At 40.7% G+C, this 120990-nt stretch overlaps 2 protein-coding genes across 5 annotated transcripts; both read right to left on the bottom strand.

Annotated features, from left to right (window-relative positions):
• Nucleotides 1-4567: 4567 nt before the first annotated feature.
• TPPP (tubulin polymerization promoting protein) lies at nucleotides 4568-120771 on the bottom strand. 4 transcript variants are annotated; one of them, XM_063404411.1, is made up of 5 exons: nucleotides 120746-120771; nucleotides 96044-96271; nucleotides 66399-66552; nucleotides 53005-53195; nucleotides 4568-13864 (listed from the first exon to the last, which is right to left on the bottom strand). In XM_063404411.1, the coding sequence occupies exons 1-5, from the start codon at nucleotides 120754-120756 to the stop codon at nucleotides 13774-13776; spliced, it is 675 nt and encodes a 224-aa protein (XP_063260481.1). In that variant the 5' UTR covers nucleotides 120757-120771; the 3' UTR covers nucleotides 4568-13773. The 4 variants fall into 4 exon arrangements, with proteins under 4 accessions (XP_063260481.1, XP_063260452.1, XP_063260462.1 ...); XM_063404382.1 differs by lacking the exon at nucleotides 120746-120771 and adding an exon at nucleotides 108715-109019; XM_063404392.1 differs by lacking the exons at nucleotides 4568-13864; nucleotides 120746-120771 and adding exons at nucleotides 13877-26615; nucleotides 108715-109018.
• On the bottom strand, nucleotides 26626-33249 carry LOC134554065 (uncharacterized). Its single transcript, XM_063404369.1, has one exon. The coding sequence runs from the start codon at nucleotides 33157-33159 to the stop codon at nucleotides 31852-31854; it is 1308 nt and encodes a 435-aa protein (XP_063260439.1). The 5' UTR covers nucleotides 33160-33249; the 3' UTR covers nucleotides 26626-31851.
• Nucleotides 120772-120990: the final 219 nt, after the last annotated feature.

Here is a 120990-nt window from a genome sequence, read left to right as displayed (position 1 = left end):
TTTCCCTTCCCTTCCCTTCCCTTCCCTTCCCTTCCCTTCCCTTCCCTTCCCTCTCCCTTCCCTTCCCTTCCCCTTCCCTTCCCTTCCCTTCCCTTCCCTTCCCTTCCCTTCCCTTCCCTTCCCTTCCCTTACCCTTCCCTTCCCTTCCCTTCCTCCCTTCCCTTCCCTTCCCTTCCCTTCCCTCCTTCCCTTCCCTTCCCTTCCCTTCCCTTCCCTTCCCTTCCCTTCCCTTCCTTCCTTCCCTTCCCTTCCCTTCCCTTCCCTTCCTTCCCTTCCCTTCCCTTCCCTTCCCTTCCCTTCCTTCCCTTCCCCTTCCCTTCCCTTCCCTTCCCTTCCCTTCCCTTCCCTTCCCTTCCCTCTCCTTCCCTTCCCTTCCCTTCCCTTCCCTTCCCTTCCCTTCCCTTCCCTTCTCCTTCCCTTCCTTCCCTCCTTCCCTTCCCGCACCTTCCCTTCCCGCACCTTCCTTCCCGCACCTTCCCTTCCCTTCACCTTCCCTTCCGCACCTTCCCTTCCCTTCCCTTCCCTTCCCTTCCCTTCCCTTCCCTTCCCTTCCCTTCCCTTCCCTTCCCTTCCCTTCCCTTCCCTTCCCTTCCCTTCCCTTCCCTTCCCTTCCCTTCCCTTCCCTTCCCTTCCCTTCCCTTCCCTTCCCTTCCCTTCCCCTTCCCTTCCCGCACCTTCCCTTCCCGCACCTTCCCTTCCCTTCCCTTCCCGCACCTTCCCTTCCCTTCCCGCACCTTCCCTTCCCTTCCCGCACCTTCCCTTCCCTTCCCGCACCTTCCCTTCCCTTCCGCACCTTCCCTTCCCTTCCCTTCCCTTCCCTTCCCTTCCCTTCCCCTTCCCTTCCCTTCCCTTCCCTTCCCTTCCCTTCCCTTCCCTTCCTTCCCTTCCCTTCCCTTCCCTTCCCTTCCCTTCCTCTTCCCTTCCCTTCCCTTCCCTTCCCTTCCCTTCCCTTCCCTTCCTTCCCTTCCCTTCCCTTCCCTTCCCTTCCCTTCCCGCACCTTCCCTTCCCGCACCTTCCCTTCCCGCACCTTCCCTTCCCGCACCTTCCCTTCCCGCACCTTCCCGCACCTTCCCTTCCTATCCCGCACCTTCCCGCACCTTCCCTTCCCTTCCCGCACCTTCCCTTCCCTTCCCTTCCCTTCCCTTCCCTTCCCTTCCCTTCCCGCACCTTCCCGCACCTTCCCTTCCCTTCCCTTCCCTTCCCTTCCCTTCCCTTCCCTTCCCTTCCCTTCCCTTCCCTTCCCTTCCCTTCCCTTCCCTTCCCTTCCCTTCCCTTCCCTTCCCTTCCCGCACCTTCCCTTCCCTTCCCTTCCCTTCCCTTCCTTCCCTTCCCTTCCCGCACCTTCCCTTCCCGCACCTTCCCTTCCCTTCCCTTCCCTTCCCGCACCTTCCCGCACCTTCCCTTCCCTTCCCGCACCTTCCCTTCCCTTCCCCTTCCTTCCCTTCCCTTCCCTTCCCTTCCCTTCCCTTCCCTTCCCTTCCCTTCCCTTCCCTTCCCTTCCCTTCCCTTCCCTTCCCTTCCCTTCCCGCACCTTCCCTTCCCTTCCCTTCCCTTCCCTTCCCTTCCCTTCCCTTCCCTTCCCTTCCCTTCCCTTCCCTTCCCTTCCCTTCCCTTCCCTTCCCTTCCCTTCCCTTCCCGCACCTTCCCTTCCCTTCCCTTCCCGCACCTTCCCTTCCCCGCACCTTCCCTTCCCTTCCTTCCCTTCCCTTCCCTTCCCTTCCCTTCCCTTCCCTTCCCTTCCCTTCCCTTCCCTTCCCTTCCCTTCCCTTCCCTTCCCTTCCCTTCCCTTCCCTTCCCTTCCCTTCCCTTCCCTTCCCTTCCCTTCCCTTCCCTTCCTTCCCTTCCCTTCCCTTCCCTTCCCTTCCCTTCCCTTCCCTTCCCTTCCCTTCCCTTCCCTTCCCTTCCCTTCCCTTCCCTTCCCTTCCCTTCCCGCACCTTCCCTTCCCTTCCCTTCCCTTCCCTTCCCTTCCCGCACCTTCCCGCACCTTCCCGCACCTTCCCTTCCCTTCCCGCACCTTCCCTTCCCTTCCCTTCCCTTCCCTTCCCTTCCCTTCCCTTCCCTTCCTTCCCTTCCCTTCCCTTCCCTTCCTTCCCTTCCCTTCCTCCCTTCCCTTCCCTTCCCTTCCCTTCCCTTCCCTTCCCTTCCTTCCCTTCCCTTCCCTTCCCTTCCCTTCCCTTCCCTTCCCTTCCTTCCCTTCCCTTCCCTTCCCTTCCCTTCCCTTCCCTTCCCTTCCCTTCCCTTCCCTTCCCTTCCCTTCCCTTCCCTTCCCTTCCCTTCCCTTCCCGCACCATCCCGCACCTTCCCGCACCTTCCCGCACCTTCCCTTCCCTTCCCGCACCTTCCCTTCCCTTCCCTTCCCGCACCTTCCCGCACCTTCCCGCACCTTCCCGCACCTTCCCTTCCCTTCCCTTCCCTTCCCTTCCCTTCCCTTCCCTTCCCTTCCCTTCCCTTCCCTTCCCTTCCCTTCCCTTCCCTTCCCTTCCCTTCCCTTCCCTTCCCGCACCTTCCCTTCCCGCACCTTCCCTTCCCGCACCTTCCCGCACCTTCCCTTCCCTTCCCGCACCTTCCCGCACCTTCCCTTCCCTTCCCGCACCTTCCCTTCCCTTCCCTTCCCTTCCCTTCCCTTCCCTTCCCTTCCCTTCCCTTCCCTTCCCTTCCCTTCCCTTCCCTTCCCTTCCCTTCCCGCACCTTCCCTTCCCTTCCCTTCCCGCACCTTCCCTTCCCTTCCCTTCCCTTCCCGCACCTTCCCTTCCCGCACCTTCCCTTCCTTCCCTTCCCTTCCCTTCCCTTCCCTTCCCTTCCCTTCCCTTCCCTTCCCGCACCTTCCCTTCCCTTCCCTTCCCTTCCCTTCCCTTCCCTTCCCTTCCCTTCCCTTCCCTTCCCTTCCCTTCCCTTCCCTTCCCTTCCCTTCCCTTCCCTTCCCTTCCCTTCCTTCCCTTCCCTTCCCTTCCCTTCCCTTCCCTTCCCTTCCCTTCCCTTCCCTTCCCTTCCCTTCCCTTCCCGCACCTTCCCTTCCCTTCCCGCACCTTCCCTTCCCTTCCCGCACCTTCCCTTCCCTTCCCGCACCTTCCCTTCCCGCACCTTCCCTTCCCTTCCCGCACCTTCCCTTCCCTTCCCTTCCCTTCCCTTCCCTTCCCTTCCCTTCCCTTCCCTTCCCTTCCCTTCCCTTCCCTTCCCTTCCCTTCCCTTCCCTTCCCTTCCCTTCCCTTCCCTTCCCTTCCCTTCCCGCACCTTCCCTTCCCTTCCCTTCCCTTCCCTTCCCTTCCCTTCCCTTCCCTTCCCGCACCTTCCCTTCCCTTCCCGCACCTTCCCTTCCCGCACCTTCCCTTCCCTTCCCTTCCCTTCCCTTCCCTTCCCTTCCCTTCCCTTCCCTTCCCTTCCCGCACCTTCCTTCCCGCACCTTCCCTTCCCTTCCCTTCCCTTCCCTTCCCTTCCCTTCCCTTCCCTTCCCTTCCCTTCCCCGCACCTTCCCTTCCCGCACCTTCCCGCACCTTCCCGCACCTTCCCTTCCCGCACCTTCCCGCACCTTCCCGCACCTTCCCTTCCCTTCCCGCACCTTCCCGCACCTTCCCGCACCTTCCCTTCCTTCCCGCACCTTCCCTTCCCTTCCCTTCCCGCACCTTCCCTTCCCTTCCCTTCCCTTCCCTTCCCTTCCCTTCCCTTCCCTTCCCTTCCCTTCCCTTCCCTTCCCTTCCCTTCCCTTCCCTTCCTTCCCTTCCCTTCCCTTCCCTTCCCTTCCCTTCCCTTCCCTTCCCTTCCCTTCCCTTCCCTTCCCTTCCCTTCCCTTCCCTTCCCTTCCCTTCCCTTCCCTTCCCTTCCCTTCCCTTCCCTTCCCTTCCCTTCCCTTCCCTTCCCTTCCCTTCCCTTCCCTTCCCTTCCCTTCCCTTCCCTTCCCTTCCCTTCCCGCACCTTCCCGCACCTTCCCGCACCTTCCCGCACCTTCCCGCACCTTCCCTTCCCGCACCTTCCCGCACCTTCCCGCACCTTCCCGCACCTTCCCTTCCCTTCCCGCACCTTCCCTTCCCTTCCCTTCCCTTCCCTTCCCTTCCCTTCCCTTCCCTTCCCTTCCCTTCCCTTCCCTTCCCTTCCCTTCCCTTCCCTTCCCTTCCCTTCCCTTCCCGCACCTTCCCTTCCCTTCCCTTCCCTTCCCTTCCCTTCCCTTCCCTTCCCTTCCCTTCCCTTCCCTTCCCTTCCCTTCCCTTCCCGCACCTTCCCGCACCTTCCCGCACCTTCCCTTCCCGCACCTTCCCTTCCCTTCCCGCACCTTCCCTTCCCGCACCTTCCCTTCCCGCACCTTCCCTTCCCTTCCCGCACCTTCCCTTCCCTTCCCTTCCCGCACCTTCCCTTCCCGCACCTTCCCTTCCCGCACCTTCCCTTCCCGCACCTTCCCTTCCCTTCCCGCACCTTCCCGCACCTTCCCGCACCTTCCCGCACCTTCCCTTCCCTTCCCGCACCTTCCCTTCTCGCACCTTTCCTTTCCTTTCCTTTCCTTTCCTTTCCTTTCCTTTCCTTTCCTTTCCTTTCCTTTCCTTTCCTTTCCTTTCCTTTCCTTTCCTTTCCTTTCCTTTCCTTTCCTTTCCTTTCCTTTCCTTTCCTTTCCTTTCCTTTCCTTTCCTTTCCTTTCCTTTCCTTTCCTTTCCTTTCCTTTCCTTTCCTTTCCTTTCCTTTCCTTTCCTTTCCTTTCCTTTCCTTTCCTTTCCTTTTTACCTGTGGAATTTTCCCACATTGAGTTGCTAAGATGGACTGATGGCTGAGTGCTTGAGATGGAGGGAAGTGGCCAGGCCTCAGGGAAGGACAGTGTCTGGTGTCACTCCTCTGGTTTTTGGTAGTTTCTCTCAGAGAGACAGGAACACCATGAGATGAGAGGCAGGTAAAGGATGTGGGCTAGGGCGGTTGGGGGCTCTTGCTTTCGGCTTTCAGAGGAGGATGGTTGAGCTGCTGCTAGGGGAAAGGAATTTTGCTACCACTCCTTTAACCCAGCTGGAAGCTGTCTTTTTCTGCTGCTGGGCCCAGCACCCCCTTGCACTGCTAGGACATCCCACAGTTCCAGCTATCACCACAGAGTTTCTGAGACATCTCGTCCACTGCCCCAGGGATTTCTGCTCATCTATATTGTTCCAGCCTGCTGCTTCCGAGAGTCCTGCTGGGGCACTGGGATTGGCTGTCCCAGGGCTTGTGAAGCAGAGCCTCTCTTCCATCCCTTCCCTGTCTCGTACAAAGCCACCATTACTACATGCCCCCCGAGCCTGTGCCACAGCGCCCCCTGCAGCTGTGGGAGAATCATCGCACCTGCCCTGCCCACCTTGAGCCACCAGCGCCCCTACTGGCTGCCACCGAAACTGCAACACAGGAGAAAGTGCCCGCAGCCAACAAGGCTGTCACAAAGTTCTTGGTTCTGTGTGTTTGCCTTGTTATACATATCAGTAAAGAACTGTTATTCCTATTCTCATATCTTTGCCTGAGAGCCCCTTAATTTCAAAATCATAATAATTTGGAGGGCAGGGGGTTACATTTTCTATTCCAAGGGAGGCTCCTGCCTTCCCTTGCAGACACCTGTCTTTCAAACAAAGACAATAATGCGAGGGGTTAGGTTTCTTTTCTTTTGTTCCTTCTTACCTGCAGAACTTTTCCCATAAGTTGCTAAGAAACACTAACTACTGGATACTTAAGAAAACTAAGAAGTGGCCAAGCTCAGGCATCTCGTTGCACTTCTCTCATCTGAGGTGTTTCACTCTGAAGGGCGGAGATACCGTGAGAATGGGGCAGGTAAAGGGGCGGGGGCAATGGTTAGTTGAGCTCTCTCTTGGCTTGGGAGGAGGATGCTCAGAGTTGCTGTTTCGGGGTGTGAAAAATGAGGTTCACTTTCTTAGTAAATTTTTAAAAAGTTTAATTTAAAAAAATAAGACAATTAGGAAATAGAAATAAAGCAAAGAATCTCAGCTGGGGTGCCTAGCATATTGCCAGAAGCACACCCACTAATGAAAAGGCTCGTTCCTTAAAAGCACCAGCTTGTTGCATATTCATAAATCCACATGCATGATTCAAACATTCCTCTTGAACTTGAGTTTCTCTGTTCAGTTTCAACTCCCCTCCAATCATTTTATCTTGTAGATCAATCTGCAAGTGGTTCCATTCTGTCTCACATTCTCTGATAGCATAGATTCAATAAATTCCTCCCCTGGAGCTCTGGTCGTCTCTATCTTCATCTGGATAAGATAATTCAGGAATGTGGGGGGGGTTTCTTCATTCTCCGTTTTAGATGTTATTTGAACAAAAGCAGTCTTTAATATCATCCTATTGCCTAAGAAATATATATATTCATCGCACTACTTAATTCTAAGTTTCATTAATAGCAGAAATAAAAGAAACTATATTAATACAGCAAAGTTTTCCAATATTATACATACAGTATTCATTTTAATATTTGCAAAAAGCCAACTTTATATAATATATATTTATAACAGAGGAAAGGCTGAGTACAGCTCAGTCCTGCTTTCTTCTGCCGTGGGGATCTGGAGCTCACCCCTCTCTGCCCTGCTGGGACCTGGGCTGCTGCTCTCCTGCTCCTGCTGCTTCTTTGGCACTGCTCTGAGTTTTTGTTGCACTGTAGCCCTGCACCTCTGGCCTGCCAAGACATCCCACAGCTCCAGCCACAGCTTTGTAGTTTCTGATGCATTCCATCTACCACCCCAGGATTTTTGTTCATTCTTGCTGGCCCAGCTTGCTGTTTCCATAAGTCCTGCTGGGGCACTGGGATCGACTGCCACAGGAGTTTGTGAAGCAGAGCCTCTCTTCCATCCCTTCCCCTCTTAGCTGAGCCACGGTTACCATGTGCTCCCTGAGCTTGTGCCACAGCGCCCCCTGCAGCCGTGGGGGAATCGCCAGCTGTGACAAAGGACAAAGTGCCTGCGGCTGAGAAGGCTGTCACAAAGTTCCTAGTTCAGTTTGATGTTAATGCCATAGTTGTTGTTGTTTGTTTGCCCTGTTATACATACCAGTAAAGAACTGCTATCTGTATCCTTGTCTGAGAGCCCCCTAACTTCCAAATTATAATAATTCAGAAGGCAGGGGGTTACATTTTCTATTCCAAGGACGGCTCCTGCCTTCCCTTGCAGACACCTGTCTTTCAAGGTATGACAAATACCTCATCAACCTGCTGGCCATGCTGCTTTTGATGCAGGCAAAGATATGGTTGGCTTTCTGGCCTGAAAATACACATTGCTGGGTCATATCCAGTTTTTCATCTACCAGTATCTATCCTCAAATCCTTCTTCACAGGCCTGCTCTCAATCCCTTCATTCTCCAGTCTGTGCTGGTATTGGGGAATGCCCATACCAAGTTGTAGGACTTGGCCTTGTTGAACTTCATGAGGTTCACAGAGACCCACTGCTCAAGCCAGTCATGCCTGGATGGCATCTCTTCCCTCCTGCATCAACTGCACCACTCAGCTTGGTGTCATCTGCAAACCTGGTGAGTGAGAATCCCACTGCATATGAAGATGCAGCCAGACTCTTCTCAGTGGTATCCAGTGCAAAGACAACAGGCAATGGGCATAAACTGAAAGTCAGGAAATACCGTTAAAAAAAGAAAAGAAAAAAAAAAAAAAAAAAAAAAAGAACACATTGTTATGGTGAGGTCAAATACTGGATAAGGTTGCACAGAGAGGCTGCAGAGCTTCCATCCTTGGAGATGTCCAGAAATTACTAGACAAGGGGTTAAGGAACTTGTTTTAGCCAGCCATGCCTTGAACCAGGGGTGATGAGGATCAGGCACATGGCCTCAAGAGAACCCTTCATGACATACAAGAAACAGCCTCACACAAAGCAAGAACTGGCTCCTAGTATGGCAAGGCTCAGAAACAGACGCAAGAGTGAATTCTGTTCACTTACACAATCTTCAAAGTTGCTACACTTTGTAGCATGATTTTATGATTATGTTGTTTCAGATATTTTTATGTGTCCTTAATCTTCCTGTCTTTTTCCAACTCATACCAGTAATTGTTTCCTGGAACATGAGATATCTGAGCAAAAATATTATGAGTTTGAAGCTGAGATAGCACATTTGTAGCTGTTTTAATTCTAGTAGTTTCAATCCACAGATTTTTTTCAAAAAACATTTTTTTAACCTTACCCAGTGTCTTCCAACTCTCTCTTTTCCATCTGGTCAATAAATCTGGGGTTAGGATCTTCTTAATTTTTCCCCTGAATTAGACTCTTAAGAGAAAAATGTAGTCTTTTATCTTGAATACAGTGTATTTTATAGCTTTACTATAACTCCATTCAGAAATTGTTTTCCTGTAGGCCTTTCAGAGGAAGAAATTCTTTAGGGCACATTTTTCAAAGGCAAAAACAGCAGGTAAGAAATCAGTCATCAAGAAAAAATATTGTCCATTGGGTCCCATTTTCCAGCAATGCCTTTGGAAATTTCTTTGCATACACTTACATGAGACCTGCAAATGAATGTTAGAATAACAGAGAGAGATTAATTTCTAATGGTTATGCATCATTCTTGATGGCTAAACAAAAAAATGAAGCACACAGGAAATCAGCACTTCAGGAACAGCAGCTGTCCTGAGCAGAGAGAACATAAGCACAACCAACAGCCAGTTATTTGGGGTTAAGAAAACTGACATTAGAATGAGATGTTCAGATGGTGAAAATTCTGGTACTTAGTGCTGTATTTGAGTCTCTTTATTGGCAAGATAATGAATCTGTTCTTTTTTTTCCCCTGTAGTTTATTTAAAATAGATAATGTGTTGACTGCAATAAAAATTTCTGACACAACTGTCTATACTGCTTTGAAAAATCTAGCACTTAGCACCTGCTTCAGAACTGTGTATGCTTGCAAAAACACATCTCCACCATGAAAAAAAAATCTTCCCTGTGCATGGAAATACTGTGCATGGAAACATTATAATGTCTGTTTTAACATAATGAGTTCTTGGCTGGTATGCATTTGTTGGAGAAATAAAGATAATATAAACAGTCCCAGACATTATCATCTTAAAACTATATTTAAAGAGAAACTTTTGAACACTGGCAGAACATCAAAATTCATTCTCCTGTACTTCCTCCACAGAATAACAAGCATTACTTTCTTTTAAAATCTGCATTATTTGTACAGTTATGATTAAGGGAAAAAAAATCCCACTGAATAGACTGAATAGAACATGGATTAGACACATTAACCCTTCTGTGTATGAGCAGAATGCAAATTCTACGCAAATGTAGGAGACTTATCTTTTCTGAGTCAATTAAAAAAAAAACTGTATAAAACCACTTTCTTTTCTTGAGAATCTTGCTTCTCCTATCAGCAACTTAAATAGCTACTCAAAATCCTCTTTTGACTGTTTTATTGCAGGGACTTCTTAGCAGCTTTATATGGAGTGGGAAATGTAATGGATTTGGATGTCAGAAAGATTTTGGGAAAGTAACATTTCATTTTGCACTGGTTAATGTCCACTTGAAGGCACTCTAGGAACTAGCTACACTATTTTAAACTTGTAAGACTAGCTTTTGTTTTAACAAACTTGTACTGCGAAATTCTCTAATTGTAGAGCTAAGTTACTGTTCTATGTCTAAACAATATTATTTTTTAAAATATTAATGATCTTAAATTTCTTAGTCATCATATCCATTACTATGGTGAACCATGGAAATACTGAACATGAAAAAAATTATTGGATTAGCACTTCTACTTGTTATAAACGCCAGGACAAATTTATTGCCAAATTCAATAGTTTGGTTTATTAATATCCAAATCACAAAATTTAGAACTAAATTATAACAATTTCAAACAATAAAAACAAAACAATACGAACCCCACGAACAGCAAACTTACTTGACCGAAGTTCTCCCGGGAAAAGCAGAGTCAAGGGTGACCCCAGGGACACAGGACCTGGCAGCCAGTGCCTCTAGCTGGGTTCACAAACTTGCCCACCTAAAGACCCAACTTAAATACACTTAGTTTCCCCCTCGGCAACTTTCCTCCCATTGTTTCTCTAATCATCGACCATTAACTTTATTTACATTAAATCCCGAAAGGGTCCCTGGGCACATTCAAATGCTAATGTCCAGAGTTAGTCCTTGCTTTGAGTAACTGCCGTAGAGGTGTGTGATGACCGGTGTAGCGTTTGACCGTTGCGAGTCCCGATGAGCTGAGCTGCACGTAGGCAGGAGCAAGTCGTTCTCACCTTCCATTTTTGGAACCCGGAAGATAAGGGAGGTGCTTTCCAGAAGTTCGTGAAACGTGCGGGTTGAGCAGACACATACATATCTTTATATAATATATATCACAGTTCCCTATCTATAATTATTTATAAAACATGAATTAAATAACCATATTTCCCACATACTGATGGAAAATAGTTCAGATGGGCTACATTACATGATCAAGTATTGCTGAAAATCAGGAGATCTGTAGAGGAAAATGGTGCTGACTACCATACCCAATATACTTGATACATTCAATTATAGCCTTTACTTTATAGAACCTTTTCCTCTCATGCTTGGAAAAATTCATACGGTTAGAATAAAATGGGGAAAAAATACACCTACATCTAGGGTGAATGGGCAATGTACATAGTAAATACACTCTCTCTTTTTCATCCACTTTCATACTTACAGAACTTAAATTGAGAATAGCATTAGACTAAAACCTGGACAAAACTTTGACAGATCTATGCCAAAAGCCACTGTCTAACTTAGTTAGGATAGACAGTAGTCTAAAATTGTCATCCAATCTCTTAAAGTTTTCCTTGACCATAACAAAAGAGAAGAAATCCTTTCCAGACCTACCAGCAAAAAAGTGTTGGATTGGTTGCTTTGAAGATGATAACATGAAAAAATCTGACTCTACTTTTAGAAGTTACTTTAAAGGCAATTATATTTATTTGACCCTTCTGCTTTTCAAGTTTTACCTTTGAGCTTTTGCCTTGCACCTTAATCTCAAAGTAACTGAAAATGGCTTTAATAGATTGATGAGCAAATTCAATTGGCAATAAAATACTATCCAATTTCCAAAAACTGAACAAGAATTGAAAAACACCTACATGGACAGTCAGCCATATATTATAATGGTGAAAAAATTAGGCCCTAAACAGCTAACATAAAGAATGGCTGGTAGCCTAAGGCAGATCAAATAAAAAAGGTAAGGTGTTTGAGCTACAAAAAAATCTTATATTAAAGGGAAAAATTAAGTTTCCTATGAAAAATGAAATTAAGGAAAAAAATCTTTAAAAAAATCTACTACTAAGCAGAAAGAATGCTAGGAGACAGGATGTGAGGAAATGTCATAAAGCTGTGTCAGGGAAGTTCAGATTGGGTATTAGAAAATAGATTGTTACTGTGAGAGTGGCCAAGCACTGGCACAGGCTCCGCAGGGAGGTGGTCATGGCCCCAAGCTGTCAGTGCTCAACAAGTGTTCAGACAGCACTCTGACATACTGTTCAGCTTAAGGCAGAAGATAATGAAAGAAGATCAGATTTGGTGAGGAGATTTGAGTTTGGTGAGTTCTTTTCTCTTTAAGAAATTCACTACTACTCAGAATCAGGCTTTTAATCTGTTCTTTATCATTTATACCGTTCCCTTTAAACCAACAGAAAGGCTCCCTATCTATACAGAGAGGAAATATATCAGATTCATAGTCAACATGATGTAATATTTTGGGAATATCAACAGAAATAAAACCAGCACAATCTGTGCTTAAGAGAGTTTGTCTTTATTTCATATTTTTAAAGGCTGGCAGTACAAGCAGTTAAAAAGACAAGACACTTTCAAGGCTGAAGATAGTAATGCAACATGGTTACAATTTAGAGAACATATGCAACATTGTTACATTTTAGAGGACGTCAAAGACTTGTTCACAAACCCTGGGTGAAATTTGCTGTTTTAAACTGAAACTTTGTAAAAACTGACCGGCTGCATTCACAGACCATACACAAATTGCAGCACAAAATGTCCCAGCTCAAAATGTCCCCACAGAAGTTAAAAAAAATTCAGGAACGCCATCAAGTTAAAACACACTTTATTTTCTGTCATAATGCAATTTTACACCAGAATTCAATTACTTTCTCACCATCAATAAATAAAACATTTCAAGTGAACAGTTTACAATTTTACGGTAGCAGTGCGGCACGCATGTGTACCTAAGGGAAGCCAAGAGCAGGGATTCCACACTGGCTGGCAGCTGGCTGCAGTTTGCTGGTGGGGCTTGTTATAAATGACTGGGGATAATTCATGTTTTTTGTTATATTTTTTTAAGAATATGTATCTAAAATACAGTTGTTATAAATGCCAATACGATATTCCAATTAAAATAATAATTTGGTTTATTAATAAGAAATCAAATCACAGAATTTTGAAAACCCCCCAACAGCAGAGAAACTTGACAGAGCTTTCCCGGGAAAATGCTAAGGGTGAACCGTGAGATACAGGGTCTGGCAGCCTGCTATCTCCCCCAACGGTTCACAAATTAGCCCCGTTCGGGGCTTGGTTTTTATACACTTTATTCCGCCCTCGGCAACATTTCCCTATATTTCCCATTGTTTCGCTGCTAACTAAACAAATTCAGGAGTCTCCCCGACCAAGCAGAAAAGAGTTCTTTTCTCAGTTCAAATGTTAATGTCCAATTTCTATAGGTCCTTATGGTTGATGAATGATCGAGATATGGATGATGTTGCTTGATGATCTGTGAAAGGGCAACCAAGGTGTGAGTTGCTGTACCACCTTATCTCAATAGGTCTCCTCCGGGTACTTGAGAAGGCTGCAGGCTTTCCCGGAAAAGTCCTTTGTTCCTTTTTGAATGGAGGTGCCTGCTTTTTCAGGGTTGTTAGTTTCACCATCTGCTGCAAGGTCTCCTAAAACATAGACTTTTACCTGATACAAATTTATACAGTTTTATAGTTTTCCAGTTTACCATAAGAACATGAATTAATCATTTCACATTTTTCACAATTTCCCTATCTCTTTTCTTTTATTAACTATTTAATTCAGGTTTGCATCGTCTTTATCATTCTCTGATTCTATTAGTTTGCTTTTCTTTGGTGTCCCCTCTTCCTAGGAGGAACATCTGACCAGCGATTCCTGAACCATGTTTACTTTTAATGCTTTTTCTTCTGATTTTTCCAATTCCCGTGTCCCTGAGTGCCTTTGAGTGCCAGCTAGTTACTTGTGTTTTAGCAGGGGTAACTTTTGGATGAGCCATATTTCACAGGGCTAGCCCTTCACTGAGCGCATAGCCTGGTTCACACTCCCTAGAGTGATTCGCAGAAGCTTCCCTCTGTCTAGCCCAGCGTCTGTTGGGTAGCAACCAACAACGGGGAAGTCCGTCTTCGCGACAGCAGGGGCTCTCTGCTCAGACCCTCGGGGTGGTTCGGGCGGCATACCTCCTTTTAAAAGCTCCCCACCGAGATAGCTTTACCGGCTCTGCCACAAACAGCACTTTATTGGTTCGACGGCACTCAGTGGCTAACACTTGGGCCTTTACATCCAATTTTCCCTTTAACCCCTTTCTGCATATTGAATACCACCCAGGAGAATCTGGTTCTATCAATCCCAAACGTGTGGCACAGTCCAAGAATCGCATGGTCAAATTCTGTTCTTCCTCAGAACACTTGTGGCATAGCCCCAGCGGCCTCCACCCCCACTTGCAGTGCACAACCCAAATTTCGAGGCAATAATTGTATTTGAAATGGATATAGGGATTGCAGGGGCATCCAGGCTCAGAGCAGCGAATGGATATTTCTTCTGCCATTTGCTACTGAGGTATTTCTTCACTTTCTGGTCTCCTGGGGGTGGAGTTCCTTCTCCTTTAATTTCTGGAGCCCTGGATTCACCTTTCCTAATGTTCCTTTGCACCAGCACCTGTTAAAAACAAAACAGGGGAACCCTCCAACTGAGGGGTTAGCAAAGACTACGCCTTTGTCATATGGAAAAAAAACTTCTTTTACCAGAATCGATTTGATTGTATAAATCAACATCCTGAAGCTTTATCATAGCTTGCTTCAAATTAAATTTATCAATTAAGGTCTAGGTATAACGTAAATTTACATTTGGATAGTACTTTTGAAAAATCTTCAGAAATTCATTTCAGGAGGAAAATCTGCTGCGACTATTATTCAGACAATCTGAATATCTGAATGAGTTTTTCTAGTTCCTAATTCACTCATCGTCTCTATGCAAAAACAAGCCATCACACAATTCTCCATACAACTCAAAATCTTCTTTTCATGCAAGAATGATTCAATTCCTTATCCAGAATTTAAAGAACTCAATGCTAAATTCAAAAATCTTCTTTTTGTACCGATGGAGGGAGGAATTAAAATTAAGAGAAAGAGAATTTTACCTCCTATTGAACGAGGTTAATACTAAACCAGACAAACAATTCCTTTTATATTCCACCAATAGCTCTGAAAGTGTCCACTTGGTATACAGCAAGTAAACAATTAAGACAACTTTAAATCCCATAACTCTTAAAACATTAACACAGGTTTTAGCTCTTTAAAGAAAAAAAAATCAGTTAAAAAAAAAGAAAAAAGAGGGAGAGATAAGCACAAACAATTCAGGCTTATTTATAGAATCAAATTCAGCATATTCAAAGTGATTTTGTATACAGACAAACATTCATAAAACCAAATGTCCTACAAGGCTCCGTGACAACAGCAATTTCCAGGACAATCAGCTGTTAAGGTTACACACACTTTCACTCATTTTCTACAGTCTCAGTGCAATGAGTTTACTACAGCTGATTAACTGACCTACAAATTTATATATTCCAGACCCCTACTCAACACATTCTCAGGTACACACAGCCAAAAGAAGGAAACAAATTGAGTGAGACATTGAGCCTACCTTCTGTCCCTATTTTAGATGTGCACCCTGCCATGGCCCTTATCACTCAGCCTCCAAGAAGCATCCGCCTTCACAACTGCCTCTCACACTTGCTGCAGCCACAACTAATGACCAGCAAATTAACACAATTCCAGAAGTACTATCAGGCATTTCAGCTCTGCTGTTAGGGTAGTTATGCAAGGTATCTTAGTTTGATGAAGACACTTAACAAGCTCCATACATCAAAGGAGAGGATCAGCTGCAGAACCCTATTTAGCACAGCAAGACACAAAACCCACAGCAGTTGCTGAAGTGACTTATTCACTTCATCAGGGAGCCATTTTAAAAATCAGTGAGCAGTACAACTTAATGAAGGATAGCTTTTAAGTAAAATTAGTATCCAAATGAGGAAAAAAACTTAAGACCTCACCCATAATTCTGGGGGAGTATTTCAACAAGACATAGAAAAAAGAACAAGGCATACCAAATAGAAGAAAATGATATCACAAATAACAGAATCTATTCCTTCACCACTTAAAGAATATACTCAAGATATATAGATGCAAGAAAACCAACACTGGCAGCAACATAGAGATGGCCTCGTCTCAGACACTTCTCACATCTGTACTTTGAGACTAACTTGAAACAGAAGGATTTGGACAAGGAGCATCAGGGTTGTAACTTTGTTGAGGGTCTGAGCTTCTTCAGCTTTTATCATAGGAAGCGGATAAAACAGCAAGGCTGATTCATCTGTAACATGCATCAAAATACTTGAAAGCTTTCCAAGGCTAAGAGTCACCTTAAAACTCAGGCCCTATTAGCTAGACAGCCTTTCCCAATGCAGATACTGGTATCACAAAGAGCTTCCACAAACTTAGCTTTTACTAACAACCAAACTTCAGCTAACCTGTTACCATTTGCTTTAGATAAAACACACCACTCCTACACCTCTCATCCACCTCCGTGCACCATTACACCCAGAAACTTGGCCTGAAGAACTACAGGCAACCGCCAGCCACACAACACAGAAGCCGCTCTTCACAAGTCAATTATTCGCCATTCAGAAACACAAGCATCAGAACAGCTCCAAGGCCTGCACCCTCCAAACCGAGGGGCAAGCAAAAAGACACAACATCAGAGGGACAACATCAACCATCCCCTCCAAGAAATCAGCAACTAGGAAGGAAAAATCCCTGTTTCTACCAAACAAACACACAAAAATAAAGATTGCAGAGAAAAAAATTCCCAACTATTAACGGAGAGAAATCATAGCCAGTTCAATTAAGCAGAAAGATCTTTCATGCCCAGATGTGGCTTGGGTAAAAAACTTCAAGTCCCGTTTCCCTCTACAGAGATTAATACTCGAGAGGAAGGAAAGAAGAAGAAAGAAGAAAAAGAAAAGAAAAAAAAACCCCTTAGTTCTCAGCTCCTGTCCAGTAGGCGTAACTGTTATTAGTCCTCTGGACCACTGCACCACGCCACCACTCCGATCCAAGAACTGAATCATAAAACTTACCACTAGAGTTTTAATTTCTAGCCTCCCAACTGCCACAAGCAGCTCCAACCCAGACACCACTGCCCCCATGCCCCAATATCAAGAAAATACACTTAGTGGATAGCTCACTCAACTCAACAAAACACCACATTCCCATTTCATGTTCAAATCAAACACTTAATTTCAAACTGCAGCAATCATTTCAAACCCACGAGTCACACCTATCACACTATCAACATATTTTAGTTTGCATGAAATCTTCACGTATAGTAAGCAGGTAATTAAGAGAAAAAAACCTTAAACAGACACATGGATATTTTCCACACATAAATACAACTTTCTATCCACAAAGCAAGCTTTCATATCTATATTCAGAAGCATTCCTTGTATCCTTCAAATCAATGTTACCTTTTCCCTATTCCCCCACAAAGACGAAATATATTCAGTAATTTAGCATCTGTGTATCGCCTATTAACCTCGGGTTCCAAAACCCCATAATTTATTTATACTAATTGTACTAATTCCCTGACCTCTTTTCAATTCTTATCCAGACATTCAGCACCCCCTCTCATCCAATTAACTCAGAGGCGGAAAAGAGAAAGAAGAGAAAGGAGAAAAGAAAAAACCCTTTTAAAATTTTTCCATCAATTCTATGTAAGTCGCGGCAGAATTCACAAAAACACCTAGCCAAAAAAACCCCTCCTAATACCCTTTCCAATGAATCAGTTTTATTCTTGATTCCTCTTTCCCAGTCTTTTATCCATTCCATCTTTTAGATACTACTCTCGTTCAGATCCTCACATCGCTATTCCTGTTCTGAGCGGCTCTACTCCGTCCTAGACAGAGAACCGCCGCCTGTCCTGCCGCCGCAAAGAGAAAAAAACCCCGCCGCTTCTATCTCCTAGCAACCGCACTCGCCTCACTGCGTGGGGGGGGTTGTTTCCTTTCTCGTGTTAACAAAGAAGAAACCAAGAAACTCCACCGATCTTACCTGAAACAAAACCTGCACAATTCCTAGGGAACTTCTAAAAAAAGTGTCCAGCCTGAAATACAAAGATCTACCACTACCAAAAAAAAGAGTTAGCAAGCTTCCTTTTAAATCCTTTTCCTGTCTTTTTCTCTTTTAGCGGGCTTGCGAGAAATTTCCCATTCTGGCTTGTACGCGTCCCAACATCACCAGTTTCTCTCCAGCACATTCCAATTTACTTTAGGTAATTTCTGTTTAGCTCCACTGTCTAGCTTAACTGTTCTTTTTTCCATCTTTCTTCCTGGGTCGCTCCCGCCGCTGCACCAACTGTCCCATCCCGAATCTCCCTTGGGTCCTAAATTGTCCTCGGGGATCCAGGTTTCAGCTAGGGCTCTACCTGGTGTATAATTATTTAAATTATACCTTCCCCCTTCCTTTTTCTTACCCTTCCTTCCTTTCTCTCCATAGTTTAGCGTCGGTAGCTGGGGTTCGAGGTGAGGACCAGAAGTGGGGACCGGGTTCTCTCTCGGGAATCCCCTTGGGCGAGAGGAGGGGGGCGGCCGCGGAGCTCGTGGTTCCGCATGGGTCTTGGATGACGTCGCTAATGCTGTCACCGAGGAGGCCGAGGAGGAGGCGGGGGTTGGGATAGACAGCGCTTTGGCCACCGAGCCGTGAAAGAGGCTTTTCCTGTAGTCCAACTTATCCAGTATATCCTTTTTGTCAGAATACAGCTTTACCCATACCCAGTACCATAACAAGACATATGTTAATTCCTCAAATTCTCTCCTTTTCTTCCTAGATACATAGTCCCACAGAGCTTCCCATGCCCATTCGTCAAAAGTCCCAAACACAGGCTATATGAGATTTTTCTGTATTTCCTTCTCTCCCCAAACATTCATTCATAGATAGATCATCTGATCTTTAGATGCCCTTCTCCTAATTGGGCATTGTTGCCATCCCTGTAATATTTCTCCCAGTGGGCTTTTCCGGGGGATTTCAAGAGCAGCCCCCACTGAGGTTTCCCTTACAGAATCCTCAAGATTCAACCCCATCCTTCCTGTGGCGCAGAAGTTTTGATGGGTCGACACACACAAATTATATCCTGAGTCTTTCCAAACTCGGTGCCGTTAACTTAGTAGTCCACCAGAGGACCGTTCTGGGGAGGTTCGTTTAATGGCAGGCTCGACAACCGCCACCGAAAAAATTAACCAACCCTAAGGTCGCAGTCAAGAAGGCTTACTAGTTCCCAAACTCTACTGAGACGTCCTCTTTCCTTGAAGACTCCTGGTGATCACCAACCTCCCCGTCCGGAGACACTCACACAAATCTCACAAATCCACTCGCTTCCTGGTTGATTGGCCGTGCCCCTCGCGGGACGACGGAACCGTGATCTCAAGATCCGCTCTCACTTCGTGATAATATCACGTCTCTTTCACACACACACGCACACATGTTCTTGTTCGCTAGGTCACCCCACTCAACCACACGATACTTACGATCCTCTTTTCCTGTGGATTCTTCGTGCATGTAGATTTTTATGAGTGAAACAAAACCGCGTTTACCAGGGACCCTTCCCTGCTGAGTTCCTGAGCCCACCCAAGCTGGCTTGTCCTTTTTACCCCTCCGCTGTGGTGGTTTTTGGGTTCGTTTAGCCAGTAGGTTCTGCTGGACTTATCCTGATCTGCCGGGCCGCTTTTTACAGCGGGGCGCCTCCCAGTCAGATATGGGGGTCCACAGAATTTCCAAAACTGGCCCCGCTAAGGGCGCCAAAACTGTTATAAATGCCAATACGATATTCCAATTAAAATAATAATTTGGTTTATTAATAAAGATCAAGTCACAGAATTTCAAAAACCCCCCAACAGCAGAGAAACTTGACAGAGTTTTCCCGGGAAAATGCTAAGGGTGAACCGTGAGATACAGGGTCTGGCAGCCTGCTATCTCCCCCAACGGTTCACAAATTAGCCCCGTTCGGGGCTTGGTTTTTATACACTTTATTCCGCCCTCGGCAACATTTCCCTATATTTCCCATTGTTTCCCAGCTAGCTATACAAATTTGAGAGTTTCCCCAACCAAGCAGAAAAGAGTTCTTTTCTCAGTTCAAATGTTAATGTCCAATTTCTATAGGTCCTTATGGTTGATGAATGATCGAGATATGGATGATGTTGCTTGATGATCTGTGAAAGGGCAACCAAGGTGTGAGTTGCTGTACCACCTTATCTCAATAGGTCTCCTCCGGGTACTTGAGAAGGCTGCAGGCTTTCCCGGAAAAGTCCTTTGTTCCTTTTTGAATGGAGGTGCCTGCTTTTTCAGGGTTGTTAGTTTCACCATCTGCTGCAAGGTCTCCTAAAACATAGACTTTTACCTGATACAAATTTATACAGTTTTATAGTTTTCCAGTTTACCATAAGAACATGAATTAATCATTTCACATTTTTCACACAGTTAACTTATAAGCAAGGGTTTTGCGCTGAAATGGGCTAGCCCAGGCTTGTAAAGTTACTTTTCAGAAAGGACAAAGGTGTAGCTAGGTGGAGAGATGACGCTAATCACCGCCATTAAGGAGGGAGCCATTTCTTTGTCTGGCAACAAGAACTGCTGAGGAGTCAATCATTGGATGTTTACACGAACCTCAGACACCACATCAAAGGAAGACACATTTCTCGGACAACATATTGAAGGAATATATAAGGAAACTTGAAGCGGGTGGGATTTGTGAACAGAGGGGGGATCACCCTGAGACTGTGACAGGCATTCACCCAGTGCTGATCCCGGGTCTATCGACATTGTCCTTTTCATTGCTGGTATGTTTAAAATTTTGTTCTATATTTTCTTAAATTAATAAAAATTATTTTATTAATTTGAAAATTGGCCGAGCATTTATAACAAGCACTGTTCTGTGTTTTGCCTAAAAATGCAGCAAGTAAAACGTGCTCCTAAGCAGAAGAAAATGCAGATAGTGTTTTGTTGGTCAAGAGTCATCAGGGAAAAATCCCAAACACACCACAAGAACACTGATTTTTTAGCTGCTGTGTACACAATACACCAGAATAGCTATAGTTTGCTGATTAATTAAGTCCCATGTTGAAGCCGAGCTCTAGAAAGACCGGGGGCTAGAGCTACGTGAGACCAGACCAATGTGGTGTTCCAGCACGTACTCCCGTTTATTCCCTGATATGGCGGGTTATATACAGAGAGAGTCGTTTACAGTTAGCAGGTGCACTGTGATAGGCAGTGAGAATACAGAAGTATGTAAACTATTGCAGTTTAAGGTAGCTACGAAGATTTAGTGCCATTACTTCCATGCTGTAAGTGTCCATACCTTAACACATTCCTAGTAGCAGATAAGTTTATCTGCTACTACGTATGCTGAACGTCTACGGCCTAGTAGGCCCAGGCCTGAGGCCTGGTCAGAGGCCCAGCTGGGATAGCTCTGCCCTATAAGTCATCCTGTTCCTGCTACACCGTGTCATCTTGAATTTTAGGTGACCATTTGTTTTGTGTGCTCAAGGGATATAAATCTCTACCAAATCAGAATGTGTAACTTCTTACTCATATTTACGTATATCACATAAGAGAGAAGAAACATGGTCTTAAATTTGATTTCTTAATATGGTTAATTAAAAGGTAGTAGATATACGGGGGTGTTTTGTTTTTTTTGTCTTTCCTCATTGCTCTTGCTCCTCTTTTCCTAATTTCTAGTGCTGTATCCTTCTACTTTACACCATCTCTGGTGTTTATTATCTTGTGCAGTATTACAATTTAATTTGGTAATCCAGCAAAAAGTTTTTGCATAATTCTGGTTTTGTTGTCTGTTATTCCATGAAAGTTGATTTAGTCAATGTAGAATAAAGGAAGAACAGGAAGACATACCTGGAAGGAAGGTTGATATAGGAGAAGAAGGATTTAAAAATTGCCAACTGTATGCTATGGGTAAAAAACCTCAGGTTGCCTTATCTTTCTCCTTTAAATATGTCAGAAAGCTTGGAATTCCTGCATACAAGTCTCCATTAGTTCCCATTCTCTTTTCATCTGTTTGCAGGTAGTGGCAGCAGCTGTTGTTTCGGCTGAGCTGACATTAGTAACCTTTTACCTCTATTAGCAGATTATAGATCATAGAATCACAGAATGGTTATGGTTAGGCCCTTAAAGGATGACCTTTAAAGCTCATCTAGTCCAATCCCCTGCAAAAAACAGGGATGTCTTCAACTTAACCAGGTTGCTCAGAGCCCTGCCCAAACCTGGCCCTGAATGTTCCCAGGGATGGGACACCTACCACCTTTCTGGTCAACCTATTCCAGTGTTTCATCACCCTCATGATGAAAAAGTCTTGCTTATATGTATTCTGAACCCACCCTCTTTTAGTTTAAAACTGTACCCCTTTTCCTATCACAGAAGGCCCTGCTAAAAAGTCTCTCCCCATTTTTCTTATAAGTCCCCTTCAAGTACAGAAGGACTACAAAACACTCCCGGGAGTCCTCTATTCTCCACCTGAACAACCCCAACTGTCTCAGTCTTTCTTCCGAGGTGAAGAATAATTTTTTCATTTCTCTGGAATCATTCCAACAGGTCCATGTCTTTTCAGTGCTGGGGACCCCAGAGCTGGATGCAGCACTCCAGGTGGGATCTTGCCAGAGCAAAGCATGTAAATCACCTTTCTTTTATCTGCTGGCCACACCGCTTTTGATGCAGCCCCGGATGCAGCTGCATTTAAGAGCTAACATAATGCATATGTGACTTTGGCATACTTCAGTAAATTTTGAATTGTTTCTTGAACCTTGAGTAATGTGAAATACAAAGTGTTTTTCATAATTCAGTGCTTGAAAACAGAAAGTTTTCAAAAATAATGTAATGCTCTAACATCCTAGGGTACTTGGAAACAGCATTCTCAGATATGGAAACTAAGCACATTAAGGCTTATAAATTTGTCACAAAAGAAAATGTTACATGCACAGTTAAATCACGGGTGGGGTAAAGGTAATGTCTGATACACAGACTGAGAGAAGGAGTTCCCAGTTTAGAAAAACATACTTTGCTTCTTGTGTCCTGGCTAGATGCCCCCTATACTGTATTAATACCTTTTCTTTACAGTTGTTCCTACAGAAATACTGTCATAGTTTTCAGCAGAGATAGGCCCAAGAGTACCACAAAACCCAGGGAACACACAATCCACTCTCTCCCTCACAAATTATCTCAAAAAAAAAAAACAAAACCAAAAAAACCAAAAAACAAAAACCTAAAATGTTCTTTGTGGGCAAAACCCTTATATATTTAGAAACTGAGTGTTTATTGTTCTGTAGCTTCTTTCCTAAGGAAGATCAAACACAGATCTGTGTACCTGATGTGTGTTCTCCCTGTATGACAGCAATTTAATTTGCATAATATGCAGCTGCTATAAATATTTGTTTTCCAGGAAAAGTTGGAAGCATAGAGGTTATTTTATCCTGGAGAGCAGATGTCTTGGTTTGGAAAGACAGGTATCTGTCAGGGGAAACTGCAGTTTCCCTTGGAATGGAGAATGTAAAAACCCCCTCCCTCCAAATTATTACAATTTTGCAATTAGGAGCTTTCAGGCAAAAATATGGGAATAGGAATAACAGTTCTTTACTAGAAATATTAAAATTGCAATAGTACAAATACAAATGCAGTAGTACAAAAAAAACCCCACACAAACCAAAAAACAACAAAACAAGCAAACAAATAGAAGTCTTAGACAGAGTCAGAGATACGACCTGACACCCTGTTGTCAGGGTGTTGGAAGCAGTCCAAATAAGTCTTCCTGGAGTAACAGATGTTTTTCTGTGAAGTAGAGATGATCCTGTAAGAAAAAGGGCCCAGTACTGGTGAGATGGGCCTGGTCTGCCTCCGAGAAATCAGTGGAAAACAGGCTGCTTGGTGTTTGGGATTGCTGGTTTTATCTCGGTGGAAAGGCTTTGGCTCCTCCCACTGGGTGGAGCATCTCACAATGGAATGAGGTAATGTTATCAGTCCTGTGAGAGGCCTTAAATGGCCCATTCACAGGTAATATCCCTCTGAGCAGGGTGGGTGGAGGAAGAGATAAGAAGCCACTGCCTTAGCTTGTGTTATCAGTTGTCCTATTAACAGAAGGCATCCGCCCTCTTCCCCCCTAGAGTTACAAGAGATAACGAACAATATCTCCCAACCGGTTTCAACAGGTGAAAATAGAATACCCATTTTTGGTTACATTTTTCAACCCAAGACAGCAGAGGGTATTGAGCAAGGGGTGGCTTTATATTAAGTGGCATTTGAAAGATGTAATAGTTCTTTCTAGCATCCTTTTGCAATGGTTACCATATAATTAATATTACTAGTTCTACCATCAAAAAAGACCAAAAAAGCCCCTCAAGCAGCAATAAGAAATTAAAGTTTCCTGTTTTTGTTTCATACCCAATTCTTGATATACTGCAGAATAGCTTCATCATGCATTTTGTATTAATCCAATTAAGTATTAAAATGTATAGAAGATATCACCTGCCTTTCTTATAAATAGGCGAAGGTTATGGATGTTCCCTGTCATGCCCCCACCCAGCCTGCCCTTTTGCTCTGAAGTAGGTGATGTGCCATCCTTGCTCCTTTCTGAAAGGAGAAAATGACTCATTTTTGAAATTCTTTGAAACAAATTAGTCACCTGAAATCCCTAGATCTCTCTCATGATGCATTGGTTAGTTTGGAGGCAATGACGGTTGGTTGGAGTTTTCTTAACAACTAGGGTTAAGAAAGATGTAACCAACACACACCAAGTCTTGAAAGCCTATGGAAGACAAGGTTAGGACAGTGTTAGGACAGCTGTGCAGAGCAACACTGCAATAGATAAATTTTTGAAATGAAGGACTTTCAGTGCCCAATTCCAGTTACAACATATAACTGTAAATAAGGTAGTGATTCCTGAGACATGTATCTTAAGAAGTAGGTTTCATGTTGAGGTGGTAACTGTACTTGATCATCAGCATCTAAAACATATTTTCCTGTAGCTATTCTGAAGGCACTTTAGAATGCATGCATGGATTTAGTCTATTTCAAAATAAGCAACCGGCACAATCCAACCTTTGGCAGTAGTCTGAGTGAAGTAGACTTAGAGCTTGGAGAAGTATTTCAAACTTTTTTTCTTTCACAAAGACTGTATTGCATTAGTGGGCGAGTATGCAAAAGAACATATTGCCTTTGCATGTTGAACTGACAACATTTGAAGGAACTTCTCTTTAATAGCAACTGCGATTTCACAGGAACTCTAACAGAGCAAATCACAGAATTCTTGGCAGCATCATGGGAATCCCAGGTGCTTCACATGCAGATCCTGAATAGTTGTTTTGGTGCCATGATGATTTTTTGCCTTTCTTTTAAATACCTTTCATATACCTTTTATGTATCCTCAGTACTCTTAACATGCATACTGGTAATTCCTTAAGTCTGGTAACTTAGCACAGTCCTGGTATTCTGTTAGGCCAGAAGACCAAACATCTCAGAGGCCTCACAGTGGCAGACCAGAAAGCCCTGCAGTATGTTGAGAAACCAAGGTCCCCTTTAGAACGCATCCTGTAAATTAGGATTAGGCCTCCCCAGGGGGGGAATTCTTTGGGATGGGGAGATATCACACTATTCATTTAAGCCTCTCATTGAGGCATCTTTATTAGATATGCTAATTTGCAAGGTCTATAAAATTGTATACATGATCTACCAGGGGTGTGCATTTTGACACAGTCCACCTTGCAACGTGGTGCACCATAAAGATCCTTATTAAATACCAAAGTAGAAACCCTTTACCCCATAACCATGTCTGACTCTTAATTTTTAGGACCAAGTAAAAGGCATCAGTTTCAGTTCTAGACTTATTTTAGCTAACTTAAGTATTTTTATTGAAAAAATGGCATCAGTATATTACTGCTTTTGATGTTCTTCTGACTCAGGTGGGATACCAAGTAAGTCTATATGTGAACCGAAGCTGAGCAGTAGTATTGCCAAAACAAATATATCTGCTGCTTCCCTATCACAAACACTAAGACATTTGTATGGCTGAATGCTGAAATAAATCTAAAAGAATTCATATATATGTATTTGAACACCAAAAAAATACCCCAGTTGGTTATTTTTCAACTGGGTCAGCTTTCCAGTTTGGTTAACTGTAGTGATGTAAAACCTGACATATTCAAAAGATATAATGTAGAAAATGGTGTGAAAACTTGAACAAGTGACTGAAGTGGCAAAGGAGAAATAGCACTTAGGTTTCACATGCTGCTTTAAAAGCTGGTTGTCATGCATTACACTAGGATTTTTTTTTTGTAATGAAAAGGAAACTTTTTTGTTTTACTTCTACTTTTTATAGGTTTTTGCAATGGTAATACAAAAAAAAAAAATCCCTCACTATTTTTCCAGGTTTGTAACAACGAGAATATTTTCATGAAAAAAAATGGAATTAAATTAATGCCTTGCTGATGGAGCAAAGGATAGCTTTTTCTTGTATCCTCCATGTTATGGCAGAGATCCTACCTCACTTCCTGATATGTGACTCCTAGTCACATAGTCCTGCACATTCCCTTGCTTTCCCTCTGGCAGTCATCAGACAACTCTTCAAGTCAGTTCAGTTCACTAATCTATCAGAGTAGAGAGTCTTCTTTTTCTTGATCGACTTGTTTTCTGGCAAGTTGACACAAGCTCACAGAGGAATCCAGAGAACACAGGACTTTGTGCAAGGTAAAAAACATATGCATTGGCAACTTCTGATTGCAAGCATGAAAAAGAGAATGAAAAAAAAGGGGAAAAGGATTGTCATCTCCTTCTCTTTCAGGGTATGTGAGCTTTTAGATCAGGTCATCTTGACACATCACAGTCTCAGGCTTATGAATGCAAATATTAAAGGAGAACTGAATTTGTAATTCAGTCTTGTTTCTCTTCTAACTTGATGCTCATCTAAATTGAAAGGCTCTTGTTTTGGGCTTCTCTGGCTTCTGTAAAATATCAAATTTCTGTCAGTTTGGACTGTAGTTTGGAAATATAAAATAAGTTCACACTAAAGTTGTTTAGAAGTAGGGATCAAAGTAAAACTCAGAAAATACAAAACAGTATTTTATTTTGCACTTAAGCTTTTATATTACTGTCCTATGAGGATATGACTTGATTAATTCACACGTATTCAAAGGTACACACAAATCCCACTTACAAATTGACAGTATACACAAATGTTTTTGTGAAGATAGCTTTATTTCCTTTTCCTTGGAAATGTTGTCTTGTGCTCACAGTAGCATCAGGGAAGAAAACTAGATTCTGTTTCCCCTGGGAAGCTGTGCTGTTTTTAATTATCTTTGGAGCTGCAAAACAAATTACCAAATTATTGCTTTGTAAACTTCCATCTGCTATCCATATTGTAGTTTATTGATTTATTACTGATATCAAAGGGCACAGTGAAGATAGCTACATCTATTCATAGTTACTAGTATAACTAACACTATTAACTGACTAAACAATATAGCAAGGGGTATATTTGGAGTGGAAGTCAACTGTGAGACCCTCCTATGTTTTCTGTGACTTTTGTAGAGGTATTTCTGTACTATTTTTTCAAGTAAACTTATTTGTTCAGTTTTCCCTGTTAAAAAATTTCAAAGCAGATAGTTTGCATACCTTTGTATGAATGAAATCACATGATTTTATGTGATTTTATTTTATTTTATTTTATTTTATTTAAGACTAAGTTAAGGAATAGCCATCCTATTCAAACGGTATGCAGAAGCTTTCTCAGTTGTACATGAAGTCCCAATGCTACTGACATTAGTCATCAGTCTTGGCCATGGAGCCTATTGCCAAAAATTCTTATTGTTTAATACCAACCTAAATTTTCTACATGCCCTGCTGTTGCATGTTGCTGTTGCAAATGTCATGCTTTCTTTATATTCCTAGCTATTCTAAAAGTATCATTAACACAAAGTCAGCAAGTTTGTTCCTAATGCTTCCTTTATAGCGCTAATGTTTTGTCAGTGGGAGATAAATTTCAGTAACTTATGTAATAATGAATTTTTTAAAAAGGCCATCACAAAGTAACCTTTTCCTGACATATGAGTTTAAAAAAAATTAAAATCTTCCTTCCTCTGAAAAATGGCTAGATTTTCATTTGTCAAGGTTTTGTGTAGTTACTATGTCAGCATCAGACAGATTTCATGTCCTACAATGCTATCTTGCACTTACTTTTTTCATTAACACTTATTACCCACCTCAGTATTGATTCATGACATTATTGAATTAAAAGACAGTTTATCAATCAAATCTGAAAGATTTTGTGGCATTGCTCAAACTTCCTGACTTAAACATTTGTACAAGACCTAATTTAATCAATTCCTTTTGTAAATGATTGTTCAGTGAGTAATAAGTGAGTGAAATGCACCTACGGTGCAATTTAGGACAGATAATGTATTAAAATTAGGTCTTCCTGAGCAACAGAATCAAACAATTGAAGTTACAAATCCATTAATTGAAACAGTGGTATGCAATACTGTCACAGAACTTTGAGCTTCATTTGAAAGCGAATAGTACAGTGAGGTGAATTCAGGAAAAACCTGTAGTGAGACACTTTAAAAACCTACAGGACTTCACTCACCATTTGAATTTTGTCTAAGTATTTTGGAAAGATAATTACACATATAGTACTGCAGCTTTGCAGTGTGGTGAACTGGTTACATACAGCTTCATGCTTCAGTGGCTGTAATGTTTCTGGTACATCACATGTCACATTTAAAAATAGCTGTCTTGCAGCATGCTCAGCAGCACAGATATAGCAGAGACATCTAACAAGTCTCATCAGTTACTTATGCAACTAATTCACTTTCGGAGGCACCTTTTCAGTTGGCACCCCATGTCATCAATTAGCCTCTTGTCATTCATATGTCATTGGTGGACTCATTAAGACATTAACTTTCAACACTAACATCCTATATTCCTGATAGCTTGTTCTGAAACTTGGAATGGGTTTGCAAGCATTTTGGGAACTGAGTATCACTAGTTAGCACAGGGGAGAAAGAAATTCTGGTGTATTTATAATGGGTCTGCTGTTTTGAAATACCTGGTTTGAGTGTTCCTTGTCTGCATTTAGATTTCCATTCTGTTGCTTCTTTGTGTTTATTTAACTGCATATTGTGCCTTTAAGCACCCCTTTGGCAATAAAAACCAAATTTATTTTATGTTTTGAATGTTAGCTTTGGTACTATCATTTTGTTATGCCAAGATGCAGTATTAGAATACAGTAATCACAATTACAGTAATTTTAGTATTTTGTCTCTAATGTATTTCTGTGATTTTTTAAAATAACTTTATCTTTTTTTAGTATGTATGCTCACATAAATACAGGCACAATATAATTTTTAGCTTGCCCAGTGTTTTCCAGTTCAGCAGCGCTCTGTTGTCTCCTTCTTACCTAGCAGATTGAAGCTTTCTGAGCTGTTCTCAGGCAAACTATGCTGCCACTAACTGGTCTAAATTAGCAGACTTACTTTAGCCATCTGATTTTAATTGTGGAGATGGTTAACTCATCAGTCTTACATTTTAAAAGCTCTCATAATGATTTACTTGTAAATAAAGGCTTTACATCATTTTTACCAGAGCTGTCACTGTCTGAAATACTTTTATCAACCTCCTTTCTGTAAAGCTATTGGTAGCATATAGAAAGTTAGGCAATATAGACCTTTGAACAAGAACTTGTGTTGTCTAGTTTCTATTCAGCTGAAATGACTCTTTCTGTACAGCACGTGTTGTATATAGAACCTGCTCATATGGAGAATCCATAGACTCTGGTATCTTTATTCTTGCTGATCTTAAGAACTGTTTTTTCTGCACACGCAGCCAGAAAATTGTGGAACAAGAACACTGCCATTTACTAAAATTACATAACTTCCTCAGCATGCTCACTAGGTGTCTAAAGTGGACCCATCAACTTATATTCATGGCCATCACCTTAAGTTATAACTGTTTTTTTATATTATCATATGATTCTACAGATATCTTTTAAAAGGTGAGTCAAGAGAGCAAGTTATTCTCAATAAATGTACTCTGGGTAAACTTGCATTACCTTTCCTATTCCAACCCCAAAGCAACAAGATAATTTCTAAATTACAAGGAGTTTTGTGTTTACAAATGTATGGCAAAGAACAAACTGGACATGGCTTACTGTTAGGAACTTAACCAAGCTTGAGAAGCTGGCAGATGTAATTGAGTTGAGCGAAGACAAATGCAAAGTGGTACCTTGGGTAGAATGAACCCCTGCAGCAGGTGCAGGATCTGACAGGTTATTTATCAGCTCTGCACAAAATCTGGGCTTTTAGTGGGTAATGAACTGAACACGACTGCAGTGCAAGTTGGGCTTTATTAATGAGAGTAGATTGACAGAAGAAGTGATTTCCCTCTACTCAACATTTATGAGGCAGTACTGTATTTCACTTTGGGGTTCCCCAGGTAAAAGGGAGGTCATAAAACATAAAGAGTCCAGAGAAGATGGTATAGGCTAGAACATATTCTAGGAATAGGCAGAGACATATGGTTTTTGTTATAAACGTAGATGGTTAATTCATGTTCTTATGAGAAATTAGAAATTTATAAAATTGTATAAAGTGATATCAGGTAAAAGTTTATGTTTTAAGAGATTCTGCAGCAGACGGCAAAACTGACAGCCCTGAGACAGCCGGCGCCCCCATTCAGAAAAGAACAAAGGAGTTTTCTGGGAAAGCCCGCAGCTGCCCAAGCACCAGGGAGGGGACCTCCGGAGATAAGCTGGCACCAGCAACTCACACCTTGGGTGCCACCTTCACAGACCATCAAGCCATATCTTCGATATCTCGGACCACTTATCAACTATAAGGACCTATAGAAATTGGACATTAACATTTGAACTGAGAAAAGAACTCTTTTCTGCTTGGTCGGGGAGACTCCTGAATTTGTTTAGTTAGCAGCGAAACAATGGGAAATATGGGGAAATATTGCCGAGGGCAGAATAAAGTGTATAGAAACCAAGCCCCGAAACGGGGCTAATTTGTGAACCGTTGGGGGAGATAGCAGGCTGCCAGACCCTGTATCTCACGGTTCACCCTTGACATTTCCCGGGAAAAATCTGTCAAGTTTCTCCGCTGTTGAGGGTTTATCGAAATTCTGTGATTTGATTTGTTATTAATAAACCAAATTATTATTAAAAATTGGAATATCTGATTGGCATTTATAACAGTTTTGTTTACTCTGGTGAAGAACTGGGGAAAGTGAGCAGGAGGAGAATCTAATTACTGTCCTCTACATGGAGGCATATGGAGAAGATGAAACCAGATTTTCACCAACACACACAGCAAAATGACAAGAGGCAGCTAACATTTCCATGGCAACAAAAAGAATTCCAGCTGGACATAAAAGAAGGATTTTTTTCCACTGGTCAAGCACCTAGAGATGACTTTTGAAATATGACTCAACAGAACACTGTGCAGCAGCTTTCTTGACATTGAAGTTAGAGAGCACACTGAAGTGTAAGTTGGACAATTGAGGATGTGCAGAGGTCCCCTACAGCCTGAGTTATTTTATGATTCTAAGATACAAGCAAGTTATGTACAATGTAGTATTTTAAATTTGATTTCTTCTCTGAAGACAGTGTTGAAAAATTAACAAATACATAATTGTCTTTCATTTAAATACTGTTCTGAAGTTGTAATGTGGATTAGTGGAGTCACATGCAGAACTGTGGTGAAAAATGACACAGACTGTAAGTCAGAAAAAATGATTACTTATGTCTCGAATTTATAAAATGGAAGTTGGAACACAAGAACATTCATAGAAATTTCTGATAGTGTATTTACTGAAGAAAAGAAGCCAGAATGTTTTTAGTCGTTTAGTCGTTTAGTCATTTGTGTATACCTGTGGTGGGTGGCTGGCTGAGTTTTGTGCACATTGGCCAAAAAATTGCCTCTAGCTTAGTAGGCAGTGTGTGTGAGAGTGCTTCTGGGGAACAGGGAGGTAACGGCTTAGCTAAACGTAAGGGAATTTGGCTAATAACTGGAGGTAGTGTTGTGGAGGAAGACATGCACATGGGCTGTACAGAGGATATCTTGAGCTAATACTGGACATAATGGACACATATCCTGCAGTGGAAATGACAGAACTGATGCACAAGCCTTTTTGCTTCCTTCCTCCTGTGTGATAGGAGAAATGGATGCAACCTTTGAGTTTTAGCTCAGTGTCATGTGTTGTTGAACCCTGGAAAGACTGGGGACTAGAGTAACGTGAGACCAAACCAGTATGGTTTCCAGCACGAACTCCGCTTTATTCCGCGAGATGGCCGGTTAAGTACAGAGCAGATAGTTTACAGTAGCAGGTGCATTGTGATAGGCAGTGAGCATACAGAAGTATGTAAGCAATCTAGGATTAAGGTGGCTACGGAGATCTAGTGCCATTACCTCCATGCTGCGAGTGGCCATACCTTAACACATACCTAGTAGGAGATAAGATTATCTGCTACTACGTACTCGGAACGTTCCGCGGCCTACTAGGCCCAGGCCTGAGGCCTAGTTTGGCCTAGTCTGGAATAGCTCAAATGGTATCTGTGAGCATATCATGCCCACGATACCTGAGAAACTCGGCCACAGTTCCCCCTTTTTCTTTTTGGGCTATCCAAACTGACGTTAAGGCACGGTCAGCTAATTTGCGCATGCATTGTATCAAGCAAGGCACTATTGTCAAAACTACTATGACAGCAATAAAGATCATTATACCAAAACGAATTAAATCCACAATCCACCCAGTGAGATTCCAAGACTTCAGCCAAGTGTCAAACGGAGTGTTCTCAACTACAAGATGTTTCATGTTGTCCCTCAACTGCGCTAACTGTTGATGTATCGACCGTGAGTGGTCTGATAAATTCATGCAGCACATGCCTTCAAACTCTTCGCATCCATGCCCCTGAGCCAAAAGAAGGAAGTCAATCGCGGCTCGGTTCTGGAGCACTGAATGGCGAATGCCACTAACATCTTCAGCAAGCTCACTCAACAACTTCGTCGTTATGTTAATCTGTTTTCCTGTCCAGCAGGCTAAATGTTTCAGTTGTGTGAGGGCTTGTGCTGAAGCAACTCCTGGGGCAAAAATGGATGCTGAGATCACGGCTGGAGGCTGCCATAGGGTAACGTGATCTTTGCAGTTGGGACCTAGCTGAGACATACTGCGCTTGACTCGTTGAGCCTTCCTTGGCAAGCCTAGAACCTGGTGAATGCTAGGTGCGAACAGAGTTAGTTTGCCAAAATAACACGGTCCTCCGACACTGTTTTGAGGTACTGTGGACCACGCTCTATCTCCGCAAACTAAAAAGATTCCTGGTGGCAATCTCTTAGCAGCTGTTGTCAATTGCGTGACAGATCTGACCCAACTATTACAATACTCAGAGTAATTGTAATACAAAAGTGAATGAGGGGACAGCCACGTAGCGTGGCCTTTCAATTGCTGCTCATCTATGATTAATAGACTAGAATTCACTGCAAAGCGCCCAAAGACAAGACAATAGTTTCCTGGCACAGAACCTAAAAGATCAAGCTCCTGAGGTTCTGGACCAGCCGCTCGAAGATTTCGCGCTATGGCAGCAGCTTGTGGCCCTAAATCACCTTTTGGGTCAATCCTGACAGGAGTTAAAGACTTGAACTCTGCCATGGAGGTCAGTGGAACTCCAATCAAGCAGGTTCTAAAAGGATTGGATGGCGTCGCTAGAGATAGACAAAAGGAATCCTGTTTAGTTTGTTTGGCCCAAGTAACCCACATGTTCTCCCTTGTGTCAATGTCAAACATCCCTGCTCTTATTTTTACTACCACACTGATTAAAACCAACACCCTCATGCTTAACATTTCACCCATTGTGACAAGCACACAGTGTAGCACACAGGCTATCAACCTAAAACCCTAACCAATAACTTATCGTGCCTCTAAGTGTCACACAGCAACAGTGCAATGATATAGTATTAAAACAGTCAATTTTCAGCACTCTCCGCGTCTTCTTGAGGTGCTTCAGGTAAGTCGTCGCTGTCTCTGTGAGTGTCACTGCCGGTTGGTATCTTTTCTTGTGGACACGCACGGGTAAAGCGACTCGGCACCCAGACAGGTCCTGCTTCTCCTGCAGAAACACACATATAACCGCGACCATTAAACAAGACTGGACTGGGTCCCTGCCATTCACCCGTTCGCATGTCCTTATGATATACGTAAAGTCCTGGAATTGCTTGTGGTCTCCCTTCTTTCACAGCCTGGTGGTGGATGACAACTGCAGGCTCTTCTCGCCCTTCTGCTAGGCATAAGTAATTTAAAGTGAACAGTACTTTAGATAAACGATTGGTCACATCTAGGTCATTGCCTTGCTTCTGCTTTGCGAGATACTCTTTCAGCGTCCGATGAGCCCGTTCCACAATGGCTTGGCCAGTAGGAGAGTGAGGAATCCCGGTAGTATGTTTGACTCCCCACTTTTGCAGAAACCTAGCAACTCGTTGTCCCACATAAGCTGGACCATTGTCAGTTTTGATTTCTGCAGGCACTCCCATCACCGAAAAGCAAACAGTCAAATGTCTCTCAACGTGCAGAGCTCTTTCCCCAGTTTGTGCTGTGGCCCAAATGAATTTGGAGTAGGTGTCAATAGTGACATGAACATATTTCAACCTTCCAAACTCTGGGATGTGTGTTACATCCATTTGCCACAGTTCCAGGGCTTTCATTCCTCGAGGATTCGTGCCTAGGCCAAGACCTGGCCCGTGATGACTGCATTGAGGGCAGGCACGCACAATCCCCTGTGCATCGTTCATCGATATTTGAAATTGACGACGCAAAGCTCTAGCATTCTGATGGAAGTTCTCGTGGCTGTTGCGAGCTCTGACAAATTTGCTTTCAGGAGGGACATGGGCAACGCAACTGACTGCAGCATCTGCCCGTGCATTGCCTTCTCCCAAACCATTGTTGCACTGATGACTACGAATGTGCATCACGCAAAAGGCATGCTGACGCTGTTTGAGTATGCTCCTCAGTCGCAGAAATAGTTCTCCGAGGCGCTGATTCTGAGTGGTCTTAATGAGTGCATCTTCGATTCTTTGTACCACTCCAACCACATACAAAGAATCTGACACCACATTAAGAGGTTCCTTATTCCAGGTTTGCAAAGCCCAACACACTGCTCCCAGCTCCATGGTCTGCAAGCTGTCTCCGGCTTCACTGTGGATTAAATGCTGCTTCCATTCTCCTTGCTGTTTCCACACACACACAGCTCTTTGTGTCTTTCGGCCGGCATCCGTATAAACTGTTCTGCCGTCCACAGGTGTCATGGAACACAAAGGCTTCTCCAGCCACTGATGGCGTGCAATCAGAGTCCACATCGGACCTTTTGGCTGTCGGTTGTGAACCACACCTGTAAAACCCAACAATGCTTCTTGCAGCTCCACAGAATGTCTCAGTCTCCAGTCCAGATCTTCATTTCTGATCGGAACACTGATATCTGCCGGTTCTTCCCCATCGATCTCTAAGATCCTATCTCTCCCTTTTCTGATGAGCATGGCAAGGGCTTCTGTTCTTGTCATAACACGACTCTTCGGCTGCACCGGCAAGAACACCCATTCAATCACACCAGCCGTCGATTTTAACCCAGACTGGTGTTCCCCCTTTTTCTTTTGCCATTGAAAAATGATGGCAAACGGACAGGCATCTGCGTTGGAGAGGAACAGTGACAATGGCAGGTGTTCTATGCGGCGAATGCTCCAACCCCGTTGCAGCTTCTCTGATACCTTGACTAAGGCTTGTTGCTGTTCAGGGGTACATTGTCGAAGGCTACTGGCATCATTACCGTGTAGCCATGGTAGAAACGGTTGCAAGTCCTCATTGGTGATCCCTACAATGGGACGAACCCATTGCAGGTCTCCAAAAAGTCTCTGAGCATCATATAACGTTGAAATGTTGGTATGTAAAGTAATTTTCTGTGGCCGGACTTGTGCACTCGTGATCAGCCATCCTAAGTACTTCCACGGGGCTGATCGTTGTATTTTTTCCGGGGCCACAGTCAGACCACGATGTTTTAATTGCGTGATCAGCCAGTCCAAGTCCTCTGTGGGCAGAGGCTCCTTAGTAGCAACAAGGATGTCATCGACGTAGTGATAGATCATTGCATTGGAAAAACGCTGACGAATTGGCTGCAAAGCCCAATTGACGAATATCTGGCACATGGTAGGCGAGGTACGACTTCCCTGAGGAAGAGTTACCCATTCATACCGTTGTGCTGGCGCTGCTCTGTTAATAGATGGCACAGTGAAGGCAAAGCGCTGAGTATCTTGAGGGTGGAGTGGGATCGTGAAAAAACAATCCTTCAAATCGATGATCACAATGTCCCACCCTTGCGGAATCATGGTCGGTGCTGGCAAGCCTGGTTGCAGAGCACCCATCGCTTGCATCTGCTCATTAACCTTACGAAGGTCATGTAGCAGTCTCCATTTCCCTGATTTTTTAGGGATGACAAAAATCGGTGTGTTCCATGGACTCACTGAGGGTCGAATGTGACCTGCTTCTAATTGTTCCTGCACCAATTGCTTGGTAATTCGCAGCCTCTTCTCTGTCATTGGCCACTGCTCAACCCACACAGGGGCATCCGTCAACCAGGTGATTTTTAAAATGGGTGGCTGCTCTGCAGTGGCCACTAGGGAAAATGCCGGTCAGTAGTCAAAACCATCCCTATTTGGGAAAGCACATCTCTACCTAGGAGTCCTAGAATCTCTTGATGCATTGGCACAACATATAGATGAGCCACAACCACTTGTCCATCTTCAAAGATGATCCGAATAGGATCTGCACTTATTGAGGGAACAGTCAGGCCTCCTACACCCACAACGCGGGTATAGGGGGATGTCAAAGGCCAATGAGAAGGCCAATGTAATTTGTTAATTAAAGATATGTCTGCGCCGGTGTCTGGAAGTGGTTCGATGCCGATAATTTCATCGCCTCGTTGCAGTTTCACTGCAATCCGTGGCCGCTCGTGTAAATCCACTGTAAGGAAAACACTGTGTCCCATAGAGCCAAAGCTCTCAGCTCCGCCTTCGGCTTCCGCAGGCTGCTTTTGGGACTGACGACGTGGCAGGATGTTCTCAAAGGGGATGATCTGAGCAATCTTGCTCCCCTTTGGGATTGTCACAGGAGGCTGCAGGGCATAAACCATTACTTTTAACTGTCCAGTGTAATTAGCATTGATGACTCCTGGCACCACCATAATACCCTGTTTGCTCGTGGAGGCTCCTCCTAATATCAAACCTCCAGCTGAGGAAACTGTATTACAGATGGGTTCAGAGACATCAGTCGGGATCAGAGTGACTTCCTTATCTTGCAAGGTGACTTCTTCTGCTGCTGTTATGTCCACACCAACACTTCTCCACGCAGCAGGTCTGGTCTGTCTCAATGAGTCTTTTTTGGGGTCTGGTGTGTTGAGGCATTGATTTGTGTCTTGGCGCGCTGCCTCGGCGCGCTGGCCGTGAAGTTTCCCTGTTTCCTGCAGATCTCTGTGGCATGAGTGTCCACATTGCAGTGTTGACACCAAACAGGCTTTTGGCAGGTCCGCCTGAAATGACCCATTTCACCACAGCGGATGCACTGGGACTTTGCCACTGATTTTTTGTTATTAAAACGGTTGAAGGGCTTTCCCGTCAATGCAGCTGCGATAACATGTCCCTGTTGTTGCATTGCATTCTGCATTGCCGCTGTGAAAGCTGCTGTTTGGTTGGACTGTTCTGCTCTCGCTGCTCTCACCAACATTTCGTCCACGCCACAGCCTTGAGGGAGGGAGGCCAGGATGGTTTTCATGCGTGCGCTGGCGTTCTCAAATGCCAGAGAACGAAACAGGTGGTCTCGCACCTCGTCAGGCAAATCTGGGGCATCCCTCAATGCCGTAGAAAGACGATCTATAAATTGAGCAAACGATTCGGTGGCTCCCTGTTTGACGTTGGCATAGGATGGAGGCTTCTTTTTGTCTGGCACCAACAGCAAAGCTCTGTAGGCTAGTGACTGGGAGAGTTGATGGATTTCGATGGGAAAAGTCAGCTGTACATTCGTCGTGGCATAGGCTCCTTGGCCCGTCAGCATGTCCGGCTGAATCCCATAAAATGGATCTCCCACTATTTGATGCCTGTTGGCTTCCTCGGTTGCCAGGCGTCTCCACTCTCTTTCAAAAATGAGAAACTGAGATGGCGTGAGCAGAAGTGCTGCAATGTTAGAACTGTCAGCAGGGCACAAGAGGTCAGCAGTGAAGATGTATTGTATAATACTTTTGGAAGCTTCCGCACGAATTCCATACTGACTAACTGTCTGCTTTGCAGATTGCAGTACTTTCCATTCATGCGGTTGCCATCTGGCAACGTTCTGCTCAATCACCACAGGGCACGCTATAACATTGGCTGCGTCAAAGTCCTTATCGAGGATGGCATGTTTTTTAACTTCAGCCCAGCGGTTCAGCAGCGGATCAGTTTGGTTGGCAGGCAGCGCCATCTGCTGGGCATTGGATGGCAACGCCTGCTGGCTCTGTAATGATGACAGAGGTTGTATGGTACATGGTTTCTGCGGGAAAGTTTTGGATAATTCAAATGTCCTTTGTTCCAGCTGACTTTGCCGGTTAGAGAGCTTAGCAAGCTCTGCTATAATTTGCTGCAGCTCCGTTGACCTCTGCGGCTTTTCCGGCGTTTGCGTCGCACAGCTGTTATCCGATTCCAAAGCTTCCTCCTCCGAGTCAGATTCTGGCAGAGGACAGTGAGACGCTCGTGGATGGGTGGCGGGTCCCACTGATGCAGGCTGTGGGGGCGCAGGGATCTCAGGTTGAATCGAACTCGCGTTGTCCGATCCGGTCATGGGCGCCGCCATGTTCTCTGTTTTTGTTTTTGTCATGTGGGCAGCTGACGTCAGCTCCTGTTCCGGTGGGGAGGGGTTTGGCTCCGCTCCGCCGGTGGCACCGCCTCCGAGTCCGCCTCCTTGCTGCGTCACTTGTGCCCGCCCTGCGCCGCTGCCGGTCCCGCCTGCCTCCTCTTTCGCCACGCCCCTCGGGTCTGGCGGCTGGCTCGTCTCCTCCCCCACGCCATTCTCGCCGAACCGCGGCAAGGACACTTCCGGCCTCTCGCTCGGTCTCTCAACCGCATGGCTGGCTACGTCTACCACGTCACGGAGGGAGGAACAGAGGGGGGCCGCATTCCCTTTCACCGGATGCGTGGAATTAATTCCGAAAAATCTCGCAACTCTGGATACTTTTTTCCGCTCCTCCGCTTGGGAAGGAACGGTCTCCGGGTCAGGAGAGCAAGGGGCCGTTCTCTCCAATGCGGAAATCGCGGCTTGGGCAGCTCTGCGCTCCGCGGCAAAGGTTTGTAGCGTATTTATAATTTTCTTCCACGTGACGCCTAACTCCGAACAGAGTTTTGCGTCTTTTCCCTGTGAAACTACCGAGTCCCACAGTAAATCTCCGATCTCCTTCCATTCTGTCTCGCTAAACAAAAGCGAGGGCTGCTGTAACTTTCCCTTCTTTTTAGCCCATTGGGCCAGCTGACTTATATCAGAATCTCTGATCTTTTCGCCCCGTTTCGAGACAATGGACGCTAATAGCTGCGTGGCAGCGATATAGTCGCGTTCCGTGAGTGAATCCATCCGCGCCGCTGCTCTTACCTTCTTTCCACTGACAGCAGGTGGCACTGTCGCCTTCTATGCAATCCAATCAGCCGACGCTCCCCAGCCTGCCTCGGAATTCCGGACCGTAGATCGCAAGCGACACACACACGTCCAAAATCAAGCGAGGGCTTCCAGCATTTAAGCTAATTAATTAACAGCATTGAAGCTAAATAATCCACAGCATTGAAGCTAATTAATACACAGCATCGAAGCTCTATATTTCATTAAAATCCAGGGCTCTGTCTCTAATGTTCGGGCGCCACTGTTGTTGAACCCTGGAAAGACTGGGGACTAGAGTAACGTGAGACCAAACCAGTATGGTTTCCAGCACGAACTCCGCTTTATTCCGCGAGATGGCCGGTTAAGTACAGAGCAGATAGTTTACAGTAGCAGGTGCATTGTGATAGGCAGTGAGCATACAGAAGTATGTAAGCAATCTAGGATTAAGGTGGCTACGGAGATCTAGTGCCATTACCTCCATGCTGCGAGTGGCCATACCTTAACACATACCTAGTAGGAGATAAGATTATCTGCTACTACGTACTCGGAACGTTCCGCGGCCTACTAGGCCCAGGCCTGAGGCCTAGTTTGGCCTAGTCTGGAATAGCTCAAATGGTATCTGTGAGCATATCATGCCCACGATACCTGAGAAACTCGGCCACAGTCATGCATTAGGTATTTGGTAGTTCACACTCAACCTTCTCTACTCTACCAATATCATATTGTGCAGGCTTTAGGACAAAAGGTTTTGTCTTTTTAGCAGTAAGATTTGGTGTTCTTCCAGATGTAGTCACTGAATCTGCATAGAAATGCAAGAAGACTTTCAGACTTTCATTCGCAAAGTTAAATTTGCTTGTATCCTGGACATCTCGTTGGGGTTATTTATCAATGGCTTTAAGCTTTGATTTTGGGGTTACTTTTGATAATTTGTGATGACTTCTTTTTTAATTGGAAACAGTTTCTAGATGGCAGTTATGTCTCCAGAGCATTGCCTGTCTCTCCTGTGCCTTGTGCACCACCTACTGGATTCTTTTTAATATCCTGCCAAACATTTAGCCACAGGTCCATGAAATACAGGATTTACTTGTTTCCAAAAAGAAAACTCACAACCCCATTACTTTGTTGAAAAAATATAGGCTGAATTCACATCATCTGTTCAGCATCCAGTTGTATTTAGCAACATCATAAAGTGTTCTTTAACACACGGCATCAATAATCATAGTTAATGGCATTCTGGTTGGTGTCAAATATCTGAGGAAAACAGCTACTTATTCAGTAATTAAAACAGGCGTTGTTATATGGTCTGCCTTCTGCAGAGAACTAAAAATTTTGGTTAAAATGAAATTTTTAAGACAATTTCATATTACTTCTAAAAAGAATCAGAAACACCACTTAGTCCAAAATTATCTCAGGTAATGTTTAAATGAGATCAAGCTACAGCCCAGGATGATGCAGAAGCCCAGATGATAAGGGGCTAATGTGTATGTCTCAAACACCAATAACTGGACAGCCATGGCCGTTTGTTCCAAGAACAAGATTTGATTGGAGAAGAGGACCATGTGGAGGTAGAGCAGGGACAAACATTTACTTGTTCCAGTCCCTGGAGGTGCAACAAACAAAATACAGAATCAGTGAAGAAATAGGCATAAACTGTCAATCAAGGGCAAATCCACCAGGAGGATATGAGACCACCCAAAACCCCTGTGAACCTCCAAACCATGCCCAGATAGGTCTGAAAGAACAGACCGCAAATGATAACTCATTTGCATAGGAAGCAAGAAACCCGCCCTCAAGGCAGGCAAAATTGATCTGTAGAAAGTACTCCCATCAAGCTCAGGCACACAGCCCCAGGACTCTGCACATCCCATTGGCCAAACAGATCATCTCTCTCTTTCTTTTCCCCTCTTTAATTCATCTCTTCCTTTCTCTCTTCCCTCTGACCCTACCCCTTTACCCAAAAGCCACTGCTGGCTTACAGAGTAGGTCAGGAACTAACACACCAATTTCCATGCCAAGTGTGTAATTTACTAATTTACTAATTTATTTACTAATAAATCTTTGTGGGCCCTCTGACTTTTGTCATTCCTTTTGACCACAGGCATTTATCAATCTTGGGTTCTTCCTTCCCCATAGGGTGGGACATCACAGACAGAAAAGAAGCTGAGAAGAGCAGAATGAGACACAGTTCAATATGAAAGCCATTGTCAAGAGCTGTTTATGAAGATGATGAGAATGAGAAGGCAATAACAAGCAAAGACTGCACATAGGATTAAATGCTGTGATGCCGCATTAAGGCAGACAAGATTTACTTAAGTAAAAGAAGATTACATCCTTCAGGATGTCTGTGTCATGGCAATTAGCTAAAGCAGGATCCCAAAATTAACATACTACATCACTTCATACTGCTGACAGTACCTAAGAACAGAGATGGAATTGCAAATAATGGGAAACATTTTATACAAATTTTAGTATATATATATATATATATATGTATCTATTGATATGTTTTACATATAAAGATGTAAGAAATTTTAATCTTATATTAAAAAAATCTGTATTTATACTTTTCATATTTTATACTCTATCTGGTCCAGTGACATCAACATATGAAACCTACTCTCACTGAATGTCAGTGTATGACTACAAGAATTTTTTCCACTGAGAAACTTATAAGAAATGTTCCTTGAAAGAGTTTCCTTTGCAGTAAAAATTCAAATTAGTAGTACTAAAATAGAATAAATTCACCAAAATACTACAGAAAGGAAATATTTTAAAAGTAATTTAATTTAGCTGGGATGATGAACAAAATTGGTTGCCTGCTGTGTTTTAATGCAAAGAACTTTCATGTCTATCAAGAATTAGCAGACATGCCCATGCCTTGAGACTCAATTTGAGCAATTTAATGGGAGCTATTACCAGTTAAGAAACACAACAAACCAATGTTTTTGTAACAATACAGGCAACAACAAATGTCAGTACCATTGCAAAGAAGGCAAAGTTTTTTTATGATGGTAGTGTTGATGGACAAAGCCAGAAATTCTCCACACTTAAAAAAAACAAAGCCAGCATCACCAACAAAACCAAAATCAGTTCCAACAACCTGTCTATGGCTGAGCAAGATGAAGGGCTGCTAGTAGGAAACACGCATATATTTAATGAGATTCCCTCCAGATAGCCTATGTAATGGCTAGTGCCTAGATCCCTATTTTCCTCTGCTGCTGGAATCTGGACATGCAAGTCTATGAAGATCACAGCTACACTTCATCTGCTGGTACAGTCCCATGTCATCATTCCCACCTAATGCACACCAGCACACACTGGATCCCTTGAGTAACCAGAATTAGATGTGCAGCCAGTTGAGTAACTCTCACAAATTCTATCATGTCCTGGGTAGAAACACACACCATCAAACCTTGTAGAGTCCCCAGCAGTTGTTATGAACTGCCTGGTCCCTTTGGTATGTGCTTCCAGCTGTTTCAGAGACATACAAATATCATGCCCAGTCTTATGAATGCTTTGGTAACTGATGCTAAAGCCTCTGCATGCTGTCTAGGTTCAGCTCAGTACTAGCTGGCAACCAAATGATGCTATACATGTCCTTACTTGGCTCAGCTGCTGGCACCACAGGCATACGGGCTTCTGTCACCCACAGCCTCCACTCTAGTTGCTGGCACCACAAGTAACACTGGCTACTGTGACCCATGGTATGACTCCAGCTGGTAGCAATTAGACCTCCACAAGCACATATGTACACAGAACAGAGAACCCCCTCTCCCAAGAATATAGTTAGAAATCAAATTTAATAAGACAGGGCAGCTGGCACTTAATCCTGGACATCACCAAGTAACTGCATGGACTAGGGCCTAGTCACTTACCCCTTAATTCTCCTGTGCTTATTCTTCCCTAGACCACCTACATCCCTGCCTTTGGTTCCTTCCATATATGTTCACTATTGTTGTGGAGAAGAGATGACTGACAGGGGATTTAACGAATATTTATCAACAAGTATGTGAGCCTTCAGTGTGCTTGGGTTAGTTTACATTATTAATAAATCAGTGCAGTGAGTTAAATAGAAAGCTGAGGGAAAAAAAAAAAAAAGGCTAACTAGAAGACCAGGTTAAGTCCCCTGAAGACTTAGATTTGGCAGAGGTAGATTTTGCCTCCACCCCTCTGTCTGTGCAGTCCTGGCTGTGGTAGGAACAGCTTGACAGAACCAGGAAAAATCAGCCTGCATGTGACGTACAGACATGAGAGCAGGAGTGCGTAGTTATTGCTAGAGTAGCTACAGACTGAAAACTAGCCCAAATAATTGTATTCCTGGAGTGAAGAGAACACATCCTAGCAGAGGGGGGTTATTTTTATTTCAAAGTCATGATGTGTAAGTGGTGTGTAGGGGTGAGTGGGCATTTCTAGTAAAAAATCTTTAACTCCTTTGAAAATACAGATTTTAGTGTGTTATATTCTCATAGGACAGAAGAGTAGTGTCTTCCTCTATCTTAAAGGCTTTTTGAGTGGTAAAGAATTTGATTTTTCCCATAGGTTCTGCTTCACTAACATTTTTACAGTTTCAGTAACCTTCTATGCTAAGAGTTAAAAGGAATGCAGGAGGGAACAGTCCATGGTCTCTATGAAGGAAGAAAAGCTATCTCAGGACACAGCTGTATTAGAGTTCACTTTAAAGGCAGTTCTAAAGAAGGTTGTCTAGTGTGTGAGAACAAGGAATATAATTTCCAGTCTGAGAACAATTGGAGAAGAGACAGGTAGCTGTAAGCTGTTTAGTTTCCTTGTAGTTGCTAATCACTGGATTAGCAATTGACTGCTCATTCTGTCAATTAACAATTGACAAATTGTCGATTGACACTGCTACATTTCTAGAGCAGCACTCTGACTTTTTTTTGGTCACATTATTAATTATGCTATTACAATGTTGTGAAGTAAATACTTTAGTCTTCTGTTTCTTGAAAAAAATAATGGTATTTTTGCTACTGGAAGCTGACTGATATTGTTATTTATAAACAAAAGGTCCATATTTGCTTTGGGATGTAACATCATTAAAACAATGTTCTATGTAGCAAATTTCTTTCTTTCCTTACAAATAAAATGTTTTCAACACCACTTAAAGAAGCTGAGAGAAGTAATTCAGGCTTTTGCACTGAGGATCAATCTATCTTAGGTAGCTTGTTCTTAGTCTTTAAGAACAAATTACTTCATCCCTGACAGATCTCGTTTGGTGGATCATCATTATCATGCCTATTCAAGCATCATACAAGAATCCTCAAAATATTAATGACCAGCTTTAGTCATTATTCAAACTAGGAAAATAATTGGTAAAGAAGAAATAGATTCTGCTCAGAACCAGACAGCTGCATGTTCAGAGAGTATTTTGATGTAATTTATAAATTCACCAGCAACTAAATTAACATCTAAACTGTTAAATAACTGTTGCTTACAAAGTTTATTAGCAAATAGCATTTACTTCAATAAACCCCAGAACTGATGTAGTAACACATTTATTGATCACTTTACCAACTAAAAATACAATTTTATACAGTCAGTCAACAGCAGTAACGACTTTATGAGAAGCTATGCTTTAACAAAATGGTGTTTAAAATACAGATTTCACTATAATTTGTCAAGCCAAGCTTTTACAGTGCTAATCAAAACAACTGTTGCACTTGAACTTTCCCCTAAAACATCAACAATAACATTGCAGACAAAGTAGCTTTTCCATTGTTAATGTGGGTTTAGAATTTAACAAGACAACTCCAAAAGGTTTAAAGCATCCATAACATTGTCATTACTTTAACACTCACACAGATAAAGTGATACATTTAATACTTTCTAGCATTAATAAACAGTGTAAAAATATATTGCATATATATATATATAAATTTGTTTCCTTTTCCTGAAAAAACCTAGTACAAACTAGTAGTGTATGATCCCCCTTCAAGTTTCTTTTACTTATTTTAAAGATTGAAGAGTAGTAGTTTTAAATTAACAGAAATAAAGACATGGAAACAGAGAATCACTGTTGTGCTCCTCCATAACCTCTTGTCATAGCTACTAAATGTATTAACCCCTTGGTAATGGTGGTTCTATTTTTGCTTACACCAGCTAGAATTTTGGAACTGGCTGCAGTGCAGATAAGATTTTACCCAGTGTGCTTTGCACTGGATGGTGCCTGGCCCCCTTCATCAAGTGGTTAAAAATCTTTGCTTATGACATGTTTATCTACTACAGTTAAGATTTAGAAATGCTATGCTCAAGTTGTTCATTTGCAATAATGAAAAGAAGATTCAGTGTTAAATTAGTAAGAAAAAGTAAACTTGTAAGGTTAAATGATCATGTAAAGTTTTTTACTTTCTTGAAAATTTCACAGTGAACACAGTAGGCTAGTACGGCTGCATGTTAATGTTTGCAATGCCTGCAATTAGAAATATTGCAGGTAATGACAAGCATACAGCAGCTTCCTGGTTGATGAAAGACAAATGAAAATAAGAACAAAAATTAGTAAGCTTCACTAAAGGTTTTTATCATAGTGTACAGTGATCCAGGGAAGTCTGTGTCAAGACCTATCTCCATATCCCAACTGCTTAGCAATTAAATTTTAATTAGTGCTCTAGGTAATCAAAGACAAAACAGTTTTGCCTTCACCCTTTATGATCAGGTCCTGACAGTATGCACATACAGATTTGTGCAAATGAAGAATCAAAACATCTCAATTGAAATAGAAATGGATGTTAGAACATCATGGACTGATAAACAAGCTAGCAAAGCATAACGTGGATAAATAAACGGTTCATGACAGAACAAAATTGATCTCATTCAAAAATTATACTTCTGTATAAATATATATTTCTCCTCTAATATTTAAATCTGTGAAACATAACACCTAGCTAAGAATAAACTTCAATATATTTATCCAACATTGACCATTTTTCTGCTTTACAGAATGTAAAGACAAATTACTTTGTATTATAAGCATTGTACACAAAAAATTCCCTGGTGCAAGGATTTGCCAAAGCTGATATATTCTGAACCCAGCACAAAGATTAAAAACAAACACACTTTTTTGCACCCTGTGACTTGGTTTTGCCTATGACCTTACCTTTTCATACACTACAGTGCTAACAAAAGTATTTTGCCCACACAATTTTGTATAGGACATCAGTTTGTAGGTTAACTGACTTTACACAAAGCCTTTGTAAGATCTAGAACATATTTAGCTTGACTATTACAGACATACACAGGATTTCAGTTGCATTAATATAACCCTATTTAACAGAGTCCAGGCTGCTTTATTTCACATTATTTAATTACTTTGTTTAAAAATAGCATTTGAACAAATGCAAGCATACAGAAACTCATCTGATATAAACTGGAACTTAAAATAATTCACCGCTGCGGTGATCGTTTTTTTCTTATTTTGTTGTTCGTCTATAATGTAGCTTGTGATCAAAATGCAAAGATGGATGAACTGAGTGCACTTTTAGGGTCACATTTTTAATTTAGTTGAGTGTAACTTTATTCATGTTTCTGATCTTTTCTGAAAAATGTGCAAAGTAGTAGAAAAATCTTGCATAAAGATAACTGGAGGTAAGGACAAATTATCATGAGCATTATCATTGAGACCTTTCAAAACATTTACATCAAAACTCACTTTGTACAGTGCCATAAGCTTTACAGTAACTCACAAAAAAGAGATGCTGTGTAACTGTATTTGAAAATTAATTCATTGGCTATTTAGCTGCAATGGAATATGGTAGTAGCTTATCATTTTTCCGAATCAGGTTAGTCAGCTGGGTATTTCAATGTCAATTTCTAAATACAAGGTTAAAAGAAAAAAAAAAAAAGTCTCTTCTGTAGTTTTGCCCTCATGTATATCCATGCCTGTGTGCATGCACATGAAAACAAAAGATAACTTCTTTTTTAGAAAATTGTTTCAGACTACCAGAACTGCAAATATCTGTCATGAATGCTCAGCCAAGAGGCTGGATTCTTCCACTTTTTATTTATGATGAGGCTTACTCTTGCCAAAGTCTATCTTGAGTGGATGATCAATTAGTTTGAATGAAATAAGCCAATTCAAATGTTTTCTGACAACAAAGTCAAGAGCTGTATCTTAAACTTGTTCTGAAATCCCCCTTCTCCATAGGGTTTTTGAAGCAATACACCAAGGCTAATATACTGAAAACATGAAAAAACACCAAATATATTAACAGATATTTCTCCCTGCAAAAATAAATTACTTGGACAATTAAGACGTGGATGTTCTATCTGCAATATTCTTTTACTTCCAGAAGCATTATTCTTAGCTGGGGCATCATTCAAAGCATTGGTTTTGAGTTTAATGAGCAAGCATGAAAGCAACTACAGATTTCTTAGTAGTTCTAGGACTCTGGAGACTTTAAAAAGAACAACCTTGACCATTGTTTCCAGCTTACATTAAGTAAGCCAAACAAGGATTCCGTGGTTGCACAAAATGAGCAACTGAATGTTAAATGTTATTTTATGGGCAAACACTCCAAATACAGGAGATACACATGTATTAACTTGAGGTACTCCAGACTTTAAGAATTTCACACAAGTTTAAGTGCTGTCATTATGCTTCTGGTATTTAATTGTATAAAGATCCAAGCAAGACTTGAGTCTATAGGCAATGTACGACACTCTTGTTTCCTGTTCCCATCTCATTATACCACAGCTTTATACTTTCTAATGGATGATGAACAACTGCGTGTTTACACAGTGAGTGTCAACTTGCTTCACAAAGCTGGGGCAAAGGAAAATACAGGGCCCATGCAGAGCATAGTTTTAAATGGTTTCTTAAGAGCACTTAGAGCAAAGCTTGCTTTCACCCTAACTCTCTCTCTCCTACTTCCTCACCATGGAGAAACTCCTCTTGTCTCACTAAATCAACGTTAGAATTACTGAAGAGTGATTTCTCTCCGAACAGGGTAGACAGGTAAAACCATAAAAGCCTCCTTAGATCTTTACCTTCATGCTGTGAAGGTAAAGAATGACAATGTCCCCAGCCAGCCAAGCTGAACAGCATTGGCTGCAGGACTAGAGCTTGGCCATAATAAGATTTAAGTTTTTCATCAACATTTATACAGTTTAATTACTTAAGCTGGATCCACAGAGCATGTGTACACACACACAAACCTACACAAGTCTTGTGCATTACATTACTTACTACCAACTAAGCGACAAGCCAAGAACATAATATTCACACTACAAACAACATACGAACGTGTAGATATTTTGGCACACACACAAGGCTGACAGTCAGTTAAGAGGACACATACCAGTGCAACGTTACATTTGCTCTATCGTGAAGGTAAAAGGTTTGCTCTTGGCCAGTGCAAACAGAGAATTCTTATTCACAGATGACAGGCATGTGCCCCCAGAATACATGCATCCCTGAAGGCAGGGTTATGTTTTGACTATCATACATGCAGGCACAAAGAATTAAAATTCAATTCATAACTGTGAAAAGCTTTAAGGAGAAAAACCTTTCAATTAGAACTTTAGTTTTGGTTTTAGAGGAATATACATGAGGATTTTCTCTACAGATGGTTACAGATGGCTGGGATACTTATCTCTTGCAAGCCAAACCCATAGCAGTAATTTGCCTTTTTGTTCTGCCTAATTCCAGCTACCATAAAAAATATTAATTGAGCCAATAGAGGGAAAATAGGGTTGACCAAAATGGTAATTTGTGAACAAAGCTTTGTATAATGTTAAAAATTGTCAGGCTTTTAAATTTAATTGTCAGAATTTTTAATTTAGCTAGGGTCCATAAAATACATACTTCAATTCAAAATATCTTTGAAAGACAGTCTCAATGCTGATGAAAAACACAAGCTGTGACACATGACTAGTTTTGAGATCTCCCTTTCCCTTCCCTAAATGAAAAGGAGCTTAGGTTTAAAAAGAGAGGGGCTAAATTTTGGCTATAGTCTAATATTCAACATTTCCCCTGGGATTCCAAATATTCGGTTACGATTACTTACAACTGTTCATATAGGACTCCTGAAACTATGTGTGTTTTTTAATTTGTGCTTCTCAGTAATGCTATTGTGATAGCTTTGATAACCACAAAGAACAGGACAATCATTTTTGGTTTTGATATTTCCATACTGATGGTTGCAAAACTCCCAGTTAAACTCTCAACTAAAGCTCATGGAATGACTAAATGGAATTAGTAAGCAAGCACTAATAAGAAAATCCCTTTTGACTGCTGCATATTTTACTTTAAAATTATGTTATTTTTAGAAAACTATTTGTAATGACTATTCATTTGCCTCAGTAAGGATTTTCGTCCTCAGTCTTGTAAAGGTTTTGATGGTCAGATTAAGCTTCAGTAGACATACACATAAGGATTGTGTACTGCCATAGTACTTAAATACAATTTGAGTTTGTTCTTTAATGCAGTTATTTCTAAAAGTTATCTGAACTTTCTGTTCACATTTGTTTTGGTAGCATCTACTGTAGTAATGAAAGTAAAGATAACAAGGACCAACAGGGTTTTATAGAAGATGTTACACAGGACAGTACTACATAGTGGAAGATGCTGAAAATCAGGCTGGAAATTTAGATGGAATGAATCGAGATGCCCCCCAAAAAAGAGAGGACAGTAAACCTTTTTAGGTTTCCATGTCCTTACTTCAGACATGACATTTAGTTACACTGTGCAGTATGGTGCATCAGAAGAGAATATGTTCTACAACACTCTTAAGGGCTGAAAATGGGGCACCTCCTCAGCTATCCCTTCCTGTCATCTTTGAGGTAAAAGCTGTATTTACTGTCCTGAGAGTTGAGGGAATAGCAGGTCAGTATAAAAATGTACTTTGTCTCATTCCCAAGTAGGCCTGGAACTTAAGAGCTAATAATCAAGCAAGTATTTAGACTTTTAATTTCCTACCAATATTAATGGAATAGTAAGAGCTCAAGTAGGTAGTGAACCCCTAATATACAGCTGTGTAAGATGCTTTTATTCATAGCCATTCTCTTTCACACTAAGCACAGAAAAAAGAGAAAAACCTTTACTAAGTACTATCTTCCCAGCAACAACTTTCCTTTGTAACTTTCACATTAGAATGACTTCTTTTCATGTACCACTTTGAGGTTTAAAACTATCAGACTGTAGAAACAAAGAAGAAAAAAGAAGTGTGTTCCCTGAAATAAAATACTGCTATCTGCATCTTAGGTTCTGATCCCAAGCTTACTATGCCATTGAAAGAATTTCTAAGTTCGCATCAGGTCCAAACAAAGTGCTTTAGTTCATGGCAGGGATTTTATTCTGCGAAAGCATGAAAAGTAAACTGTGGCAGAAGCTCAACTTGTTATATTAGCCTCTTATAACTCAATTTCTAGTGTCAGCTTGTATCTGTCTGCACTCTCAATTCCCTTGCATGCCTTCTATCTTATGAGTGTTCTGATCTCTCTCACTTTGAACTAACAACTTAAAACCTAATTATATCTTAAAATCTTCCTAATCAAGCACTCCTTTTGTATGGAAACATTCTGGCATTACAGACACTCTGTATTTGGGTACCTGAGAAAGCCTATCCTTTGTGTATCTAAAAGCAAAGTGTCACCCCATGTGCCAGTTATGGTGGACAGCTAGCAATAAACATCCAGGTCAACAGTGTGCTCTTGGACTCTGCAGTAGGCTGCACTTCACCCTTTAGTGAGGCTGGGTCCAGAACTTTTCAGTTATCAGTGAGTTATTAGTCAAGTCTCAAAGTCAAAAGGAAAAACAGTGACACTGATTTTGCCTGTAACTCAGCTGAAGGATTCATCAAGGGTTGTAGGCTCAGCCTTTTTATTCATTAAAAAACCCGGACTACCCTGGAAATGTCTTCAGGTGCATAGGCACCAGTGACGAAGAAGATCTTTACATTTAGACAGTTTACTACCATGCCAGTTTACTACCACGCCAGAATAATTTAGCCACCGTTGGTATCAAGTATCTTATTTTCTGCTTTGGAGTGTGACAAGTCCCCAGTGCAACACAGGACTGGATAACATTTCACTCTTCACGAACACTGGGCAACTCTTGAAAAGGGTTCACAAAGCTGAACACTTTGCATCTTTACATACATCTTTACATATATCTAAAATCTTCCTAGGTAACTAAAGCCATCTGTGGGAAAAGCCATTCAAATCTTTACAGGAGCATGTGATGTGTTTTGGCAAACTTCCCTCCCACTTAAAAACAAACATCAAAATAAATTATAAACAAATAAAAGGATGTCCAAGTCCACAAGGAAGCCCTTGCCTTTTGTTTGCTATTGTTTTTTTCATTTACGCTGTATTGTTTTATCCTGATGTATGGGCTCAAAGGGTCACTGAGGGCAAAGTTATAGGCTACCACACAATGTCAGCAGAACAAAAACAGTTTAAGGGCTGAAAACCAGTGCTCCCTTTCCATATATTGGACAAATACAGACTGTTCACCTGTATGGCACATGACAGCACACACTGCTCACCTACGTTTATGTACTCTGAGTGGGATGCTTATATGGGTGGGGGGAAAGCAATACATCCATTAACGTTTATTCAGAGTTGAACATGAAAATCAGTGCACAATCTCTTTTTGAAAGACAGCAAGGCAGAATTGCAAAGAGCTGGTTTTGAATACTGAACATCCTATCTTTCATAACTTTAGAGAATCAGAGTAATACATCAAGGTACTTGTTCACCTCTTGCAGAAAATTGGAATGGCCTTTTCTCTCCTTTTCAACCAATACTTTAAAAAAAGTTATTTTTATTCCAATTAATTTCTTTTGGCATTCTAAACCCCAGCTGGGTCACACTCAGCTGCCTGTACCTTAAACCTTTGAGACCGACTCTCCAGGTAACATCGGAAAGCCATTCCCAGTAATACTATTACTCCCAAGTTTGGCAGCAGGAGTGAAGACAGAATCAAATCCCTTGGCTTCAAATGAATCTATCATAAAATGCAGCTCAGTTATAATGGTTTGGGGGGTTTTTTTGTGGGTAAACTGCACCTAATTACATAGATATTAATTGTAAATGTCCTTACTCCAAGGGGCCATAAGCTTTCCTTAAATATGTTAAAGCTTAAAGGGACTATGTGCCGAGATATGTGCAAAATAATGTTCATTTAATAGCAATCTGATTGGCAGTGTTTAGTCATAAACAGTATTTTAAACCATTATTAGCTTAGTGCTCCCTTCACTTCCAATGTGAGGCAGTGCAAACTTGAAAACAGACTGTGAAAACCCTTAACTGGATTTTCTTGTAGTAATGTCTTGTTCCTCACCTCTCAGGTTAGTATAATAGCTCCACCCAAATCCCGCCACTCAGAACCATGCTACAGTACACAAAAGAACAAGCACAAAGTATAGACAGGAGGAAAGTAAGGGCTGATATTTTCCAACTCTTTCTGTTGACATAAAACACTTTGGAGCCTATATTGTCCTAGAAATAGCTTTTTTTTCAGTTTTCACATGAGTCGTATACAACAATCACAGGCTAGAACCTAGTTATTACTACCACTTATTTTTCAATAGTATATTGTGGAACGTTTTAAGAAAAGTGCTAGATCCCATATAAGACATTTAAAAAAACCCTAAAACAGTAGTCAAATGAAACTGCATTAGTAATGGGATATTCTTCAGAAAGGCTGCTAGAAAAGATCCTCTTTGATATCATCAGGGCAACTGAATATCTAGGAATGCTTGAGATACTTTGCTTGAGTTGACAAAGTGTGGCTCTTGACTTTGGTTTTGTTGTTTGTTGGTTTGGGTTTTTTTTCCTACAGCTCAACAAAATTATGTATTTTTTATACCTACATATTTATTTATTTTTGCCAATATATAAATGAGGAATGTAATGAAGTGGCATTGTGCTGCAAGTAGCTCAGATGTTGAAATCAGTTCCAGTTCCTGAAGACAACCTCTTGACAACATAGTCTCAACATTTACAATAACCAAAACATGTGGGACTCATAACATCATCCTTACAAGTATGCACTCTATCCCCCTCTGTGTTGTAAACCCCCAGCCTTACTTGTTTCCTTGTACTTTATGATCATATGTGCCTGCATGCTTATAACCAGATACATATCCTGAGTTATCCACCAGATCTTCTCGGCCAGCTTTGCCTTTTCCTTTCCCACTGGCATCAAATCTCTCTTTGTGAGAACCTGTGAATTTTGAAGTATCTGTAAGGCGTGAAACAGTTGGAGATGCAACGGTTTTCTATTGAAAGAAAAAAGAGACAAAACAAAAATATATCAGAAATCAGCTATTCTTAACACAGAAACTTTTACATGCTATCAAGGTTTAAATCTTTGTTAATGACAAAGACTGAGCAAATACCTACTCATTCCCAGCAACAGGATACAAAAGATGTTTGTTTCTTGCCATTACATACAATGACAATAATAATAAAAAAGAAAAGGAAATAGCACAAATTATGTCAAAACCTTTTAGAAGAGACTTTCACTATGAGATACTTTTGATTAATAATCAAGTTCTAAGCACCAAAGATATCAAGAAGTTGTATCTTGACTTCACATTTTGAACCATGTTCAAAATCCATTATGTCAGCACAAAAGCATAAAAGTTTGACTCCATCAATATAGAAAAAGTATTCCAATACAACTAGAATTCATTGCTTCAAAGGACAATTTCATTCTAAACGCTAGGATTCATGAGAGAAGTAACAAACTGGAAGGACTGAAAGTTATTTCTAATGTTAGCAAATTAGCAGTCTATGAAACAGCTCTGAGCAAAGACTCCTTCCAGTGAGTCATAGCAGGCTCCTCAAAAATCAGGTTTTTTTGTTATTGAGACAAAAATTTTGACTATAGAAACAGGAAAAAAAAAATTTCACATAACAATATAGAAGCATGATAACCTGTGTGCTTGGACTAAGAGCAGCCTCTTTGACCCTTAAATTTATATTTTAAAATCAGGGGAAGAAAAAAACCACAAGACTTTTGAGCTAAAATTAACAGAGTGCTAAAATCTGAGCATCTTTTTTATATGCACCACCTGTCACTATCTGAAAGAAAATGAACACTGGAGCATTCCTTGCTCAAAAACAGCATTGCTAAATGACCTTTAGGGACTTCTGTCTTGCAGTCTTAAGAGTATTATTTGTAGAAGTGGTTGTTTTTAATAGAAAAAACCAGGTATCAAGACAATGCTTAGGAAGAAGTATTGATCTAATACAGACAGTTTACTTGTTCACATTAACCTGGTAGCACCTTATAACCAGGAAAACTCCAAATGCAAGACAAGGGCAATATATTCAATATGGAGTTAAATAAACTTAAAACATACTTGTTTTCCTTGTATTTAAAAAGCACTACATTACAGAATATCAGTTTTATCTATATGTGCATACACTCTCTACCATCACATCCACAGAGAAGTCTCAGAAACTCTAGTTGACTGCCTTTTCCCTTACCAAATTCATTCTCAGGACAGACTGCTATTCTGAGAATTTGTAATGGCAACTTAATCACAATTTGAAAAAGATACAATACATAAACTACAATAAAAACATATGAGAATTTTTGTACACTAATATATTTAGTAACATAAATACTAAAACTTGTGTGAGTGGATGGAAATGCACACATATTAACATGCAAGAAAAAACAGTAAAATGAGGATTAACAGAATGGCTCATGTCAATAATGAAGGCTGTTTCCAGAAAACTATTCCCAGTGCTAAACTTGAGAAATGTGGCGTTTATATCAAGACACCTGTATTCTGATAAGACCACAACACACACGACTTATAAGGTGCATCTTTACAACAAGATGATAGCAGTGTGCCCTTCCTTTCCCTATTAATCCATAGGGAGAACAGCAACATGTTTCAAACCAACAAAGAAAACTGAAGATGAGCAACAGCTTAGCAGGTTAAAAATATGATCTTTTTGTCCCAAAAAACAATTAAGGAAAACTTAAAACCCCAGCACAAGGAACAGCACAAATCCAGAGCAAGAACAACAGTGATCCCACATCCGGTGGTCTTTCAGCCCAAGATGGACCGGAAGGCTTCCTGCATCACAGGAGATATAATATGTGAAATGAACATTAAAGGCAGTAGCTGCAAGGCAAACATTTTTTCTCAAATTGTTTTTTACTGAGTAAGAACCACAGCCTTTTCCTAAGCTGCATGTCAAGTCACTTCTGTGCCTCTTCCCACATGTGATGTGTGGGAGCCCAAGAGGCCCTCCACAAGAGTAGCACTCTCCCTTGGAGGGAAAGTGTGCTGTGAGCCAACAGTGTTCCCCTTTGGGGAGTCTCCCTTGTTCATGTTCAAGTTTGTTAGGGCGACCTCCCCAGAACAAAACCCATGATTCCTTGCCCCTATGTTAATTGCTTCTTCCCTATTGGTCCAAGTTACATTTCCCTGTCATCCCGCACCCTGATTGCTGCACTTTTGGATCCTTCCCCTGATTGGCCAAGTTCTCAATCCTTGTTCTGATTGGCCCGAGTGGCTGGCCCTGCCCCCTTTAGTCCCTATATAAGCAGGGCACTTAGAGCCCTCGGGGTTCTTCGGAGGTCGTCGGTTCCAGAATAAAGAAGGCCCTGGAGAATCCATCTGACTCTCGCCTCTCTTTTCTGCGCCGCCTGAGGAAGAAGATCTGCCCAGCTGAGCAGTTCCACCGGCTCCCCCTCAGAGGGCACTGCTGGCCTCCAAGCTCGGGTGCCCCGGCAACCGTGCTTCACAACTGAGCTGAATCCCTGGGGAGTGCCTGTGCCTCTGCGGCAAGGAGCGTCCTTTGAAGGACGACTCGCCGCGGAAGGACGCGGCACCCCGAAGACCTGCAGCGGCTGACCAGAGGGGGTCAGTGGCCTTCGGAGGACACCGCCAAGCCGCGTCAGTGATGTACTATTAACAATTGAAATCCTGTTGATTTCATGTTGGCAAAATTTCTATGAGATGGGGGAGTCACCTTGTTTCCAACAATACAAAATCCAAGCAATGTTAATTCCTTGTACATTTTGCTCTCACTCCCTGAACTGTTATATCTATATAAAAGATCAGAGATAAGATGCCACTACAAGGCTATGCAGAACACTTCATTTCTCCTTTTTCTTATTCTTTTCGATCATTCTTATGATAAACGTGTATATATTAAAGAGAAAACATTTCTTTCTTTTTAAGGTTGTGTGAACATTTTTAAGGTTGTACTAAGATGGTTTCATTCAAAAAAGTCTTTGTAAATATGGAGTAGAATATACAACAACTTCCTATCTATCCTGGGCTCCTCAACCAGAAGCAGCTAGTGGGACTATATATAACAGAAATACAGAGAAGTACTGTGACTAAGCACTACTGAAAAAAGCCTTGCTCCATCATCTTTGCACTCTCCGTTCAGGTATTTATATACATGAATGGGATTCACCCTTGACCCTTCTCTTCTCCAGGTTACACAGACCCAGCTCCCTCAGCCTCTCCTCATAGGAGAGATGCTTCAGTCCTTCCATCATCTTTATGGTCCTTTTCTGGACTCTCTCCAGTAGCTTATCAGTCTTCTCCTGGGGAGCCTAGAGCTGAATGTAGAACTGCAGATGAGACTTCGCCAGTGCTGAGCAGAGGGGAAGGAACACCCTGTTTGGTTGGCAATACTTCTAATGCAGCTGAGATACCAGTAGCATTCCATACAGCAAGAACACTTCCCTGGTTCATGTTCAGCTTGGTGTCCATAAGCACTCCCAGGTCCATTTCTACCAATCTCCTTTCCATCTGCATGGCCTCTTGTGTGTACTGGTGACTGGTGAATCTTCTTCACCGATTGCAGGACTTTGCACTGCTTACTGAGCTTGCTAGAGTTCCTGTCAGCCCAGATCTCCAGTCTGTCAGGTCCCTCTGGATGGCAATCATCCCATCTGGATGATCTATCAGCCACTCTTCCCAGCTCTGTGTCATCGGTCAACTCACTAAGCGTATACCACGTCCTATCATGAAGACGATTAATGAAGAAGATTAATGAAGACGTTAAACAGGACTCGACTCAGTATGGACCCCTGGGGAACACCACTGTTTTCCAGCCTCCAACTAGACTTTGCACTGTTCATCAACTCCCTCAGGGCCCAACCATTTGGCCTGTTTTCGATCCACTTCAGTGTCTGCCCATCCAGCCACTACAGCAACTGGGTTGTGAGGGGTTGTGAGACGCCTGGCCTTACTGAAGCTCAGGTAGACACTGTACTACTCTCTTCTTCCCCTATCTACTCGGGCAGTCATTTAATTGTAGAATTTTACAGGTTAGTCAAGCACAACTCTCCCTTGGTGATCAGCCATGCTGATTACTCCTGATTTTCTTGTCCTTCACATGCCTGGATATGATTTCTAGGATTAGCTGTACCATTACCTTCAGTGTCTTAATATGAAAAGTTTATCCATAAAGATTCCTCTATGAGCTAATAACTTATTTTTAGTGAACAGCCTTTATGAACTGAATGTGCAACCAACTGTTTTTATCCAAATGTTTTTTTCTGTTTCTGAACAACAAAATCAACTATGCAGATTAAACTGGATATCGAGCAAAAGGCAAAACCAACTGAAAGGGTGGCAGTTAGCTCATTCTTCTCTACAACCCATCTGCTCATTATTAATTGTACAAGGGTATTGAGAAGCAAATTAAAAAAAGTGAGGGGTGAAGGGAGAAAGCTGACCATCCTTCTTAAGTGAAGAAAAATGTAGGGAGAAATACGGTGAAGAGCACAAAGGGCTGGGTGAGAAAAGTTTCCACATTAGTAAATTACTACTCTCCCTTCTTTTTCATAATGAATCACATACAAATGATTCTGCCTTGTCATATAGTAATTCTGCTTGAACTATTTTTACTATCTAGAGTAAGTTATGTAATCTCTCTAGTTACATTTTTCTAAAGGCAATAAATTTCTTGGGGCCAACCTACTCCCTTTTTTTTCTGTGAGACCACAGAAGCCTTCATTTTCCATCTCTTATTTGCAGACAGTTGATCACAAAGTTTGCATATCACAGAAGGTGCCCATGAACTTCAATTTTGTATTTTTTACTTTTAAAAAACTTTCTCTTAGGAAGAAAGTTTTACTTAGCACAACAGAATCAAACATATTCATTTAGTGTTCCAAATTGAGTTTATTCATTTCTTTTGTGCATTTTTCATCACTCTGTGTTGGTGTCTACAAAGAAGTGCTAAGACAGCAAGGGGTTTTGGAGCATGTGACATACATAGAAAAGATGATGAGAATGTGTTTATCAAGACTCAGAATAAAAAAGGGAGAGACAAATCTTATTCCTGTCCACAACAGACTGGTTATATTAGAAACAGAGACAGTACAGAACTAAACAATAATGGGCATGATTGGGAAGATATGAAATTCCAACCAGACACATGAGAATTTTTCACCACTGTGGTTGGTCAAGCCTGGAAAGAGTGGGGGATTCTCTGCCCCTGAAGATTATCAAAACTTAAAATTACTAAGTCACAGAACAATTTAGGTTGGAAAGAACCTTTCAGTATGAGTCTGTAGCATAAAGCCCTACTCACAGCAATGCTCAAATAGGCTTACACAGAAACTTCTCCAGCCAAGTCCTGAACACCCCCGAAGTTCCACAGCCTTCATGGGCAACTTATTCCAGTGTTTGACCACACTGCAGGTCAGTAAACAAAAGAATACAACATCTCATCCAAATTCCATATTACCAATAGCCCAATTTCTATATGTCTGAAGCACCCCTCATACCAAAAACAGGAAGTGAAAGCTGTAGTCTTTGAACTCTGGAAACCTAAACAAATGCCATATTCCTCCCTTGACCTTTCTCAAGAAAGACAACTCTGTAAACTTACCAGATTTTACCAGCTACCTCAAGATAACTAATGAATCAAGGAGCAGTTTACAGAGCATGCAACTCAATCCATTTCATTATTTTTGAGAATTCAAATTAGTTACAGAAATGTTTTATCAGCCCTTAGGAAACTGAAATGAACTACAGTAAAAAGAAAATGGGACCACAGAAGTCAAGAATATGTATTTTGTCTACCATAGTACAGAAGTATCTAGCAGTTTGCTGAAGAAAAATATATCCACTGAAAGATCTGCAGTTGCACTGGCCAGGCTTGTTTGCAGCAGGAAAACGGCATGAATTTTACAGACTAAAAAGACTCCATAAAATCAACTTTTGTGTCAAAAGGATAGACGTATCATATGAAGCTAGTGTCACAATCATGAAAATAAGGTAACAGTGTGAGACTGGAAGATTTCCCACACTTTCAGGTCTTTCCTTTCCAGAGCAAAGTTGGGGCAGAGAAAAGACGATTCAGTGCTGCCAAGGGAACATTCCTCATTTTTTGTCACCACATGTTCCCATCCTTTCTACAAAGCTCACGTTCAAAACCCAAGCAAATGCCACAAAAGCTTTGCACCTGGCACGGGGCTCACTTCTGCAGCACCACAGCCCCTGGCAAGCTGGCGGGAACTCTGTGCTGGTGGGCTCTGCACACAGCATGGCACCATTCCCAAAAGCTCTCCAGAACCAATTCCTGGGAAGGAAAAGCACCAAGAAAACCTATGGGACTTCAGGAATATCACACGTTCAAAACAGACACCAAGTGCCCTCGCTTTCACAATGAACTCTTGGCTCCACTGAAACAACTTTGCCTCAAGGTATTTTCCACTGCTTGCCATCACTGACAAAGCTTCGGGTTTGATTTTAAGCTGCTCCACAGCTTAGGCAGAAACTTCATGATGCAGAACCCTGCAGCAGGGTTTTCTTTCCTGAATTACAACTGTCCACATAGTACGGAAACAGTCCCGGCTTGCCTGAGGGACTGACTGTGTCTTTTCAGCAATCAGTGCTGGGAGTGCCTGCACTGCCAAAAACCATGGGGACAGGCAGTAGGTGAGGTGCTCTTGTTACTCCTCACCAGAAGAGTACAACACCTTAGCCACACTGGCTACACTGTCAGCTGCAGTCAGCTTTCCTCACTGAAACTGAATGCTTTCCTACATTTGCTCCTTCAACCATAAAACTTCACTATCTAACAGCACATCTTCCTAGAAAAAGTTGCCATGGAGATTTCTTTATCCAATTAAAATATTCTGGCAGCCTGCAGAATCAGCACCAACATTCAGTCTCAGCAAGATTTTGAAAATCATTGGTCTGCCGGCAATAGCCACAACCTTTGTAAAATGAGAAACAAAAAATGACTGTAACACAGAAAAAAATTTCAAAGAGCAGGTCTGCCCTTGTGGGTTGTTTTTTTTGCGGGGGGGGGGAGGATGCTACCAGAACTCCCTACCAAAGCTGTATTTACCTTCTTTTGAAATCATGCGAATACATGCACATGCATTAGAAGTCCGCAAAAAGTCAGAAACAGAGATCAAGATTCAAAAAAAATTTGGGTTTCATTCATGTTCCTTCAGTTCAACACGTGCACAGACATACCCACACAAAAGAAAACGATAAGCAACTCCACTTCAATAATGCCAGGAAAGTAACACCAGTTTAACTAATCCTGATGAGGACTTTCAGTGGGCTGGTTCCCAATAATGACACTCAGGTAATATGGCACTGCAAGTCCTAATTCTATATACAGTACATAAACCTTCTCACTAACTAGGAGAGAGCCAGAGCTAGAGCAAAAGAGATGAAAAAGGTACTTTACATGTGATATCACTTCCTGCAACAAATTCACATTAATCAGTCAAATCTGCCTGATCCAGGTCTAGCTCCATCATGAGAAGACCATGTAATGTCCACCCTTAAGGACAGATCAGGTGTTGCCCACTTGGCACCTACAAGAGACCCCTTCCTTTCCTCCTCTCTAAGATCAGCCCCTTAAGTGCAGTTCTCCAGCATTTCAACAGTCCAAGTCACATGGTCCCAATTCATGGGATCTAGCAGTCTGATTAATACAACCTTCCACAAAAACAATGTGCTACCACTTCTCTGAGGAGGAGTTTTTCATTCTTCTTGGTGGCGAAGACAAAACAGAAAGGGAAATATATTAGAGTATTTTTTTTGAGTGAGGGTGTTGCTGAATCCTTCTTCAATTTAAAGTTACAACCAGTTTTTAATGAGACTTTCTCCAAAGCTAGATGTGTCAACATAAGCCTTTACATAGACTACAATCCCTCTTCCTCATTCTTTTCATGTATTTCCTGAAGAGCCTCTATTCATCCAATGCAGCACTCCAGTCAGAAGAGTTGTGTTAACATACCTGCACAATCCCAGTGAATCACATCTGTGCAACCAACTGATTTGCCCTGCTTTCCCCATACTATATGCTTTTGTGTGTAGGCATAGAGATAGACTCCATGTCCAGTTGCATTTATGGAAGGGCAAGAACTTCCCTTGTCAGGCTTGTCACCTAGACATATCTGCTCTGCCCCTTATGATCCCTCATCCCCAGGTTATGATAACCTTCCATACCCAGCCTAATAATCTCCTCAGGAGGTCAGTAAGCCCAGTTTGTAAAGATACTCTTATTCTACTTTGTTAGATTTTTCCATCCCTGCTAAGTAGCCCTCTCTTGGGGGTTGGATTTTGTCCTTTTTTTTTCCTTACAATTTTTTTTCCATAAGTCGCTAGCAAACTAACTACTGGGTACTTATGGGTCCTTAAGTAAAAAAAATTGGCCAAAGTCAGGAGAGGAGTGTAGCACCTGGCTACATTTCTTTTGTCTCTGGGAGTTTCTCTTGAAGGGGGAAGATACCACAAGTTTTGGGGGTAGGTAAAAGATGGGGTGGCAGCAGCTGCTCATTTTCGGCATTGGATGGAGACCAGTCAAGGTGTTGCTTACTGTGGGTAGAATTCATTGTCACCACTGAAGTCCAGTCCTAAGGACCCACCACCATTTGCTCGTGTGTCCAGGAATCTTGAGCTCGCTTTTTTTTCCCTGCCCTGCTGGGAGCCAGACTGCCACTGTCCCGCCCCTGTCACTTCTCTGGCACTGCTCTGGGTCTTTCTGTGCTGTAGCCCCACACCCCCTGCCCTGCCAGGCTGTCCCACAGTTCCAGCTACTGCCATGGAACTTCCAATACATCTCATCCACCAGCCCGAGATTTCTGCTCATTTCTGCCATTCCAGCCTGTTGCTCCTCAGAGTCCTGCAGGGGCACTGAGATCAGACTGCCCCAGGGTTTTGTGAAGCATAGCCTCTCCTCCATCCTTTCCCATCTCAGCCAAGAAGGCTGTCACGAGGTTCCTGGTTCTGTTTGTTGTTAATGCCTTAGTCATTGTTTGTTTGCCTTGTTACACATACTAGTAAAGAACTATTATTCCTACCCTCATATCCTTGGCCTGAGAGCCCCTTGATTTCAAAATTATAATAATTCAGAGGGAAGGGGGGTTTACATTCTCCATTCCAAAGGAGACTTCTGCCTTCCCTAGTAGACACCTGTGTTTCAAACTAGGACAATCTCATTTCTCTGGTCCTTAAAGCCCAAGTCCCATCTTCAACAGAAGCCATACAGTCCACTTCTACCCAATCTTTCCCTCTTCTGGGATTGGAAAGACAAGATCTGAGCTCCATACCCATCAGCCTCACCCCTAGACCTCTGCAGTTCCTCTTTATATGCTCCAGGTTACCTCCAGAGCTGTACTCTGGGTACACACAAGGAAGAGGAAGAAGAGGTCCATGTAAGGAGGCTGGACAAATCTTGGCCATGCGTCTACAACAGTCCCAGATCCTGCAACCTACCAAGCAATAAAATTACTGAGACATCAGGTAAGATCAGAAAATACATGCCATGATCATCCATGAGAAGAATTTTCAGTCATTTTCTGTGACTGGTACCTATTACTCTTGATTCATGGTACAGCACTGTTGCCAGAGTATAGTGTCACCCATTATTGAACAGGGAAGTGTAATAGCACATGAGATATTCAGGATGGCAACATCTTCTGTGACTGTTAACTCCTTTCCAGATTTTCACTAACACACAGCACATGCTAAGGCCTGATATAACTACAAATCCGTGGCCAGCTCTCATTCAACCAAGGATCCTTAAAAGAACCTGTTTGTCCACACAGTATGAGATAGTGCTGCTCAACACTATCACTCATATTCCCCCTTTTGTGTGAACACTAAATTCAGGCTCAGCTGACTCTGATGGGTCTTGTCGATCCTCACCAGTGCTCAGGATATTATAGGTATTCTGAAATTGAAGAACTGCAGGTGGAGCAGATCTGTGACTTTGTTGCCAGAAGCCACAAGCTTTCAGCCTTCTCTTTCTCAATAGTCTCTGTCCACTAGGTCTCCAGCTGTCACTCCTTCCTCACCTTCTGTAGCTTGGGTTTTCCACAAATACCACATCAGTCTCCTCTTCATCTTCTCCTGCCATCTGGAATCTTAGGACCTTGACCATAACATATCTCCCACAAGAGTGGCCACCACCATCCTGACCTCCAAGAAGACACAGGAGCTCTCTCAACCACGCAATTATTGGCTCTAGGACTTCTTCCTAATAGAGCCAAGGACTCTGATGTGCTAATGGCAGTTCTGCAGACTTCTACATCTGAATGGATGTCCATGTGCTGGACAGTATGTCCTGCAGCTTTTTCAGACTACCAGAGTCTTCAAGCAGAGCTACATAGTCTTAAGTGGAATTCCTAGGCCACTTTGCACTTCTGCTGCAACAACTGTTTTGTCTCATTTACCACACTCATTCCTTGCTCTTGCCCTAACAGGTACATTTTGATGAGAATATGATCTTACCCGCATCAACATCTCCCTGAGCACCCATCATCCAGCTTTTAAAGTGCTATTGCTGCTGTACTGCCCTGCCACCCATACTCCTCTCACCATGAATCTGACTGCACTGAGCCCTGAAAAACTTCATCTGGCTTTAAATTAGCCCTCTTGTGAACAGAATGTTTCAATGAGATCATCCCCAATTCCTTGCAGCTGAAATTGTTCTGCATTTCTATGTCAAGGACCGTGATGAATATATACCGAAATTCAACTGGTTTTATTTTAACAGCAAACAATGACCAAAACAAGTATCTGTTCCCCAGGAGGTGTAGAAATGCTTTCAGCATTGTTATGGCACACAGCTCTTGGTACAGGAAAAGAAAGAACCTCAGTTCTGCTCTTTGTAAACTTTGTGTAGAAATGAGGACAGTTAAAATGCTCTAGACTTCATTTATACATCTGTTTACAAGCTGTCCAAGTTACACAACCTGCATTCTATATTCTATTGACAGATCACTACCAAGTGAGCTAATAAAGCCACTGGCTTCATTAACCCTTATCACTTTTCTGTGTTTTTCTTCCTGTGTGACAAAGTCAATCATACATGTTCTGTTGCAAGATTAGAAAGTAGCCTAAAATTCACTGGGTTTCAATATCCGGCTGCTGAGCCTTCTCAACCACATTAATCACAAGCAGGGATTTTTGTAATTCTACAACATTCTGCAGGAGAAGAAAAAATAAACAGAAAAAGATAAAAAATCTTACATCACTTCTATCACAACATCCACTAAAATCCTCATTTTCTCATGTGAAGGTAAACTTTCCAACTGTCCTGCTGAAGGAGTGCTTTCCCCAGGCTGCCATTTAGTCCATACATACTGGCCCTGCCGCCTACCTCCCCAAAATACCCAGTACAGAACATAAGAAGCTAACACACAAAATTCCCTACATGCTGCTGAAGCATTCTTATCCACAAGCTTCACTTAATCATGTTTTCAACTCCTTCCCTAATACATTTAGAGTAATGTGTCAGTAGTCACATAAAGTTTTCTGTCTGAAACCTGAACCAAATATATATGACCTATAACAGAGTTTCACAGAGCTGGGCACACACTACATGGCATGACTAGCTCAGCCTGGAACTTTTAAGAAAAGCTTAATGTAACTTTATCTAACCATACAAAAAGCAGCACAATGTAAAATTTCCATAATATTGACTTCCCAAAGTAAATAAAGCATTAAAAGGTGGTATAGAGGTTTCATATCTGCACTCCTGGGTTGCAGGAGGTGAGTGGCCACATATTTATTTATTTTAATGTCTTTAATTGCCAAGTTTGTGAGTCTTTTTTACCATCCAGGAACTCAATCAGCATGATAAAAACCCATGAAATTTGGTTTTACATATGCTTTGGTTTACATACACACACTCCCAGCCTGCACTCTCCCTCATTTTTAAGCTCTGCCTCCTGCCCCTTACTTTTCCAAGTAGCAGAAGAAGATATTCTGATCCCCCTTTCTTCACTTATTCAACTCTACCCCGAACTGCACATATTGAACAGTCAAGCCTCACATTGCTGGCTCACATTCCCCCTCCACTCTTCTCCCCCTGTTGCTGGCACACTCATATACCTCTGCAGAACCTATATCATATTATTTTGCATCTGCAAAGCTCTCTCATCCATGACCCCACATAGAAAGAGACTGTTCCCTTAGTAGTAGACAGATTATTTCAATGTCTGCCTGCTGAAATACCAAAATAGAATCAGGAGTGAGGCCTAGAAAAATGTACACAATTCAAAATAAGAATCCCATAACAGATAAAGAAGTTATTCAAATTTATTAGGTAAGTGAAGAACAAAAAGGTTCAATATTTTATGTCTATATCAAAATTACCACCTGTTTCAAATAAGAGTAGAACAGTAAAAAAATCTTGTAAAAAGCTGACTTATTTTACAACTCAAAAGAGATCTTTCCACTCGATATTTCCACTGACCATTTGTAGAGAACCAGTTTCTGAAAAGATCATATTTTCATTCACAGCTTTGCAGGCAAAATTCAGGAGGATCACAAGTTTTAAGCAGATGAACTAAAACAAGAGAACTATTCAGGCTGATGGTAAACACTCCAGTATCTCCTAAAATACTGGACAAAAGCTTGCCTAGCCAGGGCATCTAAAAGGCTTATTTACAGTATGCTATATACCTCCCTTTTTCACATACAAAGCTTAATACCAGTATTTTAAAATTAAAAGAGCACTATAACTCTGACAGACTTGGAACAAAAAAGAAACAAAGACCTGACCACATGATAATTATTCACAGTTTTCCAGTGTTCTGGGATTCACATGCTATAACTGAATGTATTTTAAGATATCTTTGCTTTTTGGTATTTCACAAAACATCTTACAACTTTTTATTGAGGCTCTAATGTCATTCTACTCTTTTTGATTTGGATACACCACTCTTCATGAACATTTGATTGTTCTAAGCATACACAAGAACTCTTGATATTCCTGAGGTGCTACTAGGTGGTAGTACAATTCCTAGAAGGAGCTATGACAGTGCCACACAAGAACACACAGTAGTGCAATACTCAGTTGTTGCACAGCCTTTGCTCCCATTCTGCTTAGCAATTGCTGCCTTCAGGCTCACAGAGAAATTTGATTTGTGGACTGTAGAGGGAAGTGGTGAACATAACAATACTGCAGTAGAACAAAGAAGAAGCAATCTGTCCATTAGATCAGTAACATACCGTTACTCCAGTTAAACCTGGGCCTTTTCCTTCAATTAGTTTATACATTTCTTGAAGTGCTTCCTCATCACTTTTGTCTTTAAATCGCTTCTTCGAGAGTTCTTGAAGAGCTTCCTTAAACTGCTCAAAAGTAATAGTTCTTACAGACTTTCCCCTGTTGAAACACACAGCAATTGAAAGAAATTACAAGAGAGCACAAAAAGCATTTCAAGAATTGTAGAATGGTTTCAGTATACCACAGTGAACAACAGGACACAGCAACAGAACAGGAAGGCTCATGCAGCCCACTTATGGTGTCAAATGGAACATATCCCAGGAATACCACTTTATTTTTATATGTACATCAGTAGGACAGCACTTCATAGACTTCCCTTGATGAACATTCAGAAGTAAAGAGGAAATAAAGAGACTGGGTCTACTGTCAAAATGGCTGCAGCTCATAAAATTAAATACAGTATCACTTGGTTGATCACTTATAAAGTCTGTATGTATAAAACAAGAACTGAAACATCTTAGGTAAGTCTTTTTATTTACTATTTTTTTATTCCTCTTTGAATAACTGCTTATCATATTATTTATAAGTCACTATTCATGTATTCACAGGTAAATTAAGAATTATTCTGCTACTGTGTAAAGCAAACTATTGAAAAGCATTTAAAAACTTGAAATTCCTCCTCAATTGAAGACTGACAAGTTTTTAAATGATACATTTAAATTCAATATCTGTTTTCCTTCATAGACCATCATCTCCAAAAAACATTTAAAGGTATACAGAAAACACAATATAGAGTAGTCTGGTAAACTTATAAACCTCCCAGAAATTTGGAGCTGAATACTTGCTGTAGTTTTCACTAATAGGAAGACCAGATTTTCATTTTAGTAAATTATTTACTTATATTTACTTCTAACGGAGAAGATTTTGCTGTACAAGTGTTTAGTGCAAATTTGGATGAATGGAAAACTCATACTTTACAAACACCAGTTTACACTCTCATTCCTGCAGATCTTTTTTGGTCCATCACACCAAAGGTTTCAGTTGATAGACCTCTTACAGAGCATTCACTATAGTGACATGCTTAACCAAAAGGAGGTTAATGCATGTCTGTTTTCTAACATTTTAAAATATTCAGTTTAGGCAGGAGATAACATTGCGGAATATGCACTGTTCCACTCAATTCCCTAATATTAACCTAGTTTTAGTGTTCCTCATTTTAAAAATCAAGTATGAATCAACAGCATTAGTGAGTTTACTCATCATTAAACAAAACCCAAATATTTTCAGTTGTTACGAATTAGTGCAGACACAAACCACATCTTTTCCTGTATTAGCAAATTACAGATTCTCTAATCTTTTGAAAAAGAATTCACACCCCAAAATTTAGCAGATCAAATGGAACCATTTTCAAAAAGATGTTTTGACACTTATGCTGATATAATCTTAAATAGTACCATCTTCAAAAGCAGAAAATATTTACAACATTACAAAACTCCCGAAGTTTAACGCAATGTTTGAGAGTCCATGTTGCTGGGAAACATGCTACTGCGCAAGTTTTGTTTGCTGCTTGAGCATTTCTTTTTATGCCAATTTAGGGAACATTTCAAGCAAATCAGGGGAAAAAAGAGCCAAGCACCACCACACAACTGAGACCAGTCCTTTCAACAGAGACAGCTGTTGATATAGGAATAAACAATAGATGCTAGCTAGGATAGACAAAGTGTGCAGCAGCAACTTTGGGCTAGAAAAGCAGCACACAGAAATCTAATTTTCATTCAAGTGTCAAAAAGACGATTGTAAAGAGCAACTCAGCTATATGTCATAGATTTATCTTTGATCTTCTCTTAGACACCTTCAGTTGTCAAATCCCTCCCAGCTGGGGGATGCCTCCACTAATGAAAAGGGGAAGTGAGATTTCTGGTTTAGAAAGTGACTTCTACTTCAATTAACTAAACAAAAATGTTATCCCAGACTTTTAAAACAAAGAAAAAATGGTTATTCACAACAAAATTCAGCACTAAGGGAACTCTTTACACAGTTGTTCATTACTAGCATTCTTTATTTTCAACGCAGCCAAACATATGTAGCAAACGTCAGCAACCCTCACAAAATAAACTTTATGTGGTTTTGACAAAACATTTCTGTTTGCAACTACTTGTCTGCTTTTGGTAAAGCACGTGCTGCAGTACCTCACAGAAATAGGTGGTGAAAGAACATCATGACAGTAGAAATAAAGAATATAATCCAGCATTTCATTAATCAGAAAGACGGGTGGAATAAACTGCAATTAACTACCTGGAATTTCTCCAGGATTCTCATTATTAGGATTAACATCACTCCTGTGATGAAACATGTCCAAGAACTTTTAAGCAGCGCAAGAGGTCAAGACTTCATTTTGTTTTGCCTCTCATTTAAAAAAAGAAAGCATTGGCCATCAATGCAAGGTTTCAGCATAATAACACTCTAATGCCCTAAATTCCCTACAGACTCACAGCCAAGTCTATCATACAAGCCTCGCTAAAACAAGGCTAGAGTTTTCTGTAGCACATAGGTCTAGCTTGGATCACCAGTCAGGATCGTCGCAATGGGAAAGAGAATGATCACTTTCAGCAAAACCAGCAGAAATTCATGTTGACTTGTTTATTTTTCACAGAATATTCTGAGCTTGAAGGGACCCACAAGGATCACCAAGTTCAACTCTTAAGTGATCAAACCCATGACCTTATCGCTATTAGCATCACACTCTAGACAAATGAACTGATCTCAGGGTTTTATTAACACATCAAGAATTTTTGGTTGCACACTTATTAAATAGAAGAGCATAACTTTTTTTGTGTGAATTAAAAGGAAAAATATATAAATATGGCTGCCAAGAGGAACAAAGAACATTTGGCCTAAGACATAAGTATACATACCTCTCACATTTGGTCTTTTCCCTGTCACTTACATGGGGCAAGGAAATGACTGGATTTTTCTCCTTTAGCTTAAGGTATAACCACAAACTGGACACACATATGATGTGTAGTAGAATGTAGTATTGCAGCTGGACTCCAAAAGAGAAACAAATGTGCATCATAGCTGATATCCTTTACCAGCAAACAACATTAATTGGAGTGATCTTAAAAATAGGATTGGAAGTAAAAGAATTTTTGCAACTATGTCCCAAGTTTCCTAAATAAAACAGCTTTAATTTTGAAATTTGTTATCTATGTCTACACTCCAAAAATATCCCCTCTCACTCCCCCATCTATTACAATATTATCAAATCCACTTGTAAAGCATCATAATTAACTCTGAAACTCTTCAGCTGCAAAATATGTCAAATCTTGTGGAAAACCCTAGGAACACAACTAGTTTTTGTACTTTTGGTATGTGAGGTATGGTACATGTATGTCATGTACCAGCATCTAAATTACCAAGCAGCAATCCTACACCCCCTCCCGTCTCTAGAGACAGGTATTGAAGAACTCTGAGCAGTTGCTGTCATTATGATTACTAACTAGAACAGCATGCTCCCCTCTCCTCTGTCTGTACAGTCATGGTTTGAATGTATAGGAGACCACTGACTGAGTGTGTAGAAATGGCAGAGGAGATGTCTTTCAACAAGCTTTGATTTACACTCTTTCCAATCCAGGTCCACAAAAATACCCTAAGGATAATGACTTGTGAGTCTAATGTATGGAAAATCAGACGTCAGCCAGCAACATGCAGTCCCAGCCCAGAAAGCCAACAACTGTATCCTGGGCTGCACCAAAAGCAGTGTGGGAGCAGGGTGAGGGAGGGAATTCTGCCCTCTACTCTGCTCTGATGAGAGCCTACTTGGAACAATGGATCCAGCTCTGGGGTCCCCAGCACAGGAAAAACATTGACCTGTTGGAGCAAGTCCAGAGAGCCACAGAGTTGATCACAGAGAAGGAACACCTCTGCCATGAAGAAAAGTTGAGAGAGAGTTGGGATTGTTCAATCTGGTGGACATATGGTTCCAGAAGACCTTACTGCAGCTTTTAGAGGGCTTACAAAGAAGGATGAGGGCAGGCTTTTTAGCAGAGCTGTTGTGATAGGACAAGGTAATGGTTGTAAAGCAAAATAGGGTAGATTCAGACTAGTTATAAGGAAGACATTTTTAGGAGGATGGTGAAACACTGCAAGAGGTTGTCCAGAGAAACGGTAGATGGCCCATCCCTGGTCAGGTTGGATGGGGCTATGAGCAACCTGATCTCATGGATTATGTCCCTGCTCACTGGGGGAAGGGCGAGGTGGTGGTGTTTACCTAGATGACATGTAAAAGGCTCCCTCCAACTCGAACTGTATGAAAAATTATAATACTATGAACACAGCATAACACACAAGGCTGTCATACCCCCAGTTTATTTTCACCATTTTTAATGCCCTGTTCACATTGAGGAAATTCCTTCCTTGTACCAGCTTTTCAAAACTTATGAACTTAAGAAAAAAAAACCCCAACCCATAACCCCCTAAATAAACTAATTTCTTTCTATCAAGCAACTGCTACAAAGAATCAGCTTCTTTGTATATATTTGTAACTTGTTTTTACGAGTTCATTATAAATATCTTGTTTCCATGGGAATAACAAAACAAATATATTCACTTCCATTTTCCAGGTCTTACAAGTTCAAACAATTTGTCTACAATTCAGTATGCCAAGGGTAATCACTCAGCTCTCACCACTCATCTCTTAGGTTTGGCATTCCAGAGAGTTAGTATAGAAAGAAGATAAAAAACTGTATGCTAAAAAAAAAAATCAAGGCATCAGAATGAAAATTAAAGCTGACCAAAAAATAAGACAAAATGGAAAATAGCAACAAACAAGGGAAGGTAGGAGGGAAAAAAGGTTTTTACAAAAGTAGATGTCATAAGCTTGGCCACTTCAATGAAAAGAACAACATACATGAAGGACATTAATAACAAAATTTTTAAAAGCCCTATACTTCATTATGACACAAAGAAACCTTTATTTTTAGAAAGAATACATTCTTACATACCATTCTATTTTAAGCTCTGCTTCTCACAACAAACAGAATTACTCTAATGCATCATCCTTCAGTGGCAAAAACTGTGTTCATGGTACGATAGTGACACCCTCCTGTATCTACACATACATTTGGGGACAGAAGGAACACACTCAGAAGAATTTTAGGAAACTTTCCATCACTTCCCTTTCCTTGATAAGTCTCTCCACGTGTGGCCACTACATACTGGGAAATTCCAAACTGAAGTTTGAAATCCTCAGTTTGGTCTTGGGAGCCCAAGTTCATCTACATAAAAGCATCAGTTCTGCGTCTGGACATTAGCACAGTAAACAAAGTGCGAAGTACCAAACATTGGTCCAAAGTAGATTGGAACAGCAAGTGATGCATTTTTCATTTGCAACTCTTTCTACTAACAGTAATAATATTTGTCCTGAGTTCTTAAATGTGAAAGCATACGGCTGCAAATGGATACTATGGACTTGAATACTATTTGGATTAAAGTTGTCCACAATTTCAGCTGAAAAGCTACGCAATTACGCTTCATATACCCAATAGACAAAATCCTTGGCTGGTATTAGAGATCTTTATCTCTACAACACTGTAACAGTTCAGTGTTAATACAACAAAGTTTGCAACTTACTAGTTCCTGCGGTAATTTCCAAGCTACCAAAAGTCATCCCAAATTCCTATCACAATAGGACACTTTTCTATTTTCTTGCATTGAAGATAGGAAAGAAGATGTAGAATTACTGAGAGAAGCTTCTAGTTTTGTTAGCATATCAGAGACGATTACAGCAGGATGCAACATCCAGGACTCTTGTGCTGTGGAAATTGTCATCTACTCACAAAGGTCTAAGGAGTATAGCAGGCCTGACAAGGGTCTAAAAACACCATACCTAGAAGTGAGAGCCCAACAAATGTTTTTGCATAAACTCTAGCAGGAGGAGTTTTGTTTGCAATTCTAAATTCACCAGAAACTTGGATGTCTGATCAACTGAGCAGTCAAGTAAAACTCAACAGCATCTTTTCTTGTAAATTAGAACAGGACTTTGGGTACTTCCTATATTTATTACCTTCCCAAGGCAGTCTCATTCATGCAGAAAACAGCATGAGAGAACACGCTGGCAAGAGAATGCATGAGCAGCTTATTTGTCACAGTTTCTGACTTCTTGGCACAATAAGCCTGATGAGTCTATTTCTGATTTGCCACTATTGCTCCCACATCTATGTAGGCAAACGGTAACTATTACTAACAAATATTTCTGACTTATCAGAAGTAAACAGTAAAAAGTATTCAAATTAGTCATATAAAGGCATCATCACTGAGAACAAGACCATTAGTTAGGTGTTTTATCCTAACAGCTAACCAAAGGCATATTTCCTAATCACATTCAGCCCTGACTTCAAACTTTAGCTGTTTCTCTTTAATCTTAACAAGCCATACTAGAAAGAGTCATTACAACTGAAACCTACCAATTTTCATACAAAGACTTTTCTTATTTACCACTTTACAGCAGCAACTTTATTATTATTACTCTTACGGTCCAGGGCATTCACCCCTCTTTGTTTAGTAGAACAGACACTTTCTCTTCCTTGCTACTTGTAAAAACACCAAGTCTTTATGATGTAGTCTATAAACATAATGTATTTTGATAACAATTGCTAGTGGTGTTTGTACTACAAATCATAAGGTACCACAGACAAATTCAAATTCCTTGAAGCAAAATAGGTTTGTACCAGTTTCTGCAAAACACAACACTCATCTAACAGATGTATTTTTTTCCAAGAATGTCTGCTGCAACATTATCACCACAAGGTCCAAGGCTATTTAACCAAGCAGCATATTATGTTGCAGGGCTGGTGGTTTATTTATTTTTCTTTTTGTGGTTTACAATTTTCACTTTTTCCTCTTTTACACAGCTCAGAATTTCTGCAGACTATCAGCACGACAATTCATAGCCAAGAAGTCTCAAACTAATGGTAGGTCCCTATGTAGCTAACCAGGCTGGTAGAACCTTGCAATCTAATGGAGTATTGAAGACATGCTGTGAAGGTTTGGTTTTTGCTACCTGTCAGTCAAGAACAGAATAAAAAACCCCTTAGATATACAGTGCCAAAAAACCTTTAAAAATGAAAAAGAGAACACTTTCTTGGATAAAGCTGACCAATTTATTATTAACCCAAAGTATAGGCTTGTGTATAAATTTTAAAAATACAGCTGAAGACAGATGAACAAGCGAAGAAATACTTCTGCTGCTTTAATACTATCAGGTTATTTGCACTGCACTAACAGCTCTAAAAAGAGCTGGTTAAAAAAAATTAAGGTAACAAAACTTCAGATATCACTTTACATCAGATTTCTACCCAACTAATGGGTAAAACTGGAATACTGAAATTAGACATCTGTATGTTGATGCAAGCAAGAGTAATTTGGCATATTGTGAGGAAAGAGGCACAGAAGATGTTTTCAAATCATGATCCTGGGAAGAAGCTACAACAGAGATCTTCAGCTAAAGTAGTGATCACTTCTGGGACACAGGTACCTTTGAATGCATGGCTATTTACCACAAGTGGACTCTTTTGAGGGGAAGAGTATGACTGACAACAAAGACATCCAGATGACCTTCACAATTAATCTCTCTAAGACAGACAGCATCTTGGCCAGGTCACAGTATAGCAGTTGGACTACATGGCTTCATATACCCCATGACCACAAGGAAATGCCATTATCAGTTCTCTAAGAAAGAAAAACAAGACAAGCCAATGCAAAACGCAATACAAAATTCTCTCACTATATCACTGCAAATAATCATGACTTACAGAAACCTCCCTGGGAGTGGGTCACAAGGGCAGAACACCTCAGATCATTCACTCAGGAACTGAACCTGGGATGGTCAGTTTTCCCCTCCTGGTACTTTTTGTCTCATTAATAAGCAAGGGTAAAGCAGAGTATGCCTAGTTTATTTTAAGTATCTGAAACTGAGACAGCTGCTAAGCTGTGAAAATCTGAAGCAAGAGGACATCAACGGCTCACTAAACCAGCAGTTGATTAGACTTTATTGCAACTTAAATATTTTAGGCTTCCCTTACAAAAACTCTATTTTCTGATACTTAAGTTAACATATCTCTCCTTGACTTTTTTTTCTATCCTATGTGTTTCCTATATGCTTTACTCGTGGTGAAAAATTATTTCCTTTAAAATAAAATCTGAAATTCAAAAAAAGACAAGCCCAAGAGTTATGCACCTATCAGATAAAATAGTATTGGGAAGGGAACTAAGGGGGACTGGAGAAAGAATATGCCTTGGTAAAAACATTACTAAGTGAAAGCTTCCAAAAGAAAGCAAATCCCAGAATGAGTTAAAGGGGTTAGAGATTTAATGGGATTTACAGAGGATGAGGAAAAGAGAAAGTCCAAGCAGCCAGTAGGTCTGATAGCCATATACGGCTTAGAGGAAAAGATTAAATTAGCTAAATAGAGTAGCAGAATCCAATTGTTTTACATTTGTTTGGGGTTTTCTTCAGTTAAGGAGAACAAAAATAATGTTACATTTGAATATTTAATCATGAAGATTCATGTAATGGTTAGCTACTGAAAAGAAGTGTAAGGAAAGCTCTGTGAAGCCTGAAGAAAGTGCATGCCCCAACTTATATTAAAGGAGTTTGCAAGTGTATTTGGCATGGACCAGAGTTTGGAAAAAGATAGAAACGTGCTACCAAGTACTCTGGGAGTACTTGAGCTTTTCCTTGTTATAGAAGAGAGATATCCATCTTCTGGTTGTCAATCCTGTGGACTCTACCCAAAGAATGTAAAAACTACACACACAACAGATAGAAGACAATAATTTTATCACTCCTTAGAATGCTGTCTACTCCTGTGAAAGAATCCAATAAATGATGTACAACTTTCAGATAATGTTTTTCAGTAACATAGAAATCCATCCCTTCAGAATATGAAGAACTGATACCGTTTCACCGCACAATTTGGGTGGAAGTTAAGACATTAAAGGACATGGCATAGGTAAATGAAATTAGCAGGAATATTAGCCAAAGTACAGAAAGATGAAAGAAAATAGGAGCAATTCAAAAAAGAGGCTGCAGACAGGTTTTAAACACAAATGGAAGGGAACAAACTAGTGCTGAACCAGACAATGCCTCAAAATCAGACTTCTGGCATATATGCTGGTTTCTTCTCTAGAAGGCTCAATTTATTTGCTTTATTTGGTTCTTGTCATCTTAAGGATATGCACTAGGCTAGGCATACACACAGACCATAGAGGAAGGGAGCAGAAACTAAGCACAGTGTAATAACCCAATACAGTGCACAGCTGCCGGAGACACTGCTGAGCACATAAAAATTACAAAAATCCAAGAGGATGATGCCATAGTGCTCATTAAGTCAGCCTCCAATAAATAAATTAAAGCAGTTAAGACTAGCTGAAGATTTACTAAGCATTCTCAATAGCTAATTACTTCATCTGTCATTCTTCCCAAGGCTGAGCATATCACACAAGCTAGTGTGGTAAGAAGCTATTTTCATATAATAGTACTTACCATTTTATCTTCAGAGAGCTGAAAAAGCTGATACAACCACTGCAATTTCAAAAGCTCTTTCTGCTGTTGAAGTGCAGGGGCTTAGTGCAAAGGCTTTACAGCTGAGAGGACAGGGCAAAGAACCAACATCACCTGTACTTTCTCCACCAGTTAAAAGCAGTGCACATGAACACACTGCCTGATAACCCAGGGAAAGAAAAGTAGGATACAAAGATAAGGCATCCTTCTACAGATCACCAGCAATCCCATGTGAGCCGACATGTATCATTCATGTCCCAGAACAAAATAAACAAATCAGTCCTGAGGTGACTTTATTATGCTTGTATCCCCAGTCGTCTGTTCTGTTTGTGCTTGATATTAAGTTCTGCACCTTTAAGACTGGTCCTGAGAGCAAAGTGGGGAAAAAGAAGCACAGAGTTTGTTGTTAGAAACTGTATTTACTCTCCCACATCCTTCACACAGACTGTGTTGTCCGCAGCACGGACAGAGCAGGAGAGAGCTCTCCTTTGTTTTTGGATAGTTTTTTTTTAGCTAGCCAAGGCAGAGAAGTTCCCTGGACTGTGGCTTTTCTTTTTCTTGGAACTGATCAGTCTGCTCTGGACTGAAAACCCAGAAAAAACATGGGGAGCCCACACCTGTGGCCCACTGTGGCTAGGACGTTGTATTGGCGCCAGAAGGACTGATAAGAGACTAAGGGGGCCAAGCTACAAGGGCAAGGACTTTGTGAATTTGCCATCTCTTCAGAATAGCAACAGGTTTTATTGTTTAATTTTTTTTTAATGCTTGTGAATACTTTGCTTGTTAAATAAACAGGTTTTTCCACTTTTCTCCACGGAAATCTTTTCCTGAACCAGTTGTGGAAGAGGCTGCTTGAATTCTGCTTTCTAGAGGGACCCCATTCGGAGGTTTCCTCCCAAATTTGCCCTAAACCAGGACACCAGCATTTGGGTTTATTTTGATTCTCTCTCTTTATTTAATTTCTAGTGTGAAGATATTTTATTAAAAATGAGGCCAATCAAAGTATAATGAAACAACACCCAAAACAAACACACTTCTAGAACACTGTGACAAGCCATGACCACCAGTAATGTCAATGCTGCATGGCCAAACATCCTCTAAGCAGAAGTGAATGCATTTGATTCTAAGAAGTTAATCCATAAAAACTATACAAAATTGTTCATAAGTATGACTAGAAAAATATTCTCAAGGACACCTTTCAGATTACTAGCTATTTTTCAAGACTTCATTTACATTACTAACCCGAATTTATATAAATACATGGTACTCAGACAGGAAAGAGACACAACCTAATGAACTTTCATGCTAGCACTCTCAGGTTTCTGGCAACCAGTAGCCTTCCTTACTGCTTTCTCTCCACAAACAGTATCAATGTTTTGACTGAGTCCACATTCAGGGAAGACATTACCTTTTTTGATGAAACCAGTTAACTAAGAACAGGACATGATCTTTGACAGGGGAATAAAAAGCAGAATTTTTACAACAGAAAACAGAATTACATAAGACAGTGCTGTTTTTATTAATGAGATCAAGAACAGAAAAACTTCATATCTAAGAACTAGATATTAAATGGTCACATGGTATGACATCCTACTTGACACAGAGAAAATTCAAACTCAGAGAAAGAGCAAAGGCATTATTACATAGGAATGGACACAGTAAGATCTTAACTCCTTAAGGTGAAGAAATTAGAGCTTAAATTATGCTTTAAGAACTAAATTGGACTTTGAAAATAAACCACTGCACAAGGGACAGAACAATAACTGAATCTGACTCTTTATTATGGAACAACAATGAGCATCCAAGCTTCTGTCTAGCAACATATTACTCAAAAATATTTCTCCTCCCAGTTTTTCCTTAAAATTACATTAAAACAAAACCCCTGCTTTTATGTGCTACTGACTTTCCTGAAATTTCTTTCTTGTTTTCCTCTTCAGATATTGTGATGTTTCAGCAAAAGCTCTAGCTGTGTATCCTTACAATGTCTATTATTATGAGTGATTTTTAATTGCCAGGGATTTAATTTTTTAATTTTTTAAGCCATTTTTCCTGTATTGAGTCAATCCATTTCAGAGCAGCATGCAAAGTACAATGCAAAATGGTGGCAAGGCAAAGGGCAAGTATTATGGGGATATGGTTTTTAAATCACCATGAAGCTCGAGTAAAACTACAAAAACAACTTGAACATTTTATTGCTTGTTCGTAAGGAAAAAGATGTTTGGGTCACTGTTTCTGTAAGGCCTCTGACAAAATTCCCATCCTAATTCAGAAATTACACTGAATATAAAGAAAAGAAGTCCCTGGTTGATGACAAGAAAAATGAAGGAAAAGGGATGGATAACACAACCTTGAATATTAGAGCACATTCACTCTACTGTTCAGGCATGGCATGGCAGCTGTTTGTTAATCACCACTCTGCAACAGGATACAGCAAGTTTACTTGTATTTCTTGGCCAAGAAATTCAGAAAGCGCTGTCTGATAGCTGAGGTAAGCAGCTCCAGGACATTCCTCCTCACCCTCCAAGTAAATATTTCCAACTGCAGACTGGTTTTCAGCGACTTTTTGTGAGAAAGGAACAATACCATTTAATACTATACATAAGAAATACTATACATATTTTTCAAAAATAGTTTTGCATAGTTATTTCTGAAATATAATTTAAACAAAGCAACACAGTTTCATGTATTTGGGAACTGCAGCCAGCTCAGCAGACAAGCTCAGCAGTAAGCAACTCATTCCATACTAAAATGTAACTATGGAAGCCAGAGCAGGAGTCCTCTAATCCAAGGTGGAATTTTCCTTTAGAGTTTAATGACACAAAATTTAAACCCAAAAGTTTCATCAGATTTTCTCAATAAGAAAATATCATTGTCAAATGGTTTTATAACAGCACCATTCCAGTTTTTCAAAATTTCACAGAGTTGGATTGTTCTCCATGTCAAATCACATCTAACCACAAAAGCAATTTCTGAACCCAGTGACAGGTCAATGACCGTGAACTCTCTAAGTAAAAAAGTATGTGTTTGTGGGAGAGGTTGTTTCAGTGATCTTGATGACAGAGAGAAACCAAGGATGTATGTATATCTGCTAACATTTTTTGCTGGCAATATGAGAAGGTGGCAGCATTAAAAATAGACAGCTGGCGTTAACTGACACCAGCACGATCTCAGTGTGTAAGAGTCATTGACCATGGTTGGAGATAGAAAGGTGTGAAATCAATAATGACACACCAAGTGAAAAAAGAGAAACTAACGACACTGTTAGTCCATATCCATAGGTCACATACAGAGAAAGCCACAAAACTGTTTTCCATAACCAACAGCCAAGGACCAAATCACGACCTTCAAGAAAGGAGAATCCACACTGCAGTTAGGCACAGAGCAGAAACCAGGCATTTTCTCTTTCAAAGAGAACAAGAAATACAAAAGAAATAAGAAGAAACTGCATATTTATCCCCTACTGGAAGACTGCCTTCCCATATGAAAGCGAAAATTGGATGGTCACAGCAAACCTCTAAATATACAGTCCCCAATCTTGGAGAATTTTCCATTCTATGTCTGTTTCTTGCAAAGGAGATTTCACTCTATGTTAAAACAACAACATTCACAATGATGTCCTGCTCCCTATGTCCTTCTTATTGTCATGTCTTCTGAAAAAGCAATTAAAGATGCAATTGTCTTCATTGGCACCATCCTCATTTTACAAAACAAAAAGCAAGACAGAAGAATAGGTAGACTGTGGCCAAAACAGTCTGTCAAATAGTCTACAAATGACATGAGGAGAGTATTTGAAGAGGTATCCACTTGAAAAGAACAATAGGTTTTTTAGAAAGTGCAGATGGGAAATGTTAAGGCTAAATTATAGAGCAGGAAAATCCCTGTAACTTACATATGAGAGTGCCTTGTTTCCAGTACAGATCCACAAGCCAATTCCATATGTCTGCCATTGCCAATGCAGAGAATGTTCTCTAGTAAATTTTTCTGCTATGCCTTTATCATTTCTCCTTACCATATCTTGTGGAGACAGATATCTACCTTTGCACAGATTAGGGGAAAAATAGCTAATGCATCTGACTACTTACGTTGTATATCTCAAGAGCAATCTCTAAGCACTTTCCATCTCAGCACAAGGTTACTGCAATTGATAATGCAACCCTCAATCTGAATGAAGATCCTCCTACTAATCATAACCAAGAACAACTGTAGGAAGCCCCAATATACCACACAAGTAATTAGGGCATGCCTGTGAGCTCAGAGACCAAAATAATTCAACATAGGTAAAGCACAGAGTTTTATCCATCTCCTGACAAAAAACAAAAAACAAAAAAACCCAAACAAACAAACAAACAAAAAAACAACCAAAAAAACCCACCAAAAAACCCACAACAACAACAACAACAACAACAACAAACACCAAAAAACCCAAAAAACCAACCAACAAAACAATTCTAGAGAAAGAGAAAGCCTGCCAAACAAGTAGTTACAATAAAGCTACATCCAGCTTCAGAAAGAAGCCATTTTGACTCCTTGGGTGAGAAAGACTGATCCTCTCTGCGTCCAGAGCAGGGAACACATTTTCCAAAGAGAACTCTCAGTTGTGCCACAGAATCTGCACAACAGTCTATGCCAGTAATGTCTTGGCACTTTGTGAAAGCTATAAACAGACAGTGACCAAATTCTCTACGGGGATCTATCACCTCCCCTGGATTAAAGATCTGTATAGAAGATCTTTACAGTGCTGACTCATGTGCATCTGAAACCAATCCAAAAGATAGGCAGAAGATTACGACAGTTGATATCAATTAGATATTCTTTCATTTACATCACACTTTTGTATTCAAAACATGCAGAAATTTACAATAAATGGAAGTTTACCCATATAGTTGCAGACATCATCATCACAAACCAAAATGATAAGGAACAACTGGGAAGACTCCAAGATGCTGGAATGAATTGTGAAAGCAGAGAGGAGACTATAAAAAAGCAACCATCTACTCTTTTGGAAATCTGTGACTTCTTAGGACCAACACCTTCTGAAGGAAGGTATTGAGCCAATGCTGGGTAAGATTTGCTGCCCTCTTGATTTTTGCTTAGTACAAAAAGGTGCTTTCATCTTCAAACACAAATCAGTACATTTTTACACTAGCAATCTTCAGCAACTCTCAGTTACTTACATTCAGAAAGGAAGCTTCACATCCATTTTTCTTGGATTATTATCTCAGTTCTGAAACTGTTTTCTTCAAAGCCTCTGATTTCACCAGCAGAAGCAACAAAGTATTGCTCCAAACTGTCATCTACTGACATGTTTGTGCAAACACTTTCAATGTATCTACTCCCAAATGTTTTGTATAGAAGGGCAAGTTTTCTAAATAGTGGGCAGTTAATGCAACTAGTATTAGACTTCTGTGCTCTTATTCCAGTGCATGCCAGAAAACTGTCTTAATTTCCAGGTAAAAACTAACTTATTTAGTAACTTATTTAGTAACTTTGTGGTTCAAAATCTTCTGAATGAGGACCACTGATGAATTTCCATGGGATCTAACTCACCATATAGCATCTCACCCTCCATCAGTGCTGCCAGCAGGGTAGATGCTGTTCATCAGCAAGTATATCCTCACAACCTATAAAGCACAACACAAACTGGCTCTTGCAAGAAAATTGGATGGTACAAAACCAATAGATTAACACAATGCCATGCAAATACACACAGTTCAGCTCGCTATTTTGTGTTGTATGTACCAGCCTGTGCAGGTCTACTCTGAAATCTCCCGAAACAAACAACTGACAAACATCTTTGCAGGTTTCCATGTTGGTCTTTTTTATTACAGAACCTCTACATTAGGAATGTTTACACAAGCAGTCAATTTGAACTAACTTAAGTTCTTGGTGAATGTATTTATAGTCATTTAATATTTCATAGCAAAACCAATAGGAATTCAACAGCAAATGTTTCAGGCTAATGCTCTCTTTCAATTACTTAACAAAGTTTACCAGGGTAGAACACAATCAAAGCAAGTTTTATACACTTCTGAACATCTTATCCTACACCTACAGAGTACCGTATACCTACACGTTGACAAAGCTCTGAGATCACAGCTACAAAAACTACTGAGTCTCTATGTTTTTCTAACCTGCAGCGCTTATAGGGTGTCCAACCCTTTAGAGGCATTAGAAGCTAATTACTCTCACACTTCAAAGCTCAAAAAACCCTCCAGATTTTCAAATGGAAATTTGAAATTGAGCAGAAATTCTGGCCACAAATCTTCTGAGTACATGCAAAATAGGTACATTCTGTATGTTTCATTTTCTTAAAACAACGGCATGACAATTAACAATGCTATTGAGAGGTTAGACAATACTGTAACTCCGTTAAAAATCACTATGTATTTTTAAGGGAGTTACACACTATGAAGCTGTGCTCTTCAGCAGATTACTTCTTCCAAGACTAAGAGATCACACCTGGGGCAAGCACATACAGAACTCTAATCCATACTTGGTCTAAGTTATTTGAGTAACTGTCTCCAGAAAGTATGTCTTGTCATCTTCTTTATCTTAAAGCTTAGACAAATGGAGTTGAAAAACTTCTAAAAAGAGCAAATGTCATATTAGATAACATCAAGTCAATGCCCCTAACATTAAAGAAGTCCAGCTCTCCATGGGTAGTTCTTAAGTCTGATTGCTCTTATACACCTCTGGAGTTTACCTCAGGTTACCATCAATTCACTGTCCACGTGGACTATGGCTTTCACAGATTAGTACTCAAAGACAAGGAAGCCAATGACTGATTGACACAGTGTAGCATCTGAAAGGGAAATAAAAGGAACAATCTTCCAAGCATGCATGAGATAATGTATTGTTGAGCTAATAACACAAAACTACATAAGGAAAGAAGTTATCAAAATTTTTCAAAATGGCCAATGTTGACTGAAGCTGCAGTCAGCTAAATTTTCAAGTCAGACTCAAAAGCAGACTGTTAAATCAGCACATGGAGTTGATCCTATTCAGTACAGAAGCAGGAGAACCAGCAGCTTATTTAACTACCTAGTACCCTCCCTATAGCTTTCTCTATTTGGTTAGAGGAGTTCCAATAGGCCACACTCTGTTGTCTTTAAAAAAAAAAAAAAAAAAAAAACGGAAAAAAGGATCAAGCTAGTTCTGTGCACTTTAGTTCAACAGATTTCCCAGCTATGACATCCACTTCAGCATAACATAAAACTCTCCCATTACTCTCAGATGAGGTGAAGTGATGAAAGAAAAGCAATCTGTCTGGAAGAGGACACCAAAGCTCCAGCTTTTCTGTAACGGTAAGGAAATAATTTCTATTTGATTTTACTATGAGGTCTGTCTAAAAAATCATGCTATTTATGTTTGGTTTTTTTTAATAAAGGATGAACTGCTGAAACACATGCCAAATGTATTGACTCTCCAAAGCATCTACTAAATTGAATATTCTTCATTGTTCTTTTTAAACTAGTACCAGAACTTACCGGGAACAAAAAACATCTATTCAGATTATAGTCATTAATTTTAGATTTTCATCCATACCACTCATTATCTCTAATAATTAGCATCAATTTGAGTTCATTGTCCTGAACTCAAACCTCGGACAGTTAGTTCATCATCATTTTCATCTGATATCTAGAATTAAAATTCTTTATTTATGGATATACATAGGACAATCACCTAAGAGAGTGTCTATCAGGTACCATAGGAGGTACACATTTTCTTTTACTATGACTACCTTTCTGTACCTTCTCATATTGTTCTGTTAGACTTGAAACCTCTCTCTCAACCTACAAAGCTATTCAGACTAAAAAAAGACAGAACCTATAAATGCCAAATTACTCCCTTTTTCTTATTTTTTCTTATTTGTAGGCTCTTTTAAGAATACCAGCTCACCTGTTATATTTTTTGCTGAAAATTAAAAAGGTGCCCAGAAATCAAATAAAATATCCTCCCTAGAAACCCTCTTGTAGAGCTGAAAACACTAATGAATGCATACTGCTTAGAAACCTACAAAACCAGAAAGGATGTTTACTACCTGTTTCAAATTGCAACACAGGAAGACCACCCCACAAAGGAGTATCAAAACAGAGCTCTTTGTATTCCCCTGGTGGGATGAACTACCTTAGTGTTCATGTGGCTGCTGTGCACAGGAAGGGATGGGAGAGCTGATGGTAAATGGTGATGACCGCAGTCATCACTTTTAAGGCAGCCCATACCACAGAAGCTTTTTCTTGCAGAAGCAAACACATAACCTTTTTGTGAAATACAGACTGCAGATGATGATAAGAACTGCCCACCCTCTATGATCCTCTTGTCAGTAGCTTCTCATATTATTCTCACACTGGTCTGGGTCAGATAAACCCTCCATTCTTAGCACTGACAGTTCCATTCAGAAGTTTAACAAACACCACCCCACAAAGAGTAACAAACACCTCAAATAGCACAAAGCAGCTAAATCCAGGGTTAATTGGTACTGCACTGGGAATTGTAACGAGTATATCTGGAGATCCTGTATAACAGAGAGAGATTCCAGACAATAAGCACAGGCCCATTTTGTTTTCTCACACAAATTTTTCAGTTGTGCTGTAATGAACTATTATCATGTTACAGTATCACTGTACTGTCTGTTGTTAACTGCAAGAAAAACAACTTCTCATGTACACAATTATAATGATATAAAAGCTATCAGTTACACTATTTACAAACCATGAAAATACCATATTGACAGTACAATAATTACTTGTTAGCTTATTTTCATTTTTAAACAATATTTGCAACTAAAGGCATATAATAAAGATCCAAGACATCTGGACAATGAAGCAAGTGCTGTCATGTGTCATGAGAGTCACAGCCTGGTGCCAAAGATGATCAGTGTTCTGCAGCTGTTGATGACCACGATCACAAATGGCACTAACTGGTACAATGCTCTGCTATATCAGCAGAGACAAACAGATGTACTACCTCCTGCTCCCCAGATTATGGTTGTGCTTTATCAGTTTCTTTAGAGTCTTCTACGTTTCTGCCTAGAAAAAGACCACTCTAGAAAACTTTTTGCTGTTCTGAGCATCCTACTACCACAATCATGAAAATAAGGTAACAGAAGTATCTAGCAGTTTGCTGAAGAAAAATATATCCACTGAAAGATCTGCAGCTGCACTGGCCTGGCTTGTTTGCAGCAGGAAAACTGCATGAATTTTACAGACTAAAAAGACTCCATAAAATCAACTTTTGTGTCAAAAGGATAGACGTATCATATGAAGCTAGTGTCACAATCATGAAAATAAGGTAACAGTGTGAGACTGGAAGATTTCCCACACTTTCAGGTCTTTCCTTTCCAGAGCAAAGTTGGGGCAGAGAAAAGACGATTCAGTGCTGCCAAGGGAACATTCCTCATTTTTTGTCACCACATGTTCCCATCCTTTCTACAAAGCTCACGTTCAAAACCCAAGCAAATGCCACAAAAGCTTTGCACCTGGCACGGGGCTCACTTCTGCAGCACCACAGCCCCTGGCAAGCTGGCGGGAACTCTGTGCTGGTGGGCTCTGCACACAGCATGGCACCATTCCCAAAAGCTCTCCAGAACCAATTCCTGGGAAGGAAAAGCACCAAGAAAACCTATGGGACTTCAGGAATATCACACGTTCAAAACAGACACCAAGTGCCCTCGCTTTCACAATGAACTCTTGGCTCCACTGAAACAACTTTGCCTCAAGGTATTTTCCACTGCTTGCCATCACTGACAAAGCTTCGGGTTTGATTTTAAGCTGCTCCACAGCTTAGGCAGAAACTTCATGATGCAGAACCCTGCAGCAGGGTTTTCTTTCCTGAATTACAACTGTCCACATAGTATGGAAACAGTCCCGGCCTGCCTGAGGGACTGACTGTGTCTTTTCAGCAATCAGTGCTGGGAGTGCCTGCACTGCCAAAAACCATGGGGACAGGCAGTAGGTGAGGTGCTCTTGTTACTCCTCACCAGAAGAGTACAACACCTTAGCCACACTGGCTACACTGTCAGCTGCAGTCAGCTTTCCTCACTGAAACTGAATGCTTTCCTACATTTGCTCCTTCAACCATAAAACTTCACTATCTAACAGCACATCTTCCTAGAAAAAGTTGCCATGGAGATTTCTTTATCCAATTAAAATATTCTGGCAGCCTGCAGAATCAGCACCAACATTCAGTCTCAGCAAGATTTTGAAAATCATTGGTCTGCCGGCAATAGCCACAACCTTTGTAAAATGAGAAACAAAAAATGACTGTAACACAGAAAAAAATTTCAAAGAGCAGGTCTGCCCTTGTGGGTTGTTTTTTTTGCGGGGGGGGGGGAGGATGCTACCAGAACTCCCTACCAAAGCTGTATTTACCTTCTTTTGAAATCATGCGAATACATGCACATGCATTAGAAGTCCGCAAAAAGTCAGAAACAGAGATCAAGATTCAAAAAAAATTTGGGTTTCATTCATGTTCCTTCAGTTCAACACGTGCACAGACATACCCACACAAAAGAAAATGATAAGCAACTCCACTTCAATAATGCCAGGAAAGTAACACCAGTTTAACTAATCCTGATGAGGATTTAATGTCCAGTCTTTAGAGAGACTGGTTCCAAATTCAGTTGTAAAAAAGTCCCAAATGTCCTGATAATGGAAAGAATACATCAATTAGTCTCTTCCAAGTCAAGCCACTGTTGTTTTTTTAACAAAAGACAAACAAAAAGATTGAAGAACAATAAACATCACTTCAGATGAAGCACATTTCTATTCACAAACATCACATCTCAAGCCGACTAAATATAAATTATTTTAGTAGTTTTACACCCATAGGCAGATTAAATATATCTGATTACAATATACACAGTATATTAATCCTCTGTCCGAGATGAAGGATTTCTAGCTCACATCTACTTTTAGGAGTAAATAACATCTATACACAAACACTTTTTTCCTTATAAAATTTCCACTCTAACTTCAGAACAAGAAGTTAATTTCTACTGCCTATACAGGAGAACAAAGAAACTTGCATTTATTCCACAGGTCACCATGTACCACAACCAGCCCCCTGACCATCTTAGTGGCCCTGCACCAGGCCTGTTGCAGTGTATCAATCTCTTTCCTGCACAGGGGAGGCCCAGACTGGGCACAACACTCCCAATACAGTCTTACAAATCCAAGCTAAATGGAAGGATCACTTCTCCAGACCTGCTGACCACACACTGACTTATGCAGCCCAGGATATAGCTACCCCTCCTTGCTGCCACCACAAGTCACACTCGGTGCAAGGACTGCTGTCACCTCACCTCCAGAAGTTTCCCATCTCTGCTAGTTTTGGCTGGAGTAGTTAATTTTCTTCACAGTGACTAGTATGAAGTGATATTTTGGATTTGTGCTGAAAAACAAGTGTTGATAATATAGAGATGTTTTTGTTACTGCTGACCAGCACTTACACAGCCTCAAGGCCTTTTCTGCTTCTCCTACTGCTCCTCCAGCAAAGATGCTAGGGGTATGCAAGGAGTTGGGAAGGGACACAGTCAGGACAGCTAACCCCAACTGACCCATGGTATATTCCATATCATATGACATCATGTTCAGCATACAATCATTGGGAAGGAGGAAGTGGGGGATATTCAGAGTGATGGTCTTTTCAAGTCACTATTCTGCATGATGGAGCCCTGCTTTATTGGGGATGACTGAACACCTGCCTGCCCATGGGAAGGGGTAAATTATTTCTTGGTTTGCTCTGCTTGTGTGAACGGTTTTTGCTTTTCCTCTTGAACTGTTTTTACTCAACCCATGAGTTTTCTCTACTCATATCCTTCTAAATCTCTTCCCCACCCCACTGGTGGTGGAAACAGAAAGTGGCTACATGGGGCTTATTTTCCAGCTGGGGTTAAACTATGATACTGCCACCATCACCACCTCCAGAGCTGCCTCCTAGACTGCTGGCCCACTCTCCAGCCCATGGCTCAACAATTTGGTGATGATGTTACTGAGGTCAAGTCCTTGCCATAATCAATGTATACTAACTATACCCCTTTACCAACAGTGTCATCAAAGAAAGCAATGAGGTCCATCAGGTGTAACTCATCCTTGGCAAATCCATGCTGGTTGCTCCAAATCACTTTCTTGTCCTTTGTGTGTTGAGAAAGGACTTCTGAAAGGATTTACTTCATAACCTCCCCAGGGACTGAGGTTATGCTGATTGGCCTGAACATTAACTTTCCTCACTCTGTCTCTTCATGCATGAACTGTACTGCTCCCACAAAGCCTCTCCCTGCTTCCGTCTCTTGTGTACCTCCTTCTCGTGGACCAGCCCAGTCAGAAGCTCCATCTTTATCCTTGCTAGCCTGTTGCCATGCTTGCCCGACTTCCTGCACATGAGAATGAAACGATCTTGTGCTCTGATGAAGCTGCTTTGAAGAACAACCAGCTCTCCTGAACACCTCAACTCTCCAGGGCAGTTTCCAGAAAGCAAATGAAGAGGCCAAGATCTGCCCTTCTAAAGTTCAGGTTTTTAATTCTGTTGTTAATCTTGATCATTTCTCTCAGGATCCTAAACTATACAATCACCTGGTTGCTGCAGACAAGGCCACCTTAACCATCTTCTACTTTAATCCATGAAAGCAAAACTGATATTTAACAATCTGGAAAATGTTTTCTTGTTACTAGTTACTTAGTTTGTTTAGTCAGTAAAACTAAGGCAGATTTCACATAGCTACTTTTATAAATGAAAAGCAGGTAGTTCTAAATTATGGTGCAATTGGCTGACCTTCAAAAAAAACAAACAAAAAAACAACAACTGACTTCTACTCTAAGCCAGCAGAAGTTCTTGTAGCACACAAGTGGAATAAGCCACAGTGTGGCAAGTAGTACCAAGCAAGCTGCTATATATAGTAGTGTGGATGACATCATGCAGCATTCCATATCAGCTGGGAAATGAATCACTTACCACTGTATCTATAGGTTTTCAAGTGATGTCTGCCTCTGCAAAATCGTGTAAACATCACTACAGGTATAAATTTTACCCATTACACATGCATAAAACAAGCCTATGTTACAGCAAGTGAATTTAAAACCATCTTCTTTCTCATATGCGATCACTGCTTTACTTTTAGAATTTATGCCTCTTGGCAGAAGAGGGAGAAGAGCTGCTTTGTTTTTTTAAACAAAAAGCTTTTGAAGGATAAAGTGCAAATCGTAACATTACATTTGGCTCTTTAGGCAAGAAAGACAACTGATTCTTAATTTCAATAAAAATATAGATGTGGCAAAAAAGAACACTTTCTGTTCAAACTTACCTACATTTCTACCTAAAAATGCACAACTTCACAATTTGCCTGAGACTAACCAGAAAAGATTTTGCTCTGCATATTGTTCTCTATCCACTCCAAACTTATTTCCCGATGCAGACATATTAAAGTACAGAAGTTAACTGTTATGCCTACTTCATGCATAAACCAAGATTAGAAAAATCCTTTTCTACGTCACTATCAAAAGAATGTCTCCAGTACAGATGTAAAATACAGTGTAAAATACTAGGTGATTCATTTATATATAAAGACCACTTCATACCTATTTAAATACTTCAAAAATTTAAGAGAGGCTTTAGTAAAAATCTTCATTAAAGACTATTTACTTCAGAGAAACCTCATGGATGGATATTTGTTTTGAATGAGCTCAGATGTCAAAGTACTAGTCCTTTCAAATACAATAAGCAATCAAGAAGCATTGTTCAATATAAAGAAAAGACAACAATTGCATAACAGTTGACAAATGGGGAAAGCATTCTTGCCAAGAGTCTTCTTGACATCTTCTCAGAGCAAACATTACCCATTTCAAGTCTTGCAGCCATGGTGAACTATTGCTGCATTAAGGCCCAGCTGCTCCTAGGTGGAAGCACTCCTGCAGAGACCTGACTAATCCAGGCTGTGGGAATTAGGCTAAACAGCCAAGTATGCAAGACAGTGAGGACAGCACACGGGTAGGTCTGATCAAAAGCAGGGCACAATAAAGTGTGTTATGAAGATTATTCATGGGAACAAAACCTTCCTTTCTCAAAGAGATGGAGGAGAGTTTTCTGGCCTTTAGAATACATGGCTTCCTCAGCAACAAGAAAACATGTCAAAGCAACATCAGGAACTACTAATGGAAGTTCAGAAGACAATTATGCTTCCACTTGATCTTTTACCAAGAATATTTTAAAGGCCAGGGAGTAAGGTATATTCACAAAGCTTCTGTAGCTTAACTAATCTTCAAGAACAATCCAGTAGAGAACTGCAAAAATTTGTTCAAAATTAAGCACATAGTAACATCAAAACAAACAAATGTTTCCATGGAGATGACTACCTAAATAAATGCTCACAATGGATCCAAGGGCTGATGTCACCCAGGCCTGCCTGCAACCACAGTAACATGTCAGTGTAAACAGAAATATTTTTATTTTTCTATTTGATAATGTCATAGAATTAGCAGTTTTATGGCAGCGCTTAAAACACAGTCTTGCAGTGCTGAGCAGTAACACTTCTAAAATAAGAGCAGAGGTATTTATATCGAGGCTATTACTACTACCATGTTAACTACATACAACAAGTGGAGTATGTGTATGGCATAGCTAACATATCAAATTTCCCAGAGCAGTTGTTGACCCTCAGTAAACAAAGAAATTTAAGTTCCTAAAGCAACATGCCAGAATGCTGATCAGAGCTCAGTAGCATCTATTATTCTTTGGTGTTTTGCTTTCTTTAATAGAAAAATGCCCATGGAATTCCCACTGTCATGAAAAACATCCATCTTCAAATGCTATTGCATGCCTGCATATTGTATGTCTCTCAATTCAGTAGGCCCAGATTGCATTATCACTTTCTATTAAAAAATATGAAAGATGTTTATATAAAGTTCAGATAGTTTGTGAAAAATTAATGCTTCAAAAGATCTAATATTACTAAGATATTTATACTAAACTCCTACATTTCAGCAGAAACCTGAGCTACAGGGAGATTGAAGATATAACAAAAAAAGTTGGAGTACTAATTTTAGTTCTGTCAGAAATAGTTCAGATACAGTAATGTATGAAAACTTCTTTTCCCACAGAATATTACTGTGACTTATTCTTTGTCCTCAAGTATGGCAGTGAACTTATGGACCAGTTAGAAAAATTACATCTTATGAAGTATTTTCAGGCTTTTTTTTAAATGATCATGTAAGCCATTTTTGACTGAGACAACGTTGCCTCCTTTTTGACATTTACAGAGAAAATGTTTTGTTGGTACCAATTAGCAGAAGGGATTTTTACATAACTTTTATGCAAGTAACTTTAAGCTAGTTTTGAAATTAAAATTTATCCTGGAACTGGTGTTACTGTTTTATGTAGTCCAAGGAATATACGAAGAAAGGAGTACAACATCTCAAGTGATGACCTTGAAACTACAAAAAAGAAAGCTTACTGCATAATTACATTTACAGTTATCTACTTTTCTGCTGGCTTTGCTGCATTTTTCGTTTTTTTTAAATTTCATCTCATAAGATGGTAGAACTTTCGTCTTTCAGTCTTCACAATTTCTTTTGCTCTTCCAAGTACAGGATGCATGGAAAGTAAGTGACATTGTAAGAGATGGCTTTATTGTATTCTTTATAACCTAAAAAATAAGAAAAGTTTACTCTTCTACTCATTACAGAAACTGAAGTTTATTCCAACTGCATTAATGCAACCCAAATATTTAGCATAAATATAGGTGTTTTAACTCTGCTCTCTAGGGACACAAATCATAAATATTCATACATGTTATGAATATACTATTCTCATAAGAGGGTTTTAGCTTTTCATTTCAAGTACTTCCATTGCAAAATTCTTTGCTGCTTCAATTCTTGTAATTTCCGAGCTGACAATTTTAACAAACAAACTTATATTACAATCCACCAAATTGGAAGGACTTGTGGGGCCCTACAAATTACTGTTAAACAGAAATATTTAGTGGAAGGAAGGGGACAGATCACCCAATTTACATATTTTCTTACCAAATAATGTCATTCTAGCAATAATTCTTTCATGTCTACTACTGTGGATTCTTTGCATTAGATTATTCCTTATTCTTATCCTCAGGTCCATATAAATGTTGCACTTACATGATGGCCTTCAGTAGACCTTTTTATGCAAGATAAACAGACAAATTGCATTTCAGTCTGACTGGACATCCTCATGCATTCTACACTTATTTTCTTATTTGTAACAAAGGCTCAATGGAATTTCTTCAACCTTTATAACAACATTAAACTTAACTTTAAATGAACTAATCTCTGAAAGACAGACACATAGGTCCCAGCTTTCAAGAAGTATCACAGACTATTTCAAACTTTCAGAAGTTTTGTTCACTGGTTTGGCAGAGGTGGAGAGCGAGTGTTAAGTCTACAAAAATGTTCATTACTTCAGAGTAAACTCTCTCCTGGAGCAGAGCAAGTCGCCAATCGGCAAATAAAACATTATTTTTCAATAGTTCTTAGGTAAACATATCTCTTATTAATTTTCCTTGTTACTTTACCCTATCAGCAACATTTAGTTCCTACCTATTTTGCCAGTATCTACTAGAATAATAAATGAAGCCTGGGAAAGTTAACAAGACAACAAAGGTGGGCTTTATACATAGTAACTGATGAATCCAAAGAACATTTCTACTAGATTAATTATTTTCTAGTGTCTGAACAACATGTGCCATTGTCATAAACTCTAAGTATAGCTTGCTAGAAAACAACCCTGCTATATACAGTAGCTTCCCAGTAATAGAACCAACAGAAAGTATGTTTGGAAGTTCTAACACAATGCTAGATGGCAATTGTAGTTGGGTATGGGAAACTCGGTTTTTTTAATGTTTGTTTTGTTTCCTGGCTAGCGTACAACTGCTAAAATCCACCAGCCCCATCCCACTGAACTACCACTTTGGCTGATTGTAAGATCCGAGGCTGAGGCTAACCTTGTGAGACACACTTTAGCTCAAGAGCCCAAAACCAAGAGTGAAGCACAAAGCCTTCTGGTATCCATAAGCAGAATTCTTATTGAGGCATTGAAGCTGCACTTTACACTTTTGGAGGGAATTGGAGATTCTTCTATAGTGTTTCAGGTTTTACATTTAACATAGATGGGGAAAAACTTGGTTTGTCAAAAAACCATAGAGCTCTGCTGTGAAAAAGCTGCTTGTAAAATAAAAACGTGTATGAGTTTATTATGTGAGTATGCCTGCTTTCATGCGTTACCAAATCTATTATTATCTTTGAGCCTAGGGTTAAATGTGAAGTAAAAGAGAAAGCAAGGAAAAACAGCTATCTGAACATGCTCAGGAAATCCTGTATACCCAGCTTATGCTTAACCCTCCTAAGTTAAAGCGTATGACTAACACTTGAGTTCCTACAGCCATTAGATCTTCTCTTTTTAAAACCTAAAACATCATATGTGAAATAAATGTGATCTAGACTGAAAAGAATTGCTGACACATGCACTCAAGAATAAAAGTGTAAAAAACCCACAAAACCCCAACAGTTAAGAGAATGTGGAAGTATACCTACTGAAAGCATACATTCAAAAAACAGACCTTCCCAATAAAGATAGCAAATCTCAGCTCCCATATGCCACTTAAGCAATATAATTTAAAAATAAAATAATTTTAAAAGAGAAGAATATATAAAATACATGTTATATGCACATGTAGGGGTTGAGGAATGAACAAAAAATTAAACAATTAAAACTAAGATACTTTTGCATTTGATGCAGTTATCTACTAAGCTTTTAAATACTAGAGTGCTGTTTTTGGTTAGGGTAGAGTTAACTTTATTCACAGTGGCTGGTATGGGGCTGTGTTTTTGATTTGTGTATCTACAGGGTAAATAATTTAGTGATATTTTTGTTATTGCTGAGCAAGACTTACACAGAGCCAAGGCCTATTCTGCTTTCCATACTGCCAGCACTGGCAAGGAATGTGAGGGTGCTTGGGAGGTTGGGAGGAGACACAACTAGGACAGGTGACCCCAGCTGACCAGAGGGATATTCCAGACCACATGACATAATGGTCAGTAAATAAAGTTGAGGGAGGAAGAAGGAAGGGGGACATTTGGAGTGATGGTATTTGTCTTCTCAAGTCACTGTTACATGTGATGGGGCCCTGCTGTCCTGGGGACAGTTGAACAACTGGCTGCCCATGGGAAGCAGTGAATCAATTCCTTGTTTTGGTTTGCTTGTGTGCATGGCTTTTGCTTTTCCTATTAAACTGTCCTTATCTCAACCCATGAGATTTCCAGCTTTTATTCTAAATTCTCTCCCCAGTGCTGCTGGTGGCAGAGTGAGCAAGTGGGTGCATCGAGTTTGCCTGCTGGCTGGGGTTAAACCAGCAACTGGATAGAGGAAAAGATGTCATGCCTTTTCCAAGAGAAATGACAACACTCAACAGCTGTCACAGGAGTGAGGTCAGAAAAACTGCTGAACTAGCCCTCCCCCTCAAGAGATAGAGACATGAACCCCCAAGCTGAGCCGGGAGCATTCAACAGCAGCAAGGGGATTTGCTGAAATGCCCCAGGAGTCTCAGGTACCTGCCACCTTACAATTCACTCCTGCACAACAGGACTGGATTCCTTCTGCCCCAGCAGTCACCAAACCTGATACTTCTTTATATCTGCTAATGCTGTGCATCTGTTCATGCCACATCATGGGGTCATTCTTTCACTAAAGTGCAAAGAAACTGATATTAAAATATAGCACTAAGGTAATATTTATCTAAAGGAAATAATAAAACAATTTATTTAGCTGATGAAAGTCAAAGAAAATTTGAAAATATCATAGACCAAGAAGAAACAAAACCCTACAGCCTAAACATCCATTTCAAATAAGCCAGTTCTCTGACAGTATATCTAACTCCATTAATACAGCTTTCAGGAAAATAAAAGTAGGGATTGATACAAGGACAAGATAGTGGGAGTGTGCATATATAGTGTTTTCACTTACTAGATAAGATCCCCAAGGAGAAAAGAAACAAAGAAAGAAATCAATCAAGTAAGTAAGGTCATATCATTCTATATATGTTACACTGAACAACTTTCAAGATTAAAGGTCTTTTCTTCTCTGCCTTTCTCCACTTTGATGCAGCTTAAATGGTCGGTGCTTGTAAGCAAGATTTTCCAGCTACCTTATAAGCAATGCAGTTTTCTCCCAACATTACACCACAACAGTTGAGTGCATGAGCCAAGTAAGTGTTCCTACAATTACAATGAAGGGTCCCCTTTTAAAAGCATGTTCCTCAACACAATGATGTGTGAAAGAATTTAAACAATTACTGTGATAATAAAAAGCAGAAAATACATGATTATCATATCAGATGTCAGGGGAATACAAAAGGTGAAAATAATCCAATTCTACACATAAAGCAAAACCAAAAAACTTATTTGGGGCTTCATACAGAATATGTCATAACAGATTAATTCCTTGTTAACATATTTCCTTTAATATCTTCTCTCAGATTTGACACTAGCTCCAGTTAGTTTTACTAAAGCTCAAGTCCCAAAAATAAGATCAGATGACCAAGACAATCCTAATTCATCATAGCCAAGAGTTACCATCCCATATTTACCAGCAGTCTGGCATGGCCCTACACTTTAAACCTTAGCTGGTGTGCTGGACATCATGACTGTTGTTAGAATATTGACTTTTGGTACATATCCCACCTTAGCCTCAATCCTCTGAGGCCAAGCTTTGGCAAGATCATGCTGACATCCTGACTTCATTCAGATATCTTTTAGGAAACATTGACAGCACTTACTGCAGTCCAATTTATTGGAATAGTCTGCATTTAACTAGACCACATCATACTCTTTGTATAGCATAACATCTGTGAAACTGAAGCCAATTCAGGCTGATAGCAGGTCAGAAGCTGAAAGCTGTATCTTCAGCCCAAGCAAGGAAATTTTGTAAAGGAACAAGAAAGAAATTGATTTTGTCAAACAGTGTCTCACAACATCAGAAGCAACAGAAGGTAAATTGACATGGTATCTACATGGGGGGTGGAGCATGAGAGGGTCAGAGACAACGAAATTATGGCTAAAATGAACTTACTTGATTTTACTGAAGACAATGTCAACATCTGTGGTTGTCACATTCTTGCCATCTATGATATGGCAGTCCTTACATAGCTTTGACCAGTTCTTCCCATGCATTTCTTTTCCTGTGGCTCTCGTATCACCATGGATGGCAAATTTTCTAAAAGCCTCTTCCAGAGCACTTACTTCTCCTGCCGTAGCTCCCTCATTGGAGTTTGGTCTTGACGATTTGTCAGCCATTGTGCTACAAAGAAAAGGAGGGTAAACTTACTACATTAATTTGTACTAGATTACTTCCTGTCAATCTCCACTCTAGACCCATGTCACAACATATGAAGTCCATATGAAGAACAAATGGTCTATAAAGTTAGCAAGAACTCACTACCTTTCACCATTAAACATCAGTTTCAACAGAGAACTATGTAACTCCCTGCCCATCCAGGAAAAAAATTTTAGTACATTAAGAAAAAAAAAAAAAAAAAAAGGCAGGGCAAGAAACCAGGAACACAGAACTAGTTATACCATCATTACATCAGCCATCAAAAGAACACTTAATATTTGCTCCCCTCTTTTTCTTAAATGGCAATCATCACAGTCACTCTGTTAATTTGAATAGAAGTATGCCCTTTACACTGTAGGCATCACTATATACTTGTATTTATGAAAGAAAAATAAACAGGCCTTTATTTTGTGGACTTTATCTTTAAAATTTTATTTTTAACTGTAAAATTAAGTATATTTGAAATGCAGCAAAAATATTAATGTTAGAACACTTATGTTACATTATGTAAGGGCCAACAAGTACAAGACAAAGTCTCTCTTGCTACCCAGACCATTTATTTCTCAAGTTTATGCCCAAAGAAATGCAGCTGTGGAATTCATTTGGAATGAACATATCCATGATGGAGGCATACTGAGACAAGAACTTTCAAACTACTCCAAGTACATATACGATAGGTTTGCCTTTTAAATGAAACCTTAAACTGAGCTATAGAATACTATTTTCAGGTGTCTTTATATAAACAAACAAACAAACCCTGAAGTGCCAGAAGCAAGTCACAGAAACCTTTGTCTTCTGCCCATGCACTCTTGGCATGGCAGAAATAAGAGGCACAAAAAAGCCTAGGCACTAAAAAACCTAGGCACAAGGTACACTGCCTGCCTGCCCCAGCAGCTGCACACAGACTGTTGCCACAGTCACACTGGTGGTACTGCTACAAAGTTTTAACCCATAAAAAGATGGTTCAGAAATCTGGCAAATGCTAGATAAGGGCTGGAAAGCCCATCATATTTACCTGGTCTTTCTTCTAAAGTCCCAGCTGTATGTGGGATGTCATTTACACATGCAGAGATTAATAGGTATTTCTAGTTTTGGTTTTATTTTCTCATCAGACAGGAAATTCTTTTGGTTTATATACTGTACATCAGTGCAAACGCCTCAGCAAGAGAAAGGGCTCTAAAATTCTACCTCTTCCTATATTGTTTAAACTCTGTCACTTAAACAACTATGACATACCCTTTCCTGCACACTGTAACAGAACTAACCATAGCTATTGCTATGCAGCAGTTATTGTTACGCTTTTTGATTAGAAATAATCTTTTAACTAAAAACATACCAAAAGAACATTTGTCCTTCACACTTGAGCAAACATAGCATGGCCAAAGCACTACTGCCTCTTTTTAAAACACTCACGTAAATGCTTAAGTCCCTTGTTGTATCTTAAGACTGGGATCCTTATGTTTTGTTTACACAGCCAGCACAAGTTTTGGCCGACAAACCAAAATGCTAAATTAAAATTAATATGACAGAAATTTACTAACTATGGCCTGAGAATTGCATGTGCACCTACGAAATAAAAAGAGAAGCACAGAGGGGGAAAAAAGAGTTTGAAAATGTAAAGTTCATTAAAAAGTTTTAAAAGTAACCAATTCCCATTTCTATTTCCTTTGCATTGTGCCTACTGTCCAAAGAGGAATTTTACCTCAAAAAACTTATCTGAAAGCATCCCAGCACTGAAACTCCAAAACAAAAGCATGCACAGTAAATTGCAAGCTACTACAAACATTATAGATGCATACGTTTTTACCAAAATGTGTCTAGATCAAATCTTCTGTTTCATCAGGCTACATTCTTTTGCTACCAAAACAGTAGTGAAAGAATGTAAGAAAAAACCAAAAAATACTATTAACACAATGTATACAAAAGAGTATTTCATTAAAAATCAGATCATGATCATACCTCTATATTCAAGGAAGCTTGACTTCTAAAAGCAGAAGTCTGTTCCATGCTTGTACCATTTCCAATCAACTGGAGCTGGAATACAGAGCCAGAAATTTTCCAAGCTAATACTAACTGGCTAGAGAAAGAGAGTACAGATCAGCACACTAAGTGTGTGTAGGATATTAAAAACCAAAGCTACCCTCATATGCAAGAAATAGGACCAGAGAAGGTGGGAATTTGCCATGGTAAGGTATATACAGTTTGCATCAATTTGTAATTTTATCTCATGGCAAATAAACTTTCCAAGAAATTTTCAGGAATTTGCTCCTTCTTGCTCTTAGCTTTAAGAAGCTATACTCAGAGCGAGTATCTTCAAAAGATACAACAATAGCACAGTTTACAAGCTGTGCCACTCTGTCTCATCTGAAATTGGAAAATATAACTGCATGCCTATATTTTAAAGTATCATCTGAGCAAAATCTTTCCTTAGCCAGTGTCAGTGCCTTGCTGACCAATTTTGCTTAATGCTTTGTTGCCTATGACCATAACTCAACTTTGCACAGCACAGCAGAATTGTGTTTGACTATCTTATACAGTCTTTAATATGATAGCTGTATCAAGGATTGATAGGATTTTTCTTACTGACTTTTACTGAAAAGATTTTTTTTACTTTCAGTAGCTAATAAATTTGAACTTTATAAACTCGTTATAGGAAAAATGCTCAAAGGAATATATTTGGCCTTCAGAAAAATATTTCCAGACTTATTTCTCTCACTCACTCATAAATGAACTTTGTATTGGGGTGTTTTGAGTAGTTATGGATCAGACAGACACACTACAAAAAAGGCTTTAGTTTTGAACGGTGAAACCTGGTATGCAAAACACTCATTTCAAATAAATCCTCACCATCTAAAGCAGAAAGTCAAGGAGAGATTAAAGCCAGGGCTCTGCGGTGGTTGCCAAATATTATAATGGGCACTCCTTGAATCATAATTACAGTTTACTTGTTAAAATCCTATGTAATAGCATGAAATACATTAAAAAGAAGCTACCTGGATTTATGAAAAATATCTAGTCTCAATTTAAACTTTTCTTTCTTAACACTACAAACAACACAGTTTGTAGAGAACTATATTTATTGGTATAATTAGATATATAGACTATAATTAGAAGAGCAAGAACTGCACAACACAGGATATGAAATTAGACTTTGAACAAGGTCAGCTACTTAAACTTTTTTAGTGATTAGAGATATGGAAGGAGATCATGTCATGTTGAAGAAATGATCTCTCAAACAGAAATAAAGAATAACCTATGTGACAAAAAATCAAGATGAAATGCTGTTTTGAGTCTTCCTTACCCTTTTTCCTTTTGGACAAAGGAATCAAAAGGTAGACTCCGCTAGAAGCAAAGATTAGGAGTAATTTGGGGCAGGTACATAGCAAGATGTTAGGTGAAAGATGAAACAAAGTGATTACTCTAGAACACCAAATCTAAAATTCAGTAAAACAAAATTAAGCCACGGTTCAAAACGCATGAGCTGTGTAGATGCCAACTACAACAATTACAGCTAACAAAAGAAATGCCTTTCATCACCATCCAAAAAGTCTAGTATGTACACAATTACACCATACCAATTTCAAGAGCCAGCAGAAAGACTGAAAATGGGACTAGCCACTAATACAATCCTCTCAGCTGTCAATTTCTAGAGCTGTGTGAATACCCAAAGCCTCAGTACTGACCAACTGCAAACTGAAGGATTTCTATTAATTTAAACTCTTTCACTTATCCACACCCTCTCCAGGTGTCAAAAAGAGGAATTGCAGGAATTCTCGTATAGCATTGATTTAGATTTGTGGGACTTGCTCTTAGAAGTAATCCATCTCTCAACAGCAAGGAAGACACTAAATCCCAGAGTATTTTTTCTAACAATTTCAGAAGCTGATGCAACTCTTTCAATATACATGTATCCTACCAGGTCAGAATTCACCACAGCACCTTCCCTGCCCTGTTCCTGACAACTAATTCATGGCTTATTTGCTCATCAGAAAGCTTAGTACTTGTAACACAAGTTATCATCGCCGCCAAGCCACAGATAGGGAAACCAAAGGACAGGGATGAAGAAACATGTCTGTTTTGCTGTCAGTATTCAGAACATCATGAGGACCCCAGGACCCATATTCTACACTAATTATTAAAGCCAGATACATGAGTGTTATGACTACTCTAAAAACTAACAGTCTCTGACTTAATAAAGGAAATAAAGATACATTCTCAGTAGCTGCAAATCTATTAAACCCCTTTAGGATCTTCACATCAAAAAAAGTTTGAAAAACAAACAAACAAACACACACAAAAAAACCCCTCAAAAAAACCCCACCCAAACATATATATATGCATATCAGCAGGATACAAAAATCTGAATGCCTTTTTTTTTTGGCTACGTACTTTTTCATGTACTTTCATGTACTTTTTCATCTGCTTTGTCTAGCTAACCTCTAAGAACTTTCATTTGCAGCAAGTTTAAAACAGTGTTAAAACACAGTTTTAATGGAAGTCATCTCACAACATCAACTGCCATGGAAATGAATATGAGTGTAACTAAGACAGAATAGCAGACTAGAACACTACAGCATTATTACAGCCTCAGATACATTTATGTTAATGGAAAAGGCAGTGTATTTTAAAACTGTTCATTCTTTAGAATACTTATCAACCAAGAATTTGCTAAAATGAGGTCATATATCTAGTATGAATTAAGGAAAACTTCCAATTCACACTTTTTAACAGCAGAATCATTCAAAAACCAAGCAGGCCTCTGGCTGCTGAGATTGATGAATTTGCAGAATTCAACAGCACAATGGCACAGCTGCAATGCAATAATGGTACTACTAGTGTCTCCTCTTTCCTGTAACACTCACCTTTGCACAGGCCAGCCTTATTCCTCAGATGTAATACCAACCTCCAGTGCAACTGCCAACATGACAACACAAGACCCCAAAGCTATGTTTTACACTGAGCATCAAGGCCATCATCTAGCTAACATCCAAAGTATGCAGTGTAAATTCCTCAGACTCCTACAAACTAAAATGCACTATCTGTTCAGGGTGTCAGTCTTAGCCCTGATACCTCCCTAATTTCTTAACCCTTTCTACCATACGTCCCAAGCAACTAGTTTCATATGTTCAGTGTTACCTGCTTTTACCTTCCATTCTCCTCCTCAGTCTTCCTACCCACCAGGTGTTGGTAAGCATGCAGGTGCTTAGGACACAATTTTTATCAAAATCTGTTACTGTACTGTTGGATAAACTTATCTAATGCACTACAAATAGTTGCCATCCAAAATTTCTTAAGACCTTCTAGCCAATTCAAGTAAAAAAGAAAGCAACTTTTCAATGAGCACAGAAGGTATTATTTTTATGAGTTAATTGAATTCATAATGAATTGTGGAACTGTGCAAGGCATTGGAATTTGTCTGACTGCATCTGGTTTCTTTTAGTACTTGATCCATCTTCCCCTTGTTATAAAGACTTCACAAAATTGCAATGAAAGGGAACTCTCATTTTTTTTCTCTCTGTAATTATTTATGCCAAATAAAAACGGCAGAGATAAAGTACAGGAGATGGAATTTTTTTCCCATATTTTTGCATAAACATTCAAGCTTAGGGAAGGATAAACAGATGGAGAAATACAACATCCTCCTAATAAAAAAGCAATGCTTTAGACTGCTCTTAAAGTTTCCCTTAAGTTTCCTTCACAGTTACCTGTAAGAACCAGAGTTAAGGCATTTCTTTTCAGAGATCTGCTCTGGTTATATTTGTCCACATGTGATGCTGAAGTGAATAAGAGCCATCCATTCTCCCTAGCATACAACACAGAAGGCAAATGAGCAAAGACCACTGCAAAACAAGTAAAGCTAACTCTATCTACCTAAGTTAAACCCATCCTTACCTAAAGAAAATTAAATCCTTTTGCAGGCTTTATGAGGAACTGTGTGGTTGAACCTCGAGTTCTCCTAACAATATATATGTGAATTTAGCACTATGAACAAGGACAAGGCTGGCCAGATCATGCAGATACATTTAGACCTTCAGCAGGACACACACAGAGTAACAGAAAAGGTACCTACTTAACCTGTCCAATGTTTCTCTTCAGCAAAACAGTATTTCAGACTGTGAACATATGCCATCACATATGCCATTAAAGGATCTAACTTAGAAAAGACATTATCAAGCACAGAGATTACTTTGCTGACAAATTGTTGTTATTGCTGTACTTCTAAAAACTATTTCTATTCAGCTAGTTACTTCTACAATGTCACTTGAGATACAAAACTAAGCTTAGTTCTTAGTAAATTACACTCTTCCATTTCAAAGAACCACTTGATACACATCACCTCTATATAAATAAAGCACTTGTACACAGACACACAAACCTTTATCAGTAATAGGTTTTGTGTAACTTATTTCTTTTAAAAAACATGTTCACCTGACAACACTTAAAAGTACACAAAAATTCTCCATCTAGCTAACTCTTAACTACCTCTATAATATCCTGTAATACCACTGTGTCCCTTACACAAGGTTTTAACTATGAAGGTAAAAGCATAAATAAAGCATCCACAACATAAATATGTACTGGTGAACCCTTATTTTCATTATGCTACTACTCCATTTTTATTATGCCACTACTCCATTTGAGAGTTCCAGAGTTCCACTTTCTAAATACTCATCCTAAGCTCTGCCGGGCTGCTGTCATTGGTAGATGAATAATCTGGACACAAACATTCTGCAATTTCATACACAGGCAAGGATATAAGCCAGTGTCTAGAATCGTCTTCACAGGAGAAAGTGAATATGACACCAACTAAAGCACAACAAAAGAGGAGACTCAACTGTTTAGATGAGGTATTTTTTCATGGTATATCAAAAAAGGACTTGGAATCCCAGATCTGAAAAGAGTGGAAGACAACAGCTGCTTGCCACAGTAGTTAGTCACACAATTAATTTACAGCTCCAAATAACATGCTGGGCCTGTCATCACTTTAGAATTAGCTGAGTACAGGTTCCACTGCAATTGTAGAGCTCGCTTAGCCTCATTTCTTCATACACCATAACATTGTATCCTCCTACCCACCCCACACAGAGCAGACTCCACCTGGAACTTCCACAGAACCCTTTCAAAATATTTCTGGAAAAGCCACAAGTAATGAAGATCTACTCCATGAAAGTGGATCAAAGATTGTACAGGAAGATCACTTCAAACTCCAGTAAGACGGGGGAATTAAAGTACCACCCATAAGTAAAAGTATCTAGAGAATCAACTATTGACAGGGACAGAATTAGATGTAAGAAAAACTGAGCTAACAGAGACTTGAAAGCACTGTAAGGTTTAGTAGTTACAAAGTACCACCTCTGATCAAAGAAGGAAGATGATATAAGAGATGCAAAATCAGGAGACAAGAGGTTTTACCATAAGATGCTTTACAAATTACATTGGTGGAATTCTTGAGAGATCCAAATACCTCTGTAGAGAAACTGAATCACCTACTAAATGGCTCTTTACTGCCAAAGATATCAAAAACCTCAACAGCTGAAAATTCAGGCTATGCCATTGCAAACTAGAAATATGACTTCCTTATAAAGAGACAATCAACCATGCTGGGTACTAAAGGTAACTTCCAATAGCTGCAAATACTTCATATCCTCATGTCTGCACATTAGACTACAGAATTCTTCTTTGCTACAGAAGATATATTTAGTCAAGTATCTCTGAAAGACAGAGGTAGGTTATTGCTCTTGGATAACTAACTCAATATAACTGATATATGAATCAGGTTAGACTGTCTAAAGAGCCTTTATGTTCTTAAAAATCTACTTTTCACTACTTCACTTTTATCTGAATCCATGAAAATAAACTAACGTTTAAGTACAGATTTTTTGCAGTCACCCACAGCTTGGTCCAAAATAAGACGAGAAATACTTCCTTTGCTAAATCAATAAGTTCTTTCACATCTGTAAGCACTTCCAAGATGAAATATTTGGGTACTACTCCTTCCAATACTCAAATCAGAAGAGACAGGGCAAACCAGGTTTGTTTTAAAATTAAAAATAGACAGTGTCATATAACGAAAAAAGAAATTTGTGAGCAGGACCTTTTAGTATTTTCACTACTACTGCAAGAATTTTCTTAGTATTGATCCAATAAAACACCATTTAAGAATTTGAACTAGGACTGCAACCCTCAGAGATTCAAGCAAAAACTGTTATCTTGTTGATTTTTTTCTTATTTCAAGTTTCTCTGTGCCCATTTTGTCAAATGCTCCCCATATATGAACACTTACACAGAAGCATATTCCAGAGTTTACCCAAACTGAGCAAAAATTAACTTCATATGATTATTTAAAACAGTAACACTGCAGATTTATCTTTTCATCAGCCACATAATGCACTGAACTTTTGATCTGCAAACTCTTGGTTGCCACCTCTTCGGTTTCTATTAAGGACAAGGTAAACTCGTACCACAAACCCAGAACACTCCAAGGCAGGAGAAGGGTTAGGAGGAAAGAGGGAACCTTAAGACAACTAGCAAGAGTAAGAGCCTAAGCTTCTCCACAGCTGCCTCAGAGTCCTGACAGAGTTAAGAATCTCTCTTAACAGCAGCAAAGTGAGTTGCCCACCCACCACGTATAACAAACTAACAGTAAAGAAAAACTTCCCATCTGTTTTAATGGACATACCCCTGTGAGCCAAGAGAACTGAGTAGCACAGAATCAGTCTGTTCTGCTCTGTCAGCACTTGAGATAAACACCCACTCAGGAAGAGTGTCCTGAAACCTGAGCAGGATATGCATACTTGTCCTGTAACACATGTACAGTCCCTGGGTATTAAAGACTATTTTTATATAGGGGTATTTTCAATGTACAGTTCTTTTCATCACTATTCCAAAGTATCCCAATAACCACTCTACAATGAAATGGGAAATTCTTGCAGTACTTCTATGTATGGGCAATTTGGGATGGGCAGAGTGATGCATTCACTCAGAAATGTCTTTTAGCTGAAGGTGTAGCTATTATTATGTTGTTTTTTTTTTTGGGGGGGGGGGTAGGCACATGAGGGGGATGAGATGAAGAAAGAACTAGAACAGCTTATAGAAAACACTGAGGAAAGGGCATGAAATACAGGAAAAACCATTTTGTCCTGTACAGCTAACTGTAATCCAGAAACATATAAAAGCATTCAAAACAGCATTTTATTTTGGATTTGGGATATGAAAGGTTAAGTTGTGATAGGGTCTCTAAAAATATAAAGAAGTGGCTCATCACTAAAGGAATTTGAAATGAAAACTCCTTTTCAAAATTTTAAATATAACCTTAAATATAAAACACTGTAAAAATCAAGCAGTCTGAAGAGAAATTTTTCCATATTGGGTTGATGTAGATTTTTTACCTTAATTTTCAGCATTCAGTCAAGTTAGATACTTTTCAAAATCCCCCAAACCCAAGCCATTCACATGTCGCAAGGATAACCCTCAGAGAACAATGGAAGTCTTACATTAAGTTCTACAATTCCCTTTGCCCTTACACGAGAATGAGAAAGTACACAGCTGGATAATGTACACACATACCAATGTATCCTTCTTAACATCAGATTGATTTCTCTTTCTGTTGCACCACTCATAGTTCTTTGTTCTTTATTTTGGATCATGATATTTAGGGGGCCATGTCCCAGTTTTTGTTCCATTATACTGGACATGACACATTAGTTAAGGTCCCTGACCACAGCTTCCAGACACTATGGCAATGCAAACAGTAAGCAAAATATTTCCTTTCAACTAACTGGCAGAGACTTCTTGAAACACTTATGCCCACAATAGTCATGCCAGTACAGCAGAGAAACAGTAGGTGTGGAAATTATATACTTGCATTTAATTTCAGCTAGGCACAGCATAAAAATGTCTCTCAGGGAGAGAGAAAACCAAATTTTGTTGCTTGCTGAAGAGAATCCGTTCCATTTATGCAAGCCTACAAGCAGTATGCATTCACAAATAAAAAGGACATGACACCACTGAGTGACAGACTATGCCAAAGAATGGCTGTTCCTGCTGTAATATATGAAATATATATAATAATATATAAACATAGAGAGATGCTTGTGAGTATGGTCACATCCTCACACTAGAGACTTATATAATCAAAGCGTGTAAAGCAAGAAAAATATCTGATATTTTAATCTGTATTTTAGCTTATCAGAGAGCAAGTTATCAAGGTTAAACATTGTATGGCTTATTCTCTGAAGCACTTTGAGATATACTGAGTACAATTAATTGCTTCTAACTATAATGACAATATAATTAACATAAATTGACGTAACTGACTGTCTCACTCCTTGAAAGAGCTTTATTTTTTCAAATTAAGCTCAAGATACAAGAAGCAAAAATATCACACAGCTGTCTCCAGAAAGTTACTGGAATGAATATATCTACTATAAAAATTACATTAAAAGACATTATTTTTCACCACAGTCAAGCCACAGATTAAATATGACACAGAAACAACTACTTTCTGGATGTATATTCCCATTTATAAATATCTTTTCTTAGATTTACAAGGGTCAAGTGCAGGCACTGCAGGAGATTCCTATGTGAATTTTATCTGCTATTTGATCCTTGCATGGCATGCTAAGCACTACACTGTACTATAATTTAATACTGGACATACACTTCAGCAGTTACAAATAATGGACTATTTAAAAGCATCTAACTGTGACCCAGAAACGTATAAAGACATTCAAAACAGCATTTTATTTTGGATTTAGGAGATGAAAGGTTGAGTTGTGATAGGGTCTCTAAAAATATAAAGAAGTGGCTCATCACTAAAGGATTTAAAAAATGGCCATTGCCATTTTAAAAATAAGCTGTATAGGTTTGATAAGCAGTGATGCTATTTTAAGCCTAAGATTATGAAAGTGTACAGGTATCTCTTTGGTTTTTCCCAAAGTTTTCACAGCACTAGAGGAAAAAAAAACCCCAAACCTCAATGTTTTATTATGCTAATCCTTTCCAACCCATCTAAAGCATGTTATTTAACGATGCAAACGGAGCAAACAGTCAGACAGCACAGTAAAAGACAGTCTCACATCATGTGTTTCATTTCAGGCTGGGGCTTCGATTTGCTCCTCCTCTTCTTTTCAAATTAACATGAGGAGTTATGCAACCCTCTGTAAAATCCGAAAAAATTCGTCCCCTCCCAAACCTGCCCATGTAGAGCCTGCAAACCATGAAGAGGGAAACTGGTTGTCAGCAGTATCTCCTACATGATTCGAAGCTGTCAGCGTTTAAGATGCTATTCACATGTGCGTTCAGCACATTGCAGCATACACCAGACTTCGCCGTAGAATAACTTCACCTATGTACAAGAGCTTTTACCCAGGACTGGAGAAATAATTGCAACCGCTGGTGATCTGGCGGAGGAGGGGTTGTATTTATTTTCAAACGAGCTAGCCAGGGTTACAGATTCATTCACAGGATTCTGTCTCATCCTTGTTTTCCACCCCGGAGTACATGGCTGTATAACTACAGGTATCACCCCGCAGGCGGAGGGTATCACCCCACACCTGATGCTGGTTTTGTGGAGGACGCTATACAGCAGCGGCTCTCGAAGACGAAGCCCCTCCAGCTACCGCTTGGGGATTTCAAGAAAAAAAAAAATAAATAAAATCCGGCAAATAGCGTCTCCGCATCGGTCTCCATAAAAGGGGACCGCTGCCTCTACACGAGCGCATGAAGCAGCAGCAGCAGCTGGGGCGGCAGACGCTTTTTTGTTGACTGCGGAGCATTTGGTGTGTGCGCGCAAGGTGGCTCCTTCCCGACTCCTCCGGGAGCCGCCCGCGGGCGCAGCGCGGGGCTAGCCAGCCGCCCGCAGCCAGCCTCCAGCATCGCCCAGCTACGGACCTGCTGCCGCCGGGAGCCGGGAAGCCGCCTGGGTCCCACGCTGGCTAATGCCACGCGTCCCTCCTCGATGGCAATCGGGAGATGCGGCTGCTGAGCCATGCCTACAGCAGGCAAAGTCACGCAGCTTCGCGCCGAGCCCCGTTCCCCGCCGGTCGCTTGTCCCCGATTCCCGGAGGAGAGCCCAGAACGTCGGGGGACAGCATGGAGACAAACCCCAAGGAGGGACGCGGGGGCGCCACCCGCAGCCCCCCTCGGGCGTTACATAACGACGGCAGCGGCCGCGCCGGGCTGGGTTCGGGCGCCCCTCCAGCGGGGGCTGGCACCGGGAGGGGGCACCGGAGCCACCAGACCGCCGGCAGCGCCCCCTCCCCTCGCGCCTTCGGCAGCCGAGCGGCGATCGATTAGCGGCGCGATGGGAAGGAGGGAGCGGGTATGGCACACGACACACACCCCACCCACCCCCGGCGGAGCGGTGCTATCCCGGCCCGGCTCGGGAGCGGCGTCCGCACACTCACCCCGGCTGTGGAAGGCGGCAGGTCTGGCGAGGCTGGCCGGGCTCCGTCCGGGGCGCGCGGGAGCAGCCGCGGGTGTTGTCAGCAACCGCAGCCGTTGCAGCGGCTCCGCCCACCCCGCACGGCCACTGGCGGGCGCGCGGCACCGCCCGCCCGCCGCTAGCGCCCATAGGCGGCACGCGCCGTCCGGCCAGGGCCGCGCCCCGCCCCCGCGCCCGCTGAGGGGCCGCGCGGCCACCGCTGCCTTACATGGCGCGGTGGTGGGGCTGCGCTCCGGCCGGCTCCGTTTCCCCCGTTATCGCCGTTTCTCCCGTTGTCCCGATTTGCCCCGCAGCCCGGAGCGCGGCGGCAGGTGCGCGGCGGCAGGTGGAGCCTCGCCCTGCTCGCGCATCCTGTGCCTCCCCCTTCCGACACACCGAGGGGTACCAGTGTCCTCTGTGTCGTGCCGCGCTCTGGCAGGTTTGGGTCTGGATGGCCGCTCGGCTGTACTTGAAGCTGGGATCGTCGACGTAAATGTGGAAGACTGGGCTGTGTGGTGCAGCGGGCATTCAGTAAAAGCCCCACCTTCCCTTAGCTTGCCTCTCGTCCAGGAGCAGCTTGAGGCCGCACAGTGGAGAAGCGCAGTCACAAACCTACTCTAGAGCAATCCCATCCAAAATCCTAGAGTGCAGACACTCTAGGTCCAGGTCTAGAGTCCAGGAGTCAGCAGGAATCTAGTCAGCTTTATGCACCCTCATTTGTGAATTTATAACCAGAGTCAATGACCCCTCAGAGCTTGGTGGACTGTAACTTCATTGTTGCTGTGCTAGAATGAAATTAAAGCAATCTACCTGCAGTTGGGAGGGAGGAGAGTGAAATGCTAATGTGCAATGGATTCTCAGTATTGAAATGCAAGGGATATATGTGGCTATTTTTAGATTGGTTATATACCTATAATTGCCCAAGATACACAATAGTTTACAAACTATTATAAAATTAGCTTATAAATTTTGATTTCGGTAATTTAAGGCAATTATTGAAATTACCCAGAATGTCATAAAGGGACTTTAAAGGAACCTTCATGTTAGGATTGAGTTTGGCTGTGGTATGAGTGAAGGTTTTGTGGTAGTGCAGGGCAAATGAAGTTGTGATCTCTCACAACTTGCTCTTTTGCTCTTAAGCAAAATCAATGTCATCTGCAAACATCTCCAAGTCCTTCTCCCCAGGGCTCAAAACGCCTTCATCTTCCAGCCTGTGTTATTACTCAGTAGTGAAACTAAGCACGTTTTTGGTAGGCACAGAAATACAAACCCAATCCTGCAATACATATGTGCGTATGCACATGGACAGATCAATACAGCCAGAAACACTCGGCACTCACACAAGCAAGAACAGCACCAATGGCCTCATCTTGTTGCCCTTTGGCTAATCAGGATGAAAGTGTACCATTAGGAAATCTATGCATATGTATAATGCGAATTCCTCCAGTCACTCACCTTAGTCCACCTGTGGATCCACAATGTGCCCCACTGCTGTACCCTGGACATATGAGCTCCTAAGACTTGCAATCCCACTCATCAACCACAGACACACACCATGATCTGCAGTACCTGGATCTCCAGTCTTCTCAGCTGCTGTACCCTTCACAGATGAACCCCTCTGCAAGGGCTCATACAGACCTCCTCTTTCACATGCACCAGGGTTCTTTCAGTAGCTGGGCTTAGACACGCAGTCTGTCCAGTAACTGGCTGTAGATCCCGGGTCACCCATTTACTGGCATCTGGACATACTATTCCCCAGATCCCACCGTCCCACTCTAGCTGCTGGTACAGATTTCCTGCCTCACAGCAGCACATAAACATGCACACTGTAGATCTCTCCTGAGCAAATACTACCCAATATCTTAGATAGGCCCTCCTTCCAGCCTGGATCTCTGTTGTCCCCAGCTTCCTCCCACACAGGTACACACACACACAGAGACACATGCAGTCTCTCAGCTGACCTTCAGATTTTATATCCTCTCCATCAATTGGCATAGACTTCTTGGCCCCTTTGGAAGTCACCTTCTCTAATTGTCTTACTACCTTACTTCCCGAGAAGGGGACATACTTCCTTCCCAAGCCTCTTAATCTCTTGTCTGCCTAGTTTGGTTTGATATTTGCACTCTCACTTGGTTCAATTGCTTGCACCATGGACCCGTATAACACCTGATCTGCAGTGCAGCTGTTGGTGCTTGCTTTTACTCACTCCACTCTCTTCAGCCTGATGACTCTGCTGATTTGCAAGCCCTATAATCCCTTGTCCGCTTTCAACTGCTGCCCCTTAGACATCCATACAATCACATCCACACAGAACAGAGTTCACCCATTTAGGAAAATAGTTAGAAATGGAATTTAGGAAGAAGGCAGATGATCATCGGGTGTGGGTCATGGCCAGACAAGCATACTGCCCAGAAACCTCTTTACACATGGGCAGCTACTTTTGTCCTCCAAGCCCTCTATGACCCATTTTCTCCAAGCCAAGATAAGCCCTCCCTTGCTCTGCCTTTAGTTTTGTCCCCTACACCAGCCAAAAGGTGTCTTGTACAATTCTAAGATTCCCTGAATGTCAGGGGAGGTTCAGACTTGCTACGTGGAACCATTTCTTTACCAAGAGGATGGTCATACCCTGGAACAGGTCTTCTGTAGAAGTTGTTGATGGCCCATGCCTATCAGTCCGTAAGGCATTTGGAAAATGTCCTTAAAAACAAGCTTCAACTTTGAATCAGCCCTGTGGCAATCAGGCAGTTGGACTTGATGAACATTCTATTCTCTATTCTATTCTATTCTATTCTATTCTATTCTATTCTATTCTATTCTATTCCATTCCATTCCATTCCATTCCATTCCATTCCATTCCATTCCATTCCATTCCATTCCATTCCATTCCATTCCATTCCATTCCTAGTTCCCTGCATCTCACAGTATGTGTTATACCCTCTAGATAGTGTTGCCTTTTGCCCAACCTGGAAATGAAACTCAAGATGATTTTAGTAAGGAGGAAATGTAAAAGGCGATCTTTATTTTAAGGCCCACAGAGGCAGTTCTGGAAAGATGCCCACAAAAGCCCTTCCCCCCCCCACGCAGGAGTGAGTACATTTTTATAGGTTTTAGGAAATTAGCATAACTGATAAAAAGCAACAATTAGGAGGACCAGTGGTGATGCAATTCCCTGTACTTTGTCCATGAAATGTATCTCGAAGAGTTGTTCTCAGCCTTGGTTCCCAGGAAGAACTAAGATGGCATGGAGCCTTGCAGCCCCCAGAGGTTGGAGGTCTGGAAATTTTGTTGTCTTTCTGCTTAGGGAAGTATCATGGAAAATTACTGGGAAAACTAGCTACTAATACTATAGGTGACAGAGTTACAAATATACGTGTGAAGAATATCAAGAACATATAAAAGAAAAAAAGGCAAAACCCAAACAGCCTTAATAGTAGCCCTGACTTCAACCCTGAAGTTTGTCTAGAGAGCCTTTCCAGACTCATGTTGTGTGTTTCAGACCTGAATGATGACCATCAGTTCTCTTTTGTGACACTCCTGAGACTCCCCATAAAGATGAAGATTCCCCTGCTTGATATTGTTGTTCTGTGCCAAATTTAGAGCATGGAGATGAATTTTTACCAAAGAATCTAACAACATTTCATATATTCTCAGATGGATAGGGTTTTAGAGATTTAATTTAGCAATTTAATTTAATTGAATTTAGTAATTTAGTTCCTAGTCCTGAAGTCATACTGTTGAAAATGTGGCATCATGAAGTTTGTCAAAGATAAATGAGTCACAAAAATAAATCAGTAATACCTCAGGGCATATATGTTCTGCCAACCTAATCCACATCGGCCTCCTTCTCACCCTTCAGTTCACAGTCTATCAGGTACCTCCCTCTCAAGTGGCAAGGATAGGGATGAAACAAAATGTTGGTCCCTTTATTTCGTTCTTTCAAGTGGTGTTGTTCAAGATGCTTGTCTTCTACCTCCCAAACCAATTTTTAGAAAATTCTAGTATAAAATCACAAAAATCCATTTTTTGATTATCTGTATTTGGATTAGATGACAAGGTTTTGGTAGCAAGCAGGCTACAGGGGTGGTTTCTATGAGAAGATACCAGAAAGCTGCCCCTGTGTCAGGAGGAGTCAGCTCCAGCTGGCTCTGATGGACCCGCTTCTGGCCAAAGCTGAGCCTGGTGGCAACACACAGTGACAGTGTATTTAACAAAGGGGAAAAAATGCTGCACAACAGCAGCCGATGGGTGAGAGAATGGACCAGAAAACTATTCAGACCCCAAGGTCTGCAGGAGAAGAAGGAGCAGGAGGAGGTGCTCCAGACACTGGAGGAGAGATTTCCCTGCAGCCTGTGGTGTAGCCCATGGTAAGGCAGCTGTGGCCATGCAGCCTATGGAGCAGACATCCACCCTGCAGCCTGTGGAGGATCCTATGTCCAAGCAGGTGGATGCACCCTGAAGGTAGAAAAAGCCCATCCCTGAGCTGGCCTCTGACAGCACCTGTGACTGCATGGAGAGGAGTCCATGATGAAGCAGGTTTTCTGGCAGGACCTGTAACCCCACCTGGGAACCCACACTGGAGCAGTCTGTTCCTGAAGGACTCCACCCTGTGGAAAAGACCCGCATTGGAGCAGTTCATTAAGAATTGCAGCCCATGGGAAGGACCTGTGTTGTGTATTTTTGAAAGACTGTCTCCCATGGGAGGCACCCCATGCAGGGGGAAGGGCATGAGGAGGAAGAGACAAAGCATTATGAACTGACCTGAATCCCTATTCCCCATCCCCCAGCATTGTTCAGGAGGAGGAAATAAAGAAGTCAAGAGTGAAGTTGAGCCCTGGAAGGAAGGAACAGTGGAAGCAATATGTTTTAAGATTTATTCCATATTATCCTACTTTTGATTTGCAATAAATTAAATTATTTTCCCCACACTGCGTCTGTTTTGCCCATGACAGTTATTACTGAGTCATATCCTTGGCCTTATCTTGACCCATGAGCCTTCTGTCACATCTACTGTTGAGGCAGGGAAGTGATAGTGGGATTGGTGGGCACCTTGTAGGCTAGCCAAGGTCAACCCAACATATTATCACACTATCTTAAAAAAGTAATGTGACTTTGCGTTCATCTTTCTCCTGTATGAAAATTATCTTCTTCCATATTTTAAAGCAAATTGACAGTTCTTCTTTGTCTACATTTATTTGAATTTTTAGCTCATTAGCTCATTTTAGCTTTTTAGCTCCTGAATGCTGTCATTGGGTCCTATGTGTGCCTTGGACATTTTTCGGAAAATGAAATAATGTGAATGCCAACATGTATGTTGTGGATTTCTACAGCACTCAGTACACTTATGTTACATAATATAATTACACTGTTATGAATAATTCCTGAGAGTTCCCAGAAGCCCTCTCTCATCCTTGCACAAAGAGTGATTTTTCTCAGACCAGAGAAGAATCTATTCAGTTGTACACTGATGAGATAGTAGTGCTCTGCCACAGAACAGGGCCTTGCAGAAAATCCAGAGAGTAGTCCAACCCTTGATTATCCCGGTCTACTCAGGAAGTCTATTCTCTCACAAGAGAAAAGACCCTTGACCACAACCTGGAGATCTCACTGTCTTGTCCTAAGATTAGCTGCATTTCCCAGGAGGTTAGTACAGCTGTATTTGTAGGCTGTTGCTGTGGATGAAGGATACCATCTTTTCTTCTTGGCACAGGCAAATTGTGTGGGTTCCCATGAGATCTGACCTGATGATTTTTTAGTGTGACCTAGCATTTTAAATTCTTCTTTGTTCTTCTAAATGGACTAAATGACTGATCGAATGTCATTGTCTATGACACACTCTGTTAAACACCCCCAAGCTACTGCAGCAGGAGTACACATCCTTAGAACCCAAGAATGGAGCAGAGTGCAGGCATTGCTTATAACCTGGGTCCCACTGGAACTTTCAGAGTACAAAATTCCTAAAAGCTGCAGTTTAAGGATGAACTGTCTTGCCTCCGGTCTGATGGCAACTGACATCTTTCTACAGAGTGTAGAAAACTTGCTCTACGTTTTCCTTTTCCAGAGCTATGCAGTAAGCACAACCAGATTTCATGTTGAATTCAAGAATATTACTGATTTTAATTAGCACTGCAAGAAGAACACAAATCTATTCAAAATAAAACTGTACTTATTTCCCTACTTCATCCTCTCCATCAACTAACATGCCACTTCTGTTTCAAGACAAAGTCTCCTGGGAGAGATGCAGATTTCTTTTGTGCATTTGACACAGCTCCTTTTCAAGGTTCTATACTTATTGCCCATTTCTGTTATTTATATGTCTATCCTCATCCAAATTCTGTTCAAAGGTTTTGTTATTTTAATTTTTTTTTTCTCTTTCTTCCTTCCTTGCTGGTTCTCCACAAGACACAGAATTCTTTCCTGCTTAGACGGGTCCTTTGCTAATATATTAAGCCAGTTCCACCAGAGCTGGAAAACTTTGTGGCCAACATTAGTTCCCAGATTGAAAGACATGAGATCTAATGCTGACAAAATGGTAGATAACATAAATCTTATGTTTCTCAGTGAATCAGAAGACACATCGTGTCTTGAGTCAGAACTACTAAAGAGTAAATAAAAGGATTTCTTGAGCCATCAAGGCCTGGGTAGGGAAATGTATCACCAAGATCACATCATTATTATACTAGGTCACTTTAGTTCACTTGTAAATTTCAAATTGATAAGTTTTAATCAGAAATTTGTGTGAATCAAAGAGCATTAATTAGGTTGAAACTTCCATCAAAATTATGGAATAATTCTTAAATGCCTAGTAGTCACTTCATTTGGAAAAATAGAGGTTGTTCAGTTTTTTCCTTGTTTTAACCACTTCTTGGAATAGTTACAGAAACTAAAAATCCATCAAGCCTACTCTCTCCATCTTGTGAAAATCATGTATGGCTTTCCAAGTTATACCAATAGTAATAAATATTAATAAATATTGTCATTTGTATATCTAAGTGCAACATACGTATTGTCAATTTATGTACAGCTACATGTACAGTCATAGTCACTTTACAGAAGGACAAAACTAGCTCCCTGCCAGATATCACTAGCAGTATAAATATATTTCTAAATATATGAAATTGCAAGAAATATTTAATTACATGAACAGTGTGGCAGAAGTTCAAATTGGTAGCCAAGCATAAAGAATCATTCTCATACACAGAAAGTTTGACTTAGGACATTCTGTATTTTGCTATATGCAGTCCTGTAACTTTGTATAGAAGTTAATCTGATTATATTTGAGGAATCAGGATTGCTCATCACTTTTACTGAAATATAAATTATTGATAAAACCATGCAGATATGGAAGCCAGATTGCAGATGTGCACATGGATTAATGAAATAACTTGTTCACTCTAAGAGTACAGAGCATAATCCTGCAAATGAATGACCATGATAAAATTTTCATTGCCAAGCCTTCCATCAAAAAATGTAATGAAAAGTTAAATTCCAATCAGAGCTTCAGAAACTGTAAAGTTTGAAACACTTTCTCACTCAGTCTTCTCTGTTGCACATAAACACTTTTTGGGAGAATTCATCACATGATCTTTCTCTCAGATGGAATGCTATTCCAACTTCTATTCCATTCTCTTCCCCAATGCCCTTTCAAAAAGTGAAAACTAAAAAAAAGTAGGACAGTGTGAAACAGCTGTAGGAAAGGATAAACTTTGCAGCACATCCAGTGCTTTGTATCATGATTTAAGAAACATGGATTCCAGTAGCGTACTTTGTACAGGCTTTCCCTGGAGAAGCTATCAACCTTCTCAGTTTCCCTCCGCACCTGTTTTGCTCACATAAATTTGGCATAGTCCATTTTGCAGCAGGGAATCTGAGCAACATAAAATATTATAACACAAAGTCATTACTTTAAAGGAAAAAAAAGTCTTATAAGGGAAGCATTCAGGGGTGTAAAGGTTATGATGAGACAGGTCCCTCAACCACAGAATATCTTAACTCAATGTGAAGTGACTCTAGTTAAAGCCACTGACTTTGTAGTTAAAGACAACTCATTCAAAAGCCCATACCACTGAGCCATTTCTAAATATCTGTATTCCATATAATTTCATATAATGGACAAAGACTAAAGTACCTGCTGAAGCCTTATTAATTCTCTGGTTTCTTTCTTCCTTAGTTAATCATTGAAAAATATTTTGTTTTCCCTTTTTGGTAGTTTATTCAATTTATCATGTATAGTCCCCATTTCACTCTTTATTAGTGTAGCACTTTTTCAGAGCCAGCTCCTAAAATACTCTTAGGAGGGGATATAAATCACACTTCTCTTTCTGACAGGAGAGGACATGGCTAGGAGGTGGACCTCAGAACACAGAGAGGGTAAGCTTCAATGAAGCCTAATATCTAAGATTCAGCATTGCAGTTAAAACGGTAAAAAAGCTTGACGGAATATATATAGAAATGGCCATGCTGTTTCTTTAGTGCAAGGCTTTTTCAGCACTGCTTTGCCTTAGGTGACCTACATTCTCAAATACTTCAGGGAAAGCTGGGAAGATCAAAATGAAAGAGGAAAACTTTAGCAAGATTGACTACAGAACAGAAGCTTCCTGAAGAGGTACTTGCAGCAGTTAGCTGCTGGAATCTGAGACACTGGGTATTTTTTTTGTTCAGTTTAGCTTTAATTACTTTGTGTCAGCAAATAACAAAATATATGAAGCATTGCTCAAAGTCAGCTATTTGTTCATCTCAAATGTTGCTGACTGCCCCTGGCACTAGATTCCACTAGTATTTTCTTTGTGCGAAAGTAAGAATTCTTTTACTGTGACATTTTTAACAGACAACTGTTGACAAGTGTTCATTGATTGGCAAATGAATTGATAAGAGATGTAGATTTGTGTTAAAACTAAGTGATTTTTATCCTAGCATCTACCACATCATCTTATTTCTTGTCTAGAGAAAATAACATGAACCTATCTAACAGACTTAGTTGTGATACTTTTTTTTTTTCTACTGGTGTTAAGACAAACAGATCTTTATCAGAGCTCATCTGATCAGAGTAAATATGTACTGGCACCAGATATGGATATATTGAAGTTTAACCTAAACTCAACATGTGAAGTTCTAGCCCAAATAAATTTAAGACCTTTACCATTAGCATAAAAGGAGATGGCATTTGATTTGCAATTCCCTTACTTTCTCAGTTACTGTTACTTTAAAAAATTGGAAAACTCAGATTAAAGCCCGAATAAATGAAAAAAAAAACACATCTAAGCAGTCTGTTCAGTACTGCTTAGGAATGTGGTTCAACATGAAGCAAAGGGTCAAATACAAAAAGGATTCTCAAATTCTGAGTTGTTTTTCATTTAGGTCTCATGTCCTATTTGGCCACTTGGCACTTCTTCCTTAGAAGTGTTTGAATAGCTGAGTCCCACTCATAATTTAAGTCTTCATCTACTGCAAATAAAACCCAAGCAACTACAAAACATGAAGCAAACCGTCAACTAGAGTAAAATCAGAGTATTTTCTAGTAAATAATTACAATTAATACAACAATGTTTTCTATTAACCAATGCAACTGGAGACGGTTCTTTCCACACTAAAAGACACAGGTGAATGCTCTGTCAAATTTTGCTGAAGCTGATTAAGTTATCCTTGTATTCAGGTGTTTAGATTAGACTTCTTCCACTTCTATCACCACTGGAACAGGATGTCTGAGTAGAGTATTTGTCCACATGTCAAACAGCAAATTTTATACTCTTGATGCGTAAATGTACTGCTACTGGTAGATTATTTTCTGTCAGGCTAATAGGAATAGGAATACCTGGGACAGGAAAATGCACTCTGCTACTTCTGCTTACAGAATATAAAACTCTTGCAGTGAACAACAGCAAGTTGGTATAAGGGGGAAAAGAACTCAGGCATTAAAATGGGGTTAAATCAGACCTGCATTGCTAGAGGACATTCAAAGCCTCAACTCCTGAGGTCCTTGCTTTTTTGGGGGGGGTGGGGGTAGGGGTGGGGAGGCTGCTTGGGTTTTGTTTTGTGTGTTTTGTGTATGTGTGCATGTGGAGCAGCCATACAAGTCATGTCACATGCTACACTGGAGATGAGGCTTCTCCTAGAATAGTCTCAGATCACATTTAAATGCTCATGGTTGAATGATCACTAAAATCATGTCAGTTGAGTTACTCAGAGCAAACATGATGTATTTTGTCAGCTTTATACTTTTATATTGGATATATATCCTATTCAGGAGAAGATTGCATCACAGCGATGCAGAAGGAAAATAATGTGCCACAAGGGAAAAAACCCACAAACATCAACAGTAACCCACCCATTAGCAATAAATTATCAAACAAAAAACATTTCAACATTGGAAATTCATTCAATATGCTCCTACACTCTTGTTACAGCAGAAATCTTCTAATATGAGCCAGAAGATTTAATTTTTCTCACATGGCAAAGAGATGTGAAAATAATTGGAATCAAAGGGGCAACTTCTTCAGGTTTCTAAGGACATCAAAATCCCTAAGGCAGTTGACTACAATATACTCAAAGCTGTGATTTAGCAGCTACCATCTCAACTGAGCTCTATAACTCAGTTTCCAAAGCTCTGGTTCTATGAATTGTTACAATCCCCTGTAACCTAATGTTTCATAGATAATTGGCTTAATACTGATTTGTTTTATTAAGTATAAATGGAAAATATTTTTTCAAAGCACTATTGATCTACCAGTTGGGTAAAACAGAAAAGTGCTAAGCAAAAAAACCAAAATAAAATATAAGGTTAAAAAAAAAGGCATCATGAATGATAGAGACAAATCTCTGAAAATTATTTGGCAAAGTTTTACAGTATGTAACATGGTCTACCTTTTTTCCTAAAAAAAAAGTCTGCAATAAAGCCACTATATTTGGCCCTGTCATTCTTCATATATTGAACTACACCCAGAAGTGACTCAAAAAAATTCTCAGGTTACATAATAACTCTCAGAACACCTCTGTCAGTTCATGTCCAGAATAGTATTTTGTAAAAAAGATCAGAGCACTGTGTGTCATGGCCACCAGTCTGATAACCCAGTCTTGTGCTTCTTCTGATAGCAAGAAGGAAAGATGAGTGCACTGATTGATGCAGCTTCTTATTTTGTATTCTAGTAATTTTTAATTTAAAGTAGAACTAGTTTCATAAATAGGTATTTTTTAAAGTAAAACACTTCAGAGGCTAAACTCATGATATCTTACCTTTTTGATTCAAAGCAGGAAAAAAGCACTGAGTGAAAGAGATAGAATTTTCTACTATACTTCCAGGAGCAACATACAAAAGTAGCATTGCAGAGAAACAGAAATATCGGGACTGGTATGAATCAAGTATGAATGCAAATACATGAGTGAAAGCAGAGCAGGAAAAACAAACAAGTGCTGGTAACACTTTGATCAGTGGGCGTGTTTACTCTGCCTGGGAAACCACTTGCTTTAGGTAGAAGAGTTGATGATGCACATCACAGCTTGTATGAGCAGGCACACAGCTGCACTGTGCTTATCTGCACACCCAGCACGGCCTGCAGGCTGTGCTGAGCTGTGCACACCTGTGTGGCCCTCAGGCTGTGCCGTGCTCTGTGTGTCCCATGTCTGCAGGGTCTGGCTACAGCAGAGGATTCCACAGGCAGCTCCTGCTCCACCTGCACATCCTTGCCCATGTCCAACAGTGCAGCTGGAAGTTCTCACCTCAATAACCTTCAGGAGTAGAGTTGCTTGCTTGTAAGAACATTATTAAGTATCTTGAAGGACCAAAGAGGTGGAACTTCTGTTCACAGATGGAATCTGCCTAGCATATTGTGCCAAAGTCTGTCCTGGGTCCACCTGATGCTGTGTGCATATGTGCTTCTCAGCATCTGAAGGGACAAAAGGTTTACTCCCTACTTATATTCCTGGTTTTATTCTGTCTTCTTAAAGCAGCTATTTTATTAAGCCATTTGTTGTCAGGTCTTTCATACTGAGCTGCAGAAAGTGCCCTACACCTTCTTTCTCACCTCATCCACATTCCAGACCTTGGTGCAGAACAGGTCGTCACAGTCTCAGCACATAAACATGCAGTTTATCAAGATATCTAATTCGGCAAACAAAAACCAGACTCTTGTACTCCTGTTAGAAAAGGAGGCAAAAGGATAATTAATAAAATTGTAATGCTAATAACACTCAGAGGCAGGACATGATGAAAAAAACAAACTATAACAATCACTGTGAACTTAGAAAGCTACAAAAATATGTTCAGGAG

The sequence above is a fragment of the Prinia subflava genome, chromosome 1 (assembly GCF_021018805.1).
Source record: "Prinia subflava isolate CZ2003 ecotype Zambia chromosome 1, Cam_Psub_1.2, whole genome shotgun sequence".
Classification (NCBI taxonomy): domain Eukaryota; kingdom Metazoa; phylum Chordata; class Aves; order Passeriformes; family Cisticolidae; genus Prinia; species Prinia subflava.
The sequence above is the reverse complement of the archived record's forward strand: the minus strand, read 5'-3'. Positions and strand labels throughout refer to the sequence as shown.

Excerpts from the sequence above, each read along its gene's own strand:
- LOC134554065 (XM_063404369.1), bottom strand. The coding sequence starts at position 33,159 with ATGGGTGAAATGTTAAGCATGAGGGTGTTGGTTTTAATCAGTGTGGTA.
- TPPP (XM_063404382.1), bottom strand. The coding sequence starts at position 108,881 with ATGGGCGCTAGCGGCGGGCGGGCGGTGCCGCGCGCCCGCCAGTGGCCG. Across the intron at positions 66,553-96,043 it reads ATTGTCTTCAGTAAAATCAA|GGGAAAGTCTGTAAGAACTA; the intron begins GTAAGTTCATTT and ends GTGTTTCAACAG. Across the intron at positions 53,196-66,398 it reads CAGGTTTAACTGGAGTAACG|AAAACCGTTGCATCTCCAAC; the intron begins GTATGTTACTGA and ends TTCTTTCAATAG.